The 121896-nt window shown below is 44.6% G+C and overlaps 1 protein-coding gene across 2 annotated transcripts; it reads right to left on the reverse strand.

Annotated features, from left to right (window-relative positions):
• Positions 1-46815: 46815 nt before the first annotated feature.
• Positions 46816-114703, reverse strand: Abcc12 (ATP binding cassette subfamily C member 12). Of its 2 annotated transcripts, none has more exons than XM_027406100.2 (29): positions 114585-114703; positions 110849-111004; positions 107720-107867; positions 107199-107435; positions 105346-105519; positions 104762-104909; positions 100103-100251; positions 97689-97796; positions 95535-95813; positions 91684-91755; positions 88772-88896; positions 87463-87535; positions 85885-86088; positions 83043-83177; positions 82859-82934; positions 82698-82766; positions 79291-79380; positions 78268-78371; positions 75820-76011; positions 74915-75141; positions 73105-73242; positions 65113-65299; positions 60151-60240; positions 51753-51942; positions 51145-51304; positions 49901-49979; positions 48905-49018; positions 47016-47180; positions 46816-46902 (listed from the first exon to the last, which is right to left on the reverse strand). In XM_027406100.2, the coding sequence occupies exons 1-29, from the start codon at positions 114701-114703 to the stop codon at positions 46816-46818; spliced, it is 4095 nt and encodes a 1364-aa protein (XP_027261901.1). The 2 variants fall into 2 exon arrangements, with proteins under 2 accessions (XP_027261901.1, XP_027261902.1); XM_027406101.2 differs by having other exon boundaries at positions 65113-65269; positions 82698-82774; positions 82858-82934; positions 107199-107431; positions 107716-107867.
• Between the last annotated feature and the right edge of the window lie 7193 nt (positions 114704-121896).

Raw genomic sequence — 121896 nt, forward strand, 5'->3', positions numbered from 1 at the left:
TCTCACGACGATTCTACTATCTCTCAACTTTCCATCGCCCTCAGAATATTAATGAATTCCACCTTGCTCTAGAATTCTTGTCTAGCTTGTCTTCTAATTTCTTGGTGTAACACGAAATTGATTACATAAAAGTTCTCTCTCTCTCTCTCTCTCTCTCTCTCTCTCTCTCTCTCTCTCTGGGGAAGGAAAGAAACATCATTCTTACAGTTAACATTCTTTGCAGAGCGAGAGAAAAAGAAACACCTCCTAGATTTCAGAGCATCTTTGAACAGGAGAAGCTTTTGGTCACACTGGATTGCTTCTCTCTCTCTCTCTCTCTCTCTCTCTCTCTCTCTCTCTCTCTCTGGGATGTATATCTAATCATTTTTTTCATTTCCTCTGTTTCCTTCTCAGTCAGATGACACTCAAGTTCTGCATACTTTACATACATGGACTCCTAATCTTTACAATATCCCTATTAGTGTTGTTGCTATTCTCATTGTACGGGTGAGGCAAAGGTTTGCAGCTGTCCTCCAGATGCTAGCTAACAAATGGTAAGTCAGGGCTAGTGGAAGTCACAATCCAGGTATCTGGTAGGGATTCTGGCATTGTAATAGGCTTCCTTTCCTCCAAGAGATAGATGTAAGGATTGATGTCCCTGGGAGGGACCTGCTCTTAGAACTGAACTCTCCTCAACTCAGGAGCACACTGCTACCCTGTGTCTCTGCTCCCTCTGACTGGCTTCTACTGTTTGGGAAGCAGAAGGACAGAGCCATGTGTCTGGCAACACCACACTGAGGGTTTAGTCCCTGCAGGCTGAACAAGTGCTGACCACTTTGCCTGTGTGCAGTACTGCTCAGTCCCTGCAGACACAAGTCCTGGCTTCTTTCAGCTCATCTCCAGCTACCACATTCAGTCAGGTCATCAACTGGGAAGAGGGATGATGCACTGGTTCCCTATTCCTTTTTGCCGGCAGCCTAGGTTAGTGTGGAGATGCAACCAAGGCACAGGTGCTTCAGTTAAAAAACAGAGTTCTATGACAGCATGATTTAAGACATTTGACAGAATTGTTCAAGGCACAGAGAAACAAGTTTGACAGCATGTGTTTTAAGCAGAGATGGGTGTTTGACACTTCCAAAGTCAATCACTGGCAGCTTTTGTGTGGGGTAGGAACAGGAAGTGTTGGGGGGGGACTTCATTCTCTCTTCTTTCCACCCAGAGCCCCACTCTGTCTGGTCAGATGGCTGTAGGAAGTGGGCAACCCCTTGCTTTTGCATTGCACTGATTTAACAATGCCTGGCAGCTCTGGAAAGCCAGGAACCCCAGGGCATTGCTCAGTGCAGAGCCCCTCAAACTCTTTGTCATGAACTAAGAAGTGTTTCCTAGCAAGATGCCTGCTGAAAACCTTTTAGAATTCAGGGGGAAATAGGGGTTTTGCCCATCCTGGTTTGAGGTCTATGAAAAAGTGGGCAGTTGCTGCAATGATCACATGAATGCCCGTAGTGCATCTCATTCAGCCAATGTTTTCCTTTACAAAGTGCAGAAATACAAAGATCCAGATAGAAAAGAAAGGGCAATGACCTTTAGCTTGAGAGTGAAGACTAGGGACAGGGAGAATGCAATTGATTACCCAGGAAAAGTCAGTCGGCCCTTCCCATCTTATTGCCCTAATCCCCAGGTCTCTTGTTTTCCTTTACAAAGTTAGAGGTTCTGTGTTCTGGATGGCAGAGACATGGCTGATAGTGGTCTGTTGTCTTCTGTCCCTGTTGAAGTGATAGCCCATATTTATGCAGCAGAGTCCGTTTCCTGTCAGCTTTGCTACCCTCTGGCACCATTGTCCTCCCTGTAACTTGAGTAATTACTTAGCCCCACTGCACTTCTGAACGATTTCACTGTTTGTATGTTGTTCCTGCCAAATCTCATCTTCACCTTGCTGTCTTATGAGCCCCCTCATTTTTATTATCTTAATTGCATGTGTTTTGTCTGCATGTATGTCTGTGTATTGTATGTGTGCCTTGTGCCCACAGAGAACAAAGAAGTTGTCAGATCCCTTGGAACTGTCATTACATACAAGTGTAAGCTGCCATGTGGGTTCTAGGAATTGAACCTATGTCCTCTGAAAAAGCAGCCAATGTTTGATAATATAGTTATCACTCCAGTCTCCATTTTGATTATTTTTTAAGGAAAGAAATACTATTTTTATCGAATCAGTTGACAGTGAGGGAGAATGTACTTCAATTTTTCTCGTTTTTTTTCCAAATTGTATGTAAGCTATGCTCTGAGTCATCTTTAAATTAACACACAATAGTCTCTCACATTAGATTAATCCATCCACACAGCAATCCATCACTTACTTACTTATGTGGGTATACACGTATTCATCCATCCCAGCCACTCAATCACCCAATCATCCATCCATCCATCCATCAACCCACCCATCTATCCATCATCCATCCAACCATCCATCCATTTGAATCATTCAGCATTTTTCTAAGTGACTACTCTGAGCCACTCACGAAAGTCTTCTTAACTCTAAGTAGTATTTATTTAAATAAAACATCAGGACCAAAAAGAGTTCTATTTGAATTTTCATTTATCCCAGTGACCATGTGGAATCAGCTGTATCAAAAGCATGCTTACTATGCAAAAATAAGTTTTTAAAACATTCAAAGAAGCAATTTTTATGTGTATCACTTGTCTTAGTTCTTTCTAGAGAGCATTATTTCCCAACACTTAGAAGTAGTTTCTAGTTGTGAAGGTAAAGTATGTCCCTATTTCTTTAAATAAGAACAAACTGTGCTGGACAGTGGTGGCACACACCTTTAATTCCAGTATTCAGGAAGCAGAGGCAGGCAGATCTCTGTGAGTTCAAGGCCAGCCTAGTCTACACAGTGAGTTCCAGGACAGCCAAGTCTGTTACACAAAGAAACCTTGTCTTGAGAAACAAAAACAAAACAAGAACAAACTGAATGAAAAAAGGGAAAGAATACTACTGTCCCTTTGCTAAGACCTCTTTGTTCTCTGTTCCTAACCTTGGTCCCCCACTCTTTCTCCCCAAAGCCATTGTCAAGAAGGGAACTTTTAGAATGTGTTTATATTTATATATACAACATGCTACAATTTACATCAAATAAAGCTTTAAAATTATTCGTTTCTCTATGGGCATACATATGTACACATTCCCTGATTTTTATGGCAAACTCTCTAAGATTTTTTGTGTTTATGAAAACCCTCAGAGATTTCAGTTGGCAGGTTACATGTTCCTTGCTTTTTGGCATCAAGTTGAAGTCTCTCAGTTAACATCGGTCCTTTAGTGTCAGTCCGAATGGGCTTGGGTTTGCATGAAATCTGTATGAATGTGGGGAGCTGTAATTTGCTAGATCAATTAAAATTTAAACTGCCTACTTTGCAGAGGTTCTTCATTATCCATGTCATCAGTGGCTTTTACTTAGTTGGAAGCGAGAATTTCTACAGCCTAGCCTTTCCCAAACATGCATTCGCTCTTAGTTCACTGTCCCTGAATTTAGAGAAGAAAAATTGCCACCCAGGGAAAAATAACCTGAACAAGAGAGCGTCTTATAGCATAGGGCTGTCCCTATATCAAGCCTGAACTGGCAGCGATGGAGCCATTAAACTGGGTCTTAAGTCACAATGTTAAGTTTGCTAATGCTACAACGGGAGTCAGAGCCTTCCCTTCGGCTCTTGGTCCACATCATTCATTCACTGGGAATCCTCGTTTTGTTTTGCATTGGAAGTACTGATCATAAGAAATGCCTGTAGCCCAGAGTCCATGCCTCATCCTCTGCCCAGCCTTATCAGCAGATCTGCCCCACTGCATGGATCTGTAAAGCCTGGACAGATCTTAGTGATGCTGTGGCATTTCAATAACATATGGAGAAATTCCCAAACCAGAAGATTTTAAGCTGAAAAAAATAAATAAATAAAAAGTATGTGTCTCCTGTGGTTTGAACAAGGAATGTTCCCCGTGTCCTTGAACAATTAAATGCTTGGTCCCCAGATGGTAGAGCTGTTTGGGGAGGCTTAATAGGTGTGGTCTTGTAGGAAGACATGTGTCACTGGAGCCCAGCTTTGAGTGCCTAAAGACTGTCTAGTTCACTATCTTTATCCCATACTTGTAGTTCAAGATGTGAGTCCTAGGCTTCCTGATGCTGTACCTGCTGTCTTTGCTCCACCATCATGCACACCAGCCCTCCTGAACTGTGAGGGGTACAAACTCTTTCTTCTGTAAGTTACCTTGATCGTGGTGTTTTGGTCATAACAACAGGAAAGTAACTGATACCATGTTTGCCTTTAATCATCAGGACAACAGATGGTCTATAAACTCGATGATCACTATGTTTGTTATCCTAAGAATCCATGTTAAATGATTCATTCCCAGGGAAGATTTTCTACATGCCTCAAAATTCTATTTTTAGACTCTTTTAAGGAGGGGGAAAGTATAACTTTATTTTATTTTTGAAGATAGCTTCTCAGCAAGCCCAGGCTGGTCTTGAATTCAAACTCCTCCTGCCTCAGCTTCCTGAGTGCCAGGATACAGGAATGTGTCAACACACCTGGCTATGGTTGTATTTTTTAAGAGTCTGAGTTTACTATAATTAAGTGGTAACAAATCTATAAAGAAGAAACAAACAAACAAAATCTAATCCCCCAATATTTATCATTAAAATAAGAAAACTATTTTAGAAGCTTGGAGAATATCATTCTAAATAGATCTTCTTTTTTACACATACAAATAGGAGGACAGGGGCTGGAGAGATGGCTTAGAGGTTAAAAGCACTGGCTGCTCTTCCAGAGGTCCTGAGTTCAATTCCCAGCAACCACATGGTGGCTCACAACCATCTGTAATGAGATCTGGTACCCTCTTCTGGCCTGCAGGGATACATGCAGGCAGAAAACTGTATACATAATAAATAAATAAATCTTAAAAAAAATAGGAGGACAGATGAACTCACTAAAATATACTTCAGCAAAACAGTGAGTGACTTCAGTACCCAACTCTCATACATAGACAGGTCATCCAGACAAAATAAATGAAGAAATGTTGGAGTTAAAGAAAATCACAAATCAAATAGACCTAGAAGACATTTATGGAACATTCTACCAAAAAAAGAATAAAATGATACTTTCTTCTCAGCAGCCCATGGAACTTTCTCTGAAGTTGACTATATACTTGGATATAAAGCAAGTCTCAACAGCTAGAAGAAAATTGAAATCACACCCTGCATCCTATCTGACCATCATGCATTAAAACTGGATATCAATAATAACAGAAAGTATAAAAACTCCTGGAAACTGAAAACTGAACAACTTATCACTGAATAAAAATGGGTCAATACAGATATCAAGAAGGAAATTAAAAATGTTTATAGAGTTGAGTGAAAATGAAAACACAACATATCCAAACCATGGAACACAATGAAGTTGGAAGCAAGTTCATTGCACTAAATGTTTACATAAAAAACTGGAGAGCTCTCACTTTAGTAACAGAGCAGCATACCTGAAGCCTCTGGAACAAGAGATAACACTCAAAATGGACAAATGGAAAGAAATAATCAAACACATGTCTAAAATCAATGAAAAAGAATCAATGAGATGAAGAGCTGGTTCTTTGAGAAAATCAACAAGATTGACAAACCCTTACCTAAATTAACTAAAAGATGGGGAGAGAAGTCCGGGGCATTGGTGGTAGCCTTTAATCTCAGCACTCAGGAGGCAGAGGCAGGCAGGTCTCTGTAAGTTCCAGGCCAGCCTGGTCTACAGAGTGAGTGCCAGGACAGGCTCCAAAGTTACAGAGAAACCCTGTCTCAAAAAACCTAAAAAAAAAAAAAAAATCAGTATTCCATCAAACTGTAAAATGTGAAAGAAGTGGAGAAGTGGATGAATGAGACTCACTAAAGTTAGATCAAAATCAAATAAGCAATTTAAGCAGATCAATGGCCTGACAATATAGAATTAGTAATTTAAAGTTAGTTCCCATCTACTCCAAGAAAAAGCTTCTCTGATTTCTCTGATGAGGGCTGAGTGATGCATTCATCTATATGTATAGCAGCATGTCATCAAGAGTGGTTTTATTGCTATGTTCTTTCAGCAGAATAATAGTATGTTTTCCCTCTAGGTCCATAACCTATCTAATCTCATGTTCTTCGACATTTAACAAGGTCAGGTATGGAGTGGGCCTTAAAACCCATCAGAAGATGGCTGATTAATCCTATAACATATTTGTTGCTATTCCACTAGTGTATCTTGTAGGCAGGTCACTGTTGTAGGCTTCGGAGTTTGTAGCTAAGAGGTATCAATGATTGCCTTTCTCCTCCAATGGCATGCAGAGTAATGACGAAGCTTCTAGTTAGGCACCAGCTCAATTTCTCAGTGTTAGATGATATATGTAAGTGTTGTCTTCAGCATTAGGGCCTTAAAAATCATGTTGTGGAGAATAACCAATAGCCTTGGCAATAGCCTATGATATTTGGGAATTTTTATGGGGTTTCTCTGACTAACAATTCAACAAGATGTAACCCATTCCTGGCACTGGTAGTCTTACTTGGTGGCATAAGCTAGTCTGGTTGAGGCTTTATCTCCCATATTATTTGGTGACTCCATTTATATTCCTTTCATATATGCATATGTTTTAGAAAGCTTATTTGGTAGCAGGTTTCCATATGGGCTCTCCAATGGCCTTTAGTTAGCCATCCTTCCCCATGTTCCCTCCTTTGTCCTTCCCTGCCATCCCCCTTCACATTTAATTCTCCTACTCCAGTCTCCCTCTGTCTCTCCATAACACTATATTTTATTTCCCCTTCCTTGGAAGATCCTCTCCTCCCTTTTAGTCCCATACTAGGTATCCAACCTCTGTGGTTAAACCAATAAAGAAAAGACAAATGGAGGGAATACTGGAAATGGAAAATCTGGGTAAGGGAACAAGAATCACCAACAGAATATAAGATATGAAAGAGAGAATCTCAGGTGTTGGAGTCATGATAGAAGAAATAGATTTAATTAGTCAAAGAAAATGTTAAATCTAAAAACAACCCAACACAAAACATCCAGGAAATTTGGAACACTATGGAAAGACCAACATAGGAATAATAGGAATAGAAGAAGGAAAAGAAACCCAGCTCAAAAACTTGGAGAATATATTTAATAAAATCACACAAAAGAAAGTTTTCCCAATCTAAATAAGGACATGCTAAGAAAGGTACAAGAAGCTTACATAACACCAAATAGACTGGATCAGAAAACATAATCCCCTAGCCATATAATAATCAAAACACTAAACAAACAGAACAAAGAATATTAAAGGTGGCAAGGGGAAAAGACCAAGAAACATATATATATATATATATAAAGGCAGACCTATTAGAATCAAACCTGACTTCTCAATGGAGACCCTAAAATCCAGATACGGATACCAGCCCAATCTACTATATCCAACAAAGCTGTCAATCACCATAGATAGAGAAAACAAGATATTTCGTAACAAAGTCAAATTTAAACAATACCTATCCAAAATCCCAGCCCTACAGAAGATACTATAAGGAAAACTCCAACCCCAGTAAGTTAAATACACCCACAAAAACACAGGAAATAGATAATCTCACACCAGCAAAACCCAAAGAAGGGAAACACACACACACACACACACACACACACACACACACACCACCAAAAACAAAATAACAAGAATTAACAATCATTGGTCATTTAATATTCCTCAATATCAATGAACTCAATTCACCAATAAAAGACACAGGCTAAGGGACTAGATACAAAAACAGCATCAATGATTCTGTTGCATATCGGAAACATACCTCAACATCAACTCTAGCCAAGCAAGTGAAAGACTTGTATGATAAAGCCTTTCAAGAAAGAAATTGCAGAAGATATCAGAAGGTGGAAAGATCTCCCATGCTCATGGATCAGTAGGATTTACATAGTAAAAATAGCTACCTTACCAAAAGCAATCTACAGATTCAGTGCAATCCCCATTAAAATCCCAAAACAATTCTTTACAGATCTTGAAAGAATATTCAGCTTTATATGGAAAAACAAAAAATCCAGGATAGCTAAAACAATTCTGTACAATGAAAGAACCTCCAGATGTATCACCATCCCTGATTTCAAACTGTACTACAGAGCTATAGTAATAACAAACCACATGGTATTTGCATAAAAACAGACAGGTGTATCAATGGAATTGAACTGAAGACCCAGACATAAATCCACATACTATGGATACCTGATTTTTGACAAAGAAGCCAAAATTATACAATGGAAAAAAGAAAGCATCTTCAACAAATGGTGCTGGACTAACTGGATGTCAGCATGTAGAAGAATGCAAATCAATCCATATCTATCACCCTTCACAAAACTCAAGTCCAAGTGGATCAAAGACCTCAACATAAATCCAGATACACTGAACCTGATAGAAGAGAAAGTAGGAAATTGAATACATTGTCACAAGAGACAACTTCCTGAGAGGAACATCAATGACACAGGCATAAGATTGACAATTAATAAATGGGACCTCATAAAATTGAAACATTTCTGCAAGGTAAAGGACACCATCAATAGGACTCCACATCCAACAAAGGGTTGATTTCCAAAATATATAAAGAACTCAAGAAACTAGATATCAACAAACCAAATAACCCAATTAAAAAATGGAGTACAGATCTAAGCTGAATTCTCAACAGAAGAATCTCAAATGGCCTAGAAACACTTAAGGAGATGTTTGACATCCTTCGTCATCAGGAAAATGCAAATCAAAATGACTCTGAGATTCCATCTTACACCTGTCAGAATAGCTAAGATTAAAAACTCAAGTGACAAAACATGCTGGAGAGGATGTAGAGTAAGGGGAACACTCCTCCATTGCTAGTGGGAATGCAAACTTATACAGCCACTTTGGAAATCAATATGGCAGTTTCTCAGAAAACTTGGAATCAATCTACCACAAGACCCAGCTATGTGGCTCTTGGGCAAATGCCCAAAGCACACTCAACCGTACCACAAGGACACTTGCTCAACTATGTTCACAGCAGCTTTATTTGTATTACCCAGAACCTGGAAACAACCTGCATGTCCCTCAACCAAGGAATGGATAAAGCAATGTGCTACATTTACACAATGGAGTATTACTTAGCTGTTAAAAACAAGGACACCAGAAATTTTGAAGGCAAATGTAGGAACTAGAAAAAAATCATCCTGAGTGAGGTTACAAAAAGAGTTCATGGGGGGACACCCAGATTTCCCTGGGAAAGGAAAATAGAAGAGATTTTGTGAATGGGCTGAGGGCAGGAGGGATGGGCAATCAGGTTGGGGGGTGCAGGAGGAGAGTACTGGCAGAGACTACTGGAAGTGGGGGGCTTTCTAAATCAGGTAAAAACTGGTACCATGGAATCTCCCAGGAATCTACAAGGAAGACCCCAACTTAGATTCCTTATCAATCGCCTGATCTGGACATCTCCTGTGACCAGATTAGTGCCTAACCCAATTGTCATCAGAGAGGCCTCATCCAGCAACTGATGGAAGCAGAAGCAGACCCACAACCAAACATTAGGCTGAGCCCAGAGAATCCTGCAGAAGGAGGAGAAAGGAGTATAGGAGCCAGAGGGATCAAGGACATTATAAGAAAACTCACAGACTCAACTATTCTAGGCTCACAGAGACTGAACCAACAACCAGGGAGTCTGCGTGGTACTGTCCTAGGCTCTCTGCATATGTGTTACAGTTGTGTAGCTTGGTCCTCTTGAGGGACTCCTAACAGTGGGAACAGAGACTATCTCCAACACTTTTACTGGCTTTTGGGACCTTACTCCTCATACTGGGTTGCCTTGCCCAACCTTACTTAATACATGGGGAGGTGCTTAGTCTTATTGCAACTTGATATGCTTTGTTTTGTTAATACTCATGGGAGACCTGCCCTTTCTTAAATGAAAACACAGGAATAGTGGATTGGGGTGGGGGTCAGAGGGAGGAAAAAAGTCTGAAGTCCCATTCAGCCCTCTATAACAATACTACACAATACTACACACTCTACCCTAAGGACATAAGGAAATTGGCCCTATGTCCCTCTTTATTCTGTTAGTTCTTTTTCCTTTTTTTTATTAGAAAGAAAATTATTTTACATGTCAATCCCAGGTCCCTCTCCCTCTCCTCCCCCTGCCCCCCCCAACTAACGTCCTACCCATCCCATACCCTTTCTGCTCCCCAGGAAGGGTGAGGCATTCCATGGGGGGGGGTCTTCAAAAGTCTGTCATATTCTTTGGGATTTTGTTAGTTCTTTTTAAAATTTCAAGTTTTATGACATTTGAAGTCTATTCTATAACATAATTTCCGATTTATTTAGTCCTGTTTTGTTTTTTTGGGTTTTTTTTTTGTTTTTTGTTTTTTGTTTTGTTGTTGTTGTTTGTTTGTTTGTTTGTTTGCTTTGTTTTGTTTTGTTTTGGAGAGAGAATCTTACTATGTAACCCTGACTGGTCTGGAACTCACTACTTAGACAAGCCTGGCCTTGAACTGACAAAAATCTACCAGCCTTTGCCTACCAAGCTCCAGGATTAAAGGTGTGTCACCACACCTACACAGTCCTTGTTTTTACCAAAGTGACTCCATGAAAGCACTTAACTTGCTCTTCCTCATTGCTCTGGGGCTGGGTCTTCTCTTCAAGGGGACTTGGGAGTATTGTTTTGATGAGGTATTTCCTAATCTAGAATCTTGTTGCTACAGCTATCGCTGAGTGACATCTTGTTGAAGGACCATAGTATGGGAGGTGTGTTACAGCCAGACTCTGAAAACAGAGAGCAGAGACGCTGCCACATCCAGCATCATTGCCAGTCTGCTGGACAGTAATAGTCCACACCTGAAGGGGCAGGATGGTGGAAGAGGAGATGGGTAGGAAGAGGAAGAGGTGGGGGAGACAAGAAGGAAGGTCCCTCCATAGAAGGGAAAGTTCCTTTGGTTCTTACTGAGTGCTTTAAGACTGCCCTACAGAGGGTTGGCCCCACACTTGTTCCAGCTCTTGGGTCAGCCGCATTTGATATCCAGAGGACAAAGGCTCAGGTAAAATCAGAGGCCAGGATGTGAGCAAACAGTGGCCTGACAGGATACTTAGGATGAAACACTGCTACCTGAAGCCAGACCCTCCTGAGAACAAAGCAGGTAAACCAACTGAACCAACAAACACCAGAGCAAGAGTTCATGAAAAGGGACAGTGAACAAGGAAGGAAGAATGGACAGCTGTGAACAAGGAAAGAGGATGGGCAACAAAGGAAGGACAGACAGCTGCCGGGCACAGCTGGTCCATTCAGAGCAGCGTGATCTCTCAGTCACAGGACAATGTGCTCTGCTCTTCAGGAACCCTCCCACCATCCCACACCCACTTCTCACAGGCACCCCGCAGGGCTGGCAGGACCAGCTCCAGTTGACAGAAGACACTAAGTTTGAAGATGGCAGGTTGCTGGTGGGAGCTCATGCAGCATTTTCTATGAGATGCTGCCTCTGGCATATTCAAAAGACAATACCAGAAAAGACAAACAATACAGGACAGCGCAGACTTGTTTTTTCTCTTAGTTTCTGTTTGGAAGCTGAGGCCATGTAGCAGGTGGGAATCCATTAACTTAAGTTACCTGGAACCCACTGTTAGGGGGCTCGCCACTTGGGTAGCCCTACTGCGTGTGTGTGTGTGTATATATATATATATATATATTATATATATATATATATATATATACAATCTCGTCTTGTAGACCAGGCTGGTCTCAAACTCACAGAGATCTGCCTGCCTCTGCCTCCCGAGTGCTGGGATTAAAGGGGTGCGCCACCACCACCCTGCTGCAAAATAATTTTAAAAGGTCATCATTTGCTACAGAGAAGGCACCAGGTAACCTGGAAATGGGGACTTTGTTTCTAGACTTTGAATGATGACAAAGTACTTCAGGCAAAGGTGCAAAAGGTTAGCAGTCATTTATTGCAGCAATCGCAGAGGTGACTGTGGCACACTTGAGAGGCAGAACAGATCCCTGCTCTTCCACCTGGCTTGTGTACCTCCATTTGCATGCAGGTCAAAGGTGATTTCTGAAGCACGCAGTGGGAGCCCTGACTGACACAGACTCTGGAAGGGTTTACAACCCGTGCAAGGCAGATAGATAGCCTCTAACTCACCTGAGGCCATGCAGTGAGCTGCTACAGTTCACAAGTACTGTTCCCTCTAACTGAGTGATAATATTAAGAGATGAGCCTTTAGGAGATAATTAGGCTGGGAGGGCCCCTTCCTCATGAATGGAAAGCTGCCTGACCTCTTGTTCCTTCTGCTATGTGAGGACATGGCTTCTATCCACCTTGAAGGATACACACAGAAAGATACCATCTTGGAAATAGAGAGTGAACCCTCACCAGACACCTAATTTGCTAGTGCTGTTGTCTTGGGTTTGCCGGCTGCTAGAACTGTGAGAAATACAGTCCGACTCTTTATAAATTACCCAGTCTGTGGCATTTTCTTAAAGCAGGAGGAACAGGCTGAGACAGTGATAAAGCAGAAGAGCTTCCATCCCGAAGGGCCCCTGGTCCAAAGGCTGCATTAAACTGGGATTGGCTGGGAGAAAAGGCACAAGACTGAAGAGAAAGTTCCAGATAACCTCTCCCGAACAAAGCTCATCCACAGCGCCATCTTCTCCCATAAATCATCCCTTCACCAGCCACATGTTTGTCATTCTGTTCATTGTTTGTGGCAAGGTGATGATTAAAAGAGCTTGTGTGGGCAACGTCTGGGCATCAAGACTGCAGCTGACCTCTGCGTGGGCACAGGCATCCATCCTAGGCTGCCCGTATTCTGGCAGAGCACTCCTGGGAGCAGGCTGGCTCTCAGCCTCTGTAAATCACACCTCCAACTCATTTCCTCCCAGCTTACCTTCTGCTTAGTCTGACTCACCCTGGGGTAAGGCGGGGCTACCTTCCTAGGCTGTGAGTTTTCTTTTTTTCTGTTTCCTTGCTTGTTATAAGAGGGAAGGAAAACCGTTGCCTGGTGTGGACATGGGTGGTAAAGGAGTGCATTTGACAGGGAACAGAGGGTTTGACTTCATTTATTCTCTCCTTTTAAGAAGAATTTCCTTTCAGAAACGGAGCTGAGAAAGACACTGTGGACAGGGTTACAGCAGGGGAACAAAACAGAGCAGCATCAGCTATGGTTGCTGCTGGGATGAACTCCTCTAGAGAGCTAACAACCATGGCTGACACGGAGGTGGGAGCCAGAGGAGGGAGGTGGCAGTGTTTCTTCTTCCTTTCCTAGCATCAGAGAAAATATGGAAGCTGAGGACTCTTACTAATGTGTGCCAGTGGCCTCATTTCATGCTGAAGAAATCAGGAAAGGAAACTGCCCACTGCCATGACACCAGCTAGTTAGTCCAGAGTCAAGCTTGTGCGAGGCTAGACTCCTGGATGATTGCATCCAAACCACAGATGTACACTTTCCCTGAACTAGTAGTTTGTGACATTGCTTTAGAAATAGTCAGTCTTGCTAAAGCACCTGCTCGTAAGAAATGTCCTAGAAATATGTTCTGCATGAGTCAAGACTGAGAGCATTGCTCTGACACCTTGGGTTAGCTGAAGACAAGATGAAGGGATTTGGAAGTCATAGCATCTTAAGAACTGTCTGCATTCATGGCAGCATGAGAAGGCAGCAAGGACATGTAGAAAGGCATCTTCATGCACATGTAGAGTGGGTACACCGTAAATATTTGTAGTGTGAATGAGTTACTCGTCGTGCTTGGAGCTCCGGGTCTTACTTCCCACAGCACACTGCCTTAGAGGCCCATGGTCAGCTAGCTATGAGGCTGTAAAGTCTCTGGATGGCTTTTGGGAGAGCAATAGCAAGAACAAAGGACAATCTCTCTCAATTTATTTTATTTACTGAGCAGGGTTTTGCTGTATAGTCAAGACAGTCCTGGAACTTTTGAAATCCCCTGCCTTAAGCTCTTGAGTGCTGGGGTTTTAGGCCGGTGCTAACACACTCACACAGTTTTGATTACATGGAGATCTGAGTAAAAGGCAGATTTCAGTTAATCTGAGGTTTTAATCCATTTTGTGTTGTTGTAACAAAATACCACAGGCTGGGTAATCTATAAAAATAAGTAAATAAATAAATACATTTCTTACAGTTCTGGGAGATAGGAAATCCAAGTTTGAGAGACTGTGTCTGGTGAGGACCTTCTAACTACACTGTAAAGTGGCAGAGGGCATTGTGTGGACAAGAGAACATAGGGAATCCAATTCCAAACTCAAACTCTTTTATGATCAGCATCAATCCATTCATGAGGGTAAGGCCCCTGTGGCCAGTCATACCACACTGGGCCTCTCCACAATAAACTTGCTCAGTTCGATGCATTTAAAATCTGTTGGATGCTTTCAAGCAGAAAATACATAGCTCATAACTCATGCAGAATCCACAGCACTTAGAGCCCTGCCATGAGTCTCAGTGAATTTCAGTCTTCAGTCTGCCTGTTCTCCATGCAGCCCATTTCCTGGGTTTTCCATTCTCACATTCACCCTGGTTGCATTCCTGTAGAACCCAAGGAAATTTAATTCTGACCCTGAGAGAGCCAGATATCAAATTTGAGGGTCACTCATCCTCTTCAAGCCAATTAAAAGAACCAAATTAATAATGGAAGCAGGAAAAGGGAGGTTCATTCTACATGGCCACATAGGGAAGGGGGACAAAGAGATGCAGCGAACCCCTCAAGTCTGTCTTCTCAGATCCTTACATGAGACTAAAATTTAAACAGAAGGCCAAGAATGTGCACCTTAAGCAGCCCTGTCAAGGTGTAGTCCCACCCACCACTGACCCATCCTTGCCTAGGCTTCAGTCTCATGTTATAAGGCCGTCTGGCAAGTTTTTAGAAGTGCATAGAGTCTCTATCTGGGAGACAAGTTCTGCCTCCAGTTGGCACCTTTTCCTTCACCCAGTCTCGTATTCCTGGGGAGATACCCATGTGGGATGGTGTCATCCATTGTTTCAACAGTCAGATGGTCAAGTTGAAGACACAAGTGTTTCTTTAGAGTACCTTCATTTCTGCCAGGCCTATCAGAAGCTGACCACACTCTCCTTTCCTAACCTTGGGCCACAGCCCTGAGATAGGATGCAGTCCTTCCTCTCCAGAGACCACTGGGTGAAGAATTCTGGACACAGTGGCTATCTGTTCACAAGGATGGGTATCTGTTCACAAGAACAGGGGGAGGGGCATTGTATTAGAGGAGCATCTCCTATATACTAAATGGTGGTCCAGCCCCTCGCATATGTTTGCCCTGATCTCCCCTATACCAATAGAGAGCATTGGAGGGGAGAGAAGGAGAAACTTACATATACTTGGGCATCTGAGAACAGAAAGCCTTTCCCAGACTGTTCATCCATCACAACACAGGTACTGACTGGCTCTGTGTCTTGAAATCCTAGGGATCCAGGGCTGATGCCAAAGCCTTTCTAACTGTACAAGGACCTAGGGACTGGTTCCAAGTTATTTTTCTTCCCCTGTAGAGTTTCCTGCTCTCAGGGGCGGACCACGGGCAGTGTGGGCAGAAACCCTGCCTGGATTTTGCCTCACAAAAATTACAGACCCACTGCAGAACCCTGAAGAGCTAAATTGCAGGAGTACCCAAGTTTATACTGAAGTCTATGGCACAGGGACACTGTAGTTAATGCTGTTCCTTTCGGGTCTATTTTCAACTAGCAAAAGTAATTTTTGTCTTGTTGTGTTTTGCTATTTTTTTCAGATTGCAAAGGGCTAACTTGATAAGCACTAATGCATGTCCTTTGTGGTCAATTGCTCTCCCTAAGCAAACACTGCCCAAGATAAGAATGACAAAAATAATAACAACGCCACTGTGGCCTTTCAGCATCACAGGGGAAGCCAGTTTTCGGCAGGATCCATTTTCCACTTTCATGTCTCTAAGCCTCGGGAAATAAAGAAAGCATTGCCCCTTACCCTTTAACCCTCTGTTGCCCCCATCCAGTTTCTATTTCCTGGTACATTAAATAGCTACAATTTCCAAGCTTCTCTTGCTTTGTTAGCTCTTCTTAGCCCTGCTTTCAAAACCCCTCAGGTCTTCCTCAGCCCTCCATCTGACTGTCCAAGCCTGCTTTTCCAACAAGATCTTACAGAGTACTGCTGAACTTGAATAGCACATCCGCACACAATAGGTGCTAAATAAATGCTCTGGTAGGTTAAACAAGTGCCCTCTTTTAATCTTAGTCTAAGGGAGAATTTCAAAATCAGAAACACACTGGCCACAAGTAGCCTTTTCACTCTGGTTTGTTCTCTCCCATGCTTATTATCCAAAGTCTATCACCAGAAATCTGTGTTCCATCTACATCTTTTGGAGAGCCGCCCCAGAGGAAGAGTTCTTTCTCCCTGAGTCTTGGTTTGGAGATGAAGTACCAAGAACAGTTTGCATCATCTACATGAAATCACCTGTTCTTGTCAACACAAGGCCTGCAGGTCAGACAGAGGGGACCTTCTGATGGAGCCACTGTGGCAGGGCCACTGTGGCAGAAGGAGCCATGGACTTGCCAAATGAGGGCAGGGGCCAAATACATTACCCAAATCCTAAATCACAGAATCAGTCATGAAATGATCTTAGCTTTGTCTTCCTCTCTTCCCCTCTTTGTAAACAGCTCTGCATTGGGCTCTATACCCTGACCACAGCAGCCCCTAGTGGCAGCAATCTGAAACACATAAGACAGTAAAGGACCCCAGGAGACTTTGAAAGGTTTGAGGACAGCCTTTCCATATGCAAGGACACAGGTACCCTCATGCCAGCATTGCTGGAATGAGGAGACATCAGGTTTTCCTGGGGTGGGGTGTTGAGTAGGGGTAGGTAAAAAGAGGATCTTAGCAGCCTCACAGCCATTTGTCCCCTAAGCAGGAAACTGCAGCTGGGCCCCGAGTTGAGTGACATCCAGAAGAATCAGCTGCCGGAGTGTTGGTAGTATTTCTTAATTCCTCACAAAGGTGATTAAGTTTCAGTATTAGTTCCCGTGCGATTTTGAATCCACAGCCCTTTAGTACACGTCAGATTTAGCATGCCCATATCTTATCCCTATGGAAGAAAGACAGCCTCTAAATGGCTCTGCAAAACACTACTCAGTTGATTCAAACACTACTGAAAGGAAACTAGGTGAATTCGGCATCACTTAATACACTCTGATAAAGCTGGCAGAGAAAGACGCTGAGCTGAGCATAGAAGAAACAGGAGTGACAGCAGCCTTTACACCCTGCCTTGACTGTCACCCAGCAAACAGGACAGCTCCACTGGGCTTGTTGCAGAGGCACAGAAGGTGATCAACCACAGAGGAAAGCCCAAGACTTGGGACCTGGGAGAAAGATGTGAAGTGGCCAATAAAGGAGCATTGGATCCTTCCAGTGATGTGTGATCTTGGACCTTGATGCTTCTCAGCCATTTGAAGGATGAATGCCAGAATGAACTAGATAAACCCTCAGGACCTAGCTTCGGGGCAAAGAACCCAGTGGGCCCATATTTTTTAAAAGCTAGCCTACACTAGTCACAGCGTGCCCCTTACCTTGCTTGCTAATCTGGATGTGAGAAAAGACTATCCCTTCCAACTAGACTTCTTATTGCAGGGCATTTGCCTCTCCCAAGACAAAGTGGGCACACTTCAGCTGTTCCCACCCCCTTGCCCTTCAGTGCACCACGCCCTCTGATTTTGGGAAGCTCAATAATGTCGCCTTGACATCCAGATCCAAAACCCTCTTCTCAGACCTCTGGCTGTACCTGTCCTTTCCTGAGATACATCCCCTCCTCTGTGTTTTTCATGAATCTCTTGTGTTACTGCTGTCAATGGTTCACTCTGGTATCTAGTCTTTATAGCAAACTAGTGCCCACATCCGCTACCTTCATTCATCCCAGAAGCACTCAGTGAATGCCTTCCATTCGCCAGACACTAGGGGCATGGAGCTAGGACATGGGCTCTTCATTCTGTCAGTTAAAAAATTAGACAGGAAAATGGCAAAGTGAAAGCAAGGCTTATTGGCAAGTGTTTCAAACTTTTCTGGATTGAAGGGTCCCCAAGGCTGGAGAGACCACCAACTCTTAGGTGCCTGGAGTTTTATTTGGGCTTAGGGTCTCCTATCTGGTGATTCTTCCTTCCTCCCTTTTTTCTGTGGCTGTGTGCCCCTTCTGTAGCAAGGTCTGGCTTTCTGTCTCTGTAAAAGTGGCCGCCCCAAGCCCCTCTGCTCTTCGTGACATAACAGGTAAAGATACCCATCCCATGTGAGATGAAATGATCTACACTTAGGAAAAATAGAAAATCACTGCTTGGGGAGAAGCCATTGGAAAACCCTCAAACTGAGGTTTCTATGCCACTTTCTCTCACCCTAGGGGCCCACAGCCCCAGGTATAGCATGAAGCTAATAGACAAGAGCCCTGCTCTTTGGAACTTAACTGCCAGCACTGAGGTTGGCAGACTTTCTCTGTAAAGGCCCAGAGAGTAAATATTGTAGTCTGTGCAAGCCATATGGTCACTATAACTATAGCTCTGTGGCTGTAACTCAAACCCAAAACAGTACATAAACAAGTGGACATGGCTGTGTGTGTGTGTGTGTGTGTGTGTGTGTGTGTGTGTGTGTGTACATATAGAAAGTAGATTATGGAAAATCTAGCCATCTGGAAACATATGTACTTTTTTCTGTTGTGATTTCTAAGTAGATACAATAAAGCTTTGGGCCACCATGGCCATAATGCATGCCTGAGGGTGTAGCCATGGGAGGATGGAGCTTCCTGTCATCAGTGACATCTTTTAAGCAGCTGGACTCAGCTCTATGACCTGTGTAAGACCACGCATCCCCATGTCTTTGCTCATCCAGTTCATAAACTGTCCTTCCACTTTTTTTTTTTTTTTTTTGAGATAGGGTTTCACTATGCAGCATTGGCTGGCCTGGAGCTCACTATGCAGACTAGGCTGGCTCAAACTTATAGAGATCTGCAGCCCTGCTTCCTGAGTGTGAAGACTAAAGGTGTGTGCCACCACACCCAGCCTTCTTTCCACTTTTTAAAAAACAATTCACTTATGTTCAGTCATTTGTAACCAGAATTCTGTCTGATACACCACCCCCAAAACAAAACAAAACAAAACAAAACAAACCCAAACCCATTCTTGAGTCTTGTTCCTTATCCTGGCAATCTCACATGCCTCCCAAAGTTTCTGATGTCTCCTCTAGGGAAGATAATTCTCATGTCTTATTCATTTATTTAGGGTCCTAGCTCTGTGCCAGGCCTTGTTTCCTATTGCTACCAGATTTTTTTTTCCAATTTTTATTCGCGCGCGCGCACGTGTGTGTGTGTGTGTGTGTGTGTGTGTGTGTGTGTGTGTGTGTGTGTGTGTGTGTGTGTGATGTAAGTGCATGTGAGGAGAGAGCATAAATAAGGAGGTCAGATGGCAACTTTCCGAAGTCAGTTCTTTTCTTCAGCCATGGTATCCAGGAATTGAACTCATGTCATCAGGCTTGTATGGCAAGTGCCTTGAACTGCTGACCCATCTGTTTAGCTTTACATGTTTTTTGTGTGTTTGTTTGATTGATTGATTGATTATTCAGACAAGTGCTGCTCTGTAGTCCAGATTGACCTGGAACTCACTGTGGATACCTTCAGACTCACAGCAATTCTCCTGCCTTTGGGTCCTGTGTGAGGATTACAGGTATGAGGCACCACAGTGCCCTCTTGTTAGACACTTCATCCAACGTGTCTTGTAAGCATACTAAATCTAAAACATGAGCCACCCACACATAACTTCCAACTTCCTAAATATGTCCAGTGCTTTATAATACTAAAAATAATACTAATTTTTAATACTACTACTCTGTGCCAGGCTTTTGGAGTGGTTTGAAAGAAAATGGTCCCTAGAGAATAGCACTATTAGGCGATATGGCTTTGTTGGAGTAGGTATGGTCTTGTTGGAGGAAGTATGTTACTGGGAAGGCAGGCTTTGAGGTCTCATATATACTCAAGCCAGCCCAGTAAGAAAGTCCACTTCCTGTTGCCTATGAGTCAAGATGTAAGAACTCCCAACTTCTCTGCCTGCATTCTGCCTTGCTTCCCACCATGGTGATAATGTACTAAACCTCTGAACCGTAAGCCAGCCCCAATTAAATGTTTTCCTTTATAAGAGTTGCTGTGGTCATGGTGTCTCTTCACAGCAATAGAACTCCTAAGACAGCTGATGTGAGGCCCAGACTCTGCTACATTTCAAACATTCTAATGTACAGTGATGATGGGAACTAGTGGGTTGGTACCTCATAAATGACCAGCAAATGGTCGGTGGATGAACATTTGGTTGACTGACTTGTGCCCCAATTCAGATAAAACATTCATAATTAATTGTTCCACCTGGTTATCCTAACAAGATATCTATCCTGGCAGATATTTATGTGGAGCTGCAGATGATAATGTCAGTGATGACAATGATAGTGGTGATCACAACATGAAGCCAGGCTGGGAAGCTGGCTGAGTCAGTGAAGAGCTTGCTGTGCAAGCACACAGACCTTAGTTCAATCCCCAATAATCCTGTGAAAGCTTGGCACAGCGGTGATCACTTGTAACTCCAACACTGGCAAGGTAGAGACAAGAGAAGCCCAAGAGCTGGCTGGACAGCCTGGCTGAATTAGTGAGCTCCAGGTTCAGTGAGAGATGATGTCTCCAAATAAAGGGGAGAAGTGATTGAGGAGCAAATAATGTCTCATGTCCTCCTCTTGTCTACACACATACACACACCTGCACATATATAGGAACCTGCATATACACACATGCACAAAGAACCTAAAATAAACAACTATTCCTTATACTACTTGTCTCAAATCCTTAAAAGAGTTAGCCACTGAATGCCAGGCATTGGTGGCACACGCCTTTAACCCAGCACTTGGGAGGCAGGCAGATCTCTGTGAGTTCGAGGCCAGCCTGGTCTCCAGAGCGAGTGCCAGGATAGACTCCAAAGCTACACAGAGAAACCCTGTCTTGAAAACCCAAAAAAAAAAAAAAAAAAAGAGTTAGCCAGTGAGAAATCAGGTCAACTCTAGTTCTATCTCTGCATTCTTCTATTTTCTTTCTAACAGGGACCTATGCCTTTCCAGCCACTCCACATAGGGTTCTTTGCAAGACAGCAGGCTTCCTGTATCAATGGAGCAGACTCACTGGGAATAGCCCAGTTCCTTCTCATCCCGAAGGCCACCATTTATAAATAGCTTAGTTAATTTGTCATTTTGGAGAACTTTTAGACACAACTAAGTTCTTTTCTTAATGAGGTTTGGCTCTAGGGAATGGGTAGGGATATAGATTTTTTTTAGCCTGTGTCCTAAAATATTCTTGGAAGAGAATTTACACCAATGGTTGCCACCAGTTGTTTAAAGACATTTATTAATGAGTCCCAGCTTCTCCCTCATCAAATCATGTGATGTGTGTGAGTGGGACTACTCCTCACCTTGTGCAGCATCTTGCAAATGCTCTAGGATACTCACACCAGTAGGAAGAAGCTTGGGGACTTGGAGAGGACATCTTTATCCAGGGAAGCATCCCCATAGTTACATCCTAACAGTGTAGAGCAGATCTGATTAGGACTTATATTAGATGGCAAATGAGATTTGAAATGTGAAATCTGAGGTTTTTTTCTTTCTTTCTTTCTTTATAGTCTAATTTCTACTTAAAGATAGAAGAAAACAGAACAGATATGAGAAGATTCAGAGCAGAGGGGCCCGGTCAACTTTGGGGACCAAGTCGAGGACAGGCTATAGAATCAGAGCAATGACAAAGTCAGGGGCACATGCCCAAGTTCAAACCCTATACAAATATTGCCCTGTTGATAAATCTTTGGGATTTGGTGAAAATTCAGTGAAAATTCTGGAATGTTCTAGATCAAGACAGAGGTTAATTGTGGGGACTATGGCACTGATTGTCCTCTGTGGCTCTTTGTGATAATAGCATTGACACTGATTGGGGAAATTGGTTTTTCACTGCATTGGCCCACTGAGAAAGGGATATTTTTTGTCTCCATTTTATAGGGCAGATTATCACATTCAATGTGATATAACCAGAAAAGAAAAACTCCTCCAGGTCTTCCAAATGCAATCAGTTTAATATGGGAACTGATGAAACAAATAATGCAAGAACCATACAGCCAGCAGATAACGGTGAAGAGATAGAAACCAGCAGCGTCAAGATGCCACTGTCACCAAGGGAGGGAAGAAAGATGGAGAGAATGCTACAACAAGCAGAAGTAGCCAGGCCCCCAGGAGGAGCTGAAACATTGCAAGGACTGAGAAGAACCCGAGACACCAGAGGGAAGGATTTTCCAATAGAAGCTGAATCATGGGGGTGGGGTGGGGGTGGAACATCTCCTTCTAGAGAGTGAAGTGTAGCTTCTTGAAAGACTGTCACACCTATCCTAGAAAAGTATGAACAAACATCTGTTCACCCTAGACAGGACACCAACAATATACCCAGGAAACATTTCCACCCACATCTCACTTAGTGAACCAGTGAATTTACTGGAGTTACATTCAGAGTATTAGCTACTCACAGAAGCATGGGTGACTCAAGGGCAATTTCATCACCCAAAAGACCACCCCAGCATGGGGACAACTCACAAAAGCTGAAATCTCCAGTTTCTTGCAGGGAAATCAGCCAGCTTGAGAGTCTCCTCTCCCTGGCAGTTGTCACTACTTATATAACTTTGGAGAGGAAGCGGGGTGGTGGTGGCACAAGCCTTTAATCCCAGCACTTGGGAGGCAGAGGCAGGTGGATCTCTTTGAGTTCGAGACCAGCCTGGTCTACAAGAGCTAGTTCAGGACAGCCTCCAAAGCCACAGAGAAACCCTGTCTCAAACAAACAAAAAAACAAAACAAAACAATAACTTTGCTAAGGGTCCTTCTGATATTGTGACATTCAGGACCTTCCTGAGCCTTGTCAGTTTCTTTTATCCCCTAGACCTTGTCTATTTGGTCTATTTCCTGTGTCTTATGACCCTCCCACCTTCCTGCAGGAGGGAACATTTCAATTGGGATGAAAACAGCTGTACAGTGGATGGATCTGAGAAGACAAGTAGCTGATGAGCTAGCACCCACTCTCCACCCCCACCCCACCCACCCCTACCCCAGCCTAGGGCATATGTGTCCTCCAGAGCCAACCTAAGCATTGTCTCTTTAAAAGAATGTATCAAGAATGTATCACTGTACAGGCAGTGGTGACGCACACATTTAATCCCAGCACTCAGGAGGTAGAGGCAGGCGGATCTCTGAGAGTTTGGGGCCAGCCTGGTCTATAGAGCAAGTTCCAGGAAGAAACCCTGTCTAAAAAAACAAAAACAAACAAACAAACAAAAAACATTGTCCCACCTCTCTCCTTTTATATGCCCTCAGGGTCTAGCCTGAAGAGTTAATGACCTGAAAACTGCAGGTGAGCTGAGGAACTCTGGACAAGGAGGATGACTCCCTAAGAACAGCTTCTGGAGGTTATTAGATCTGGAAGCTTCAGGTGAGAAAATCAACATTACCACTGAAGGGATGCTAGCCCACTCAAGCATGTGGCTCCGGCAGGCCTCTCCCTTCTCCCAATTCCCTCTGCCTTGCTAAAAACATTAGATTACATTCCTAAAGCTAGCTACCAAGGTCTATCCCCTTATTTAGCCACTTCCTCCTCCTGAGGCTGACTACCAAGGTCCAGCTATCAAAGTATTGAAGTCTAGCAATCAAAAGCCCTTTGGCTCACTTAATTAGCATGTTCAATTAAAATTAAACACCTTATCCTAACACAGGGTTTCCCATAGTAAATCTCCATTTGCCTGTGGGCCACGTCTGTCTCCTCTCTATCCAGAGACAGTCCTTTGTCCCTCTGGGACAAATACCCCTGGCCCCATTCCTTTATTGTCTTCCCCTTTTCCCTCATCCCCTATCTCCTTTTCCACCACATCCTTGTCCATTCTAACACAGACCTCCCTTTCTTCTCTTAAAAATTACACCTGCAAGGTCATTTGCTACTGTTTTCTGCCTGAGTCAGAAAGCAGCCTCTTTAACTTTTCTCCCCAGCTTAATAAAAGATTTCTGTGAAAACAGGTGTTTGGGTGTGGTCCAGAGTCCAGGAGGGAGCCCTTCACCAACTTCCCATTGGTAGTTACAGCTTTGAGACTGCCAGTGAACAGACCTGCAAATAGAAGCTTCCACTCCTCTCCCTCCACTCCATTGCCTTTTCTGCTCTATAGGAACCAAGCACCCTCCCTACATGTAGACCACAGTTTCCACTCCTGCGGAGAGACAGCTGCCCTTCACTGTTCTTATTAAAGGACAATTTGCCTATAAACAATAACTTAATAAAATGATTCAGAAGAAGGAAGGGTTCAGTGTCCCATGACAGGTCAGCTGAGACCGGAAGTGGCAGAACTGTAGCATAGTGCCTACGTCATTCTTCCAAGATGGAGTGGGGGAGGGAGCAAAGCCAGCCCCACTGGCTTTGCGGAATCCGATTGGCTTTTGTATGTTCTCCTGGCAAGCGCCCTAGTTCCTTCTATTATTAGTTTGGACTTTGTTTTGTTTTGCTTTCTTCACATTCTTAAAAAGTCATTAGAAGATTAAGGAAACCAAATCTGTGTGTTCCCAGGGGGCTAATTCATTTTTCTGACTTTGTGAACAATGAAAAACTTGTAATAGAAAAGCTCAAGTCAGTGCGGCTAGTCTAAGAAACTGTTCAGAAAAGCCCAACTCCCTAAGATACTGACAAGCAGCTGTCTCCTTAACACTCTGGAGGATTGAGCAGGCTTAGCGATTCCTTCTGGAGTTTTCCACATGGCGGTTGAGGAAGAAATATTCCTTTTGTTTATTATACTCACTCACTTTTTCCTCTCTCATCCAGGTTACCTTTTGGCAAATTGAGATGTTTTTATTAATTGAATTTGTTCTTTGACAATTTCATACCTGTATATAATGCATTCTGATTATTCTTACCTTCCTTATCTCTCTTCCACAGCTGTCAAATCTCCTCCCCATTACAGATCCCTTCCCATATTCATGTAGTTTTTTTGGTTTAACTAGGACTGTCTGATTGACCATGGATTTGGAACTATCCAGTGTGGCCTGGTGAGTTGCACTTGGAAAGTAGTTATACACTTGAAGACAAGACTTCCCTGTTCCCAGATTTTTATCAGTGGCCAATAATTCACCAGGAATTAGGTCTCATGATAATAATTCATCAGGAATTAAGCCTCCAGCATGCCTGGTTGGCTGTTGTTAGGTCCAATCTTGTACAAACCAATGCAGCCAAGAACTCACAGAAGCTGAGTTCATGATTTCATTGGTCAGAACACAATATTTTATCCCCTTCTTGTGGTCTTTTGGCTCTTACATTCTTTTCATTTGTGTTTCTTAAATACTCTCTAAGCCTTAGGAGAGCTGGTATAAACATCCTGCTTTGCACTGAGCATTCAACCATCCCTTACTCACAGCACTCTGGTCATCCAAGAGTCTCTACATTCACCACTGGACATTCCAAGAGAAGCTTTTCTGGTTAAAAGTGAAAGTAGCATTTGACTACTGATAAAAATAGAAATGTTTAGAAGGTAATTTGACACTGTGCAGATTTAGCTAAACAACAGTAGTAAGTTCTCTTCCGGGGCCAGTGATCTCCCCAGCCACAGAGTTTTGACTGAGTTTTAGAATGCCAGGCATGAACTCCTTCCTGTAGAGAAGGATTCAAGTTCTATCAGAAAGTGGTTGGTTGCCCCCATACCAGTCATGCCACAGTTGCTGAAGTAGACATACCTTGCCTGGAAGGTTGGTATTGTGGTTAATGAGATTCACAGTTGAGTAAGACTGATGATACCTTTTCTTCCACAGTAGCTTGCATATTCTTTCTGACATTGTGAAAGCTAGCCAGATTGATAGAAGCTCTCAGTTTCAGCTTGATAAAACTTTGTGGTATATCAACATTAGGGTCATATCATCTACTTCTGGTTGAAAGGAAAAGTATTGGGTCTGGATCCCTAAGACCAAGATCTCAGCACAAAGGAGATTTATTTGCCCCGGAAGGACAGAGGGCAGGGAGTAAGAGACAAACACAAGAGATAGAGGATGAGGGAGAAGGGGAAGGGAACAAAAGAAAGGGGCAGGGTATTTGTCTGAGAGGGACAAAGGACTTCCTCTGGATAGAGAGGAGACAGACTTGGCACACAGAAAAATGGCAGTTTATAAATGTACAGGGGGAAACCCTGTGTTAAAATGAGGTGTTTAATTTTAATCAGGCATGCTAAGTGAGCCAAAGGGGGCTTTTGATTGCTGAACTTCAATACTTTGACGGCTGGACCTTGGTGGTCAGTCCCAAGAGGAAGAAGTGGCCAAATAAGGGAATAGACCTTGGTGGCTTTAGGAATGTAATCTAATGGTTTTAGCAAGGCAGAGGGAAATGGGAGAAGGGCAAGGCCTGCTAGAGCCACATGCTTGCCCTACTCAAGCTGGCCAGAGTCCTTTCACTGGTGAGCAGCCAAGAAGAATGGCAAGAGACTGTATTGTTTGACAGACCTCTGGAGCCTCCCTAGCCAACAGCTCATAATAAGATAGTACACATCTGGCAACAGATTTTTTTTTTAATAATCCATGGCTTCTAGGAGCAACATTATCCATCCAAGCAGGATGTCTACCTTCTAATTCTAATTTATTATTTTAACTCATATTTTAATTGCTTACAAAAAGTAGATTGACATTTGAGGGTTTAGTTAGAATTGCTCTACACAGGGGATAATATTCCTTCCAGAACATTATACAATACAGGTTATTGCCATTGTTCTTGTTTGCTCCCAAGGACTTGGTGACCTTACTGCTAAGGATATCACACTTTGGTCACAGGACATGCAAAAATCACACTGATGCTAACAAGGGAGCTTCCTCCCTTTCACAGCACTGGAAAGTGCTATGCAAGTTATTTGTGGAGACAAGTCAGCTGTGAACCCTTTGAGCTGCAATAATGGCCAATCTGGCAAGATATACCATGAGAGCTATAATGGCATGAATGTTATAGGGGTAACTAAATGTTTCTGGTTGGATTTAAGTCCCATGGCACAAGAGAAAACACCTGTGAATATGACCAAGAACCCAGTACTAAGAAGCTCATAGTCCCTAGGGGTAAATTTAGTACTATTATTTTGCTAGAAAGACATAGTATCAAACTGCCTTTTAAGTATAAATCTCTAAATCAGTACATCTATTGACCCCCACTTCCCCTCTCCATACCCTCAGGCCCTTTTGGTGGGGTGGCAGCGCAGCACATATTCCCCCAGCAGGACTCTTTGAGCAGACCAGACTGGAGGCTTTCCTGTTCTGTCACTATCTTCTCGCCTGTCAGGACAGGGCAATCCCTGTCCCAGTCAGTGTTCTTGGGAAATTCAAATTAGTCAAACTCAGTCAGTTTGTGCTGTAAATCTCCAAGGAAGTCTGAGTCCTCTCCCAAATGCATTTAACTGGACAACACAGTTCTGACAGTCCACCTTGAAGGACCCAGGTCCTAGAGAATGCTCTTTGAGAACAATGTTCTTTTTTAATTCACAGGATTGTGGATTGAACCGAGGGCCATGATAGGAAAGGGTGGTAGCACTGAGTTACACCTCTTGAGACAAGGTCTTACTATGTGGCCTAGTCTCCTGCTTCAAGCTCCCCAGCTTGCATTACAGGTATGTATACCCACCCAGCCAGGCAGCATGGTTTGATACTGCCATAGCGTTTCTGAGAAGGAAGAAGCCAAGAATGGAACAGATGATCTGGATACAAAGTTGGAAAGATATTGGCTGGTAAATATTGGGTTCTCCAGAAATATTCAGAGTTGGGACTTTCATTTCAAAGTTTCAGCCTGCTGGGAGGCAACCAGCATGGCAGTTAACAGGTTTATTTGCTGCTATGGTTTCTGCTTTGAATTCAGGTCCTCATACTTCAATTGTGGTGTGGGAATTATACTAATTCCTGGTGAATTCACACTCCACACACAATTTGAGCTGCTGTGACAGAATTAACCCTCCTGCTTTGAGTCTGCTGTGAGGAAGTGGTACCAACCTCCTAACACTGTGAGGCTGACGGGAACCGATGCTTTAGAATGGAGTGATTACATCAAGAGATCCAACATCTGACATGAATGGAAGGTAGCAGGGGACCTTTTCTCAACCACTTGAGTAGAGCAGGATTGATTCCAGGCCTGGGAAATATTCAAGTGACACTGAGATGCCTGCAATATTTTAGAATAGGATGGATTTTATAGTAAGAAAATGTGAAATGTGCTCTGCTGTCAAATCAAGGGCAATTAATAAAGTTGCTTGAGGATGCAAAAGGGGAAATCAGCCAGGAAACACTGGGTCAAACCTACCTTTGCATTCTAGTCACCAGCAGCATATGACACCCCCTGAATTTCAACAGATGCTGGGAGTCTTTGCTGCTAGAAGGACATGGAAAGTGTTTCTGTCCCAGGAAACCTCTGTGATATTCCATAGCAGGTCCAGAGAATTCTGTCTGGACACACTGTACACACGCTTGGGACTTGCCTGGGCCTTTGTGTCATGTCATTTCATATGTGATGGGATATGATGTTTCTAAGGACACTGCCCCATTAGAGTTGAGCATCTGGGCTGGGCCAGCCTCCGCACCTACAAGGGGACATTACACTTAAAATCTCGAGAAAAAAGGAGGCAAGAAATAAAAGGAGCAGGGAGGCATGGCTTAAAACGCTGGGGATGGGAGGTGGGGTGGAGGATGAGCCAGAGATGCTTCAGGAACTAAGAAAAATGGATGGGGAAGAAAAGAGGAATTAGCTAGAGTGGCTGAGATCTATGTTGGTGCTCCTTGTGTTTGGAAAAATATATGTCAAGGACAGGCATGATGACCTTGAAGTGACTTTTAATGCTGTGCTGCATTCTCTTTTCCCCCAATTCACTGAGGTATCGCCTGACTCTCAGTCTGTAAGCAGCTCACCCCACACATACGCTGTGTGGCTAATAGCCAGTACAAACAGGTGTGGTACTTCCACAACAAACTGTTTTGGGTTGTCTTTCCTTACTCCGTACTAGCAATCCAGTATTTTCTGACTTCCAACTTTTCAGGGCTCCTCCCCTCCTCTCTGCAGCAAGGGCTCATCCATTATCTATTGATTCCTGGACACAGGATCAGTTCTAGGTCTCAGGCCGAGGAAGCATCGATAAGAACTGTGACATTTAGAACTTACCACCCAGAAGCTGACATGTGTTAACAGAAATTCCAGAAAGCCATAGAGACTCTTGGATGAATTAGAAATGGTAGGAAAGAGATACTATTTTCTGGTCAACAGCCAAGCCACTGATGATGTAACCCAGTCAATAGCCTGTGGGACCTCTAAGACCTTACCACAGTGAACAGCTGTTCCTCTCTGTACTCTAAGGATCAGTCCCTTCCTGGCTCTGTTGGCTCTCCCAAATAGGCTAGGTCCCTGAGCACTGCCTGAGTAGCCCTTCCTTGCCTCTTCATTATTTTTAGAAACTGAAGCTACATAACCCAGAATTCTTTAGGTCTGGGATGAAATCTTCAGTTGCTTTTAGTTGGTTTGCTCCTCTTCTTTGTTACCTTTTCATATATATTTTAGTACCTATTATAGGACAGTGTCACTGCTGGGCTTGGAAACACAGTGACAGAGTCTGTTCTGGAAAGGCTCCTGGCAATGAGGAAGACAGGGCATAATAAGAAAATGCTTCTAGGACAGGGACTCAGGTGCCACCAGAGGAGAGGAAGGGAGAGGAAGGGGGAGGAGCAGAGAGAGAAAGGCTTCTAGGAAGGGTGGTGGCTAAGGTGACTTCAAGGGTTATGTAGGAGGTGTTAGCACAGGAGAGACACACAGAGTAGATCAATGTCCTGATCCTCTGCCATCCTAAAGTCTTGAATGTCCCCTGGGCCTTCTTTATACAGGAAATTGCCTTCAAAGCCCAACACAAAGGACACTACTTCTCTGGGGGTCTTCTTGACCCCTCTCCACCCTCAAGATTCTGGCAAAAAGCTCATTGGCTCCTCTATAAACTTCTCCCATGGCATTATCAAAATGTTTCAATAAACCTGTCTCACAGATGATGAGGAAAGCCATGGATCATCTTGTTCCCCTTGGTGACCTGGTGAACCACAATGCCCAGAACTTAGTGGCTTCCCCATAAATACCTATTGGATTTAAATAATCAAATCTTGAGACAGCTTACTGGTGTCATGATTGCTTTTCAGGTGTCAGCTTGGGTAGTGGTTGGCACTTGTTAGGTAGCATATTCAGCTAGAATGTGTCAAGCCATGCCACTGAGACCAAGTCTCAACCCAGTGAAAATTATTCTTGGGGAGTTGAGAATTCACTTGTCAGAAACGTGGTTTTTATTCACTCCTCTTGTCAGCCAGCAGTAGGAGGAAGGAGAAGAAGAAAGAATTCTTCATGTGCCTACTCATGAACTCAGGAGGTTGGGACTCCATCATTTAAGATGCTGTCTGTGGCCAGAGCAGAAGAGTCATCTAGAAGGGCTCAGAATGGTTCCTCCACATAACCATCCATGTTGATATGTCGTTCACTTAGGCCTTACAAAAATTGCAAGGGAGTTACAAAAACCCCTCTCCTACCAGCCAGGGGCTGGAGTGGTGAGAGAGAAAGAAGTAGATGGAGTGTCTAGTGGCCCATGGACTCTGATACAGGCAGAAATATTAGTCCCATCCCTTGTCTATGACATGTGTAAAGGACAGCCACCAAACTGTGCTGTCTGGCTTGGGATCAATTGCTCTGACTGGAATGAACTCACGGTTTCCTATGAGGCCTGGAGTATAGGAATCACCCATGATCCATTCACTTCTCCATGGAAATGCTTCAGGGCCAGGCTGACTGGTCCTGGCTTTCTTCTCCTAGTACAGTGCTGTCTTCATCAACAACACAGGTGCCACAGTGACTGTGCAGTGCTTCCCTACCCCAGTATTTCTCCAAAGGATACCTGACCCCAGGGACTCTGCTTCAGAGACGAGCTGTAAAACATGATTATGGAGCACCACATTCACTTTCTGCTCACATTTTCTTTTGTTCTCAGCCTTATTCTCCCTGGTGCCAATTCTTTGAATTACTGCCATATTCTGTGTTTTCCTTTAATCAGCTAGCTCATCTCTGAGATTGCTGTCACCCAGGGCTTCAAATGAAGAGCTTTGGGTAATCATTTCTCAGTGTCTTCCCACCTCTCCCTAACACCTCTTCCCACCCACCTATTATCCTATGCATCTTCTTTCTGCCCTTAGCTTCGACTCATTTTTGAAAGTCAATTTAGCTTGCTTTCTGCTTGGGCCTATTAATGCAGTGAATTTCAATGCTATTGCCTTCATCAATTCTATGTGTGCTACAGACTGACTCAGGAGATGCCTGTCCACCCACATGTGCTCACTTTTCAGGAGGGAGAGAGCAGTGCCTGCCTCAGATGTCAGGCTTTTGTGTGACTTCTGCTGATTTCCTTTCTGGCTGTCCACAGTGCATTGAGCTTCACTTACATAGTTTCTCTCTCTGACCTTTCCATACCAGCTCCCCTTGGCTACCGTCTCTATGATTCTGCTTTCTAACAAGGGGAGGAGGTACACCACAGCTGCCTGCCTGTCTGACTGATGGAATTTTCCACTCAAATCTCTCACAATCTATAAAGGGCAGAGGAAGACAAGAGTTCTCTGCTCTCCTCTGTAGGCGCCTTGTTGTTCTCTGGAGATGCTGATCTCTTGACCATGCTCTTGCCTCCATCCTTGGCTTTCTATTCCTTAAAATGTCAGGAGAACTTAAAAATCCTTTTGACATTTCAGTTTGAGCTGTGTGTTATTTGCTTTCTGTCACTTTAACCAAAATACCTGTCAAAGCTGCTCAAGATGGGAAGGATTTATTTTGGCTCACAGTTTCAGAAGATTCGCCCATCGTGGTGAGGCAGAAGTGGCAGAGCAGAGCAGCTTACATCACGGTAGGACAGGGAGCAGAGAGAGAGATGACACACTGGCTTTCTCTTTTCCTCCTCTTCCATACAAGCCCTAAGCCCAGGGGATTGTACCGCCCACATTCAGAGTGGGTCTTCACTGGTGAGTTCATCCTCTCTATAAATGCACTTAGACACATACACACAGAGGTTCTTCCAGGTGATTCTGGATCCAGGCAAATTAACAATGAAAATTAGCCACATTCCAAGCTGGCATCTGCTTAACTCATCAGAGGCGAGTGTAGCTACTACCATGGATCCTCTGTTTCTTTGAATTCAGGAGAAAGTCATTTTCAGTCGGGGAGTTGGGAATGAGTGAAGATGAGGAGGAGAGGGAAAAAGAGAGAGGGAGGAGAGAGAAAGAGTATGTTGTCACTCAGACATTGACCAGAAACAGAAGAATTAGAGAAGTGAGAAGATTAAGACTCCAGACCCCAAACTGCTCAACTTGAAATAGGAAAAAATAATGAAAGTCTAAAAACTTAGACTACAAAGCCCATATAGGAAAAAAAAAATTTAAATTCCTCTGAGCTCCCAAAGGCAGCCTGACAGATCAGGCTAAACAAAGAACTAGGTAGGTGACTAGAGTCTTATGACCAGATAACACACCCCAGATGCATCAACATTCCTCTGTCCTGAAGAAAACCAGATAGCCATCAACTTGCAGTTGTAAAAATCCCTGGTCCAGGAGATAATTAACAAACTTATACCCCCTACAATATCCTGCTCAATTGTATCCTGCTTAAACATACAGTTATTGTTTTATCCTATGTAGCCATAGAAGCTTTGTAATCTTGAGGCTTTTAGCCTTATGGTCTTTCCCTTTAAAAACCCCCCTTAGCTGTAAACCATATTCTGGTTGTTCCCAAGTGAGCAGAATCCTTGCTGCAGCTTGATAATAAAAGAAACCTTTGTTTTACATTCGGCAAGTCATCTCCTTGGCAGTGGTTCTTTTGGGGTCCCCTGAACTGGCCATAACAAACTTACTTTCTTTTATCCAAATGTCACTCCTGTTTGGAGCTGTCTGAAAATTAGTTAAAAGATGTAGAGGGCCTGGCGTTGGTGGCACATGCCTTTAATCCCAGCACTTGGGTGGCAGAGGCAGGTGGATCTCTGTGTGCTCGAGGCCAGCCTGGTCTTCAGAGCGAGTTCCAGGACAGCCTCCAAAACAATGCAGAGAAATCCTGTCTTGAAAAACAAAACAAACAAAAAAACAACAGAAAAAAAAGATGTAGAGGAAGCCAAATACTTTAAAAATTCCTTTTACTTATGAACTTTTATCTATTGCTTCATGAATGAACGCTGACTTGGAGAAGTATGACTACGGGGAACTTACTTAAATTTTTATGATTTATATTTTTACACTAAATGGAGTATGATAATCCCAATTTGAGAGATTGTTGTAGTATAGGACAAAATTAAAGAAGTAAAAGCACTGAAAATATTTCATCTTATTTATTGCTTGTTTTTTGTTTGTTTGTTTGTTTGTTTGTTTGAGACAGGATTTCTCTGTAGCTTTGGAGGCTCTCCTGGAATTCACTCTATAGGCCAGGCTGACCTTGAACTTACAGAGACCTGCTTGCCTCTGTCTCCTAATTGCTGGGATTAAAGCGATGTGTCACCACCACCCAGCTTCACCGTATTTTTAAAATGTGAGCTCCTTAGGCAAGTTACTGAGCCTGCCTGTGCCTCCATGTTTGTCTGCCCAGGCCTATAATAAAATAAACAGTTCATGAAAACTATAAATGTATTGTTCATAGGTCCAGAGGCTGGACCTTTAAGATAAAGACAAATCAGGCCTAGTGCATAGTGAGGAAGCTTTCTCATAGACTGTGCTGCCTACCCTCACATGGCAGAAGGGCAAATAAGCTTTTACAAGGGTAATCGTGTGAGTTACTTTTGTGTCATAATGACAAAGATATGACATACATAGCATAAGGGAGGATTTACTTCAGCTCATTGTTTCAGAAGCATTGGAACTCTATTGTATCTGGACCATGCAAGCATCATGGTGTGAAGGGCACAGAGGAGCAGAGTCAGTCACCTCATGGTGTCCAGGAAGCGGAGAAAATGAGACCAGGGACCAGGTACAATCTTCAAGGACACTTCGAGAGTGGTCTGTTTCATCCAGCTGTGCCCTACCTCCTGAATTTCCTACCATCACCCAAAATAGTGCTACCTACTATTCACTGTGTGAGCCTGTGGGGAACATCTCATACTCAGACCATCACATAACTCATCCCATGAGAGAGGGAAGACATGAATCTTGAACCCGACTAGATGGCGGTAATACATAGCACCTGCACCAATCAAAAAGCTCACACACGAATTGCTCTGCTCTGAGAATTAGTGAGGGGATCATTTAAAACAGTGTCTGACAAAGGCAAGACTCTGTGGACACTCCAACAGCCCAAAGAAGTGCCTCTAGGGCTGATTTATATAGGAGAATAAGGAGGGGTTATCAGGGGAAGCCCGAACCTGAACCAGCACTTAGGTCCCATCCTGGTCCCATGGCTGTCCTGGGCATCCAGTGAGGGTCCTTTATCCCATTCAGGGTACAAAATAACATGCTTTGCCCAGTAAGGGGATTTGGCATGTGTGTATGGTTCCAGCAAGCTCTGAGAGTCACCATTAGTTAGCATCATGGGGCAGGCCAACAGCAGCAAATCAACAGTCTGGATCTCAAGTGTCTTCAAGTGGCTAGTGTGCAAAAGGATTAGTTCTCGGAGTGACAGTGTTGAGAGTGGTAGAACCTTCAGAGGTAGGGCCCAAAGAAGGTCTTTAGGTCATTGAGGGTATACTTTGAGAAGCTTGTAGATCTGTGATTCCTCTCTGTTTACCTTCTGTTTGTTTGGTAGTTTGTTTGTTTCCAAGCTATTACAAGAACAATTTTTCTCTGTCATACATCTCAGGTCATGACGCATTGTTGCTGTGCCAGCAGCCCAACGCAACAGAGCCAACCAATCACATACTGGAAACTCCAAGGCTATAAGCCAAAGTAAACATTTTCTCTTTGTTAATTTATTGCCTTGGGCATTTTGTTGTATTGATGGAAACTGAATAACATATCCACCAATAATAAGCATACTCTCTTTCAAGAGAGGAAGGAAGCCCATCGTACATTGTCCTCTTTTTCTCCAGTGTGATTTCTTCTGTTTTGGCCTTCCTTTTAGACAGACTGTGTCCCTGTGACATTAAAAATGGCATCTAGAATCTAAAACCTTCTAAAGGAGTCTAATTTACCCACTATCCAAAAGGGATATTTCATCTCCCCCTCTTAGCATCAGCTAAGGTCTTTTTTGACAGCACAACTTGGGTTATATGTCCAGCCCAAACTTTTCATGATGCCACAGAAATGTGACATTCCAATTGGCCTGGTTTAGATCCCAGGCCCACTCTGGGGGAAGCTGGTAGAGTCAACAACTTAGCTTCAAGGCCGAGGGTGGAGAATGGTAGGCTCCACATACTAGAAACTTGGAAACAATGGATATGAGTTGGAGCTCAGATTTCTTTGACCCCATGACAAGTTAGAATTCCCAGAAATATACTTGATATTTAATGCTCACAATTTGCCAAGGAAGTGTTCCCAGGAAAAATGTAGAAGGATCGGGGCATTGCAGGACAAGGACGAGGAAGATGAGAAGTTTAGGAAGAGAACAGTTTCCATGAAGGCTCCAGGGCTAACTAGCCTGAACCCACAGAGCAGTCTGAAGTAGAAAACACACTTCACAATGATTCCCAAACTTGGGCTCTGAGCCAGTCTGCTCAAGGTGTCCTGCAGGAACAAAAGTGTCTAGGACAGCTGCCTCCCCATGGCTATGGACAATCTAGCTTCAGCATGCCACTGGGAAGAATTAAAGACCCTAACAGCAGGGAGCAGGAGTGCACTGAAGCACGCTACAGTGGAGGAGTGAGACAGAGGGCCACTAGCAGTGTTTGCTGGGATTGTGGAGTCCATGCCTTCTGTTCCATGCCCTGCTTCCCAAGCTCCAGTTCATCAGTCCAGACAGAGATCTGTTGCCTTAGCTCAGAATGAGGACACTTGGCTCTAAAATCCCTACACTGGAGAAAAATTAAAAGGAATTTAATGAGGATTGTAGTGCCACTATGACCACTTCAAATAATCCATTTGGTTGCCAAGCCAAATCTGCTCTCTGCAGAGAGTGGCCTGTTGTTTCTAAACTGATCCTGCTATGCAGATGATCTTTGATTCAGTCATAGCAGAATCAAAGCAGCAAACAGTTTAAACAGCCACATACCCCAGAGGGGGATTTGCTCTCCAGTCTTTCTACCACAAGCTTAGCAAGTGTTTCTTGCCCCACAGGGGTGGCATGCACCATTAAGGACTGGTAAATGCAATTCTGTTGTGTCACCGCACATCCTGTCCTGAGATGTTTGACTGACCCTGTTTCTCTTGCCTGGACCGTCACTGGATCTGCTGCAGGGGAATTGTCTGGGCTTTTCCTTGGCCAGATTCTCTTTCTTGCTAACGGGTTCTCATAAGCGACTGTGCTAATGGTGCCCTACAAACTGTCCTCCCACGGTTAGCTGAGTGGCTACCAACAGTGTTTGGAGAGGCAGATGGTGTAATGCCTGACACTTTTCCAAAAAGTCCTCAGCCTTTCTCAGTCACTGGCTGTCTTCCCCCACCAAGCTCCTTCCCAGGTCTTCTCAGATGCTTCTCTCAACCAGGAATGGGATTTTCCAGCCCTCATCACCTACAAGGATGTCATCCTTCACTTATCTCTCTGATTATTCCTTTATCAGCATTAGGAATCAAACACAGGACCTTGTGCGTCCTAGGCAAGCGCTCTGTCACTGAGCTACATCCCTAGTCTCATACCATTTAAAAATGAAGGCAAGAGGCAGGATCAGAAAAGCAAAGGATCAAGCCAAATACTGCATGGGTGAATGAATAATGAACACTTGAAATAATGAGTGAATGAGCTCACATCTAGCTTTAACCATCCTCTGGCATTTTACTACATGCGCTCTAACACCTAAAAGTCATTTATTTAAGTGATACGCTGCCTTTAAAGAATAATTATTTTCCCCTCTTCTAGAGAGCAGTCAGAGACCCAAGAACATGGAAATTATCAGTAAACTGGAAGCTAGGATCCCAATTCTCCCTGCCAGTCTTTGGATGGACTTGGGACTGTTTTAGACCTTCTGAGCCCCAAGTTGCAGATTTGAGAACCATCTCTTGAGTAAGAATCCAGTTTCCTGTCTTCTCTGTGGAGAAGCTGAGCAGACACGATGTAGACCCCAATGGAGTAAAAGGCCCGGATCTTTTCTCCGGTTCAATGCCAAGTGGCAGGAACTCTGTCACAGAGAAGGACCCTGTTTCTGCTCCAGGACTCCAGATCCAGTGCAGTTTCTCCTGCCACGGACCTCAGCTCGGGATGTGCGAGCGTGCGTGGACTTCTCTGAATCCTCACCACTAAGTCTTCAGTTCTCTGCCTCCAACTTGAGGAGAACCTCATACCTTCAGCCTCTTCAACCATTTCCTGGACATTCGGTAACCTGCACATTTGTACACCATTATGTGAAATGTTCGTGTGTAACCTAACTACCCGCTGATATTAGTGATTAAGATTGAGATAAAAGAATCTTGGTTGCCCATGGCCAGCTCGCAATGATAATGAGGTGTACTTGTCAGATAGTAGCCAAAGAAACCGACAAAGGCTGTGAAGTGATTGGCTATCGTGGAAACATAATGATATTCTGCTTCTCTGACAATATACACAGAACCCAGGATCACCACACCCCTCCTCACCCTCCACCCTCCACACACGAGCTCTAAACCAAGTATCCCCAGGACTCTCTGCCTATACCACCCAGGTTGCAAAGACACGGGCGCCCAGGTGACCCGAGACACCCCAGCACTGAGTGCTCAGCGAGGGACAGGACCGTGTCTCTGCCTGCTGACCCAGCTCCACCAAGCGGGACCAGAGCAACGTTTGGTTCCCTGGATCCAGAAAACACTCAGCTGCCATAGGAGGCCGCGCCCCCAAAGTCACTTCCCCTTGCAGCAGTCTCCTCACACCCTGCCACAAGCACCGTTTCCAGAGTTCTGATGCCATCCTGAGACTCTTGTAGCCATGGAGAAGATGCAGATACATACCCAGGGGAGAGATCTGAGGGCCTCAGCCAAAGACACAGAACGACAATCAATATGATTTATGAGTTATGGAATGTGAAATATAGGTTGTGAAATATGAAACATGACATATGAATCATGAGTCATGAATCATGAAATATGATCATGGGTTATGGATTATGAGTTATGGATTATGAACCATGAAATAAGAATTATGAATTATGAGATGTGAAATAAGACATGAATTATGGATTGTGAAATACGAATTATGAGGCATGCATTATGAATCATGAATTATGAATCCTGAAATATGAATTATGAATTATGAAATATGAAACATGATATATAAAATATGGAATGTGGAATATGAACTATGGATTACGGATTGTGAATTATGAGATACTAATGAATTATGAATAATGAATTGTGAGATATAAAATTTGAAGCATGGAATATGAAATATGAATTGTGAAATATGAATAACTATGAATTATGGAATATGAAATATGGACTGTGGATTATGCATTATGACTTGTGAATAATGAAATATTAATTATGAATTATGAAATGCAAATTGTAAAATATTAATTATAAACTATGAATTTGTGAATTACGAAATACGAATTTGTGAATTATGATTTGTGATTCATGAATTTTTGAATTATGGAATATGGATTATGAATTGCGAACTTGGAGTTATGGAAATATTAAATATGAAATTATGGAATAAAAATTATGAAATTTAAAAAACGAACCCAGTTTCCTCTACCTAACATCTGAATAACTTGGCCTGGCATCTCTTCCAGCAAGGAGAAAGAATCAGCACCTCTATGAGGTTGTTATTTTGTGTTGTTTGTTGGTGTGTTTGGGCTTTGTTTTGGTTTTGGGGAGTGGTGGTGATATTTTTGTTTCTCCTTTTTGAGCAGGATATCATTCTGAAGTCTGGAATAGTTCCAAACTTGTGGTCTCTCTTCCTCAGCTTCCTGAATGCTAGGATTACTTGCCTGCCCCACCATGCCTGGTATTCATGAACTGTTTAAAAACTTAATAACAGGCCTCCCAGGTGCTTTGCCCACAGCTAATAATTAGTCTCTAAGTCCTTATTTGAATTGACATCATGAGAATGCTCATTCAAGAATGCAGCATGTGATTTCTCTTTAGAAGAAATGCAAAGCCAATAGACCATGGGAGGACAATTGTGCATTTCTGCTAGTCATCGGGGAAACATAAGTCAAGATCACAGCTTCACTAACCATTGGTCGGGGGAGCCTGGGCAAAACAGGAAATTCTGATGCATGCACAGCTAGGCAAACCTTAAAGATACTGTGCTAACTGAAACAAGCCCAGTAGAACAAACATTTTATGATTTTGCTTACTTGAGCAGCTAGACTTCAAGTTCATACAGACAAGAACTACAAAGCACCCAAGTGGATGTCTCTGTCTTCTATTGCTGTAACTAAATACCAGAAAATGAGCAGTTTATAAAGCATAAACATGTATTCAGTTCAGAATTGGGTCAGGAAGTCCAGGGCCAAGTGGCCACACCTACTAGAGGTTTTCTTGATGGTGGCAACATTGCAGTAATCTGCTGGTCTACCAAAGAGCAGAGCCATCCAGGCCAGATCACCTCTGAAAGCCCCCTACACCCTTTAAATGAAAGCATGGGATTAAATTCAACATGAAATCTAGTGCCAGCCTTCAAAGCACAGCCTGAGGGGACATTTAGTGGGGGCAAGGTTTGTGTCGGGGAGATTGAAAGGCCCTGGAGATGTCTGCACAACAAAATGAACTTAATGCTGTTGAACTGCATCCTAACGATCAATTTGAAGTTCTATGTATTTCACAACCCAAACTTATAGACTGTTAAAAGAAAAAAGTGCTGCCATGTCCTAAGCTTAGGTCTCTGTGGGCATGTTTCTAGCCAGATGAAGGAGGCCAAGAGAGCTGGACGCATATGGAGCAGAGGGTCAAGACCAGCCCGGCCGTTTCTTGTGCTAAAACGGCAGAAGCTGGCTTGGCTTGGCTTAGCCCTTTCATGCTGTCCCACCACAGCTCTTCATCAGGCGCCATGAGCATGCACACAGTGACATCAAGCAGGGCTGCACTGCAGAGACCAGCATTTATTAGAAGATGTTAGTGCTCCATTTAGCCTCACCCAAAGGTGACCTTCCACACAGAGCCAAAAGAAAAGTGATTTCTTTGATCATCCATCTGACCCCACCTGACCTCTTGCATTTTTCAATTCATTTTAAATCATGCTGCACTGGTCAATGTGATTCCAACTCTTAGCAAACAACAGCCCATGGCTTTACCAATGATCCTGGGCCAGCTTCAGAACTGTTCGCTTGAAAAGAAACAGAAAATTGGAGCTGTCTCTCTAGCAGAGCAGAGCAGGGACAGCAGGGAGGGCAGAGCAGGGAATGGTGGAATGAAGATTTGGGGTAGCCGTGAATTGGTGTTGAACTGATGCCCCTTTAGGCTACATCTAAGTTGGAGGAAGCCAGACTTAAGTGCAGAGTCACGGCTGTGGTTCTCTTTTCCTATGGTCACCATCAGCATAGCCCCAGAAAGGACAGCCTGAGTCCCTGCAATGTGCATGATACTGGGAGCTGCAGGTAACACAAAGTCTAACCTGAGATGGCTTAGCAGTGGAGAGTTTCTTCTCTCAACACAGCTGGAGACCACCAAGGTGACTGTGTGATTGGCAATCAGCATGTCAGTGTCATGAGCAAGGGCCTGCCCCATTGCTCCATGTTCACAAGGTACAGCTTCAGAAAACCCATGCAGACTGGGTAATGGAGGGCAAGCCTTCCATGGCCTTCCCCAACCACTGGTACATTTTCTTCTCACACGCCAAAACCAGGAGCCAGTGAAACTTGCTTTGAAAAAAAGCCAAAATGGTGAATGTTTTAGCTTTAAGGTCACACATTTGATCTAGTCATTTTACTCTGCCATTAGAACATGCAAGTTGTTGTAGAGAGTCTATCTCCAAACAAGTTTGGATGCTTTCCAATAAACCTTTATTTCTAGAAGATGTGACTGGCTAGAGCTGGCCTGTGGCTGTCAGTCTGCACCCCTACTCTATTCCAACTATTCTCAAGGATACAACTAAATACAAATCACATCGTGAGCAATTTGTTACTAATTTATGATGACAATGTAAGTGGCTTCCTCCATTCTCTGTTGGCATCTATTGAGGATATTCCAAGGTTCTAATTCATAACATTGGGCATAAGATCACCCAGAAGGCAGATGAATCATAGATTGCAAAGCTGAAACAGCAAGATAAATGAGAGTAAAATTTCACAGAACTTATTTCAAAATGAGCATCCAAACAGATGCCAGGGGAAGGCAAAAAACTTGACTCAACTTTGTTCAACTTTATACATTTAACATTTCATTTGAGAAAATAGATTGTGTGGGGGAGGGGGTGACGAGCCCTCCGAATGTCTAAATTCTCTTAATGCTCTAGAAGTTGTCCTCATTTCTCCTAAATCAAAAGTCAAGGCTAAAAAGACATGATCACCCATCTAAGCCCCCAGTTTTTCAGCTCAGGGAATGGAAGCTCAGAGGACAGGCATGCAGTAACAGAACCAAGATCCAAACTTAGGCTGAGGTAGGTGGTGATACTGTTTGGAACCTTTGCTGCCACTCCAAAGAAGACAGGTTGTACAACCTCCTGGGCTTCTGTGACCTATGGTGTGCCTTCCCGAAGATGGAGCATGTGCCATACATTGTCGAACATACAAGTGGCCTTGACTTGTTACCTATGAAATGTGGGCTAAAATGACACACATTGTTTCTGATTACCAGTCTTGTGCCTGTCCTCTGCCACAAGACTGACACTGTTCCAGACAGAGTCTGCTCTGTCAGCATGACAATCATCTCTGACCTTTGATAGACAGGTCACATGAACGAGAAAGAAGCCATCTGGACATAGGCTTTGTTACTGCAGCATAACTGAGTCTGACCAATACATAGGCTTTTCAACCCTGAACACTGTTTTGTCACCTGAAGGTCTCAGGTTGCCAGCAATATCAAATGGAATTTAACAGTGCAGATGCTTTAATATGGCTAAGTAATGTCCCCCATAGGCTCATGGTTTGAATGGTTTGTCCTCAAAGAATGAAGGTTCAAGTAACACAGAAAGCAAGGACAAAGCCACAGAAAGTAGGCCATTAGGATGGGTCTTTGGGTATATATTATTCCTGACTATTCACTTCCTGTCCTGCTTTCTGTTTCCCAGCCTGCTATGGGGTGACCCTTCCACTGCAACTTCCACACAGTGATAGACCCTCCAACTCTGTTACCACAAATAAGTTTTTCCTCCCTTAAACTATTTCTGCCATGTGTTTTGAAGCAGCAGTAAGAAAAGCAATTAATAAAACAGGCTTTAGAGTCAGCCTACTTTTTATTCAAATTCCAACAGTAGGGTAATCTTGGTCATTGTCTAAGTTCCTCAGTTTCCCCATCAGTGGTATATTACTAGTACTGCTTACATAACAAAACACCATAGGCCAAGTAATTTGTAAACAGCAGAAATTGATTGCTCATAGTTCTGGAACTGGGGAATAGTACCAGAAGGTGCTGTCTACTTCATGGATGTTGGCTTTCATGTGTCTTCCATGGTTAAAGTAGTGAACACACTCTGTCAACCCTTTCTCATACAGACATGGATTGTACTCATGAGGTCTCTGCCCCCATGACCTCCTCCTACAAGCCAAGGTTCTTCATATTATTGCATTTCTGATTCAGTTTCAACATATAAGGTACATAGATTTCAGACCTTAGTAGGTAGATATTCCTCAAAGATATGGTAATGATCAATGAGCCACACCTACTTGGAAGATCACAGACCATTCAACATAGTCCAGCCCTGGATGACATTTCAGAGAGTAAGTAAGTCGAGGTCAGGGGTTTCACTGACACTCTCCCATGTTCTATATGCCAACAACCAGGTTTCCAGAAGTCACTCTCCCCCATGTGATTCTGATGAGTATCACTGGCCCTGAGCAGGCCCAGGAGAATGGAGAACAGGGTTTAGGAGCAAAGACTTAGGCACCAGATTGACTAGAGTTCAAATGCCATCTCTGTGTCTTCCTTCCTGTGTGCCTGCAGTTAAATCCCTATCCTCAGGAAGCCTCATCTTGCATTCCTTGGGTGAGGTAAGGATTAGGTGAAATGATTCATGAAAAACTGCTTCTCATGGTGTCTGGCACACTGCAAAGGCTCAGCAAACATCAGGATCAATATCAGTATTCTCTCCTGCCAGCACAACAGGAAGTGCAGGGGTAGAAAGGAAGGCAAGTCATCTTTTTTCAAAGTCAGAGAGAGCAGCTGCCCTCGTCCTTGTATAAACCCTTCCTTGAAGTCACAGACAGACTGTCATTCTGACTCAAAGTTAGTAGAAAACAAGGTATCCTTCACCAACATCTCAAAGCTGTCATGGATTCCCAAGGCCACCATAGGTAGCCAAGTCAGATTGTCATGTCAAAAGAGTTATCTACCAAGAAGCTATGCAACCTGTCCAGAGCCCTGTGGCTAAGTTTGATGCTATAAGTGTCCCTTCACAGGAAATCCACCATTGCCATCATGCTGCCCATGAGAGGAATCATCCCACTTTTGTCTTTTTCAGCCACATACTCTCGAGGGTACCCTATCTGCTATTGGCTGGATTCAGTGGTAATTCATGAACACACTTGAATAGGACCTCCACCTGGAGCCAACTGTCCTGGCTTCTCCTCTAGTCTAGCCTGGAGTCTATGCAGACACAGGATGCATTCTGTCTGGTTGGAGATAAACTTTACCAGCTTAGCCTTTGCCACACTGGCTGTTGGATAGGTTATTAATTACTTTTCTTATAGTTGTGACCAAAATACCTGACAAGAATTAACTAAAGGCATATGATGGGGATATAGGGAAGCCAGGAAGCAAAGAGATACTAAAGTAGAGCTCAGTCCGCTTATTCTTTTCCAGCCCATGGCTGGGTCCCACCACCCCATGGCTTGGTGCCAACTACATTTATGGTCCTCCCATCTTAATGAACTCGATGTAGAAACTCCCCCTCACCAGCTTGCCCAAAGGTTTGCCTCCTGTATGATTCTAGATCCTGTCATATTAACCATCACAACTCTATCCTGTCTACTTGATACTCCTCTAGTCTCTGGCCCTTATAGGCTCACAGCCATTTCATTGTGCAGGATACATTCATTTCAACTTCAAAAGTCACCATAATTTTGGCCAATCACAACACTGTCTAAAACATTCCAACCCCAACTTCAGAGATTCAAGCTAATCTCTTAGCTCTGAGTGCAAGTTACATAGCTTCAGTAAATATACAATGGTTGTACTGCTTAGTTTCTATTAGCAACTTAACACAACTTAGAGCTGCCTGGAATGGGGAAAGCTCAGTCATGGAATTGCCTTGGTCAGACTGTCTAGAGGCCATGTCTGTGAAGAATTCTCTTGATTGGTGGTTGACACAGAAGGACCCATCCCACTGTTGATGCACCTCCCCTAGGCGCATGACCTAGGCTATAAGGAAGCTACAGAGAACAAGTCAATAAGCAGTGTTCCTTTTTGAGTTTCTCCCCCAACTTCCACCAATGATGGAAAACTGGACCACACGGACAAGATTGCCAAGTTCCACTACCAGCTCAAGATGTAGCCTGGCCCCTTTGGGTCACAGTTGCAGAGGCCTCTGTGCATTGATCCTAGAGAAACATTTCCCTAGACAGTTGTTTTTGATTAAGGAACCCCTTCAAAGCCATTTTCAATTCAGCCTCTCTCAATTCAGCCTGAATACTATCCTTTCTTAAAAATGCCTTTCACTAAACAAATTAGTCCATTACTTTCTGGTCCAGCCTCACTTGAGTTCTCAGGGCCTAAGTAGAATGCAGTGACATGATTTGCCAAAAACATGTGAATAGCCTCTAGCCCAGTTCTCTGAACGTTCATGTGTGGGGCCTCTACTGCCCTCATTTCTGTTGGCATTCTGGTCTTCCAAATTCCCATCAGGATGGATGTCCCATTAAACTCTGCTTACAGCATTCTGGGGCTTCTCTAGCCCCAAATTCCAGACTAGTCCACATTCCTCCCACACACTAGTTCCAAAAACCTACCAATTGCATTGTCAGGCCTATTACAGCAACAGTACCACTACTTGGTTCTAGTTTTCTGTATTAGTTCCTTTTCTCATTGCTGTTAAAAAAAAAAATTCTTGACAAAGCAACTTGAAGAACCAAGGATTTATTTTGACACACAGTTTAAGGGAACGCAGCTCATCACGGTGAGGAGGCATGCAGCAGGAGTGTGAGGTGCTGGTCACAGAGTATCTGCTGTCAGGAAGCAGAGACCAAAGCTGGTGCCCAGCCACCACTACCGCTGTCCTTTCACTCGCTCCAGGCTCCCAGCCCATGCTATCACCCACATTCAGAGTAGGTCTTCCCACCTTGGCTAACCTAATCTAGAAATTCCCTCGCAGACATTCCCCCAAGGTCTAGCTCCTAGATAATTCTAGTTCCCGTCAAGTTGACAGCCAATAGGAACCATCATAGTTTGTCTGATGAAAATTTCCAGATTAGTCTTCTATTGTGCTGGAGAACATAAAAGGCAGACCTAACGTGCCCACCCTGAGTATTTCCTGAATGTTCCTAAGTACCAGATACTGCCTTTCTCCATGTTGTCAAGGAACAGAGTAGTGTGTGACCAAGACTTAGGAGGAGCTTTGCTGGCCACACTGCTGTATGCTGTACCTAAGGTATGACCTAGGACTGGAAAGAAAGTTCAGGAGACCCCATTCAGACATCTCAGAACCTTTTACCCTCACTGGAAATATAAAGAGGTCCTTCAATCACAAAGAATGACAAATGCCACTCTAAGTTAGCAGCTGTCACACTGGGGCTACTAAGTTATATCTTTTCCATAGCCCTCACAGAAAACCTTGAGGTTGGCAAACAACTGTATAGATCCGCTACCAAGCCAAAGGAGGCGGCAGTGAGGGTCTGTGAGAAGGGACAGTTCAAACGGAGACATCTTCAGTAAAATAATTGCAAGGCAACATTTCAGGGTCATTTAGTTTCTTATTGCATTTTAATGACCGATAAAGAAGATATAAAAATGTCATTTATTCAGAAACCCCAGTGTCTTACTTTCTGGTTGTTTTAACAGATCAACTGCAACATACAATATGATTTCTTTGAAAAATCTCACACCAAACACTATCATCAGTCTTCCGTGCTGTGGATCTGTGCAGTTACTTCTTGTCACATAGTCAAGATAAAAGTGAAATGAAGTTAAACAAAAAATTTTCTCTCTTCTTGTCTAGCAACAAAAGTGAGGAGTCCTCTGTAAACCCCAGCCTTCGGCATTTTCCCATTGTTTGCTTTGACTGTTTTTTTCCAGAAAGGTAGACTGTTTCCATTCTCAGGCATTATGCAGTATTGTGGGGACACATGAGGGACCCTTGGGGTTTTTCAGAGGTAAGAGGCAGCTTCTAACATACCGTCTTTGTCTGCACTCTTCACCACCCAAAACCAACCCAGAGTCTGCCACGGGAGGTGGCCCAAAGGGCTGGGCAGAGCAAGGGAGACGTCTCAGCCCCAGCTCACCCTGTGCTCCATGGGTGGGAGGGGCTATGGCTGGGGCTGCATGACTCCACCTTCAGGTTTCTCCTCTCACATATCCACTGGCTCATCTCAAATCAACTTCTGCACCTTTATAATCCAACTTCTGCAGCTAGTAACATCGCAAATGCAGAGTCAGGCTTCTCAGCAAGGGCTTCAGGCTTGTCAAACTCAATCACCTGAAAATCAGAGAAGAATTGAAATTTTCAGAAAAAAAAAAAAAAAGTACACACCACACAGCCCTAACCAGGGAAGCCTTTGAGGAGGTTACACCAGCCAGAACTTCCTGCACCTTCCCATTTTCCATGACCAGGACGAGGTCACAGTTGAGAACTGTGTTTAGGCGATGGGCGATGGTCAACACTGTGCAGCTTTTGAAGGCATCTTTTACAGTGCTCTGGACAAGGGTGTCTGTCTTGGAGTCCATGGAGGCAGTAGCTTCGTCGAGGAGAATTATCTGTTAAGGAAGAAGCGCTGTAAAAGCCAAAGCTGTGCAAAGAGGAAGATGCATAGCCTCAGTTCCATCCTAAAAGACTAGGAAAACACAAACACAATAAACTAAGCACCCATCTTGAAAAGCTATGTGTATATATATATATATATTTAAAAAAAGACCAAAAATAAAGTCCAACCGCAAGCCCTCATCTTCCTCGGAGGGATATGCTAGAGGAGCAAGATGGTATTTTCTCTCTCTTAAAAGCACTTTATTCAAACATTGCCAGTAGGAAGGAAGGAACACCACACATTGCTACTAGGAAGAAAGAAACTCGATGAGGGCCTTCTGTAGTACATAGTGTATACACAGTAGGAGCCAGCGTGGCATGATAACAGCACTCATACTGCTTTGCTATAGCTGCTGGAATAAATTACAAGGAACTTGGAGACTTGGAGCATCACAAATTTACATCTTACATTTCCGGAACCCAGAATCCTGCAATCAAGAATGGGGGCTGCATCCCCTGCCTTTTCCAGTGTCTGCCAGCCACCTGCATTCCTCAGCCCACACCCTTGCCTGCCACCATACCTGCTCCCTTTGATTCTCCAGCTTGCTTCTTACAGAGACATGGGAATACACTAGACACTAGACCCATCAGATCCAAGATAACTTTCCTATTTCAAGATCTTTAATGTCCTCCTCATAGCAAGGTTCCTCTTACCACATGGGGGAGCATACAAGTCTGGGGTACAGGACAAACAAGAACAACATTGGAGTTGAAAGGAGCATCATTCTGCCTGCCAAAGCACTGTTCAGAATTTGCAATGCGAAGGTTTAACTTCAACCTGTAACTGCACTTGACCTTGCCAAGTTACCTAATTTCCTCCCATGTGAAGAGATCATGTGTTATTATTCACACAAAGCAGGAAGCCCCGTAGCTACTTCACAGTGAATAGTGCCACCCAGGGCACTGCTGTGCACACCTCTAAAGAACACATGAAGTGATTCACACTGATGAACACTAGAAGGATTTCTTTTCTTCCTCTTAATTGTTATGTGTACATGTATGTGTCTGTGCGTGGGTATATACACACACACACATTCACGTGAAGGCAGAGTCCAGAAGAGAGTATCAGATTCCCTGGAGCTGGAGTTATAGGCCATTGTGATTTCAGTACTGGAGAGCGAACCCAGGTCCTCTGGAAGACCAGCAAACATTCTTAACCACTGAGCCATCTCTCCAGGCCCCAGAAAATAGGATTTGTTAAAAAAAATAATAATAACAATAATAATGATTAACTGTCATTCTCTTTCTCAGAATCAGTAAGGCTGGTTAAATCATTCAGAAAAGCATATATACATTTTCCAAATCTTATAAACTAGCATTCTGAAGGCTTGGGTATCCTAGGTACTATGCATGAGGACTCAGAATTATTCAGGGACAAAGGGGGAAAGTTGAGAGCCTACTTTTCAAACTCAAGCCCCCTAGGAAAGTGGAGAGAATACATAAGCCAGACCTCCCAAGGTGTAGCCCAGATAAGGAAGGTGCTGCTCCTGGAAATGGCTGTTATTTTTCAATTTTTGCCCCTCACAACTTTGTCTTAAGAGAAAGTGATCGGTTTTTAAATTACTGCATTGCCCTGTCTTTGCTGAAAGACACGCTTGTGCCTCTGCGTCCTGGATTGAGTGGCACCACAGGGAATATCCAAAATTTGACCAATCCATTTTCCATGCTGTTTCCTTACTTTTGAATTACGGAGAAGTGCTCGGGCCATACAAAGCAGCTGGCGTTCCCCTACTGAGAAGTTTTCCCCATTTTCTATGACTTCTGCCTGTAATTTTTCTGGGAGTTTCATTATCTATAAAACACAGAAAATGATACATTTATGCTGATGATCTATAAAATTGTCCTGTGTTGTCTTATTGATTGCCCCCTCCTCTTGCATTCATCAGCTTGCTTTATTTTACAATGGGAAAGAAAGTGCAAAACAGCAATCATTTCAATACTGCAAATAGGCACCAGAGAGGGCCAGGGTGGGGGAGACATTAATAATGAAAAGCCAGTGTGACTCACCAAAAAGGACAACTCATACATATACTTCTAGAGAACATTTAAGCAAATGCAAGTGGGCTTCAGTGTTGTGGTTTTCATGGATAAAACAGGGATAGGACCAGAGAGTTTTCCAGAAGGCTGAGACAAAGTCTGTGTATTCATCACGACTAACTGAAGGGGCTTTTCGGGGGGAAGGGGGGGGGAGTGCTTGCCCTGGCACCTCAACTGGGGCTGCGGCTCCAAACAGGACAGGGTCTTATGTCATAGACAATTCAAACCAACTGCACTTGCAATCCCAGAACAAGCTATCATTCAGTTCTGATAAGGCTAATGAGGCCCCAGGCCAAATAATATGGCCCTCCCTGACTCTGGACCAGGATGGACCTGGATTCAAGTCTCCATCCTGCTCCTCACTGGCATGGGCCTGTTACTTCTTTAATAGCACCAGCCTCCAAGGGCTATGCAGAGGACCAGGAGAGATGATGCATGTAGAGCTGGTGCCTGGATCAGCCAGAGAGCTAACAAATCGTACTGTGGTTGCTTTGATAAGCAGGAGCAGGTAAGGATTGAGTTTCACTGGCGTATGTCACTCCTGCAAATAAACCTGGCCAATTGCTGGCCCCGAAGCCAGGTATCTGAGGCAGTGGTGTTTGGAATAGACTCATGCTAGACAGCCCAGGATACCTACTGTGTCTCTCATGAATGTTCTCTCCAAAACATGCCAGAGTATCTCATCAGTGTGACTCCCCAAGGGATCCAAGTTGTACCTGCGATGAAGCAAAGGAAAGCAAGCTGGATTCCCAAGGATGAGACAATAGTGAGCACAGTGAAGATGAGAGGATGGGGAGGAGATGTGACGTCAGGAAGGCCCAAGGGTGGCTTCTAGAACTACAAAAGGTAAGAACACATTCTCTTCCCCATAGCATGCCCAGGGATAAGAAGTGTGATGGGAGGAGCCTGTTCAGCCCAGGCCACAAGACGGAGAACCTACAACTCTGTGATAGAGTAGAGACCTCAGAGACAGGCAGGAGTGAGAAACCCCACCAGGAGGCAGGCCACGCTCAACCACACCAGGGTCCACAGCATCAACACACAGCAAAGCATTCTACACCTTATACAAGTTCTGGGCAAAGAAGGGAGAAAAGAAACTTTTCTCAGCATCCCTTTCAGCCTCCAGGACAAGAGGCAGGGCTGCAGATTCCAGGCCTCATCCAGAGCTGCAGATTCCAGGCCCCACCCAGGGAGTGTTTTGAGATGCATATTGTATCACCAATATGATCAACTTTAAGTAAATAGAGTTTCCCTGTTTCATCCCATGCCTAGTGGGATGACTCTTCCCTTTCCCTGGACCAGCTGAGATACTGGGTATCTATGCTTTGGCATCAGATCTTGAGCCTGTGTAAGTCACAATCTCAATCTGTTTGTACTTGGTCAGTTTTTGATTCTGTAGCAGGAATAACCAATGCACTTGCCAAAAGCCTGCTACACATACAGGCCAGGGAGTATACTCAGGGGCACTTTTGAGAGTGGCCATTGCTAACCCTGCCGTAATGCCAGAATACAGGCATAAAATAGGGCTGTTGGCACCAACTGTGGTATCTGCTCACTTTATGCATGATAAAATAATAGTAGTATTGCTAATGTTATTAAAACTATTAATATCACTACTAATCATATGTTGTTGTTAATAATGTGATGATATAATGTTATAATAATAGTTTCTGAAATTCCAGCAAGACTCAGGACACTGTTCCTTGGCTCCTTCTAAAGCTTTATTATAAACCAGATACCAGCAGAGTTTCTGAGCGCCTGCACAGGCCAGTTCCCTGAGCTAAGAGTGCCAAGAACAGCATGGCCCGGCAATTTCTCAGCTACTGATTGGCCCAATTCACCGTCTCCAAACAGGAATGCATGATGATCGAAAACAGCTACCTTACTGTACCTACAAACAGGACAGGATCTTGGGGGATCATGGTCAGCTTGGTTCGGAGGTCCTCCAAGCTCACGGTGCAGATGTCCACCTCGTCAATGAAAATGGTACCAGAGGCTGGCTCCACCAGACGAAACAGGGCCATGCCCAGGGATGATTTTCCTGGGGACAATAAGAGCAGGAACAACAAATCCAACAGCAGTTTTCACTTCCATCATGTCCAAGCATTTAATTAAGGGAATTTTCAATGTGACGAGACTGGCTCTGTGTGGATGACTCTGCAGGCAGACATCCCTCACTCTGGGGGACCAGGCTGCCCTAACACCATTAACCTGCCAGTCCCTGCAGAGGCCTTTAGCACATAACTCATCTTCTGGGCCTCATTTCTCCAGAATGATTCTCATTTAATTAATTCAAAAACTACTGTGTATTCGCTTCCAACTCTCCACACCCAATCAACCTGAAACCCTAATTTACAGTAAAGAGATTTGAGGGGGAAATAACAATGGCTCCAGCACTCGTGTAAATCTCTCTGATGTGGCTTAACCAGCTCATCCAGTGTAAATTCAAACAAACATCCCCCAAAAATAAATGCAGAGTTTGTCCTCACCAGAACCTGTTCTTCCCACAATCCCAACCGTCTGCCCACTTTGGATGTTCAAGTTCAGCCCATCGAGAACGAGGGGGGTGTTGTCTCTGTATCTCATTCGATAGTCCTTGAAAGTTATCTCCCCACGGCTTGGCCAGTCTTTGGGACAGGTCCCCACTTTGAAGGGGTGAGTGTGTTCAGGAACACAGGTCTGAAAAGCAGAACAGCCATTGACCAACTCGACAGCCACTGGTTTCCACTGACTTAGCTCACCCATCCCACAGCTGCCAATGCTGGGATGCCTGTGGTGGTGAGTGAGACCCATAACCCTGTACTCAGGGAACTCACATTCTGCCCACTGTGGAGCTACACACCTGTAACTATAACATTTGGGAAGCTGATGCAGAAGGATTGAGAGTTCCAGGACAGCATGGGCTATGTGAGAGACTCCATGCAAAATAAGCAGGCCACATTTCAGTGGGGGACATTAGGTAATAGGTAATAAAAAGAGTATCGTAATAAAATAAGGAAAGTGACTTGTTCAGCAGGTGACAGCAAGCAGAATAAAATTATGTGAGGGTTGAAGAGGGCATCTCTGACACTAGAACAGAGGCTTGGAATGTGGAAAGGATGACAACTACAAGGGTTTCTGTCCAGGACCTTCCAGACAGGGAAGACAGGTATTGCAAAGGCCTGGCAGCCAGAAGAGCCTTGAGTAACTCCAGGAATAAAAAGAAAAGTCGTGTAGGGATGGAGCTTAGTGAAGAAAGGATGGATGACTTAAGAGGGTAAGCAGAGACGGCTCACAGTGAGCCATGGGACCTGGGTTAGTGTCAGCATGATGACCTTGACACTGTGGGACAAATCCAGAGCGAATCTTGAGATTTGTAGAATCAATCTAATTTCAATGTCTACAAAAGTGCTAGGAAGAGGAAGAGGACAGAGTGAGGAGGGTCAAGCTCAAAAGTCTTCAGAGCTCAGCAGAAAAAAACCTGAACTTTTTTTCAGATGCACCCGAAACCTCGAAACTGAATGAGCACAAAGCCGGCTCCTTTGCCTCACATTATGGCAGCTCTCCCACCAATGAGGAGTCCCCTGTGTTCCATCAGGCTGGCCAGCCAGCCCAATAAGTGACCTCAATTAGCTGAGAAAACATTTGCCTTCTTAGAGGGTACTTTAAACCCCTAGAAGATTTGGAATTCAAAATAGAAGTATTTTGAATGAACCAATACTGCACTAGCAATGTCTTTAGTTTAAGGAATCTGCTTATTTTATGCTCCAAATATTTGCAGTATTGCAGAATTTGGGCTTGAGATTCTAACTTAAAATCTATACTTGAATAATTAGTTTAAATGTGGTTTTAGGTCAAAAGCTTTCTGCTTCCATATGGAGCTGTCCTAAGAATCTCAAGCCCACTGCATTCACAAGCTCAGTTAGACATACGCACACTCAGGAAGGTTTGTGTGTTAAAGCAGATTATGAGGGCATTTTAAACAGGAAAGTGGATGTGCTGAATTTTAAAATGTTTAAGAGTGTCCAATAAAGCTTCCAAATGGGGCCAAACACTATCCAGAGGCCCACAAAAGTGGCTGCTGGGTTTCTGTCCTTTCTCAGAGCAGCTGCATCCTACATTGCACCAAAAAGCTTTCAAAGAAGAGGTGAACTCATCTTCTTTTGCTATTTATAACTTTAATCAAATATTAATTTCCAGAAACCGAAGTGAGGCACTGAATTTTGGATTGGATTGTGAATACAGGTTTTAACAGGACAGGTGACAAGCCAGATTCCAGTTATTAAATGGATCCCATTCACAAAAAAAAAAAAAAAGAAGAAGAAGAAAGAAAAGAAAAGAGGAAAGGGACAGGAGAGATGGCTCCACGGTTAAAAATGTGATGATTGGAAAAACATCTGAGGCAAGTGACCTGCGTGCCAGACCCAGTTCGGCGGCGGCGGTGGGTTCCCAACACCGATCACCCAGAGGCAGCCCCCAGAGGCAACCCAGCCTCCATCCACTGGCCCAGGTAGGCCAGGAACTGTTTTCTAGTTCCAGTTCGTCATGGCTACACAGAGTCATCTGAGGCAAGCGACCTGCGTGCCAGACCCAGTTCGGTGGCAGTGGTGGGTTCCGAACACCGATCACCCAGAGGTAGGCCAGCCTCCATCTGCTGGCCCAGGTAGGCCAGGAACTGTTTCCAGTTCCAGTTTGTCGTCACTGCTCAGAGTCATCTGACACAAGTGACCATACGGAGTTCAGCGGCGGGATCCGACAACTCGAGGCCCGGTGACAGCTCTGCCTCCAACTGCCCTTCTGGCGGGACCCGGCACGCCCGGACACGGCCGACACCCAGGTAACAGTGACACCTCCATCCACGAGAAAAGAACCGACATTAGAGTATTGGACTGTTTGCATCTACCAGAAGGGAACCGTGATCCCACACCCACCAGGAGAACAAGAAACACTTGCTACACCCACCAGAAGAAAGGATGAGAAGAGGATAGGGTAAAAGCACATCCAACAACAGAAAACCCAATATGACACCACCGAAGATAGGAACCATACACCAGTAAGACCTCAACATCACGATGCAGATGAACCAGAAGAGAATGACCTTAAAAACATCTTCAGGAAAATGATAGAGGACCTCAAAGAGGACATGAGAAAATCTCTTAAAGAAATTGAAGACAAAACCAAAACATACAAAAAACAGTTCAAGACCTAAAAAACGAAATAGAAACAATAAAGAAAGCACAATCTGAGGCAATGCTGGAAATAGAAAAGCTGGGTAAACGATCAGGAACTACAGATGTAAGAATAACCAACAGAATACAAGAGATGGAAGAGAGAATCTCAGGAGTTGAAGACACACTAGTGGAAATAGATTCATCAACCAAAGAAAATCTTAAGTCCAACAAATCCCTAACACAAAATATCCAGGAAATATGGGATACTGTGAAAAGACCAAACCTAAGATTAATAGGTATAGAAGAAGGTGAAGAAATCCAACTCAAAGGCACAGAAAACATATTCAACAAAATCATAGAAGAAAATTTTCCAAACCTAAAGAAAGACATGCCAATGAAAATACAAGAAGCCTACAGAACACCAAATAGACTGGACCAAAAAAAAGGTCACCTCGCCACATAATAATCAAAACACCAAGCATACACAACAAAGAGAAAATATTAAGAGCAGCAAAGGAAAAAGGTCAAGTAACCTATAAAGGCAAACCTATCAGAATCACCCCTGACTTTTCCTTGGAAACTGTGAAAGCCAGAGGGTCCTGGATCGATATTCTACCTACACTAAGAGACCATGGATGCCAGCCCAGACTACTATACCCAGCAAAGCTTTCAATCATTATAGATGGAGAAAACAAGATATTCCATGATAAAACCAGATTCAAACAATACATATCCACCAATCCAGCCCTACAGAAAGTACTGGAAGGTAAACTGCAACCCAGGGAAGTTAACTACAACCAGTAAAACATAGGCAATAGATAATCCCAATTTTCCAACAGTCAAAAGAAAAAAGGGATAGAATCCCACACCTAATCTTGCCACTATCACCAAATCAAAAACAAACAAGAATGAACAATAATCAATGGTCATTAATATCCATCAACAGTAATGGTCTTAACTCCCCTATAAAAAGACACAGATTAGCAGAATGGATAAGAAGACAGAATCCTTCCTTCTGCTGCATACAAGAAACTCACCTCAACCTCAAAGACAGATGGTACCTAAGAATTAAGGTTGGGGAAAGATCTTCCAATCAAATGGACTCAAGAAACAAGCGGGGGTAGCAATCCTAATATCCAACAAATTGGACTTTAAACTAAAATCAGTCAAAAGAGATGAAGAAGGAGAAATCCATCAGGATGAAGTCTCAATTCTGAACATTTATGCCCCAAATACAAAGGCATCCACGTTTGTAAAAGAAACATTACTAAAACTCAAATCACACATAAAACCGCACACACTTATAGTGGGAGATTTCAACACCCCACTCTCACCACTGGACAAGAACACCAGACAGAAACTTAACAAAGAAACAAAAGAACTAATAGAAGTTATGGCACAATTGGACTTAACAGATATCTATAGAACATTCCACCCAAATACAAAACAATTTACCTTCTTCTCAGCACCACATGGAACCTTCTCTAAAATTGACCACATACTTGGCAACATAGCAAATCTCAACAAGTACAAAAAAATTGAAATAACCCCCTGTGTCTTATCAGACCACCATGCTTTAAAATTAGAATTCAACAACAACAAGAACTACAGAAAACCTACAAACTCATGGAAATTAAGTAACACCCAATTGCACAATTCATGGGTCCAGGAAGAAATAAAAAAGAAATTAAAGATTTCCTAGAATTCAATGAGAATGAGGACACAACATATCCAAACCTATGGGATATTCTGAAAGCAGTGCTAAGAGGAAAGTTCATAGCGCTAAATGCCCATATGAAAAAACAGGAGAATAATCACACGAGAGAATTAACAGCACAACTGAAAGCTTTAGAAAACAAAGAAGCCAACACACCCCGGAGGAGCAGACACCAGGAAATAATCAAATTGAGGGCTGAAATCAATAAAATGGAAACTAGGAGAACAATACAAAGAATCAATATAACAAAAAGTTGGTTCTTCGAGAAAATCAACAAGATAGACAAACCTTTATCCAAACTTACCAAACAACAAAGAGTGAACATGCAAATTAATAAAATCAGGAATGAAAAGGGGAGTGAACATGCAAATTAATAAAATCAGGAATGAAAAGGGGGTCAGACACAGTGGAAATCCAGAGAATCATCAGGTCATACTTTGAAAACCTATATTCCTCAAAATTTGAAAATCTAAAGGAAATGGACAATTTTCTGGACAGATTTCACTTTCCAAAATTAAATCAAGAACAGATAAGCAACTTAAATAGACCTATAACCTCTAATGAAATTGAAGCAGTCATTAGAAGTCTCCCAACCAAAAAAAGCCCAGGGCCAGATGGCTTCAGTGCAGAATTCTACCAGAAATTCAAAGTACAGCTAATACCAATTCTCCTCAAAGTATTCCACACAATAGAAGCAGAAGGGTCATTACCAAACTCTTTTTATGAGGCCACAATAACCTTGATACCCAAGCCACACAAAGACACAACTAAGAAAGAGAACTACAGACCAATATCCCTCATGAACATTAACGCAAAAATTCTCAATAAAATATTGGCAAATCGAATCCAAAAACACATCAGAGAAATCATCCATCCCGATCAAGTAGGCTTCATCCCAGGGATGCAAGGATGGTTCAACATACGAAAATCCATCAATGTAATCCACCATATAAACAGACTGAGGAAAAAAAATCACATGATCATCTCACTAGATGCCAAAAAAGCCTTTGACAAAATCCAACATCCCTTCATGATAAAGGTCCTGGAGAAATCAGGGATAACAGGAACATACCTCAACATAATAAAAGCAATATACAGCAAGCCAGCCAACATCAAATTAAATGGAGAGAAACTCAATGCAATTCCTCTAAAATCAGGTACAAGACAAGGCTGTCCACTCTCTCCATACCTCTTCAATATTGTCCTTGAAGTTCTAGCTAGAGCAATAAGACAACAAAAGGAGATCAAGGGAATACAAATCGGAAAGGAAGAAGTCAAACTCTCACTATTTGCAGATGATATGATAGTCTACATAAGTGACCCAAAAAACTCAACCAGGGAACTCCTACAGCTGATAAACACCTTCAGCAAAGTGGCAGGATACAAGATTAACTCAAAAAAATCTGTAGCCCTACTATATATGGATGACACATTGGTGGAGAAAGAAATCAGAGAAGCATCACCCTTTACAATTGCCACAAACAACATAAAATACCTTGGAGTAACACTAACCAAAAAAGTGAAAGACCTGTACCATAAGAATTTTGAGTCTCTAAAGAAAGAAATTAAAGAAGATACCAGAAAATGGAAAGATCTCCCATGCTCTTGGATAGGTAGGATCAACATAGTAAAAATGGCAATCTTGCCAAAAGCAATCTACAGATTCAATGCAATCCCCATCAAAATCCCAACACAATTCTTCACAGACCTTGAAAGAACAATTCTCAACTTTATATGGAGAAACAAAAGACCCAGGATAGCCAAATCATCCCTATACAATAAAGGAACTTCTGGAGGCATCACCATCCCTGACTTCAAGCTCTATTACAGAGCTATAGTCCTGAAAACAGCTTGGTATTGGCACAAAAATAGACTGGTAGACCAATGGAATAGAATTGAAAACCCTGATATTACCCTACACACCTATGAACACCTGATTTTTGACAAACAATCCAAATTTATACGATGGAACAAAGAGAACATCTTCAAAAAATGGTGCTGGCATAACTGGTTGCAGACATGTAGAAGACTGCAGTTAGACCCAAGCCTATCACCTTGCACAAAACTTAAGTCAAAATGGATCAAAGATATTAACATTAATCCAGCTACAAAGAACCTATTAGAAGACAAAGTGGGAAATACCCTTGAATTAATCGGTACAGGAGACCGCTTCCTGAACCTTCCTGAACATTACACCAGTAGCACAGACACTGACGTCAACAATTGATAAATGAGACCTCCTGAAATTGAGAAGTTTCTGTAAGGCAAAGGAGACAGTCAGCAAGACAAACGGCAGCCCACAGACTGGGAAAAGATATTCACCAACCCCACATCTGACAGAGGGCTGATCTCCAAAATATACAAAGAACTCAAGAAGCTAGTCCCCCAAATACCAAAGAACCCAATTAAAAAGTGGGGTACAGAACTAAATAGACAATTCTCAATAGAGGAATCTAAAATGGCTGAAAGACACTAAGAAAGCGTTCAACATCCTTAGTCATCAGGGAAATGCAAATCAAAACAGCTTTGAGATACCATCTTACTCCTGTCAGAATGGCTAAAATCAAAAATTCCAATGACAGTTTATGCTGGAGAGGATGTGGAGAAAGGGGAACACTTCTCCACTGCTGGTGGGAGTGCCAACTTGTATAGCCACTGTGGAAATCAGTATGGTGACTCCTCAAGAAAATGGGAATGAGTCTACCACAAGATCCAGCAATTCCACTCCTAGGCATATACCCAAAAGAAGCACATTCATATAACAAAGACATATGTTCAACCATGTTCATAGCAGCATTATTTGTAATAGCCAGAAACTAGAAGCAGCCTAGATGCCCCTCAACCAAAGAATGGATAGAGAAATTGTGGTACATTTACACAATGGAGTACTACTCAACAGAAAAAAACAATGGAATCTTAAAATTTGCAGGAAAATGGATGGATCTTGAAGAAACCATTCTGAGCGAGGTAGCCCAATCACAAAAAGACAAACATGATATGTACTCACTCATATGTGGACCTGCTTTATGATGCATAGTAGTGAGTGACCATGCTTTATCAGAGCTGTTTTTAATGATGTTGCTCAGAATGGTTTCCTCCCAGATGATATCTGAGAAACTAATTTAAAAAAAAATGGTGCCAAGTACTACAAGAGTAACAGAATTGTGCTGTTTTCTGGGATTCTGTTTTTTACTTATTTGTTGTTGTTGTTGTTTGCTTTTTGTTTTTTTAAAATGAAGTGTGCTGGATGTCTCTACCATTTTGTTCAAAGGACTGCAGAATCTGGAAAAGCTGTTACTGCTATTGATGCATAACATATTGCCATTATTGCTCATTGCGCTCTCTCTCTCTCTCTCTCTCTCTCTCTATATATATATATATATATATATATATATATATATATATAATAAAGAAAGAAAGAAAGACAAAGGTGTAAGAGTAGAAGTGAAGTGAATTATTTACTTTTGGTGATGCTTGGTAAGGCTGAAGGGTATTGTGAAGGTTAAGTTTGATTGCCAACTTGACAGTAAAACTTGAAGAACATATTTTATTATGGCACTAAGATCATGATACTGCAATCAAAGTAAATCGATTTAAGATGACATTTTTATATTGATTTGTGTCAGTCATGAGAATGTATGTTTCCTGTTATATTTATATCTTTCAAAAACAACTATTACAGCAATTTTTATCTTTTTAAAAAAAAAAAGAAGGTGATGATTGCACTTCCAGAGGACCAGAGTTTGATTCCCAGCACCCACACTGGGTGGCTCACAACCTTCTAAAACTTCAGCTCCCAATACAACTGGCCTCCATGGGTTCCCTCCCTCCCACCCTCCCCCCTCCTCTCTCTCCTTCTCTCTCTCTCTCTCTCTCTCTCTCTCTCTCTCTCTCTCTCTCTCTCTCCCTCCCTCCCTCCCTCCCTCCCTCCCTAAAAATGTATATAAATTGTTAATGAAAAAATCAAAACAAGCCGGATGGGAAAAGCCTGCGGCTTCCTGCAGTTCACTTGTTCCTTACCGAAATGTACTCCCTCAGCAGCTCCACAGAGGTGAACTTGGCTTGGGTCTCAGTTCCTGTTCGCACACACACTTGAAGCAGTCCACTGAGCTGTTGGGAAGAAGCAGGTAGCTACTGAAGGCCCCCTACCCTCCCTTGGTCCCAGCTGTTCGTTCTCTCTCTCTCTCTCTCTCTCTCTCTCTCTCTCTCTCTCTCTCTCTCTCTCTCTCTCTCTCTCTCTCTCTCTCTCTTTAAGTCTGCCACTTCAAAGTACTACTTTGGCCCAAGCAATGCATAGAAGAGGCTTGCAGTTGTCCCAGCCAGGAACACAGAAGGCCACATTTCCTGTTGGGATGTTTTGCATTTAAACATTTCCTTTGTATTTAAAAACAAATGGTATTTACATTTTCTCCCTCACTCCAGATGGTGAGAATCATCCCACCACCTTGATTACTCCTGTGAGCCAGTCCCAACTGCCTGGGGAGGAGATTCATCCCAGAGCCAAACTGCTAGGGGCTGGCTCCTTGCTGCCACCTGGTGGGGCCCTGCATCCCACTCCCACTTCTTAACTCTCCCATCCTCCCCCCTCCCCCCCCCCACACACATATGGGGACAGAAAAGTCCCTGAAAACCACTATTACACACACGTGCTCCAGGATCCAGACTGGGAGAGATAGTTTGCCAAGAGGACCTGCTTTAGGCCAGGATCCCCCAGAATCTAACTCCAAGATCTGAGTGCAAGTAATAACTGGGGCAGGTTGGAGTATGCCTTCTCCACCACTGCAACCGTCTATATCCAAGGCTCTAGAACCCAAGAATGTTAGCCTGTTTGGAAATGGACCTTTGCAGCTATGACTAAATACCCTGAGTGCCTGGTTGGATCCTAAGACAATAAATAACAAGCACCTTAATTTAAGAAAGAAAGAAAGAAAGAAAGAAAGAAAGAAAGAGTTAAAAGCTATTTTTTTTTTTCTGGTTTTTCAAGACAGGGTTTCTCTGTGGCTTTGGAGGCTGTCCTGGAACTAGTTCTTGTAGACCAGGCTGGTCTTGAACTCACAGAGATCCACCTGCCTCTGCCTCCTGAGTGTTGGGATTAAAGGCATATGCCACCACCGCCTGGCCAAGAGTGCTAATTCATGCCAGGAAATGCCACCAACCTCTGGAAGCACAACAAAACTGTAATAGTTCCCTGGAGCCTAAAGAGAAAAGCAGCCTTGATGACAAACACTGTGTAGACTCTGAATGTCCAACACAGTGAGAAAATAAATTTCTCTTGTTTTAAGCCACCAAGCTTTTGGGGATCTGTTCCAGTATCTAAGCAAATGACTACAGGTTGTTAGTCCAAAAGGAGAAATGAGGGAAGAGAGGCCTCCAAAGCCTGCTCGTGAGAGTAGCACTGGAAGCCATTGAGACCCATCTGGATCGGGACTTCTGAGAGACTACACAAGTGTACCACGACAGGCCAAGGAGACTGGGATCTTCACACTTGTCCCTTGGTGTCTTAGGGAATGCAAAGATCTATGATACTTGGCACCACCATTCCCTTATGACACCCAAATCTACAGATGCTCAAGACTTGGGTATGACATGGCATTGTGTTTGCAGGAAGCCAAAGAAAGCTCTGGTAAGCAGCCTGGCTTTCATAGAAAGGGGGCAGTGCAGTCAGAACTGCTGGGGGATGGGAGAAGGGGGACAGGAGGACAAGGGGAGGGGAACAGAGGGCTTATAAAATAGGTGAGGAGGCCCCTCCATGAGCTCAGAGAGCTCTTCCCAGCAGGCCCTTGCCACCTTCCCAGCTTAACAGGGGCCCAGGGCTTCCCATTTCTCTTGGGCTTGAACCTGAGTGATTTTTGGCCCCATCCTGTCCCTTGGGGCAAAACCTTGTTTGAGCTGTGTGCTAGAACCTAAGGCCTGGTGGGCCCAACGGTGCAGATGGCCCGCTGCAACTGCAGTCACCAGCATAGCCCTTGCCTCGTGCCGGCTGCTCGGAAAGAGTGCACATTGCTCCCAAGAAGGGCACAGATATATTCTGCTAAATAAAAGAGAATCAGCTCCTAAATGCCTGGCATCCAACCCAGGTCTAGAATCCCCATATGGGCACAGTGCAGATCCAAGTAAGCACAAGGTCTCCATTGCAGCACTTGAAGTCACTTAGCACTCACGTTCTGCCCTGTGCTGTGATACACTGTTTTCTGTCTCTCTGGGATGTTTCTTCCATTCTCAAGGGAACCTCTGCCACTTGGATTCTGTGTTCTCCAGATAGAACCAATGTCAAAAAGGCCATGCAAATTCAGGCTCTGCAGGGGGATGTTCAGCCACTGTCTCCTGGAAAGCTGATAATATTGCCCCAAAGAGTTTTCCCCATTGGTAGTGGATGTCTTCATTGCAAACTAAGTAAATCTAAGTAAAAACCACTTGCCCTAACTAAGGCCATGGAAGATGTCTCTGTTAGGTCCAAAAGAAACTCCAGTTCCTCCAAACTCCAAAAGGCAGTCCAAATATGCAGAAATGAGCTCAACCTGGATTATAGGAGGATTTCTGGCAGTTAGATAAAAGCCAGTATTCCTCAGAAACTTGTGACGCTGGTTCCCATCTACCAAAAAAGAGTCATTTCCCTTACCTCTGACTACCTGTGGTACCTATTAGCATATCAAAGGGCATGCTGCCACCCAGGCTCTCTCAGTATGGCATGTGCCTGTTGCACATTCCAAAGTCTATCCTAGCATTATAGTCCTTCTTACCCTCTCTCCTAAACTTCCCCCAGCTCATATCTCACATATCTACATTTAAAAAAACAAAAACACCTTCGTCTTAACCATACCATGGAGTGGTCATGTCATCAGTTTATACACTATAGCTTCCATCCCAACATACTATTAAAATGATACCCAAGATGTTTTCTGAAAGAACACCTTCCACATCCAGGAGATGGGAGAGATCTCAATGCATGGGAGTCACACATTTCTAGCAGAGGGCATTGGATGAGCATCTCTGCTAAAATGAAAGGCAAAGGTGTTTCTGGACTTTAGAGCCAAGCCCCAGAGGCTCACGGTATGAGAAGGGAGCCACAAAGAGGCCTGCTGATTGGTGGTCTCTCTAGAGGCAACTGCCCTGGTGTATCCATCTACACACACATGCACACATTCGACCTTTCCAAAAGACAGTGAGTTGACATCCTGGGAGTATGTGGGGCTCTACAAATATTACTCTATGGAGAAACAAAACAAAACACCAGTTCTAATGTTTAATGCCTTCAGGCCCACTCCTTGGCTGCTTTGGGAAAGGGAAGCAAATGTATAAAAAATATTTTTAAAAAATGAAAATGTTACCCCAGCACCGGCAGAGTTAGAAACTATCCCAGGAGGGGAGGCACAAAGCCACACCAAAAGCCAAACTGTTCTCCCATCCTTAAATACAAATGACTGGAGAGATAGATAAACAAACCAAGGGCAGGCAAGAGCAAGACCTAAATAAACAAGAAGAAAAACTGACCCTGGAAAAAAGAGGTAGAAATTAAAGAAAAGGGGAAAGTTGGCTGGGGGGGGGGGTTGTCAGTATTAGTATCCTTAGAAAAAGTAAAAACGTATTTCAGTCATTTAAAAGTGAGTCTTTTAAAGACAAAAAAAAAAAATGAGAGCATGTGGGAATTTGATGTGTGAATACATGGTTGCCACACTGAAAATTCAAAAGCATGGTTGCATCACAAAGCTGAGGAAAATTCCCAGGAAACAAAACAGAGGAAACTGTCCAAATGAGTAAGCAAAGGGAGAATACTGGGGCTGGAGATCACTCAGAGGTTAAAGGCACTGGCTGCTCTTCCAGAGGACCTGGGTTCAATTTCCAGTACTCACATGTTGGCTCACAACCATCTGTAACTCTAATTCCAGGGGTCCAATGCCCTTTTCTGGCCTTTGTAGGCACTGGAATGAATGAGGTTCAGAAACACACATGCAGACAAAATGGCCATACATGTGACATAAAAATAAGCAAATCGAAAACAAGGGAGGGAGAACATTTTCTGATGGAGAAGAGATTTGACTTTGATTTGAAAGCACAGAGCATTGTGGGACAGGGAGGATCGTGGTAGAGCATGCCTATAATCTCAGCACTGGGAGCCTGAGGCAGGAAGTTGTCAAGCTTGCCTCAAAAATGAAATAAATAAATAAATAAATAAATAAATAAATAAATAAATAAATAAACACACTAGTGAAAAGAGAATGTTTTAAAAGTCCCACATCCAGAAAATTTGTCCCAAAATGCATGGACTCAATGGAGAAGGTTCCAGACAGGACCTGGAAACACACTCTCAGGGACAAGATTCAATGACCAACCAACCTAAGCTTAAATCATGGCCCACACAGGGCAGATGTCAGTCTCTCTGAATCTCGTTTATCTGCATAGTGAGACTTACAGAAACATCCCAGGGTTGTTGAGAGCAGTGGAGGAAGTCATTTACAGTGCTGTGTGCTCTCCTCTTGTGTTATTATTAAAAGAGAAAGGCACCCAAGCAGCCAAGAGCCTGTTCCTAATCATTTGCCAGAAACTGTCTGCCTCTCCTAGTCCCACTGTGAAGCTGCTGTGTGATTTGAGATGGAATGAGACTCCACACCTTGGCCCAAATCAATCATTCTGCTCCCACCAAACCACTAATTAGTTCTTGGATGCCTAAATCCATCCAGTAAGCATAAAGCCTGGGCTTTTGTTGAGTAGTAAAAGGGGGAATGTTCCCCACTGTTTCTTCTTCCTATAGATCTCAGAGACCATTTGTCACCCACTGTACAACTATGAGGGAGGCATTACAAAAGGGGACAAAACCAGGAGCAAAGATCCAACTGTTCCTGAAGCCCTCACAACTGCCTCAATGTCAATGATATCTATGGTAAAGCTTCATTTTTAACCTTTTTTGAGTTTTCTGCAGCATCCATCTAAAAGTATCCATTCTAATATATCATAGGCCAAGTTCAACCATGTACCAGCTGTTACCTGGATGATGTAAGACAATGACAAGCCTTTGGATGAAGCACTGATTGAAGAAAAGCTCAGGGTCACCAACAAGGCCACAACAAAGGTGACAATGTTCATGAGGACATCCATTCTTAGAGCAAACCACCTGAGAGCACAATTGAAGTACAGGAGGTGGCTGGAGTTTTCATCGTTCAGCGTCTTAAACCTAAAGTTGAAAAAAAGTCAGAGGAAATAAGAGCTCAGGTCCTGCTGGCAGTGGGAGATTCAGGCTCCTAATGGAGCCAAGACTGGGCATTTGGAACGCCTTCTTGCAAGGTGACTGTTACAAAAATGACCATATATCCATGCTTCTGCTGTACCACAGGCATCTTTGATTTGCACACATTCTGAGAAATTTTGTGTGGCAGTTGGCACGGGTGCTAAGTGGGCTCTCTCTGTCTCTCCCAGAAACTAGAGTCCACAGCTAAAACCAAAACTGTTGAAAACCTCATGCTCTAGCTTGGAAGTATCCACAGGACTTGCGAAATCTATAAATGGCTCCTTCTGTCTTAAAGACAGGAGTAGCCAATGGTTTAGTAGGAAGGGAGGGCATCTTCCTGCTTCCCCTACCACCACTCACCAAGACCAAGATCATCATTGGAGCCTGACATCATTCCAGCACTTGGAAGTCCAAGGCCAGCCTGGGCTACATGGCAAGATCCCATCTCAAAGTCAGCCAAGCAAGCAAATCACTGCTTAAAAGGCTGATGGGGCAGGAGGTGTCTCTTCAAGGACAGGAAACTGATATCCTGTGCCCCTGCGGCATGTCCGTTGGATCCCAGGGCTTTGCAAAGGGCAGAATGACAGAAAGATGGCATATCCAGGAGATCCAAGACAAGGCCCACCCTTGGGGGCAGTCATTCCCACTCATTCACCAGACATAAGCTGAGGGCATCCTGACAGTCCCTGAAGTTTAGAGCTGAAGATACAGGTGAAAGTGACACTCAAGCTGCCTCTGTGACAGCAAGCAGAGGATGCCAAATCTAAGGGATACAGTGGGATGCTGCCAGGCAGAGTGCAAACAGCTATGTCAGGCAGGGATGTGTGTGGATGGGTTGTATTGGGGTGTTCGCCCTGCCACACTGCATCTGCATGGGGAGCTGGGTTAGCAGGAAGGAGCAACAGAAAGGAGAGCCTGGATGGAGTGTGGGTAGTCACCTGGGGATGCTCCTTCCTAGCCCTTTCCCTAGCTCCCCCTGTGCGAACTTCAGAGAAAAGGAGCAGGTGTTGAAAAGTGAGCTTCCCCACTGCAATCCCGTCTCTTATCCCCAACACTCACTAGTACACACACACACACACACACACACACACACACACACATACACACACACACACACACAAACAGACACACACACACACACACACACACACACACACACACACACACACACACACACACGTGTGCACACAGAGCACAACCTGCTGGCACCAAGTCTCTAGGCAGAAAATCTCTATCAGAGACAGCAGTTTTAGGTGAGCAGCGAGAGATCTCATTCCTTGGTACACTAAAGGGCCCTCAACCCGGTGGAAAGAGTTTTTTTTGTTTGGTTGGTTGGTTGGTTTTGGTTTTTGGTTTCTGGTTTTTGTTTTGTTTTGTTTTTCAACAATTGGTGGGAATTGTGGGGGTGGAGGGAGGAAAACCTTTTCAAGGCTAAACCCCTAAAAGATACAACTCTTCCACTCACCATCATACCACCATATCGCCTATTCTGTCTCCACTCTAGTTAGTTTTGTTTGTTTCTGTTTTGACCAGGGCTTGGTCAAAACACTTCCCCAAATACCACGGTCTTTCTACTCATCTGGTGGCAAGTGCATTATATATCAGGAGTCAGAGCTCTCCCAAAGGCAAGTGTTACAAGAGGGGAGTCCCTGTCAGTCCAGTGAGGCTAAGCTCACTATGCCAGGCTCTTGGAGAAGCAGCTATGGGAAAACAGTGTCAATCTGTTTTGTGTGCTCAGGGGAAAGAGCTGGATGGTTCAGAGGATCTTCGTGATCTGGGCATCAGAGGGACCTGTGTGATGCAGGACTCTAGACTAATAGCTCCTCCTTCACCTCCTCCACCTCCCCTCCAGTCCTTTTCCTCCTTCCCCTCCTCCTCTCCCTCTCCCTCCTCCTCTTTTCTAATAATAGAGACAAATTATGCTATGTAGCTCAGGCTAGCCTCAAACTTACAATCCTCCTGCCTCAGCCTCCTAAGCACTGTGATTACAGGACTGAGCCACGTTGCCTGGCATATATTAGCTTTTTAAGAATAGGAAGCCAGGTGTTGGTGACACACGCCTTTAATCCCAGCACTCAGGAGGCAGAGGTAGGCGGATCTCTGTGAGTTCCAGGCCAGCCTGGTCTCCAGAGCGAGTGCCAGGATAGGCTCCAAAGCTACACAGAGAAACCGTCTCGGAAAAACAAAAACAAACAAAAAGAATAGGGAAAGGTGTCTTATTGGTAGAGACAACTAAGTTTGTCAAAGTCCTCTGTCACTTCCCTTTTTTGGACATGGATGAACTACAGTCCCCAGAACCCTGTGACTAGGTAAGTCTGTGTGACTGAAATCCTGCCATTGAACTTGCAGAAAGATTGAGTCTACTCACTGGGGTTCTGCAGTAAAAAGTTTCCATGGGGCCTACCACTTCCCTGTCTCCCTTTCTCTTTCTAAGACCTTTGAGAAGAAAAGCAAAGTGACTGAGACTCTGTGAAGAAACTCTGCTGCCCATGCTGGGGACTCTCATTAATTTATGACCTGAGGAAGAATACACATTTACTGTCTTAAGATCAAACTCTTCCACATTCTCGCCATAAAATAGTTCCCAAAACCTAAGAACTGTACACTCAAGATTATCTAACAATGGCCCTGTCCTGCCTAGGTTTTTGTTTGTTTTGTTTTTGTCAACTTTGACACAAGGGCAGGAAGAACCTCAATTGGGAAAATGCCTCCATCAGATTGCCAACATGGACTGCATCGGAAAGTCACTATTAACCATCACGGCCCTTATTTGTAATTGGCGTGTCCTCTTGACAGAGCACTCGCTTTATTAGTATGTGGTAAAAGACTGCTGTGTCTGTTCAAATTTTCACACGAAGCCTTCTTTATCAGGTATGAGGATAATGATGCCTACTTCTTCCCTGCTTCTGTATGATTAATAGATTGGTTTCCATCTCTTGCCCTTCAGCCTCTAGGTGTCCTTACCCATGATGTGTGGGTTCTTGGTGACAACAGATAACTAAATCTAAGTTTCCTCGGGGGAGGGGTTGATTTTGCTTCTTTTTTGTTGGTTTGAGACAGAGTTTCAAATAGCCAAGGCTACCCCAGGGCAGCCTTGAACCTTGATCCTCCTTCCCCTGCTTCCTAAATACTAGGATAACTGCCTGTGGCACTGTACCATTTGAATCTAATTTTTTTTAAATCCACTCAGTTGGTCTGAATATTTTAATTGATGAGCTGAGGCCATTTACATTGAAGACTATATTATTAAGAGATGTTTACCAATTCCTGTAAATTTTTCTGTGGCTGTTTTCTAGTTGAATGGATTACTGTTTGTTGTACTCTTTCTCCTCTACAAACTAGTATTGGGATTTGTTCATCTATGCTCTCAAGATTTGGGGGGAGGGGATTGAGACAGGATTTCTCTATGTAACAGCTCTGGCTGGCCTAGAACTCACTCTATAGACCAAGGCTGGCCTCAGAGATCTGCCTGCCTCTGCCTCCCAAGTGTTGGCATTAAAGGCGTGCACCACAACTGCCTATATAATTTTCAAATATTCTAATTGTAGGCTGTTGCTTAATAGGTTGTAATTACTAGGTATACTTCCATCCCTATGAACCAATGATGGGCTGTTTCTTGTCCTAGCATTCCCGAGTGGTAGGATTAGAGGCCTGAGCCAATGTCGTCCCCTGATTCTTTTTTTTCTTGTGCTCTTGTGGCTAAGATGGGCTTTCCTCCTCCTTCACATACAGTATTCTTTTAAGCATCTTCTGCAGTGTTGGCTTGTCTGTCATGATCCACCGTGGTTTGTGCTTTCCCGACATTGATTTCAGCATCAATTTTAAAAGCTTTCCTGGACATAGCAATGTTGGTTGGAGGTTGCTTGCCTTTGGGGCTTGAAATACATCATCCCATGCTTTCCCAGCTAGGGTTGCTGACAAGAGATCTAGTGTTTATGGTTAGGCCTTTGTAGGTGAGTTGGCATTTTCCTCTTCGAAGTTGTAATGCTATTTCTTGGCTTTGTATTTCTGACATCCTACAATGTCAGGCAGAAGTTCTTCTGTGGTCATGTCTATTTGTATTTTTGAACCTGTATTGACTTCAGATATCTATTTCCTTATAGGTCTTGGAGGTGGATTTTCCACTATGATTTCACTGAATGGATTATTTTCTTAGTTTTTATCTTAGTGCCTTCCTCTTAGTTCTGACCTTTTGATGGCATCCCAAAGTTCTTGGCTGCTGTAATTATGCACATTCACTTTTTCTTTCCTTATTGATCTTAAGTATTGGATTTTTCCACCTCTGCCCTCCTTCGCTGATGCTCTTTTCCTGCCTCATCATATCTGTTAGCAATCCTTTCTACAGTATTTTTATTTGAGTCACTGATTGTTTGGTTTCTAACTTTGTTTTCTTGATGAATTTCTCTTTGCCTATATTGCTGATTTTCTTGGGCAACTTCTTGTTTTTTATTTTCCCTCTAATTGTCTTCTCCAAGTCCCAGACTGACTTCATCTGCTTGTTTGTGTCCTTCTTCAGGTAGTGTGTTATTTGCCAAGATACTCTTGAAAGTCTCACCAGGCCTTTTAGCTATTTCCCTGTCTTCTGAGTCACCACCTGTGGAGTTATTGTGCCAGGCTTTATCCTATTTCTTCTCTTTCTGTGGCAACATTTGCATGTCTATTGGTTTGGATATCTCTTCTAATTTTATTTTGGGATCTTCATATGAAACAACTGATTTTTTTTTTTTTAGGTTACCTTGGCATCTATGAAGATGATACATGTCATTATAATTAATTTTCTTCCCTCACTGGCCTCACCTGTGCCCTCCCTCCCTAATTCAGCAGTCAACTTATGAGGGCTGGGACACCTATGACACTTTTAGGGAAGTCTTCTGTTTTCCCTGCCACCACTAGGAACCCCTGAAAGCTGAATAGTAGTGGTTTCTATTTCATGGGACACCCATTCTTTTCTTTGTACTTTTTGGCTATCCTGTCACCACCTTCTCATGGATTTCTGGAGTTCTCTTTTTCTCTTTTTCCAGCTGTAAAAAAAGAATACTCATTTTGTTCTGATCCTCCTTCTTCACGGGGTCACACAGAAGCAGCTTTTAGTCCACTGTGTCACTGAGAAGTTGTGACTTACTGTATGTTAGAAGTCTGAAGCTACATGACTCAACTAATCTAGTCTTCAAGTTTTGAAAAGAAGGAAATTGGCCTACCCACAAATAAATAAATAAATGTAGGTTTTAAAAATTAGTTTTATGAACTTGGGCATATTGGCTTACACCTATAACCCCTTTGGGAGTGGATGCATGACTGCAAATTACAGGCTGATGTAGGCTGCATATCAAGACCAAGTCTCAACTAGTCAACTATACATATAGGAGTAGTTTGCTATACCTATGGACCAGTGTATCTCTCAACTTTCATTAGGGAAGCTTCTCATTGCTGTAGATGGCAATTAGCACAGAGACGTTCAATTGGTCTACAACATACAGAGAATAAAAGACTGTGGAGTGCTCAGCCCTTTATAGGACACACTTATCACACGCTTCTGCACAGGACTCAGGGACCTTCATGGAAAAGAGTGTAGAAAGAGATTTTAAGAGTCAGAGGTGGTAGAAAGCATCAAAGTGTCTTCCAGACACAACAGAGCAGGTACATGTGTGAACTCACCATGGTTGTGACGGCATGCACAAGCTTATGTTAGATAAAGCCCCAGCATGGGGGAGAGAAAAGGGGCATGAAACCCCACCACTAGTTGAGAAGCTATTGGCATTAGGTAGCTACTGGAAGAGATAGAGTCAGATTTGTAAATGAGGTGACTTCTGGCAGGGTGACTACACTCAGAGACAGGCCTCACTCCAAAGACTAATTGATTCAACAACTGAACTTGATGGGATTTAAAAAGAAAAAAGGAAGAAAACTCAAAGCTGGGTGGGTAGGGATGGGCAGATTGATATGGGAAGAGTTGGGGATGGGGTTTGACTATGATAAAAATGAAATTCTCAAAGAATTAATAAAATATTATTTTTAAAATATGTGTTTATTATAAAAAAACATTCAAGCCGGGCATTGGTGGCACATGCCTTTAATCCCAGTACTTGGGAGGCAGAGGTAGGCAGATCTCTGTGAGTTCGAGGCCAGCCTGCTCTACAGAGCTAGTTCCAGGACAACTTCTAAAGCTACACAGAGAAACCCTGTCTCGAAAAACCAAAAAAAAAAAAAAAAAAAAAAAAAAGAACATTCAATACTATGAAAGTCATATTCAAAATAACTTTTAAAAGGAAAACCTTGTGAGTTGAAAAAGAAAAGGAAAAAATATAAAAGTTGAGTTATCTTTTATATGAAATGCTTAGGACCACAAATGTTTCCAATTTGGAATTTTTTAAATCAAATTAATTGATTAATTTACTTAGTTATTTTATATGAACAGGTGTTTTGACTAATTGTGTCTGGCACAACATGAATGCATGGTGTCTGTGGGGGCCAGAAGAGGGGATTGTGTCCTCCAGAACTAAAGCTCCTGATGATGATGAGTTACCATGAGCTGGGAATCAGAATCAAAACCAGGTCCTCTGAAAGAGCAGCCAGTGCTCTTCAGCCATCTCTCCAGCTGCAATTAGAATTTATTTTATCAGTCCTGGACTATTTGTGTATGTACAGTGAGAAAGCTTAGAAATCGATAACAAGTTTATCTACAGAGCGTCAGGCTATTCACTTGTTAGCTTTACTTTATCTTGATGTGCTGGGGGACACCAAGCACGGCCTTGCACAGGTTAAGAAACACTCGACCACTGAGCTACACGCCTAGGTCTTTTTCTTAACTTTTTGAGACACTAAGTCTCATGAGGTCTCACTGAGATGTACAGGCTAGCTCTGAACTCACTCTATAGCCAAGGCTGAATCCTCCTGCCTCAGCTTCCTTGGTAGCTGGGACCACACATTTGTGCCACCAGGACAGGCCTTCTGCAGATAATTCTCATGCACATTTTTACTGTGTCTTTGTCTTGACTGCAGCCTGTCACATGAGGTCAAGTATGAGATGTCCCTTTTGCAGCATGGCAACAGTATTAGAAAGGTTTGGGATTTCAGAGCTTTTCAGATTTTGGATTTTCAATTTATGCATACTGTGTGATGGGGGATGTCCTTCTGTATGCTGTGAATATATGTTTCTCTTATTATTGATTGATGAATAAATGCTGATTGGCCAGTAGCCAGGCAGGGAGTATAGGCAGGGCCTCAAGTCTAGGAGAATGCTGGGAAGAGGAGGACAGAGAGTCTTGAGGGAGAGGCCATGTAACTACTGGGAAGATAGGAGGCTGGGCGTTCTCCAGTAAGCCAAGACCAGGTGGAAATACGATTAATAGAAATACGTTAATAATTAAGAAAGAGCTAGCCAATAAGAAGCCTGAGTTATCAGCCAATCTAGCATTGAACAAGGCCCTGGGTTCATCCCCAGCATGACACATGCATGTCCTCTCTCTCCTCCCCTTGTCTCCCATCCTCCTTCTCTCTTTCTGTGTCCCTCTCTCTTTCTACACACACACACACACACACACACACACACACACACACACACACGCACGCACACACACTCTCATAGTACTATATCTTTTGGAGCCCCCAATACTGGAAACAGAACTCCTGGTTTGGTCAACCCTTTACCTGTCCCCAACATTTCCCCTCTCATTGACAAAGAAGCCTGGGACCCCCAATTTGGGCTGGGGCATGAGGTAGGGAGACCCCGGAGCAGGGACCCAGCAACTCACCTGCTGATGCAATCGTCCTTTTTGTCGTAGGCATGGATGACACCCAGACCCTGAATGGAGGAGGTGATGTGAGAGAACCAGGGTGAGCGGCTGATGTTCTCCACCTGCTTGAGCTCCTGGACTCCCCGATGGAAAATGCTGCAGGGAGAAGGAAAGTGTCTCAGAGAACGCTCCCTCAGCACAGGCAATCTAACCGTGCCTTCCAGGTGACAGTTAAGTCACAGTCAGTGTCAGAACTGGAAAATTCCTCTCCAGGATGCCCTGTCTGGTTATATGAGGCATGGGCTGATGAGAAAGAGGTTTGAGCACACTGTTACTTCATTTGCCTTCAGATCTGAGTGCTTCCTGTAGCAAGAACGACAGACAGACAGTACAGTATGCAGTTCTAGTCTTTGAAGACCCAAAGATTTCACACAGTGCAGCCACTAAACACAAGTCAACCTGTTTTTGATGAGCAGTCAGAGAAAGAGGGATCTGAGCTGGTTGCCAGGAAGTGTCCTTCCAAAGAATTTTGTACAAATATGGTGAAAGCCTCGGGAACTGAGCTGAACTCTCATCACAGCACTGTCTTGCACCTTACAATGGAAGTCCCAAGAGCTCTGATGATGGGAGAACTATGTCTCTGAGCATGCATGTTTGCTGGCTCTGAGGGAATTAAGTCTACCTCCAGACTCGTGGCTAAAATGAACTCACAGAGTAAGGGAAGCTCAGCACTCAGTGAATTCATTGTAAACATACAGATAATTAGGTCAGGGTCCCCCTTGGTCTCTCCTGTGCTATAGCAAAGACGAGGGTATGTGGTGCAGATTTCTTTTAGTCTTTTACTTAGTCAGTCAGCAGCAATAGAGGAGACAGCAACAAATGGCCAACAAAAGTGCAACAGAAATAAATAGAAACTCAAGAGAACCACTAGAAGTTCTGAGCCCAACGATGAGCTTCATCTTTGTGATGGACTTTCAGAAAACAGTTTTTACTTCTTATCACAATAAACTCTTGAACTTGGAAATGTGTCCTTTTCTCAGTGATACCAACGGTACTGCAGTGAGAACCTGGCTCTGCTGAATCCCAGGGTACTAGTCTCAATTCCCAGGATCACACAGCTTCCACTGGGTGTCCATGCCAGTCTCCAGCCACAGTACATCCCTCACACATTTGCCATCATCTCTGCTATGACTTGATGCATGAGTCGGAACCCAAAAGCAAATTGCACTTGCGACTGCAACTGCAACTGCTTCTTCTCCCAGAGCACTTTCTTCGGCACATCAGCCCTCCCCCCCCCATCTTAAAGTTGTCCTTGGTTGTACCAAACTCTCTGACTCCCCAGTCTCCCACTTGTAAAACCCTTATGACACTGCCTTGTCAATGTCCCTCAAACCCACCCTTTTCTTGTCCTCGCTGTTGCCACTCATGTCTGGTCCTCAGCAGTCCTTAGCCAAACTCAAAGTCTCTCAAGTTTGCTTACCATTCTGTTCTATTTTTAATGGGCAGGGACTTAATCACCTCATCTCACTTGCTCACATAGTACCTAGAGTTTAACAAGTGCCAAAAATCTAGGATTCTCCCACCAGAAAACAAAGCAGGCTGTCAGTATAGCCTGCCTCCCAGCTGGTGCACACATTCATTCATATTCTCTCCCCATCCCACTCCGTGTGTGTGTGTGTGTGTGTGTGTGTGTGTGTGTGTGTGTATGAGAGAGAGAGAGAGAGAGAGAGAGAGAGAGAGAGAGACAGAGACAGAGACAGAGACAGAGACAAAGACAGAGAGTGGTGGGGTACAATATTTCCCCCCTTTGCGTTGTGTATAGTCCTACCGTAAAAGAATGAGGAAGATTACAGCCAGGCCAGCCAGAACGACAAGGACAACAGGAAACACAGCAGCCATAATCATCAGAATAAACACCACCATGAAGAACTGCTGTAAAAAGTTCTCAGCGTGAAATGGCAGCCTCACGTCCAGCTCGTCCATATCTTTAGAAAAGCGGTTCATCAGCCGGCCTGTGGGGGTTGTGTCAAAAAAGCTCATTGGACTCCTGACGATCTGAGGAGAAAAGCAGAGCAACCTGAGTCCAGGAGTGTGCAGTGGACTTCTGGCAAGGTAGAAGGTGACAGCAGGGGGGCCAGATCTTTCTAGAAAGCACAGGCCAAGAGATAGGGTAATCCTCGGAAAATGAGGGTGGTGCTCCCATTCTTAGACCACCAGGAGTGAATGTGGAAGAGAGTCTGCTATGTTTGGGGCTTCCTCTCCAAATCTCAGGTGCCTCCTGGGTCAGCGAGATGGGTGCTCTCTGAGGGAGGGAGGGATTTTGAGCTCCAGAGGAATAAAAGTCAAGTCTACTTGTCTGTCTACTCCACAAAGTGTGGAGCATACCTGTGTCTTCTGGCAAAGGCCCTCACAACCAACTGTTGCTGCTGCTGCTACAGCAATGGAACCCAGAAGCCCATCTCCAGGCCTCTCTAGCTGGAACTCTTAGAGAGGAGATGTACATCTTCTTCCCCCACCGTCTTCCCAGCCTATGAGCCCATGACATACCCCGATTGCTCTCTGAAACTGGCCTTTCTATACGGTACTCAAACAAGTGCAAGCATCATGAAAACTAGATGGCAGACTCCAGCTGTCCCATCCCCAGAGTCCAAAACAATGTCCAGCACATTGAAGGGCCTGCTTCCCCCTGTGAACTGAACAATCGGGTGGGCCTGTAGCCCACTGTGGCACTACCTTGTTAAACACTCTGTTGTGGAGAGAGGAGGATGCCATCAAAGTAGTGTTGGTGAAGGTTAAGCCTTTGATAATGCCAAATGCCAGCACAGACACCATGCTTGCTATGTATACCATCTGGTACATGTGGTGGTCAGTATCTTTCAGGTCAACATTGCAGACTGTCTTATTGCTCTGGGGTACACAGATGACCTGCAGCACAACAGGAAAGAAATATCAAGAATTGGTATGCCACTGGGAGAAGGGGGCTAGTTCAGATATCTTTCTAACAGGAAGATACTAAAAAGACATATATGGCTGTTAAAAATGATCCAGATGGGATGGGTGAGATGGCTCAGTGGGTAAAATATTGACACACAAGCATGAAGACCTGTGTTCAGAACCCTAACATGTAAAAGCAAGGCATGGTGGCACAGGCTTGTAAAACTAGTGCCAGGATTTGTGGGAAAATGGGCAGATTACTGGGGCTCACTGGCTAGACACCCTCAGCAAAACAGTGAGTTCCAGATTCGGTGAGAAACCCGACCTCAAAGATTAAGGTAGAGAGTAATAAGGGAAGATGCTCAAGGTCAATCTCCAGTCTCCACACACTCACACATGGACAAATGCCTGCATGCATGTACATACATACATACATACATACATACATACATACATACATACATACACATTTAAAAAGAATAAAATTTAAATTCAAATCCAGAATAAGTTATATAGGTAACATCAAGTAAGATCCCTCAAGGACCATCTGAGCTTTTCATGCTTCTTCCACAAGGGGCACCTGATGGTGGGGAAAAAAAACAGCAGACAAACAGGTATAGGACAGTTGTCACAAAAGCCACCTGTGCCTCAAGAGACCTGCAGTAACGCTAGGCCAAGAAGATCCAGAAGCAAACAGGATTCTAAGCAACTGCCCTGGCTCCCCTTAGACAATGCAGACAGTACAGGGAGTCAGGGACCATCCTCCCACCTGCCGAGCTGCCCAGCAACAGCTATTGTCTAGTGAGATTCAGGGGTCTCTATGGAGGGTGGTCCAGTGCCTCAGTCCTCTCCCCTGGCTTGTCTCCAAAGGCCAACTGTGAGAGTGCTGCTGCCCTGCTCTGGAGTCCCTGGCAAGAAAGATGGAGCCCAGAAAACCCAAGGGGGCTCTCAGAGGATCCCAACGAACTGAGGCTCTACCCCTCCCAGCAAGAGAACACAACTTCCCCAGCATTTCTGGAGAAAGGCCATAGCCTGTTGTTGAGAAATTGACAGTTTCATTTTTCTCTGGGCTGTATGCTAAAAGTCAAGGATGCCTTTGGGGAGCAAACAAACATGTCTCTTCTAAATGCCATTCTGCTGATTACAGTAATGGGGGAAATGTAAACCAGAGGTGGCTGATGGATGAGCATCTGCTGAGGCAAAAGCATCCCTGGGGGTTAGTTGATGAAAGGCTCAGCATGCAGAGGAGGCTTTGCCGTGCTGTAGGTTGTACCCACAGCAATGGGGATCAGGAATAAACACGGGGCCATGCCACTGTTACTGCATGCTCAGTGGCCTAATGAAGAAGCTCTGAGTCTAGGGTATGGCTCCACTTGACCCTACATCTGAGCTTCTCTGGAGAATGGACAGAATCTTCGTGAGTGGGGACTTGGAAGAATACATGTATTTGAAGATAGCTCTCACTTTATCTGGACAAAGCAGGCTTCTCCCTGTCCTATGTTTGGGGGAACAGCCTCAGGAAGCTGTGTCAAACAGCCTCTCCCCTCCCCCATACCCATGCATCCTTAATTTGATGTCATAGCAACAAGTTGGTGCCACAGTGCTCTCCTGGAAGATGAGCAGGCACCCCCCACAGCATTCCCTGGAGCTCCAGGAAAAGATTTGAAATCCATTACCAACAACTGGGGGACGATTCCAGCAAACTGGAGGAAGAGGAGTGTGTTGGTCCTGCCCAGGAAGGCCCTAGCAATAATGGAAACCTTGGGGAAAAATTGAATACCCTGATGGCCTTGGAGCACTTACAAAGGCTGTATCGGTTTTAGGTACTCTTCCTGCTTAGGCATCTTTGAAGAGCAGGGCCAGGGCCGTGTAGAACCTTCTAGCACTAAGTGATGTCTATGTCAAGATGCACTTCTTCAGAGTCAGGGATACACCAATCTTTGCTCATCTTCCTAGGCCCCTCCCTGTCCCTCCTTAAAGGAAACTTCAGTGATACTACCCTGCCCAGACAAGTGTGACTCCAAACATTAAAACCATCATGTTTTCAGCAAACCCTTTTAAATCTGAAGTTGTACATGGAAACTTCCAGGTAGGTGCCTTGCTTGTTTTAAAAACAGAAAAGCATCTCAAGAATTTGAATTGTATGGCCCAAAAGGAGCAAGGGGACAGAGGGAACACACCAGGTGTCACTATTTAGCAAGTGTTTTGTTCCAAGATGCAGAACCAGGGTTGTCAAAGGAAACTCACCTGGGAGCCCCTGTCTAACCAGAGTCCCAACCACCAGGTGCTGAAAGCAGAGCTGCCCATCATCAGGAAGAAGAGACACAGCACCAGAAAAGAGATCAGGTACCCTGCCAGAGGAGCAAAGGGGTGTAGATGTGAGGCCAGAGGCAGATTCCCCTACCCTGAGCCTCACCCTTGGGATTTGGGAAAGCCAAGGCTGAAGAGAAAAGATCCCTATCTGGAGCATCCATGTGCTAGGCTGACTCAAGATGTCTTGATGTTGGGCCCCTGCACCCCAATAAGGATATCTGTTCCATTTGGTTGGAAATAGAACCAAACTGTCAACATGCGAGAAAAACCTCCAATGTCCAGTTTGTTCATCTACGTGAGATGGGCTCTTGTTATACAGCTCGGGATAACTTCAAACAGTACAGCTGAGGCTGCCTTTAAAATTGTGATCCTCCTGCCTCAGTTTCCCCCAGGGTTTGGATTACAGGTATGTGTGGCCGTGCCTAGTCAATGTTCCACTTAAGTCAGTACTCATTAAAAGTAAGTCGAGAGTCCAGTTTGGTGGGACAAGTCTGTTGTTGCAGGCCTGGGAATGCTTGGTTGTGTAGATCCTAAGTCTGGGCTACATATGAACTCTGTCTCTAAATAAATATCCAAATCCCCAGTTTTTTGGAAGAGACTTGCATATACAGATAGTCTGAGCTGAGCTGATTGTGGCTGTGCTCAGCAATCAGCGTGTCTGTGTGTCTGTGTGTCTGTGTGTGTAAGAACCACCAACGGCTTCTGGCTGCTGCCTACTCAGCTGCAATAAAACAGAACGTGGCAGCTTTAATGGAGATAAATAAATGACTCCACTTAAAGGGCTGTATTATCAGACTTTAGGTTTTTAAGGGGGGAATAAAAGCACTGATAATCAGAGCTAGCATAAGCATAAAAAGAGTAATTGGTGAAGGAATCATAAAAACATGAACCCAACAGTTTAAAAACAGATTTTTAAAATGCAAATTAAATCAAGAAACCTGATGTTTTATACCAAACCTCCAGAAGCCTTAATATAGGTGTGATATGTTTTGCAGGTCACGATTCCTTCTCGAGGAGACTCCATCTGGACAAGCTGGTGCACAGGAGCTATGGCGACAAACACAAGGCCATGAGCCTCATGGCTGGAGTGGGTGTGCAGTGAGACCAGCAGGGCCCCTCTGCACCCTCCCCTCCACTGCTAAGGGCACTTGTACTGTTTTCCACATGCTTTCAAATTTCTAATATACCTTTGCTCATTTTAGATTATTTGATCTTCTTTATAACCCCGTGAGGTATGTGACTTGGTATCTTTTGAGGACTCTATAGTTTTTACTACGTGCTTAGCCTGGGAGTCCAGGGTTGTGCTGGCTCCCAGAACTGAACCTTAAACAGAGGATGCAAGTGAGTGTACAATTAGTCTATATCCATTGAGAACTCCCAAGCTCAGCTGGGCTGCATGTACTGCTGTGACAGGACAGGTGGATGGGGTGGGGAAAGTTACACATGGTCTCTTTTCTACTTCAAAGGTGCCAAATGGACAGAGCCTCCCCCCCCCCCCATGCTCTGCCTGGGAGCCTGCAAGCTGCTTTGGAATGTTCCACTCCCTTCTCAGTGCTGCAAAATGAGGGAAAGGCAGCCTGTGAGGGCAACCCAAGGCACAAATGGTTAACAGTCCCTTCAGCCTGCCAGCCCGTCCAGGGAACTGGCTGGCACCCTTCTGGGCTTTTCCTGATCTTTAGAAAACACTCCAATGGTGGGTGCGGAGGGCAGCACAGCATTAAGTGTGCGCCCTGCCCTTCTAGCACCCCACATCTCAGTAGCTAACCTTGGGAGACAGGGTCTTGTCTCCAGTGATGTTTCACATTCTACTTTCTTGTCCAGAGAAGGGTGGGTAGTGAGCATATAAGATAGCAGGTGAGCAGCCTGGAGTCTCCTCCAAAGTATGGGAGAGGTATTTGGTATTTCCCTTTGGTCCAGGAAGACTCACAGTCCATAAAAGTAAGTTGTCTTCCCAAATGTGTGCTCATGTGTCGCAGGCAGCATTAACAGTGCCATATTCCAGTGACTCAAGATTTTTTTCCTCACATTTTAACATTCTGAAACCCAGATGTGCATCCATTTGATAGGTGCTACCATTCAGTTGGCAGAGTTTTGTTTTGTTTTGTTCCCTTCTAAATGATATATAAAATGGTGGTGAGCTGCAAAGATGAATGGCATCTTCAGTGTGCTGCTGTGTAGTCTTGGCTTCTGATTGTTTACTTGTTTTGTCTCAGAAATAGTGTATGCTATAGTCACCCAGGCAAACCTCAAACTCAGGATCTTCTTGGCTCGGCCTCCCTCATTCTGGAATTAGAGGCCTGTGCCATCATGCTGTTCCAAAATGTGTGTGCGTGCATGCATGCATGCATGTATGTGGGGTGGTGTGTGTGTGTGTGTGTGTGTGTGTGTGTGTGTGTGTTTCTTCCTACCATTAGTGAGTGTTGGGAGCCAAAGATCTCAGGGCTTTGGCATGAGATCCTAGGCCATTCTTGGCCGGCCACATAGTTGTATATTAACCTTTACATAGCAGCTCCTTAGAACCTCAGCTCAAGAAAAGAAACAACTTAACCCAGTCCTCCACCCACAGGCTTGGTCACCTAGGCAACCTTCCTGGACCTCTTACACATGAACTCTTTACCCTGCCAAACTTCCTCTTTGTGGCTTCCTAATGTCCTGCCTACACTAACACCTGGCTCACAAACAACCCATTCTACCCCTCCCCACATCCTGCTCTACTGACTATATAAGCTAGCCTGAGAAAAATAAAGTTTGCCACTTGATCAGAATCCTGTCTTGTGGTTGTTCTTTCTGTGTCTCTTGTTCCCATTCCCTATCCCTGACTCTCTTGCCCCAGGTTGACATCCTGCGGGTCGGGACAAGTGAGGATGGGGACTCTAGCAGAAAGCTATCCTACCACTGTGGGCACTTTGAAGACTTGTGATCCCTGCCCATAAACAGTCTGAGGCACAGAGCTTGTGCCCTGGGACAACGGATGGATAGTGGCATTCTAAAGAAAAGAGGTAGCCTCAATAGCTGTCCCTGGTCAGTCTCATCTCTACTTCCTCTTCCCTAGAATTTTCTCATACCCTCTCCTTCAAGCCCTTCTCCCCCGAATGCTCCCCTATCTTCTCTTCTCATTACCCCTAGGAAGAACCTCCCCTCTGGGGGCCTCCCATAGCCTAGCTGTTCCTCCATGCTAGATTCCCATTACCTTTACCCCAGTTTGCCACAGCCCCTGTGACCACTACCAGGCTATGTAATCAAATGTGAACACAGGCTTCTTCCCTCCCAGCCTATTTCAGGACTTGGTACTCAGAGCGATGTCTAGAACCTATTTGTTGAATGGATGTGTAACCTGACCCAGCCTCCATTCCCTCTCCTGCTCAACTACACTTTTCAAGGCTCCCTGTGAAAAGTGGGGGCTCTTGGGCTGTCTCTGACCGCTAGATCGTTTCCATGTGCTCTTGAAAGTAACCCATGGAAATAGCTTCACAAACAGTTTCTCATTTAAACTTTTCATGATTCTCCAGAGTTGACTCTATTATTTCCCTGGTTTGTAGATTAAGAAACTGAGGCTGAGAGTGTCCAGTGACCTGAATAAGGATGACACTAAGAGACAGGCTATCATGGAAGGGAAAAGCTCAGCCCTGCACAAAGAACAGACAACTAGGAGTGCTGAGAGCAGGAGACATAGTCTTCCCCTACCAAGAGCACAGCATCTAGTTGTCCAAAGGGCCAGGCCTCAAAACATGTACATACAAGTAACATTATGTGGATTGAACAGATTGAATTTTTATATTCAGGAATACACACACACAACAAGCAAAGGAAAAGAAGCCATAAATTTGAAAGAGAACAGGGAGGTGGGCACATGGGAGGTCTGGATAGAGGAAAGGTAAGTGGGAAGTGATGTAATTGTGTTATAATCTCAAAAAATAAATTTATTAAAAGTGTCAAATTTCTTGCTCATGGTGGCCAGGAAACAAAGAAAAGACAGAGAGAGAATGAGAGAGAGAGAGAGAGAGAGAGAGAGAGAGAGAGAGAGAGAGAGAAGCACTAATAAGCATGTCCTCTTTTCCCCTTTTATTCCATCTGGGCCCCCCATTTGGGTGATGATGCTGCCCTTATTTAGGGTGGGTTTTCCTTGTAGGTAACTGTCTCCAGGAATGTCCTCAGAAAGAACCCAGTAATGGTCTTTACTTCTTCAAAAGGCTTCACAGCCCAATCAAGCTGACAGTCAGCATTACCCAGCACAGGCTCACACTCCAACATACCACAACCCTAGCATCTCAGAGTAATACATTGTGTTTCCATTCTTCTCTCCTGATAGTGGATGCCCAGCAAGCACACCAGGGTACACAACCAAGGGAGAGAATGCTAAGTACCTTTTATATCTACAAATTCTTCAATATCAGGTTCTTTTCCTTCATCTTTCTCATCACCTGGAGCCAAGACTAGGATGAGAAATTGTATAATAAGTAAATGAAAAGGTTCTTGTCCACTCGGGACCCAGGGACAGTGAGGGAGGGGCCCTGTCAGTCTGTACCATTGTCTTCATCTCTCTGAGCTGGACTCTCCTTCATGGTCTCCACCATGGCTGCATTGTAAATGTGCTCTGGATCCTGGAGATAAAATGGAAGTACTTCTGAAAGTTCAATGGCAGACTTCTCCGAGTCGGGAAGTCATGAGGCAAGGCTCTTAGTCCCACTCATGGGTAGGCACACAGTTACCTTGAATTGCAATCCTCGGAGGTTGTGAATCAGCTTTGCATAGCGCCCCCTCTCTTCCATCAACTCCTTGTGGGTGCCCTTTTCACAAATCTCTCCATCTTCTAACAAAATGACCTCATCACAAGACTCCAGGAACTGCAGAAACAGTACAGGGGTCCACAATGACACTGTACTGCTTCGGTAAGAGCAGAAAGCCCATCCACTCTCCCAGGTGCATTGAGCTACTTGGATTTCCAATCCTGGCACTATTGGCATTAGAGGGCAAATAATTCCGTGTCTGTGGGGCTGTCCCATGCATTGTAGGTTATTTCACAGTGTCTCTGGTCTCTACCCACCAGGAGACAGCCTTCCCCTAGTGTGACAAGCAAATGTCAAATGCCCCAGGGGGTTCCAGTTGAAAACCACTGAGCTCTAGTCCCCAGTCTCTTGAGTACAGAAGCTGGACTCTGGCTGCCACAATGAAGCAATTGAACCTTCCTTTGCTTCTTCTCTCTGAAGGAGCTACTCTACTAAGAAATCTGATTGACCATTATAGAGGTTTGGTAAAGATAGGAAACGTGATCTTAGCCTTGCCAGAAGCCCCACCCCATTGAGCCCAGGGAATAGAAACCGTGTCACAGGCCACACCCCCACCAACTTTAACATTACAATAACTGTATGAACAATATTCTTCACCCTGTTTTACCCAAATCATTTCTGCTTTTCTGATTCTGAGACCCTTCACGTCCATGTCAGTCCTGTGATTAAAGAATTCTGCTAAGAAGGACCCTCTTTTATTTTGGAAGAAGGAAAAGCACTTCCCAGTTGGAGCCACCCATCAGAGGCCAGAAAGCCCTGCACTAAGTAGTGACAGGTAAGATGATGTAAGACTGGAAACAGGAATGAGAAGGGAAGAAAAGGAAGAATGCAGAGGTCATGAGGGAGCAGAAAGGTTGAGTCAGGGGAAGAATAGAAGAAAGGATATGTGATAGGTAGGGTTTTTGTTGGGGGGGTGGTAGGGGAGGACGGGAGGGAGAAGGGAACTGGGATTGTCATGTAATTCAATCTTGTTTGTAATTCAAATAAAAAAAAATAAAAAAAAAAAAAAAAAAAAAAAAAAAAAAACTGGCAACAGTTCTACCTAAAGAAGCTAGGGCCTGAGTTCCCGTTCTGCACTTCCACTCCACTCAAGGCCAAAGCCCACTTGGCTGCATTTAATTCAAATTCTAGAAGCAGGGTCTACCACAGAGGGTTGTACTCTTGATGGGGTATGTGGTGCTCAAATGCTTCAACCAGAGTGGTTCCAACAGCCTTTGTGTGTCCCCTATCCAAGACTAGACCCCTTCCCAAGCAGGCAAGCAGCCCAAGCAGGCAGCCCAAGCAGGAACCTGACACTTAGTGCCCAGTGGAGACACCTTCTGACAGTACCTTTCCTGAAAGACAAACTTGCACTTCACACATCATCCTCTAATGTTTCACAGCCTGATCTCACATCTTATCTCTCTGGACCTCCTGCAGCCCCCAGCTCAAGAAGCTTGGTTAAGCCATCGATTTCCCAGATAAGGAAAGGGAGCACTTAGGGCCTGTTAAAATCCACAGGCTTTTCTGCCTGTATGAGGTCCACAGCCCAAACTTGGAAGGGCCCAGCAAAGGTCCCTCCTGCCAGCAAGCCCTCAATTCACTCCAGTGGTACAGGTAGTTTTGCTCAGCCAAGCTCTGCAAACACTTAAGAAGCTAAGCCCTGAACAGGTACCAGCAGCTGGCTGCTGGGCTTGCTTTGTTTCCCCAAGTACACAGATGAGTGACTGTCCTGACCAGCTACTCCAAAGCATCTGAGGTCAAAGCAGCTAAGAAATGTTCTGGAAAGCCCCGGCTGCAGTTTGAGGCTTCCTCCCCTCCCCCACAAAGAATGGGATGAAGAGCGTACCAAGATTATGGTGCCACCTGGTGGCCTCTTTGTTTTCCAACAAGCAAAAATGTGAGCTAAAATGACCTTGGTAAGGTATGCTGCTGGAGAACCTGGGAGAACACTAGCTTGCCTAAGACCTACTCCCCCCCTTCCTCCCCCCCCCTCCGGCTAGTGAGTGTCAAAGATGGGCCATCTCCCAATGCCTATGGGATGCATCCTACATTGGGGCACTCACACATGCATGTGCACACACTCATGCATGAGCTTACACACTCTTGCATGTGCTTACACACGCAGCATATCTCCAGGACTTGCCATGGAGAGAGTAGAGAGAGACAGCATGAGAGGGGAGGCCTGGATTATATTGGGTAAAAAAGGAATCCCAGATTCCCATCAAGTGTTCTGAACCTGAATGTGGGACAGATGCAACAAGGTCTATGACCATACAACCTAATTCTCCATTTCTCCTGGCCTCCAGAGCCTTTCCTGGGTTGAGGGAAGACTGGGGCACCTGGACCCCTCATCACAGGAGTCCATGACTTTCTGGACGAAGAAAGCAAGCAGACCTCTGACCGTAGGCCCATCCAGTCCCCATTGGAGAAAGGGTAGGGCTTGAATTGTTGCCATCTGGCTCCTCTTGGCACCAATGGCCTAGCTCTCAGAGACAACTGATCCTGGAGAATCTACTCCGTGGTAGATGAAAGGTCATGTCCCCACTGACTCCAAAGAATAGGCCTGTGGAGTCACACACAGGGAAAAGCAGGCAGGGGTGGCTGGAAGCTAGGGTGGCTGCAGGGTACACCCAGTGTCTCCTTCATCCCTGCCCTCTCGTCCCCTGCCCAGGTAAGGCCAGTTTCAGGTGGGGAAGGCAAATGTAGGAAGAAGAGGAGTCTCTATGAGCATCAAGGCCTGCACTCATCCCCGGACCTCATGGACCCTCCATGTCCCTGTCACCTGCAACTGGTGGGTAACCAGGACAACAGTCTTTCCCTTGAGTGTCTTCTTGATGCACTCCTCAAAGACAAGCTTCCCCACATGGGCATCCACAGCCGAGAGTGGGTCATCCAGCAGGTACAGTTGACGGTTGGCATACACAGCACGGGCCAGGCTGATCCTCTGCCTCTGTCCCCCAGAGAGGTTGATACCCCTCTCGCCAATCTGTAGACAGGGATAATGGCACAGCCCATCATTAAGTCCACCTGCCAGCCTCTAGTTCTTGGATACCAGGAGCTTCCTAAAGTTCCCTGGGTCTCACACACTGGCTGATTACCTCTGCTCACAAGCTCCTCCACCCCTCACACCGGACAGTGGTTGACTGGAAGAACTCCATCTCCCTCACTCCACTGAAGCCCAGTGCCAGTTGTGATGGGACTGAGCAAGGGAAGCCTACTGAATAAGGGGGGCCTACTGCATGCCTCCTGCTTCCCAGTGCATAGTCCACTGTACATTGACTGATAACACAAAGGAGATTTTTTTTAAGCACGGAACTCTAGAACGGATAGTGAAAAGGAGGGAAAGTGCCTGGGAGATGGGCCAAGGACCCCTCTGTTTACTTCCTTGTATGTAACTGTATGTGCCATAAAGACAAGACATGTGCTATCTTGCTCACCAAATCTCTAAGACCCAGCACCTGATCTGAGGCATGGATTATATGCTCAGCAAACATTTGCTACAAGATGAAAAGCCTAGGTTATGTTTTTCTGGGAATCCCATCCTCCTGAGCCCAGAATGATTCCCACCCTCCTCAGGTGCCCAGCTACTGAGTTAGGTGTTGGTGCTGGACAAGAAAAGAGACCTATGAACCAGGATCTCACATTTTAGCAGGGGGGGGGGTGCACTAGACATACAAAAACAGAAGTCAACATATTCACCAAGTGCTAACCAAGAGACATTAATTGCAGCACTTGGTGACAAACTACTGCCCACTGTGGGACATTCCAAGGAGGGAACGGGAAGCCAGAGCCACATGTACATTCAGAATAGGCCAGCCACTCCTGACAGGCCAGGCCCTCCTGACAAGCAGAGTGAGAGACTAGAAGAGCCAGTTCTCTGAGCTGGCACTGTGGGAAAGATTGCTAGAGGCATGATGTGATGGGGGGGGGGGATCTCAAGGGCTCTGTGTTGCCTGCGTCAACAGGCTCAACATAGGACAATCAGCCTAGGGGTAATGTCTGAAGATGACTCAGCATTCCTGGGCTGCATGGAGCCATGAACAAGAAGGAGGCCAGAGACTTCCAAGTATGTGGCACACTCTGGACCATTGATTTGAGGATACAGGTGGACCTTGAGTTTAGGCAGCAGTTGTCCAGGAACCCTTCCTGAGATGATGGAAAAGTTAGGAGCAGGCTGTAGAAGCAACCATGATGAATCAAACGCAAGTAGGCTTGGGTTCCCCTCCACTTGGTGGACCCCAAAGAATTCTTGACAGGCAGAAATTGGACTTTTCTAACATTTCCTTGGGACTTTCTGTCTCTGGGACATGTAGATATAGATCCAGAGTCAACTGGGCAAAGGGGACTCAGTTCTGCTCACCTCAGTCAGGTCTCCATAAGGGAGGCTGTTCAAGTCCTTCTGGAGACCACAGACATGAACTGTGTGCTGGTACCTGTGGGCACACAGGTGAGAATGGTAAGACTAGCATACAGCACTGCTGCCTCGCTGCTCCTGAAGGAACTGCTGTTGTTGAGGGGACAGGGGGAAGATCGTGCTGCTGCTATGCTCAAGGCTCTCTGGCAAGCTGCCTTGTCGCAAGGGCAGTGCCTCCACAACCCTGGTGAATATTTGCTATCTTAGCCTCCTTATTGATAAATTAGGTAACCATGGAAAGCAAAGGTATTCCAGGGAGGGATGGCATAGGCATAGGCAAAAAGGGGTGTGGCCATGAGACAAGGAGCAGAGCAGTTTGGCTCATGCCAAGGACTCCCATCCCTGATCAGAACTTTCTGTTATATGTGAGCCTTCTGTTGAGGGAAAGAGGAGAAAGAGCCACAGACTTCCTGCTGGGAATACACTTGCTGGCCAATGCCAGCCCATGGAGTATGAGGTCTGTGAGCTCAGATAATAAGAGAAGCCCAAACTGCAACTGGATTCCCAAGTCTGACTCTTCCTACTTCAGTCCTGTGGTGTTTGAGAATGTTTTTGAGTGAGCCTGCTGTCAGGCGGCCTCAATGGAAACAAGTGATGCTGGATACTAGGGCACAAGGTCCAAGACTCAAGCTTTGTGGCAGTCAACTCACAGCTCTGAACTTCATCTTCCCCATCAGTGAAATGGGTAGTCTCCCTACACAAGTTGTATGGGACTCATCTGAGGCAAGCAGACCTAGGAGGATGGCACTTCCCAGAACTTAAAGATAATGACCCAGCATGTACCAAAGATCTAGAACCAGAAGTTTGATGTTATGTCATTGGGCCATCTGAGGACACTAACAACAATATACCTTGATAGTGCCCCTGTGAATTGATCATGTCAGGACTGACTAATTGTACGCCTTCTGTTCATAATCCCAAGCAAAGTTTTAGCTTCTTGGCCTAAATCAAAATTGTAAGATTCATTTTTCTTCAGTCAGACAGCATATGCCCTGTTATGGAGAACCTCAGAGCATATGGGATTCTGCCCTAGGAATGAAATGACAACTATGTCCTCTTCTCGGCATGCCACATGGTCACAGGTCTGCAGAACAACATGCTTCCCCTGAACTCCTGGGTCAGAAAAAGAAAATCTAGCTCCTGGGTGGATCAACACTCCTTAAAGAAAACCACTCAGTAACCATTCCTAGAGGCATCAGCATCTTATGTAGGGTGGACCAACTACCACAGTGCCAGATACATTCCAAGCTAATACCTTTGGTGATTGTACTTCTCTCCAAACAGTATGTTCTCCCTCACATTCCCATGGAAGATCCATGCTTGCTGAGAAACATAAGCCAAAGGTCCATTGACAGCCACAACCCCTTTCTGTAACTGCATCTAGAGAAACAGTAAGGAAAGAACCTTAGAAGATGCATTCCAGGGTCTCTCCCAAATGCCACCCTCTTATTGCATGAGCACTAGTCACATGGATATAAAGGAGTTGACAGACCCACACCCTGTAAGCCCAACTGTGCAGTCGAGGATCTCTAGACAGGACATTTGCAAGGAGTAGGCAGGACATTTAGGGAACGGGAAGTAATGAGTCCTGCTGCCAACTGGAGGGTACAGCCTACACTGACCTCAGCTCCTGGGCCCACTACAGCATGATGTCTTAATGATGAGTAACAAGACTCCACCCCCTTCCACCAGGTGTGCTGAATGGATCCAACTCTCCCTAGCCAGGTTCCTGGGAGAAGAGCACAGCCTCTCTCCCTGGGATAGAGGCTCAGGTATGCCCCCACTTCAAAAAAGTAGCTCTGACTCAGTTGCACAGAACTCTTTTTTTTTTTTTCAAAAAGAGTGGGAAACCCAGTTTCATGTGGAACTTTAGGACCTTGATAACACTGAGCAATCCAATTAGAAAACATGTGAGGCCCAGTTTGTGATGCTGAGTATACATAGGCACTTAAGCTGACCCCACAATGTGTGCTTCTGACAAGATAATGGTAGACAGGAGTGGTGATAAATGACTAACCCAATCAGCAGAGGGGATTTGTAGGGGAATGCATGACCCTTGGGGCCAAAGACTATGGGGCGGTGACAGTGTGGGTGAGCAGGGAAAGTGTCACATGGTGCTGTGCTATTTTGAAAACCTTGGGAATGGTTGAAGGGGCCTGGAGTTAGACTTGGAAAAGAGGTGATAATATTAGCAAGAGCAGTTCTAGAAATAGCAGGTGCCTTCCAGGCACTGTGCTGAGCCAGCTGACATTGTGATAGCTCTGGAGGACTCAGCTCTGGCTGGTGTGTACATTCCCTTTGCTAATCCTTGCCACAGATCTCCTTGGCCATCTTGTAGATGACACAGTCCAGAGAGGTCCATTTCTTTGTCCAAAGGGAAATGGTGAACATGCAACTGAGACAAAGTGGTGTACCCCCACAACCTAGAATGTAGGGGACAGTAAGCCATGCCTGTTAGAGGCTGGCTACAGGTGTGCCTGTCAGGGTGTGGTCAAGGTGAGGTCAAGATGACCCATGATGGGTTTTTAAGGGGCGGCAAAGCACATGGGAGCCTCTAACTCTCTCTCTGGCCTGGCTGCCTTTCTGCCCTGGCATGCTCTGGCTTGCATTTGGCTGGTGTTTATCTGAATAAAGATATCTTAACCATATGGACTACAGATTGGCTCTCATTATACATGGCACCCAACATGGAGCAGGAACCCACAACCCTGAGATTAAGAGTCTCATGCTCTACCGACTGAGCTTTGCTGCCCCTTAAGAACCCATCATGCATCATCCTGACCTCACCTTGACCATGCCCTGACAGGCGTGGTCAGGAACACCTGTAGCCAGCCTCTAACAGGTATGGCTTACTGTCCCCTACACTAGAACCCACTGGCTTAACCCCCATGCCACTCTATCTCTCCCCTGGTCATGGAAAACCACCCGATTTCATCACTGTTTTATGGAAGATAGGCTCTATTTACTCTGAGAAGTAAATAGAGGAACAAATAGTAAAAAGTAAATAGAGGAACTACCCAAGGAACAAACCAGAGGGTCGACTTTAAAAGGAGGCCAGTTTCCTTCCAATAGAAATCAACACACCACAAAAAGGGACTGGCAGTGAATGAATAAGCTGCCCAGTGCAGGAAGTCTGAACATAGCCTGGGTCATCGCCTACATTGTCGGAAGACCTGTGCTGATAGGTGGAGAGTAGGGCTGGTTTCCAGTGCGCCACTTACTCTAGGGTCCTCACAGAAGTACACATACTTAGGTGCCAGAGCCTACCGACCCAGGCCCTGCCTCAAGTCTAAGAAGAGTAGTCATAGTAACTCTCCCTGCAGAGTCAAGGGAAGCCAAAGAAATCAATCACATTGGCACTCACAAGACTCACACCCCCATTCTGGTGGGGCCCTGCTGAGCCTCATTTCTTTATCCCTTCAGGGGTTCCCCCAAATTCTTTAACAATGGGAGGGAGCCCCAGCTCAATCCATCTTCCCTTTAGGAACAACACTAGACAGAAGGAAGAGTTAATTCCCCAACCTCCTCAAAACATGTCTTACTGGAGCTCGTAAAACACGGCAATATGAAGGCCATCAATGACTATAGTATGTCACGTTACCACATGCTTAAGGTGTCACAGCTAGGTAGCAAAAACAGGTCAAGATCTAGGAGCCTCCCTCTTCCTATACAAAGTGTTCAGAGCAGCTGGGTCATACTTCTGTCTCTATGCATTCACTCAGTCCCTTCCTCAAGGCTCTCAGGCAGGACTCGGGGTTTTGGAAACAATCAAAAATTCATCGAAAGTTGCCATGAGTTCCAGTTCCTTCATTTTCTAGCAAGCCACTTTTCTGGATTTTATAAAGCAGGACAGCCTTTAGAGAAGCCACAGATTTAATGACCCATCACTTATTTGGACCAACATGGAGCCAAAAGGAAGCCATCGCTGTTTAACTCCTGTTCTTGGGAGGTAAACCCAAAGATGTGTGAAAACCTTGGGCCATGTCTAGCCAGGCTTGGAGCTGCCAAATGCATCAATCCAAGGGAGTCATCAGCAACATTCATGTTAACCATGTGCAGCCAAACATGATCCCTGTTCTACAGGCTGCTTAAGTCCCCAAAGTCTAAAGCAAGGAAATCCTTCCCCTCTTCCATCAATGTAGTCTTTGTAGCTCTCACCACACTTACCTGTCCTAGGAGAGCTGAGATGAGGGAACTCTTCCCACTTCCAACATTCCCGCATATTCCCAAGACCTTCCCCTGTCACAGAGAGAGATAAGGCTATTACTCCCTGACATTGTCAGGGGGAGCTTGGGCTCTGTGCTGAACAGGCCAGGCAGGACAAGAGGCTACTGCTACCTCTACAAGGTGGCAGCTGCAGCTTCAGCCCCCAAGTCTATGCACAGCTTGGAAGGTTGCAGTGATGTGAGTTTTAATTAAGAGCCTTCCCTGGTGCAGCAAGCAGAGAGCCCAGAGGGCTTTTGGAAATCTAGAAATCCTGTTCACACGTTAATGTAAAACAGCCTTGTGCCAGTTTTGGAGACACAGGTCTCAGATATAAGGGCCGTCTTGTGCCCAGAGACTGGAGAAGTGAGTCTAATGACAGTTAAAGGGGGTGTGACCAAGGGGGACATGGGATGTCTTTGAAATATAGAGAGCTGGGTGATTTCACAAATCGTTTTTAAAAGAAATCTTTTATCATAACAACTCAATTTAGAACTCCAAGTTTTTGTTTTTTTCACTATTTCCACAGAATGACTTTATAGCTGTAGATGTGTCAATTCAGCCATCAAATTGTCACCAAGTACCTGTGACACAGCAGGCATTGTTCTGAGCACCAGCAGTCACCCAGACTCTAGGGTCACCATGGGGGCAAATTCTAGATCCCAGTGAAATCCCAGCCACCCAGAAGATGAACAGGCGAATCCTGTGTTGGCCCCCACAGAGCTTATGTTTTAGTTGGAGATGGACAGAAGGGGAACAACTGAAGTGTTGAGTTTGCCAAGTACGTCTCGTGGATAAGGTAATGAGTAGGCGGAAATGGAGGTACAAGAGAAATTTACTAGAAAGAAAGCTGGTGTATTCGCTTGTGCTGGCCCAGAAACACAAGCTGAGTGAGAGTTTGAGTGAAAGCAATTGGGGAAATACATGCAGCACTGGGAGAGAAAAGAATGACTTGGGTAAAGAGTGACACCCAAAAACCATGCTCTGGTAAATTAGCCCACACAGAAGGCAAATGAAGCTCCAGGCTGCAGGGAAGCACCATCAACTCTAGGAAAGTAAGCACAGATTTGTATGGTACCCCAGCACCCCAGAACCCCTTCAACACCTGTCAAAGTCTTAGACTCTGTGGGTGGAAGATGGACAAGTACACTTAAAGGTCCCAGGCACATGAGCCATGGACAGCACTTGTCATAAGTGACATTGAATAAGACCTGAAGAGGTAAGGCAGGGGTCACATAGGCCTCTGGGGTAACTCCAGAGGGAAATAGCCTGTCTGCTTCTGTGTTTAAACAGAGGTTGCATGTGGAACATTCTAGAACATTTGCAAATAGATCTCCTGCAACCCTTTAGAACAGAGATGCATTCAGCATGGAACTGGATGTAACTCCTTTCCCATCCCAAGCCAGATTAGACACGCTCATCACCTTGTGCCATTCTTAGCACGAGGCTTGCTGCCTGTCATCCATAACTTCTGTGACTCATCTCTGTGGAATGCCACAAAACATACTAAGCACTGGGAATAAGCCACGATCAGGACAGATGCAGTCACTGCCTCCATGGACCCCGCAGTGTCAAAGTTGCAAGTATATGAGGCTGACACTCTGAATCACAGTAGCACTTCAAGATGACGAGGCTGGTTATGGAGGCTTGATGTGGGCCAGCTTCATACAGGCTCCCTATAAGCCTCCGATGAGTCCTAGCCATTGTTAGGTCCAGGTAAGAGCTTCCTAGGCCCATTCTTTTCTCCAGGAAGCCTGCATCTTCTGGGTGTTTCATTGTTTATTTCTCACTCACCAAACATTATTAAGAATCTTGCACCAGGCGTGGGCTTGGGGCTCAGGGCATAACTCAGAATAGCATGCCCTGATCTCATCCTGGAGGACAGCATCTAATGGAATCAAGGAGCTAAATTTGGAGAAACTCAGACGGCCTGAATTTAGAACTTTTAAGGGCAACACTTAAGCCAGCCGTGCTTGTTAAAGGGAAAAGAGGGCAGCGGTTGCTAATGGCAGCTGAAACACACCATGAGCTAATAAGCATTTTGTGTGTGTAGTTTCTCTGTTCTCACAACCACCTTGTGAAGTGAACAGGAAAAGAGACAGACTCTTCAATGTGCCTGAGGTAAAGTAGCTGTAAGTGGCTGGGGCCTGGAACTACTTCACACAATGCTACCTGTGCCTTTTGATGTGTGTTGTGAAAATGTATTGCTGTGATTGGTGTAATAAAAAGATGAATGGCCAATAGTTAGGCAGGAGAGATAGGCGGGACTTCTGGGCAGACAGAGAAAGAGAACTCTGGGAAGAAGGCCAGACATGGAGTATATAGAGAGGGCAGTACATAAAGATGAAGTAATGAGCCACATAACCGAACACAGATTAAAATAAATGGGTTAAATTTTAGATATAAGAACTAGCAAGACAAGCTTAAGCTAAGGCCAAGCTTTCATAATTAATAAGTCTCCATGTCATTTTTTTGTGAGCTGGTGGCCCAAAGAAAACTACAGATGCCCAAATCCAGATATTACCATATACCTAAGATAGTATGGAGAAAAGCAATTGGAGAACTGAAAACAAAAACAAAAACCAGTTTCCTTAGATGATACCGTTTTCTAAGCTGTCTGAAGAAATTGGGATGCTGCCCCCAGAGGCAGGGCAGAGCTACAAGAAAGAAGTGATTTCACTGCAGCAAAACACAACTGAGACTTGAGCTCAGTGGCACTGGGCCCACCAAACATTAGATACCAATTCCAGGGGGCATATGGCAGATGGTTTGTTAGCTGCAAGAGAGGCCAGTCTTCAGCTATCAGGCTTCTCCTTCTGCAGTATTTGTGGAGGGGAAAGCAATCAACGAGGTGGGAGATTACATCACTAGATGCAAGATTAATGCTGAACCTGCTGTAGCAAAATCAGCACCACCTTTGGAGTGCCACCACCAAGAACCAAACGCAGCAAGACACAGGGCAGGAGGAGCAAGAGGAGGCCAAGTGCTCCCTAAATCCACAGCTTCATCTAACGGTGCTACAATTCTCACTCTTGAGGGAAGGATGGACCGTGGTGCCTGGCTGGCTTGGTGAGCTCAGTCCCACCTAGTTTAAACTAGTTAAACAAACAAAAAACATTGCACCATGTTTTGTACAAAAGCAGTGTTTTGTGGTAGGTGAGAGTACAGGGGGACGGGAAGCAGAGTACAGACTAGAGGCTGAGGCAGGAAGAAGATGAGTTTCTGAATAGCCTGGACCTTATACTCAGAACCTGTCTTAAAGTGAACAAAGAATACAGATTGATTGAGTGCCATAAGTGTACAGTCTACCCCTGCCCTCCCACTTCCTGGCTGTCTTGTGCCTCAGTTTTCTCAGTCATAAAATGGAGTAGTGGTTGGACTGCCTTCACTAGAGGCCCACAGCCTGATCGTAAACCGTAACCTCTAAAACTGAGTCAAAATTCTCTCCCTCTCTCTCCCTCTTCCCCATTTCCCCCTATCTCCTCTCACTCCCTTCTCACCCTATCCCCAGTGTAAACCAGAGTAAACATGGAGTTTTTCCTCTGTCACCTTTTACCTTATTTTTTGATATGGAGTGTCTCACTGAACCTGATTTGGCTGTAGCAACCAGCAAGTCCCAAGGATCCCCATGTCCCTGCCTCCCCAGTGCTGGGATTACAGGCATTCATAGTTGGCTGTACCTGGCTTTTTATGTGGGTACTGGGGCTCTCAACTCAAGTCCTTAGGTTTGTATGGCAAGCGCCTCACCAATGAGCCATCTCCCCAGACTCCCAGATATTCCACTACCATAAGACAAAGCTGACTGATACACCCACCTTTCTCACCACAAAGCTGATGTTGTGTAGAACAGACTTGGGGCTGCCATTTTGCCACTTGGGGCTAGCAACTCCCTGTGCTGATGGGCTTTGCTCACTGTATAACTCTGGCCTCTGCTTCTTGAAAAAACGCCTTTTCTGATCTTGTGCCTTCAGAGGGTTACGTCTCCTGTTGACTTCTTGTTCCCATGTCAGGGTGGCATTTGCTAAAAGCAAGATAATATCTGGGTCTTCTGGTTGGGTGACGTAGGATGGGGGACTTTTAGCTATGAGAATTTTCTAAGATTTAAGAGACAACAGTAAATGGGCAGATGTCATCCATTTGCAAGAATCCTCCTAATTCATCTATCTTCTAATGACCCCAAATTAGAATCTTGGCATTTCTACCTAGGACATGCAGGACTGACCAGAAGTTATTCCCCCAGGAGTGCTGAAGCAGAAATAGTCCACTGACTCAAACTATCTGGGACAGGTGTCTTTTAACCCTGAGGCCTATGTGGGTCACCCACATTGGAGAATGCTGATCTAGCTACACTTCATCCTCATCTGCACCTCTGGCATGGGGGGACGGGCTTCACTGTATATGACACTGACACATAGGAAGCCAAGGTCCTCTTGTTCAGTCTCTCTGTCCTCTTCCCCACTCAGCTCAACAAAACACTTGCATGTTACTGAATGGTACAAAGCAGAAATGCACACACAAATAAGGCATAGCTCCTGACCTTGAAAAAATTGTTTGTGAGGAGAAGGGGACATGAGCAGATCAGTGCAGTGAAGTGTGACAAGAACACAACACTGTAATGGCCAGAGGAGGGACACATGACTCCCCTTCCTGGAGGTCCATGTGTCTGGCACCTGAGCTAAGTCTGTGTAGGTGCCACACAGACAAAAAGAAAAAAAAAGGAGGGAGAGGAGAGAGCAGGAAACATGGGTCAATGCCACATGGCAGACAAGGAAGCAAGCAAAGCATGGTCTGGTAGGTGGGGGAGAGAGGTGGAGGTGTTCTTGTAGGTGGTCAGGGCATGAAAGAAGCCATCTGGGATTGCTGAATCACAGAATGCAAAACAAACGTGGAGAAACTGAGGAGCCAGTGATAAGGGCTCAAGTGCAGTCCTGGAAGAGACAGGAGTTCGAAGATCCCAGCAGGTGAGTGCTGGCTGGCATGCCAGCAATTTAGCAGCTCTGTGGGAACTGACTGTAATAATGATTTGAAGGCAGTTTTGGAAATGGAGAGCTGGTCTATAAATCACTGTGAGTTCAGAGAACAAGTGATGGAGACCTTAATGGAGGTGATGGGACAGTGTGGAGGCTGAGGATTCAAGAAGTAACGCTCTTCCTTGAATCTACAACACCTTTTCTTGTTTAGAGCAAGGTGATATACAGAGTGAATGAAGCACTGTTGACTCTTGTACCTGTAAGTGGCCAACAGTGTGTGTCTGCCATCCCAGTCTTACAAGAGTGCCTCTCCTCACTGAGAGGACAGTAACTGGAGTCTCTATAGGGCTCTGGACTATTTGGAAGCAAAATAAATAAATAAATAAATAAATAAATAAATAAATAAATAAGTGCAAGAACCCAGGATGCTTGAGCTGACTCCAGATTTCACAGATAACTGAACTGCCTTTCTGTAGGCAAGAATGTCCTCCTTTTTGTCTTTACCTCAAACCTATCAAATGCCTTCTTGCATCTCACATTTGACCAGGTACATATCTTACTTGGCCCTGTGCCAGAACAAGAGCACCAAAGGACAAAGACTACCTCTCCCTTTTCTCTTTTCATTTCAGATCATCTTTGGTGGACCAATAGTGGCTAAATGATGACCCTGAGGTGGTGTGTGCCATCACACTCATCACAGGACAAACCAGGGCTGACTCAGTGCCAAGGCCATGCCCACAGCTACAGCCATGGGTGAGCCATGGAGGTTAGGAATGCTCCCTCTGCGAGTACACTGTCTTGTTTTCCCTCCAGATCATACCTCCTTCAAAACCTTCACCATTCATTCTCCCTTCTGTGCACTAACTATCCCAGCTTCATGCCCATGCAGCCACAGGCCTAACCCAGCCCTCCAGTAGACCTGAACAGCATCCCCTTTGATGAGCATCCCCTGCCCCCAGAAATGAGCTCTCTTCCCTACTCACCCAGTGTTAGTTATACCTTCATTCTCCTTAGAGACACACTGGCTTCGGCCATTGCTTTGACCGAGAAAGGCAAGATTGCAATTGAAAACTTCATTACATTAAACATGGCAATCACACTAAATGCCTGAAGAAGGAAAGAGAGGATCGAGGGTTTAGGACTGAAAGTTGCTTTGGCTCCAAGCTGCTCTATCCATAGGGGGTTATACTTACTAACATAAGAAACAGTGGCACAGTTGGGATTCACAGAGGAAGGCTTTTTCATTTCATGGCTCAGAAATCATGGGTTGGTAACGTGGGGGCAGTGGCTTTGTAAGCTATCTTGCTTTGGGAATTTTCACAAAAATGATGGGAAATGTTATACCCTTGTCTATCCATTCAGAAGGGAGAATATCCCCTAACTGAACAACTTCATACATCTCCATCCATACTGTGCTTTATTCAGACCAAGACTGCTCATTCAGAGCCCTGTGCAGATTTGACTAACTCATTTTCTGCTGTAGGAAAGTCTGTGACATCTGACCCTCTGGGGCCACAGCATCTTTCTCCAAAGTCACTGACTGTATGGGTTTTCCCTCCAAGCCCTGTCCAGTATAATATCTCTGGATACTGGAGAGCCTCACTGAAGCTTTCTCCTTTCTGCTAGTACCCCAGAGTACATGATTTCATCTCTCAAACGCCATCTTTTCATGTCTGATTTCAACCATCAGCCTCTTTCTATTTGAGAAATTAATTATACATCTTCCTCCAGCAAATCACAAGTGATGTCTGCTGCTGAACAAGCTATGTGGACAGGCCCCAGGTTTGAGCTAATTGTACATTGCTAAGAAGATAACAATGGATAATCTCATCACATCTTGTCCTAACTCTCTCAATCAAGAAGAACCACCTTCACACACACAAACACACACACACACACACACACACACACACACACACAGAGAGAGAGAGAGAGAGAGAGAGAGAGAGAGAGACAGAGAGAGAGAGACAGAGACAGAGACAGAGAGTATACAGGCTACTGATGGACCTGGAAGCCAACCTCAAGTGCCATGACTCTAGCAGAGGAAGGGAACAAAAAGGATTCCCAATCCAGAAATATGTTTTGGATATTGCTTTCTTCTAAACTGTTGTGTCAGAAAAATTAACATTTTATTTCAAATTCCTTTGTTTGATGTAATAGAACTAGAGGAAAGAGAGACTGTGTGTGTGTCTGTGTGTGTGTGTGTGTGTGTGTGTGTGTGTATGTGTGTGTGTGTGTGTGTGTGTGTGTGTGTGTGTGTGTGTTACACACACAATTCTTTGGGACCATCAAAAGCAATTATAATAATTAAGCAATGTTCTACTCAGAGAGAACACTATTGCCACTCATTATGGCTTTGGGTTCATGACTAGGTCCAAAGCGTTACAGTCTGAAGAGCCTGAAAATAAAACCACCTCTCACATACAAAAATAATGCATGTGTTAATAGAATTATTAGAGGATGGCCCAGCAAAAGCATCTGCTTCTCACCATGACTCCCCCTGAAGTCCCTGCTTTGTATGCTGAGTTTCCTCCATGAACTTAGCTATAGTTGATCCTTACCCACACACTTCTCCCTTGCTTTTTGCTTACTTTCCTCCAGCTATTTGTTATGCAAACACTATCTTAGCTGGGCTTTTCTTCATTTAAATCCAAGAGGCATTTTTTCTCCAGCTCAACATTTCTTTATCTTTGACTGTGCTGTTCCCTTGTCAAAAGCTCCCTTGCCTTACATTCATCCCACTTGCCCTCAGAGACCTCAGACCACACCCATCTGGCCTGGGTGAGAGTAGGCAATGGAGAGCATGGAAGCCCCCACCTACCCCATGATTCCCTGAATTTATGCAAAACTACTCACCCCTCCTCCTAGCTACACTGATGGAAACTAATACCAGGCTGCTTAATGATAATGAAACCAAGGCCAGGTATGGCCGATGGTCTGTCACAAGTCAGGCTAGATTCAGCTCTCAAGCTCAAAGGAACCCTAACTCCAACCTCAGCCTGATTGCTTTGAGTTCTCCTTAATGTTCACTGTTTGTAGCACACACCACAGGAGGAGAAACAGCCAAGTGCTTGATAGGTTTCCTGGCTTGTTTTCCCTCTAAACTGTGTTTCACTGTTAAAAGCCACCCCTGCTCTGCAAGGACAGGGTAAGAATGGTGGACAGGTTCTCCTGAGTGTATTGTCAGCCCAAGCACTCATATACAAACTAGATCAGAGTAAAACTGAGGTGTAACAGTTGTACCTGTAATGCCCAAGGCCCAGGGCTCAAACCCTAATTAATTAGTCCAGTGAAATGTCCTGGCATCATTGGGAGTTCCAATGCCATGCATGACAAAGTTGTCAAGGGGCTTCTCACCTGGGGCTTGCCAAGGATAGGGTGCAAAAGTGGTCTGACCTAGACAAAGCTCTTACCACAGGGGCAGTGAGCTTGCGTTTCAGGAAGATGTGGCAAGTGAAAGTTGACACGATGGCCATGGTGGACACAATGGGTGCCAGGGCTGAGTTTCCACTTTGGACATATCCAGCCTTTTTCAGTAAATTTTTCTCTCTCTTCCTTATATCTGCAAAAGAGAAGGCAATTGGGGGTGATCTTATTTTGCATTCCAAATCCTAACATTAAGAAATATATTCTTCCCAGGCTGGGGAAAAGGCTCAGCAGGTAAAATGTTTGCCACACAAGTGTAAAGACCAGAATTTGGGTCCCCAGAACCCACATAAAATCTGCATAGGAAGGGTCACTAACTGACATCCCATCACTCAGAAGACAGAGCAGCGAATCCCTGGAGCAAGCTAACCAGCTAGACTAGCCAGAATAGCAAGTTCCAGGTTTAGTACGAGACCTGCCTCAATGGATATGGTAAAGAGAGATCAAGAAAGACACCCCCAAATGTCAGCTTCGGGCCTCCACATACATGCACCCATACATGTAGACACATAAACACATACACACTCAAAAGGAAGAAAGGTCCTATAGGCTCATGTGTTTGAATGCTTGGTCCCCAGTTAGTGGAACTGCTTGAGAAGGATTGGGAGGTGTGGTCTTGTCAGAGTAGATGTGGCCTTATTGAAGAAGGTGTGTCACTGTGGGTGGGCTCTGAGGTTTCAAAAACCCATGCCAGGCCCAGTCCCTGCTGCCTGCAGATTGGGATGCAAACTCTCAGCTACTGCTCCAGCACCGTACTTGCCAGCCCACTGCCATGTTCCCTGCCATGGGCATTGAAACTGTAAGCAAGTTCCCAATAAATTATCTCTCCTAAGAGTTGCCTTCACAGCAATAGAATAGTTAATAATACAATGAAGAGACATGGATTATTTCTGTCTGGTTCTCCTCCAAATGAGGGTGAAATGAAAACTATCAAAACCAAGCAGCACTAGGCTCTCAGCACTTCTGCAAGTTGATGGTTTCCAAGGTCCCTCTCAGCCTTGATACTCCATATATTGAGTCATAAGCTGGATACCTACAAGGGTCAGACAGGGACTATTCATGACAGGAGTGAGCACAGGTGAGACCAGAGTGTGACAGAATGGAAAGGCCCAATTGGGCCCAGGGAGCCTCATGTGGCTGGACCTTCAACTGCCCAGACTCTGTGGTTGAATTTTTATAATCTAGCTCCCTAAGTTCAGATGCAGGGAAGGAGCTGAAAAGGACATCTGTAAACATTGCAGAGCCGAGGGCATAGGTGGTAGCCTAGAGACATCCAAAGTGGAGCCCCTGCCAGGTGTCCCAGGAACAGACACAAAACCTCAAGAGACTGTCGTCTCTTCCTCCTCCTCCTCCTCCTTCTCCTCCTCCTCCTCCTCCTCCACCTCCTCCTCCTCCTCCGTCTGCAAGGTGCCCTTGGGTTTTATAGGAATCAACCTAATTCTAGCCTCTTGTGCACAAGCACTTTCACACAAGCACTGGGGCTGCCACGCATTGTTCTTACCTCACTAGGTCCCACATTCTTTTAACGACTAGGGCAAGGAGAAGCTAGTGCAGCGCCCTCTGGATAGAACAGGACCTGTTCAGCAGGGGAACTTGTTTCCATTTTAGTATTGGATCCAGGGCTCTGCTGTCCATGTGCCTTTCACCTTGAGAACCCACAGTGTCCACACCATTGCCCCTACCAGGGGGCTTCCCCTTAAGCCCTCACTGCCAAACTTCTCTCAGGGCCTCTGTGGTACTCTTCCCCACTCTACCTTACAGAATTGTCAATCACATGTTCAATCATTCTGGAGTTGAATTTGGTGTCTACTATATGACGGGTGCTGTGCCTGGGGCTGGGGACACAGAGGAAGCAGGGTTGCAGTAAAGAAGGTAGGCAATAAAGGAAACTAGAAATAAACACCTGTAACCCCACCACTCGGGAGGCTGAGGCAAAAGGATGTTGGCTTGGAGGCCTCCATGGGCTTCGAAGCTAGTTCCAGGCTAGCCTAAAACACTGTCGCAAAAGGAAAACAGCAATGATAATAAAACTTGAGTATGATAATTTAAAATTGTGTTGGGTGATCAGAAAGAAATAGCCAAAGCTAAATAATAATGGGGCACTGGTACGCTGTGAACACACTTGGAACACTGGTCCAGGGGCCTCAGGACGACAGCAATGGGAAGAGACCCAAGGTCAACACAAAGCCAAAAGGAACATCTAAGGAAGTGACAGGACAAGGAGCCTGAAGCATGAAGGAGATGGCATGATGCCCCTGAAGCAAACACAGGTCCTCATGGCTGGAGTAAAGTCACCAAAGGATACAGGAAAATGAAGTCACCAGACTCCAGGTCTACTGAGCCAACGAAGGAGTTCGGATTTCACTAGAAACATCTAAATTTGATATAAGTGAGGTAAGGAACTAGTGAGGAATTTCCCACAGGCAAGAGGCAGTGACTGCTACTTTAAAAGGTTACCCTGGAGCAAGGTGGGTGGCTGCTGGGGGTGAGAAATGGGCTGCTGCTGTTTCTGCTCCTGCATGGCCTCTGAGGAGAGACCGGCTTAGACCAGGATGGTAATGGAATGGAAAGAAGCAGATGGGCTCCGGGTATGCCTGGAGCCAACAAACATAGGGCTATTTTCGAGCTTAACTCTACTTAAGTCCTCCCTGAACCTTTGCAGTGGAAATCCTTTTCCTAGCTATTTGGGGAGCTCCTATGGTCTGCAAATAGTGGGAGTTTGATCTGTAATCATTGAACCTAACTGACCTGAGCTACACTGAATTGGGTTACGTTGAATTAAGTCCAGTGGAATCAGAATGAAATGAAATGAAATTGAATTAAGTTTAGAGTGTGAAGGGAAAATTTCTGTACCTTCAAAAGCCTATTGAGCTGCTGATGGCCCAGCCAGGGGACCTGCCATCTGTGAGTGTGAGCAACAGGTTTTCTCCTGTTTTAGGGGCAAGGTTTGTTTGTTTGATGTTATCTTTATGGTTTTGTTTGTTTGGGTTTGGTTTTTTGTTGTTTTTGTTGTTGTTGGGGTTTTTTGATTGTTGTTGCTGTTGTTTGAGTTGAGGGACACAGTGTCTCACTCTACAGCCCAAGCTCCCACAGTCCTTGCAATCCTCCTGCCTGGTCTCTTGAGACCTGGAAGTAGAGGTAGGTACTCCAGTCCCTGAAACACAAACACAGCTTTACCCCAAGTTTACACTGGGCTAAGTATGAGGGCAGACCCTGAGAGCTGACTGTAGCAGGACTCTGGTCCTGGAGTGACTGCCACCTGAAGCCACACCAGCAATTCTACAGCTGTCCCCATGCTTAAGGTTTACATTTAGTGGTACAAGCTCTGTAGCCGCTGAAGGACAGTAAGAAGGCCTCCTACATCCTCATGCAGAAGGTTGAACCTGAGCTTTTGCAGAGTTGCCTGCTACAGCCTGGCAGCCCTTCTCCAGTGGTCCAGTACATCTCAGGATTGGGTATTTTCGAATCTATGTCAGATAGGGAATGATGCTTGTGATGAACAAGCCTCTGGGGTTTCTGCTTCAAACCAAAGCCACTGAAGATGCAGATGGAGGTGTGGCAGCAGAGAGGCAATCCTGGACAACCTCTACCCTATGTGAGGGCTGATCCTGGACTTCACTCAAGAGACCTCCTCCCCTGTACTTGCCATTCCTCTCCTATCCCTGTCCCCACCTTTGGAAAGCCCATCTCTTCCATAGACCTCCAGGGTCTTCAGGGAAGGGGAAATCCTGGGGACCCTCTCTCAACCTTCTATCTAAGGACCAGAAAAGCTATGCTTCCATTAGAAGAGTTCAGGGGGTCCTCGGATCTCTGGGGTGTGGGGAGGTAAAGGCCATAAGCTCTGCACATCTTCTTTACCCTCTAGTGAGCCTTTCCAACATGTTCTAGTGCCTGACTCTGGGCAGGACTGAATGACAGGAGGAAGGGGGTAGAAGGGAATAGATTTTCTCCAGCTCTGCTCTAAATAAACAACAGTGTTGGGAAGGAAAAAAAAAGATTTACATTTGACTGAAGTCGGCTTGATATCACCTGAGGAACTACAAATGCATCCTCATATCTGCTAATGGCCCATTGTGTCAGTGGGCCATTTAAGTATGATAAAGCCACTAAGAGCAAGGAGAGTGTGTGTGTGGTGTGGTGTGGGGTGTGTGTGTGTGTGTGTGTGTGTGTGTGTGTGTGTGGTGTGGTATGTGTATGTGTGTGTATGTATGTGTTTGTGGTATGCATGTGTGGTAAGTGTGTGGTGTGTGTGTGTGTGTGTGTGTGTGTGTGTGTGTGTGTGTGTATGTGTGTGAACATATTCTAAGTCAAGGAAATAGCCTGACACAGCTCCTTTACTGCTCCAATATGTTTGTGGATTATTTTTATAGAGGGTAACCGGCCAGCACTAGATGTTCTCTGTGCCCCAGAAAACACGAAACCATATGCTGCTCACCCTTGGGTTCATTAGAACAGATGTCTGGGTCTATTAAAAAATTGCTACAATCCTTGGAAAAATCCTCTGACCTACAAGAGTACCTTAGGAAGCCCCCTCAATGCCCTGCCCTGCCCCCTGCTACAATGCCTGGCCCTGCAGAATTTAGGAAGCCCCTAAAAAAGCATGTTCTACCCATGTAAGTGCCTTGCAAAGCAGCTGCTCATCTTACCATGAATGGTGTTTATAAATGATTTCTCCCAGGCATACATTTTAATCAGCTTGATGCAGGTCAGAAACTCATTCATTGTCTGAACTCGCTTGTCTGTCACCGAAATTGCTGATCTTCGGAAAGCTGAATTGAGTTTGGCCATAAACATCTGAAATTGAGGTACAAGCAACCGTATTCAGGGAGAATTGCTGAATTGCAGTTGGCCTGAAAATCCAGGCATCAGAAGATATCGCCAAACATAAGTTCTAAGGGGGCTTGGCTGGGAGGCTCAGTCCAGTCCTTCCTCGGCACTGTGGCAGCTGACTTAGCCAGAAGGAAACACCTGGGGATCTGTCAGGTAATAGAATGAAGTGCCAAGATGGAGGGCAAGAAAAAAAATTGGCAAACTGCACAAGCATCCTTCCTCCCCCAGGGTACTCAAATTCAAGTTCTTAATGAATGACACGGGGCCAACTCAAGACAGAACACCTGTGTTCATGGAGGTACAGGCTTTGGGTTTGTACTGCAGCCCTCACTCGATTCAGCACAATTGTGCATGCTGATCACAAATGTCAAGCATTTTGCATTGCACATCCTTGACTTACCTGGATGGGGATGAATATGATATATATGCATATCCCGACAAGAGCCGTGGACCCCAGAATGAAAAAGGCATACACTGCACAAACGACCATTAGGATGGGGATGGTGGCTGGCAAGGGACAAAACAAGGCAGCCTCAAACAAGGAATAACTATCACTTGATAGTATATTGAGCACCTAGAAAGAAAACACATGGATTCAGGCTTGGAACATGGAAGCTTTCTGATTAGCAAGAAGTGGGGCACACCAAGGGACCAATGAGTTGAGTTGTGTGACCTCACTCTGGCATGACTTTGGAGGGCTAGTTTCTTAGAAATGAAGATCAAAAAGAAGAGAGCTGCAAAAAGATACGGTGGGGTTTGGTAGCATGCTGAGGCCCTATTTATGTCTTTAGTGGCACAGTTCTGCTTTACTCAAGGCAGCAATGCGACCAACTAAAAGACATCTCCTCTGTGGACATGGTCGTCCAAGCATGTGATCCTGGCACCTGGGAGGCTGCAACAGGAGGATCTTGGGTCTGGGCCAGCATGGGCTCCACAGTGAGACCATGTCTCCTAACCATCAAAGAAGGAACCGGAGAGAGATGAAGGGAGAGGTGGGGGTGGGGGGAGAAGGAAGAGGAGGAGACCTTTCTGCCTTCTTTGCGCAAAGTGCGTGGCCATGTGACAGTGGGGTTGAAAGTGATGTGTAAGCCAAAGTATAGAGCCAGATCTGGGGAAGAATTTTTAAAGAAAACTAAGCTCAGCCCCGGAAAGATACATTATTTGTGTTTTTCTCTCCCTCCTACTGACTTTCTGAGAAGGTTGGTGTGGTTGGATCTCTTACAACCATCCTGAGTCATTAGGAGAGACATGTGATAAGAAAATGATGAAGGAAAGGAAGGCTCTCAAAGCTATCCTCCCCAAAGCCCTGAATTGCATTCTCCCAAACTCCTTTAAGATAAAGTAGGATAAATTCCTTTTATTTGCTTTTTTTTTTTTAAGAAAGAGTCTTGTATATACCAGGCTGACCTCAGATTTGTAATGTAGCTAGGGGTGACCTTGAATTTCTGATCCTCCTGCCTCTACTTCTAAGTGCTGGAATTGCAGGCACGAGGCACCACACCTGGTCTATGTGGTGCTGTGGATGGGAGCCCAGGGCCCTGCACAGGCTGGGCAAGCACTCTGCTAATGGAGCTCCACCCTCACCCCTGGCTTCATTCCATGCAGAATCTACTCTGCATAATTGACATAGGATGGTTTGGATACACCAAAGGAGCAACTGGGAAAGAGAAGCAAGTCCTTTCACCAAATATCATGTGGGGTTTCCTTGACTGGGGAGTTTTTCCTTGAATAAGCAGCAATGATTTTTATTACTAAAGATTAAGGGCTTAAGAAAATGTCAACTCTGAAGGACAGTGCACATGGTTCTATATCTCTGGCACCAGAGATCTTACACAATTAGAATATTTTTTTTTCCAAAAAGAAGCAAGTTCTCACTAAACAGCCCAGGCTAGCCTCAATTTTCTATTGCTTCTGCCTCCGTCTCTTGAGTACTAGGATTACAGGCATGCACAATTTTTAGCTTGCCCTATAGTGTGCCCTATACTGTTTTATTGTCCTCACTGTAATAAAAGGGGTTGAATGGTGTCACCCTTGAGTTCTGTGGCAGCTTTTCAAGTTCAGCAGCTCAGATGTGAGCCCTCCTCTGCCTAACTTCCTTTTGCTTCCACCACCTCCCTTGGCAGGGGAGGTGACGTGGTGGGCAGGATATGAACGGGCAAAAAGGATTTGGTTACTCTGTCCAGGAAGCACAGCCCACACACTCACAGAACAGGACCAGTCTTCCAGGCGTACACTCCTTCCAGCTCTGCTTACCTCGCCTGCAGAGATGTGAGTCAATGTCTTAAAGGACAGCAGGTTTTTGAAAATCAGAGTGGAAAGGGCCACCTTCAATCGGATGGCTGTGCGGTAATTTATGGCCCAGGCAAGGGCCCAAAAGAGGACTTTAGTAAACTCGGTGGCAAAAAGGGCCAGACACAAGCAGATGCCAACCCCGACGTGTCCGGAGGAAATGCTGGTAATATGCTGAAGGATTTGGTGGATGAGAACTGTCTGTAAAATAGCACGGTGGAGAGAAGGGAGGGTGGCTGGAGAGGGCTCCCTCTACACAGGGGGCCTCTACTGCCAGCAAGCTGGCATTATAGGCAGACTTTTTCACTACTTTCAGCAGTGGTGGCTGCACTTGACAAGGACTGACTTTGTAGAAATCCACCCCCAAGGAACACAGAGATAAAGACAATGCACTAAAGCCACCAGGTCCTAGAGAAAGTGACTAAGCACATGTTTTGCCCAGCTGGGGATCTGGGAGACAATTTGGAAGAGCCAGCCCCACTCACCGGCCCTAAGGCTGCCATGATGATGCACAGGACATTGGCTACAACATCCATCAGCACACGGGTCCTCTGGAATTTCCAGACCACACGACCCAGAGAGGCCCGCTCAGGTCCTACCCTCTTTATTTCTTCATCCCAAAGAATCTGAAATCTGTAATGAATGAAAGGGGAAGGAAAAAGGACAGAAGTCTATGTCACCTATTGTCTGGAAATGCTTTGGTGAGCAAACTCTTGCAAAGGTGGATGGCACTGCCCTCGTCCTGGTAATTGGTGCCTTTGGACAAGCAGTATTCATTCATTCATTCTTCCTGGGCACAGGTAAGTAGTGGATGGAGGGGAAGGAGGTGTTCCCCAGACAGAGTAGCTGACGATATCTACACTGGGCACCACCCAAGGCTTTCCTTCCTCAGCCGCTGGCTACAACATCATTAATATAACCATAAGAAGATGGGAGCAATAGAGTTAAAAATCCTCCTTAGGGGAAAGGTGTCTCTTCTTTTACCAAGGTATGGTGGTGTGTGCCTATAATCCAAGTGGAGGCTGAGGCAGGAGAATTTGAAGTTTTAATCCAAACCTTATCTCAAGGAAACAAAAAAGATTGTCCATTTCAAAGATTTGAATGGAGTCCTTCACAACAGGTCTATGGCACATGAAGCTAAGGATGCTAGGAAGCAAGGCCAAGCAGACTCCCATGGGACTTCAACGGCCTCAGGAGGGCATTTAGGTTGTGCCAGGCTCTACATGCAAGGAAGACAACTACAGGTCTTTAGATCAATGAGATGAAATCATTTGCATATTTGAAAGATTACTTAGTGGATGGCAGTGTGATTAATTGTGGATACTCACAGCAAAAGTAAAAGATCACACAGGACATGAGGGGCATCAGGCCAGCGGCACAGTGATGGAAAGTTAACAGAGGTTCAAGGACAGGCAGTTAGGGGATGACAACAACACTTGTTGGATTAGATGTGGGAGGAAAGGAGAATGGAGACCAAGAGTAGCCCAGTTCTCAGTCTTAGCAACTGTGAGAATGGATAGGGGAGAGGAAGAAAGAGTATCACGAGGTTGGGGCCAAGGGTCAATAATGCAACTTTAAACTCTTGCCTAGCATGTGTGAAGCTACGTATTCAACACACAGGCAAAAAAAGAAAGGAAGGGAGGGAGGGAGGGAAGGGAGGGAGGGAGGGAAATCCTACATTCATACAGATGAAACTCCCTACACTTTAGATATTGAAACACGGGAGGCATCCAAGTACTGCTGATACTGGACCTCTGTAATTCAGATTATAGAAGAAAGGCCTGGGGTGAAGCTAGGCACATCACTAAATAGCCAACATTTATTTACTCTCCTGGCCTGAGTGAGAAAAATCAGCTGAGAAAAAAAGGGGCAGTTGATATTGGTCAGGAAACAAAAAAATCCCTAATGGGAAACACTAGCTAGAAAGTTAGAAGGAAAATCCAGCACCACACAGACACTGTACAGCCCTTCAAAACTAACCAGAAACCTTTTCAAGGCTGTAGAGAAATTAGCAGTAGCTGAGATTTCTTCAAGGCAGGGATAAGAGGCTGGGCAATTCTTCCCCTAGAAGCAACTTCGAGATGATAACTTGCACTTGACCCCTTTAGTATAAATTCCAGGATGTGTCATACTTTGGACCATGTGGCCAAAGTTGGGCAATCTCCAGGACAAAGAAAGGTAGCAGTTTTGAAGACCTTGCTTGGTCAAGACATTGTAGGTCCTCAGAACTAATTTCAATGCAAGTATCATAAAGAATGAGGTTTGCAACTGGAGAGATGGTTACAGCTAAGAACACTTGTGGTTCCTGCAGAGGACTTGGGTTTGCTTCTCAGCATCCATGTGGCAGCTCACAGCAATTTGTAACTCCACTTCCAGGGGATCTGGCACTCTCCTCTGACCTCCTCTGATAGCAAGCACATGCATTATGCTCACACACACATGCAGACAAAACACTCAGGCACATTAAAGGCAAAGCATGAATGAGACTGGTGTCTTTGTACAGATGTGAACAGGTCTTTTTAATTTTCAGCTGAAAAGAGCAAGGTGGCAGCCACACTATGTGCCCAATTTTTCTAAAGATTTTTTATTATATGCATATGTTTTGTTTGCACATATAGCTACACACCCAAAAAGAAAATTGGATCTGATATAGTTATAAATAGTTGTAGGTAGTGAGAACTGAACCCTGTTTAGTGTTCTTAACCACTGAGCAATCTTTCCAGCTCCATGTTCTATGTTTTAACCTCAACATAAAAAGCATAGCCTGAACTGAGTATGGTGATGGTGGTGCATGCCTTTAATCTTACCACTTGGGAGGCAGAGATAGGTGAATCTCTGAGTTCTAGGCCAGCCTGGTCTATACAGTGAGTCCCAGGCCAGCCAGGACTACACAGTAAGAGCCTCTCTCTCTCTCTCTCTCTCTCTCTCTCTCTCTCTCTCTCTCTCTCTCTCTCTCTCTCTCTCTCCCCCTCTCTCTCCCTCTCTCTCTCTCTCTCTCTCTCTCACACACACACACACTGTGGCCTGTAAGTGGTAAAGCATATGAGGCATTTTCTGCAAACAATAGCAGCACAGGTTATAGTTGCAAAGAGTAGAAAGAATCTGAACAGGGTCACCAACATGTTTATGGTGTCTTCCTCTGGCAGGGGAACAAAAGCATGGTGGGGAATCATCTTACTACTTAAACAGTGCTAAACTACAACTAATATCAATTAGTTGGGAACAGTAGTACATTTCCAAGTCATAAATGACTAATATGGGCAGCTTACAATACAGACATAATGATAATACTTCAAAAATAAATAAAACTAGAAATGATGCTTAGGGCTTCACGCAGCAGCCCAGTTGGGTCCCAAATAGCATAGACTGTCCATAGTGCTGCTCCTACAGTCCCCAGTCTCACATTAGAGCCCACTATGTTCTTTCTACCCAGTAATACTTTCCCCAGAGACTGGGCCAAGAAGTGCAGGCAGTTCAACCCATATCTCAATGAACAGCTACTGAGAAGGTCAACAGCTTCCAAATGTGTCAGTTTCTACAGGGAACACAGAAACAAGTAACAGAACTCTTGGGACCCCTTGCTTACAATGCCACCCCCTTGGTGACCCTGGTACCTCCTAGAATTGATGTCAGATGAGTCATATGGTGATAGCGGGGGCAAGGTGTCCACAGTCAGCGTATGCTTGTAACTTTGAATCATCACAGGTGTGAGCCAGGAAAATGTGGCAAAGGACAGCAGGCCAGCATCATCCACAGGATTGGGTGCCAACCTAGAGCAAATAGTATTCTCATGTTCCTGGGTGCTGGGCTCACTGCCCTAATACCCTGGCTTGTATTTCTAACCACAGTAGAAACCACAGTCATGTGTGGACCCTGGGGCTTGCATTCATCAGTCCTTTGCGTTGTTGGTGGTGTAGCTTACCCCAGCTCAGGAGAACAGATGGTGAATGCTCAGGAACACGCAGGTCAGCTGTTAAACACAGCCAATATTCAAAACTGAGTAACATACATTTAATTATATTACCCTGAAATTAAAGGAAACCAGACCCAAAACTTAGCATTACCTAATTATTTTACTATTTTTATTATAATTTTTAATATATTTATTAGATTACAAGTAAAAAACTACAGAACGTTGCATGAATTTACACATCATGCTGCATGGGGTCCATACTGATTGGTCCAGTTTTCACAAACATGCTGTTGAAGTGAGATTCACATCATTGCCCCTGTCCTCTTAAGTTCCTCACATTCATTTACCATCTTTGTGGTGGGAATATCCAGGAGTGGGGAGCCACTGTACATCTCTCCAACTTCATGTTCAGTGATGTCATGTTGGTAGCCAAGGTATAGTATTACATCATAAAAATTGAAAAATACATGGAATGAATATGGTCAAATTGGAATATGTGTGAGAGAGAAAGGAGGGAGATTGTCAAGACTAAACAATGTTTGAGACATGCTACAAGACCAAGAGATGCCACTTGATCTCTGTTACTCAGAAAAGGCAGCAGTTTTTAGTGTTGTGGTTAATGAAATATAAAATAATATACCAAATTATTGAGCATATGAGCTTGGACGTCAGACTGCTTGAGACACTATTGTAGAGTTTAAAATGACCCACTCTCTGGCTCTGTGTTCCAGGCCCTTAGTGTGGTCTTGTAGCTCATGTCAGCAAAAGGTGGAGTCTGTTTCCCTCACTCTGAATCTGAGATGTCCTGCAGCTCACTTTGGTGGACAAAACACAGAAAAAGTTGTGTGCTGGTGTGAGTATGAGTCTAAAGGTGTCCTGCCTGCATCCACCCATTCTCTTGAAAGTCCACTGGAGATTTTATGACTATATGGCCCAATTGTCTCGATTGTCCCAGTCAACTGTGGTCAACCCTCAGAAGCACACATGAGAGGAGTTTCAGTGAGGATCCAGTGATGATGGTGTACCAGAAACCTGAGACCTTGAACCAGATTCATTGCAATGTACATTTGCTAGTAAAGCTGATTGAAAGGTTATACTGTGTGACAGACACACTGCTCCCAATGCCACCAGGGCAAATGAAAAGGGGTTGGAGAGGAAGGAAAGGAGGAGAAACAAAGAGGGTTTTTTGGTTTTAGTTTTGGTCTTTTGGTTTTTGTTTCGCTTTTGTTTCGGTTTATTCTTGTTTTTGTTTGCTTGCTTGGTTTGCTCTGTTTTGTTTTGTTTTAAAATTTTCTTTCAGGGGTAGGGGTTCTGTAGGGGTGAAGGGAGGATATGGGGGGACAAGGGGTGAGCAGAATTAGGGTGCATTTTGTGAAATTCCCAAAGAATCAATAAAGAAATTATATTAAATAAATAAAAAAAAATAAATAAAGGCTGTGATATCCCGGCCCACAACCCCAGCAGAAGATTCCTACCCTACCAGAGGCCACACGGGTACTAGGAAACCCAGAAACCCCAGCAACTCGGAACCCCAAAGGCCACACCACTATCCAGAACCCCAAAGGCCAACCAGTTCTCATAACTCCAGAACCTCAGAGGTCACACAAGCTGCCAACTCCAATGGAGACACACTACTGAACCTAAAGATTTGCTGGTCACTAGAACCAGAGGCCACTTGGGCCAGAAGACCAGAGAGGAAACAGAAAGCAAGAGAAAAAAACATCCATCCAACAAAGACAAACTCATAGGCACCTAAACCTGTAATAACCCCAAACCCAGATGACTAGAGGCCAGCATAAGAACATATAACACCAAGGACAATATGGCACCACCAGAGCCCAGCCACCCTACTACAGCAGGCCCTGGATATTTCAGCACAGCTGAAGCACAAGAAAAGGACCTTAAGTCCAATCTTACAATGATGATAGAGGCCCTTAGAGAGGAAATGAACAAATCCCTTTAAGAAATCCAGGAAAACACTAACAAGTGAAGGAAATGAATAAAACTGTCCAAGACCTGAAAATGCAAATAGATACAATAAAGAAAACACAAACTGAGGGAACCCTGGAGATGGAAAATCTAGGTGAGTGAACAGGAACTACAGACACAAGCATAACCAACAGAATACAAGAGATGGAAGAGAGACTCTCAGACATAGAAGATAGGATAAAAGAAAGAAATACATGGGTCAAGGAAGACGCTAAATCTAAAAAGTTCCTGACACAAAACATCCAGGAAATCTAGGACACTGTGAAAAGACCAAACCTAAGAATACTAGGAATAGAAGAAGATTGCCAGATCAAAAGCCCAGGAAATATTTTTAAGAAAATGTTCCTAACCTAAATAAGGAGATGCCTATAAAGGCACAAGAAGCAACTAATGGGAACAGATGCAGAGACCCACAGCCAAACATTAGGTAGAGCTTGGGGAATTCTGTGGAGGGGGGAAGAGAATTGTAGGAGCCAGAGAGGTCAAGGACACTGTAAGAAAAGCCACAGACCCAACTAACCTGGGCTCATAGGGGCTCACAGAGACTGACCGACAACCAGGGAGCCTGCATGGGACTGACCCAGGTCCTCTGTATATATGTGACAGTTGTGTAGCTTGGTCTCCTCGTGGGACTCCTAATAGTGGGAGCAAGAGCTATTTATGACTCTTCTTCCAGCTTTTGGAACCCTATTCCTCATACTTGGTTGGCTTGTCCAGACTTAACACAAGGGGAGGTGCCTAGTCTTACTGCAACTTGATATGCCTTGTTTGGTTGATTTCCATGCGAGGCCTGCCCTTTTCTGAAGAGAAACAGAAGAGTGAACAGAGGAGGCAGAAGGACAGTGGGGGGGAGGGGACACTGGAAAGAGAGGAAGGAGGGGAAACCAGTCAGAATGTAATAATAAAATAATAATAATGAAAAAGAAAATTAATAAATTTAAATAAGTAAATAAATAAATTTTGAGAAGAAAAAAAGTAAAGGCTGCCTGTTTAAACTGCAGACAAGTGATTTAGCCTCTTCCAGTTGTCTTCCCATCAGCTAAAGATGGTGACAGAACCTCCAGAGTGAATAAAGAAGCAGGATGTGACGACACACATCTGCAATCCTAGCACTTGGGAGGCAGGAAGATGAGGCAGGAAGAGCCAGGCCACCCTGGTCTATAAAGCAAGGCTCTGTCTCAAAAAAAAAAAAAAAAAAAAGGAAGGTGAAAAATAAAACTGAATGAGAAGTTTATAAACTTCATGAACAGTCCCAGCACAGGAAAAGCTGCTGTGACATGCGCTGTCTTCCTCTCTCCGACCACAGAAAGAGGAAGTTAGTGGGCCATGAATGAGTGGATGTGTGGCTGGTTGGATGAATAAAAGGACAGGCATATGGAGGGGCACATGGAAGGCAGAGGTTGGGATCCCTGGGAGCCCCGCCCACCTCACTCCTCCTCCTGGCTCACCTTGCACAGGGTCGCACTGGGATCATGGTTTTCAGGCTGGGATCATATCTCTCAGAAAATGATCTCCGATGGCCTCGCCGATCCAGGTCTGAGATGAGGTAGGGGCCTTCACCCACCATTCTGATGGTGTTCAGGAGCCCTAGCCTCTTAACTTTGGGACAGTTTCACTCTGCAAAGATGGAGAAATCTCACTGAGAAATGAGGACACAGGGAGTAGAGTCAAAGCCACTGTCGCACCCAGACCTCTTTACTTGCTTTGAGCCCTCAAATATGGTTTTGCCCATCACTCTCTATCTAGGAAGGACAGTGGCCAGACACCACCAACACCCCTGAATCTACATTTTGAGTAAGCTTATCTCATTCCTCTTCTGTTCCAATCTTGAGTTGGCTGGGAACCACAGGTCCTCCTGTGAGGTTTCAGTGAGGGTCAACCCATGGGCAAGGCCGGTTCTCAGCCCAGCAAGGCAGCCTCAGGAAAATTGGTTCTGCTTTCTTAGTGTGGGTGAATTCTGCCATACTTGTACACCTTTATTTGTCTGGATCCTTCCAGGAGCTTATACAGCCATGTCCCCTCCAAATGTACACCCAGTGGGCAAAAGGAACTTCAACAAGGTCACTCCTCAGGACCAGCCACATCTTGACAAGTCCATGTTTCCATTAATTCTGTGGCCAATGCCCCCAGTAAAAACCTATCACCCAGGTGGAGAGAAATCATTCTGTGTCTGCCTGGCCTACAGATCAACTCCCCCATTTTTGGGGTTCCTACAGCAGGCAAGACCTATTTTAAGGTCCTGTCCTTTTCTGGGGCCTACCTCTGTGTTTGCCCTGAGTTCTCACAACAGCCCTCTCCCCAAGTACAAGAAATAAATGTTCCTTTATTGCTAAGCTGTGTTGAGATGATTTCTGTTCCTCTTAAGTAGAGGCTAGATCCATATTGTTTCGTAGACACAGGGCTCAATTTCCTATGAGTTCTTCCTGGAAGTTCTCCTGGCTAGAAAGAGCAATGAAATCACTTCTCATCACTGGTAAACCATGGAATGGAAGTGGCCCACAGTTGGATTCTTTTACAAATCCCTTACTATGGTGAAGAGGAAACTGAGGCTGGGAAAAGGGAAGGACTTCTTTACTCTGAAAATGACAGTCTTGTCTGTGGCAGTCCAAACTTGGGGAAAATTAAGCTTGCTCCTCTTCCTCTGGTAACCTGGAAAAAATTCCTTAGGTGTCCTGTATTACAAGAGGCATGCCTCAGGAACAATATGCCTTTTTTCTCACAACAAAATATGAAAACAAAAACTCCTTTATCGAAACAGGAAAAAGCAGAAGCTGAGACATGAAATTGGATGGGAGAGGCACATGTTTTATGTGCAGCAGATCTGCTCAAAGACTCTTCATTCTGTTAATGAATATTAATGACCAGAATGCCACAGACATGGCTCCAGAATCCTAATTCAATCAGGAAATAGAAATTTCCAAAGTTGCTAAACCTTTTGCTAATGTGGGCCCCAGCCCCTCCTTATGTATACTCTCACACTCTGCTCCAGCCAGGCTAAATGTATTAATGTCCCCTGAACAAAGTGCCAATCCCTCCTGCTGCTGCTGAGTCTTTGTGCACACCCCTGGAGCAATCTGACCCCTCCTTCACTTGTCCAATTCCTGTTCAGACTCTGAGGCTCAAATCACACCTCTCCTTTGCTGAGAAATTTTCCTTTTTACCCAAATGACTATGGGCTTCATGTCTCTCTCACTAACAGCTGTACTTTAATGCTTAGCCCAGTTGCTGTACATACTACCTATTTGGTGCATATGTGTCCATTGGGATTAATAGCGGCAAGTATCTGAGAAGTCTGAAACAGAAATGTTCCCCTCGAAGAAAAAAGAAATGAGAATACAATAGCACCATTATACAATAAATCACAGGACACTAAAGTAAGGTGTAAGCTAAGAAATCAGATGGGGGGTGGGGCGCTAAGTAGTAAAGTATCCCACAAACACCTAAAAAGCACACAATAAGCAATGGAAAATTTTAAAAACAAAACAACAGCAACCATAAGAGATAAATAGAAGACAAAAAGCAAGCTAATAGTCTTAAACTAAATCATACCAATGGTTATATTAGATACACATTTCAACTTTTGAAAACAGAGATTGTCCAAGAGTAGAAAAGCAAGATCCCATGACATACCGCCTACAAGAGACAGGTTTTTAAACCTGAAGATACAGCTAGTTGCAGTGGTGAATGATTGTAAGCTCAGCTATTCAGTCGGTTGGGGTGGAAGGAGCATAGATTCAAGCCCTGTCTGGTCAACTTAGCACAGCCCTGCCTCAAAGAAAAAGTAACAACCAGCAAAGAACTGGAGATACAGTTCAGGGTTAGAGGAGCCTACAAGGCCCTAGGGTCAATCCAAAGTACCACTGAGATAAATAAATACATGGGCAAAGTGTCTAGGAAAGGAAAAATCCCACTGGTAAGACATACAGAGAAAGACGTGAATGGGCTTTTGAGAGAGAAGGGTTTCTTTTTTCTAATTTTTTTATTAGTTCAAATTAGGAATAAGCTTGCTTCACATGCCAATCCCTCCTCCCTCTCCCTCCCCTCCCCCAAGGGAAGGGTTTCTTAAGGCAAATTGAAAGCATAATTAAAGTCATAACTAAGGCCACCACACTGAAATCTCAAACTTGTCAATCAGAGGGCATCATTGATTTAACTGTTAGGAAAAGCTGATGTAAATACAACCCTTTAACTGTAAAGAATTAGTACTTAAAATTTATTAAAGATTTCTATAGACCAATAATGAATAAATACTCAATTAGAAAGGTAAACAAAAGATGTGGCTAGGTAATTGACAGGCGAGCTCATTGAACACATGAAGCCAGTGTGGTGGCACACACCTGCAGTCCCAGCACAGAGAAGACAAGTCAGTAATGAGTTTGAGGTCAGTCTGTGCTCCATAGTAAGAGCCTGTCTCAAAACAACAAAACAGCAACAAATTCTTTTTAAAACACACAGGAAAATATGCTCAGTCTCTAAGCTGCAGTGGTGTTAAAACCTCAAAAACAGCTACCTCTGGTTCTTCAAATAGGCAATATTATGAAGCCTGAAAATTGTGGGGCTTGGCATAGGTAAGAGTACTGCCACTTTTAAACCCTGCTGGTGAGAAGGTAAATTGTGCCAATAATTTATAAGTCAATTTAGCATCATCAACATAGCCAGCAACCAGGTATGCCCATGGCAGATGACACAGTCTCCCTTAAGCAAGTGTTCGTGATGTAGCCTAAAATTTGCAAGCTCCTTTTCACTCCCTTCTCTAATCCTCTCCTGCCTGTTACCTTCTTCTCTCATGCTCATTGGTGTCAAGACAGAAATGCAATATAAAGCACACACACCAGCAAACAACCCACAGACAATGGCATCTCATGAAAACATACTTTGCTGACTTAATGCTTGTAGCAGCTGTTTACCATGTCTTCAACATGCAGATAAGAAAATGGCTTGACAAACTGAACACTACGAACACAGCACACTGCTACTTAAAACTAAAGGCAAATGAACTAGACCCGCATATCAACCTATATGAGTAGCGCATGTGATAGGCTGAGAGAGAGAGAGAGACAGAGAGAGAGACAGAGAGAGAACCTTAGCATCACAGAAGACAAAAGCAGCAAGGAAATGTTTCTGCTTAGAGAAAACCAAAGACAGGATAGCTAAAAGCACCATACAATCCTGTGTGGCATGCTGGACAAGGAAAAACAACTAAAGGGCATGAATGGGACAACTGAAGAAGTTAGCATGTGGGCTGTGGGTTGTGCAGCAATGTTAAGTTAAAGTCGAATGTCCTCCTTTTGATTGTTAAATGATTGAAGATACTTATCATTTTGATGATTCTGGTTATATAAGAATCAGTATTCCTGAGAAATAAGTATTCAGAGGAAATGCAGCAAATTATCTGAGACTTTCAAATGTGTCAATAATAATAATAAAAGCCAAGCATAGGGGCACACACCTGCAGTTTTAGCACAGAGCACGGACACAGGGGTCTGGAGGTCACAGACAGTGCTAATAAATAATGCATGCAGAGAATATTAAAGTCATCCTGGAAGCTTGTTATTTTGTCTGAGTATAGCTGAAATTTCTTATCATTATTCTTACCACCTTTCTGTGAATTTGAAATCATTTACAAATGAAAAACTAAACGTTTTTAAGAAGAAAGAACCCTAGAGGGAATGCATTGTTTTCCTTCTGTGAAACTGATTGCCATTTCCCTGTGAACCCTGCTTAAATCTCAGGGACCAGGAAGACCACACACATGCCTCTGCCATTTGAAGGCAATCACTGTGTTTTGTTTCAGCTTGTCCCAGCCTCTATTCCTTCCTTGTCCAGTCTCAACTTCTGACTCCTCCATCCTGACAAGACTCAGCCTGCCTTACATGACTTCTGGTTTCTTGTTCACCTCTTCACTGGGAAAGGTTCCTGTCAGTTTGTCTGAGGTGGTAAACATCCCAAGAAGCCTAGCACAAGAAGCCAACCTCCCTCATGTCTAACACAGAAGGCCATGCATAGGAAACTGGTACTGGGAGGTCATTTCCTGGAACAAGCTGAACTAAGATGTCCTAAGATGCAGCTGGAACGGTATTTTACTAAAATTGGCAGCCCATGGTGGGGGGAGTGACACTCTTTAAATCAGGAAGTGTGCTTTGGGTAACGTCTCTCTCCCGTCTGGCGTGCCATCCTTTGCCAGGAGCAGGAAGCTGCCTAGAGTGAGAAGGAATCTGCTTGCCAGCAGTCACAGAGAAGCAGGAGCAGATGATGGGGGTGGTGGTGGGGGTGGGAGGTGGGGGGGGAGTCAGGGGGGCAGGATGATAGGTGGTTTGCTAGGACCCTGCAGCCATCATTCATAATGGAGCACCCCGGGACTGGCAGGAGATTGTGAACAGTTCCTGGAGCCCCTTGCTGTTTTCAGGTGGGGGTGCCTAACCTAACAATCTATGGGGCAGGCAGAAGCAGAGAAGCCTCTACTTAGAACAAAGAGCACAAACATATGCAATTTAGAAGTCCATTTTATATGGTCTGCATAGCTCAATTTTTTCCCCCAGTTTGTAGAAAACATCTATTAAGAGCAGCACGTTTTCTTTAAGGGATTTCTTGCTTGGCCAAAAAATCCCAACAGCTATCATGGCTATAATCAGACACTGCAAAACAATGGGCACCCAGGCTGCTCTGAGCCACAGGCTGCAGCACAGCTGCTGGTCCCTGGCTCTGAGCAACTGGGCTGCCTAACCTTTATCATCACATGAGCACTGCTGTTCTCACAGCGTTTGTTTTCCCCTGTCCTTGACTCTGTTCAAAGTGGGAGGAGAGAAGCTATCTAGAGGGCAGCTTTGGAAGAAACCTCTCCTCCGCCTACACTGTGCTCCCTTACATTCAGAACATTTACAAGGGCACATTCTCATTACAAATCAGACTTCTGTGGCTTCACATCTGCTGTGGTCGTCCTACCTCAGGACTCCATCCATTCCCTGCAGCTGCATCTTTCACCAGAAAACCCTTCCCGATAAGAGGCTATGGTCCCCACCTCCCCATAAATCCTCACTCTACCCTCTCCCCCTCTCCCTCGCCTCTTCCCTCTCCCTCCTTCTCCCTCCCTCCCTCCCCATTTCTCTCTTCCTTCCGCCCTCCCTCCTTGCCTCTCCCTCCATCTCATTTTCTGGTGCTAGGAACTGAATCCAAGGCTCCATGCATGCTACTGAACTACACCCAACCCAGTAAATCCATTATTAATACAAAGTATCCGATGCCTCCTATCCCTCCCCACTTCCTTCATGACCTGAGCTGCCTACCCTTCAGAGGAGAAGCTTTAGGTTGCTTTCCTCAGGTCTGGCTCCTCACTTCTACCGCTCAGCCATAGTGACTGTCCCCAGTATCCTACGCCAGCCAACCTAAAACATTAATCTTAAGTGATGAAGAGTTAATGTCAGGGTTGGGGAGAGGAGGAGGAAAGGCCACAGATAAGCAGCATAAAGGCCAATTCAAGTCCTCTTATGCCTAAAAAGCCTAAAATAGTAGCTTGTGGCAACGTCTCCAAATGAGGCCACCCACTTAGCACAGAACTGGTCTACCATGACTCAAGAAAGGTAAGAACTCTCATTTTAAACCTATGAGAACCACAAAGGAATGCAATGTGAATTCGAGATCTTTTTCAAAAGAGTTAGTCTCTCAGTGAAATTGTGAGCAGTACTCTGTAAGCATGCATGTGAGCATGTGCATGTGTGTGCACAGAACCGAAAGACCTAACTTGTTCAGTTCAGGCTTCTGTTTAAATGTTCAGATCTTGACTTGTTTCTGTTATTTTCTTTCACATATCACAAGGCTCCAAAACTAGAATTGTCCCAGGCCTCTTTCATAGCTGGGAACCCTCAACTAGCGCTTCCTCCTACAGGGGCAGACAAGGTTGTACTTGTCACCCCCTACAGCCTGCCCTAAGGATGGGTGACAGAGACCCCTCAGAACTAACTGGGGACCACTAATTGCAAACAGAGTTGAGCTTTGCCTGGGCAGGGGATGAGTAAATTCCTGGGATGAGATGAAGAGGGAGAGTGGCCAGAAGCCATGGCCATGGCCATTCTTACCTAGCTGCCTCCTCTGCAGACCTCAGGCTTAGTTTCTCTTGCTGGCCTGCTGGGAGCCCTCCTCTCCAACTGCCCCATATAACTGCCGCTCCCACCACACCTGAGGAGGGAACTCTGAGGGAGCCAACATTCCCTCAGGATCACATTAAAGGGCACTACGCCATCCAGGAATTGACACCAGGCCCCTGCCTTGGGCGTTAGAGCTCACCTGGCATGCTGGCATAGCCTTTCCTCCAGTCTGCCACAGAATACCCTTGTCTATGAGGAGATGAAGCCTCCTCCAACCCCCTTCCCACTGGGTGAGGACACCAAGGAGCAGAGGCTTCCCACAGCTGACTCCAGCACAGGCCAGCAGGGCTGAGGTCATTCTCCGCATCTCCTGACTGGTACTCCAGGCCCTGCCCATTTCTGGCCCTGTGTTCCTCCTGAAAAATGCCAACTGTAAGTGCTGAAAGGCAGTAAGAAACCAACCTTCAAAATAGAAAATCTCATTCATTCATTCATTCAGCAGAAATCAATGGGGCAGGTTGAATTCTTCCCTGCCCTACTTGAACAAATGCTCAGCCTGAGACTAGAACTCACTCTTGTGCAAAGGACTCTGCAGTGAGCACTGCATACCTGGAGACAGAGGGCTTGGCTGATTCCTTACTGGCTTCTGTACCTTGCCCAGAGTAGGTGACCAATTACA

Source organism: Cricetulus griseus, chromosome 3 (assembly GCF_003668045.3).
Source record: "Cricetulus griseus strain 17A/GY chromosome 3, alternate assembly CriGri-PICRH-1.0, whole genome shotgun sequence".
NCBI lineage: Eukaryota > Metazoa > Chordata > Mammalia > Rodentia > Cricetidae > Cricetulus > Cricetulus griseus.

What these genes read in the sequence shown, in the direction of transcription:
- Abcc12 (XM_027406100.2), bottom strand. Translation starts at nt 114,703, where the DNA reads ATGGTGGGTGAAGGCCCCTACCTCATCTCAGACCTGGATCGGCGAGGC. An exon ending in TCATATTCATCCCCATCCAG is followed by an intron (nt 104,910 to 105,345) that starts GTAAGTCAAGGA and finishes CCTCAATTTCAG; the next exon opens with ATGTTTATGGCCAAACTCAA. An exon ending in GAGAAGTACAATCACCAAAG is followed by an intron (nt 87,536 to 88,771) that starts GTATTAGCTTGG and finishes GTGTGCCCACAG; the next exon opens with GTACCAGCACACAGTTCATG.